Source organism: Poecilia mexicana, unplaced genomic scaffold, assembly GCF_051168715.1.
Source record: "Poecilia mexicana isolate PSO_F unplaced genomic scaffold, ASM5116871v1 scaffold_16, whole genome shotgun sequence".
Taxonomy (NCBI): Eukaryota; Metazoa; Chordata; class Actinopteri; order Cyprinodontiformes; family Poeciliidae; genus Poecilia; species Poecilia mexicana.
The window spans coordinates 1446840-1563290 of NW_028263385.1; the positions used below are offsets into that span (position 1 = coordinate 1446840).

General features: G+C 40.3%; 3 protein-coding genes and 1 long non-coding RNA gene across 4 annotated transcripts; all 4 read left to right on the forward strand.

Moving 5' to 3' along the window:
* The first annotated feature begins 24666 nt into the window (after positions 1 to 24666).
* Positions 24667 to 57855, forward strand: LOC106920404 (uncharacterized). Its single transcript, XM_088013946.1, has 6 exons — positions 24667 to 24740; positions 48220 to 48284; positions 48535 to 48630; positions 49471 to 49521; positions 55333 to 56685; positions 57643 to 57855. The coding sequence occupies exons 1-6, from the start codon at positions 24667 to 24669 to the stop codon at positions 57837 to 57839; spliced, it is 1836 nt and encodes a 611-aa protein (XP_087870072.1). The 3' UTR covers positions 57840 to 57855.
* A 7749-nt stretch (positions 57856 to 65604) lies between these two features.
* On the forward strand, positions 65605 to 78766 carry LOC106920403 (uncharacterized). Its single transcript, XM_088014032.1, has 6 exons — positions 65605 to 65874; positions 67329 to 67424; positions 71083 to 72924; positions 73361 to 73524; positions 77167 to 77282; positions 78590 to 78766. The coding sequence occupies exons 1-6, from the start codon at positions 65805 to 65807 to the stop codon at positions 78735 to 78737; spliced, it is 2436 nt and encodes an 811-aa protein (XP_087870158.1). The 5' UTR covers positions 65605 to 65804; the 3' UTR covers positions 78738 to 78766.
* A 14087-nt stretch (positions 78767 to 92853) lies between these two features.
* LOC148154907 (uncharacterized) lies at positions 92854 to 95172 on the forward strand. The gene has a single exon (XM_088013861.1). It carries the CDS (start codon positions 93012 to 93014, stop codon positions 94920 to 94922), a length of 1911 nt encoding a protein of 636 aa, XP_087869987.1. The 5' UTR covers positions 92854 to 93011; the 3' UTR covers positions 94923 to 95172.
* Positions 95173 to 106620: 11448 nt separating this feature from the next.
* On the forward strand, positions 106621 to 110310 carry LOC106920406 (uncharacterized). The gene is made up of 3 exons (XR_015765604.1): positions 106621 to 106709; positions 109631 to 109701; positions 109947 to 110310. It is a non-coding gene; the product is annotated as an uncharacterized LOC106920406 (long non-coding RNA).
* The last annotated feature ends 6141 nt before the right edge of the window (positions 110311 to 116451 follow it).

Genomic DNA, 116451 nt, shown 5'->3' on the forward strand with positions numbered 1-116451 from the left:
TCATACCTTCTCCCACGGAATCCGAACAGAAAGAGCGCGATGGAGAGGGTGGGAAAACTTTTCACGGACTATAGTGGTACGATCCATTAATTTTTCTTCTTAAACCCCAAACTGACACTCATAACAACAATATATGAACTCAGTTTAACAGTAGAGATAACAATTCACATTTTCATTCACAACACACCAAGTTTAAATAAAAATAGTAATTTTGAAACAGGATGTTACCCGCTATTTTGCAATGGATTTGCCGTCCTTTCAAAATAAAAGCTGCCAGTGCTCAGATGAGTTCCTACCTGAATAGCTTCGCACTTGACAATCTAGTGTAATAACATCACACTGCTACACTAGGTTTATTGTTGACACGTTAAAACGAGCACACAGCAGCGCATTGAAGCTGGTACGCAGAGGCACATGCGCAGTGCGTCGCAGCAGCTCGGGCACCTCTGGATCTTTGTAAGTTGGCGCAGATCGCGCGCGCCGCCATTCACATAAAATTGATGATCTGGAAGATACTTTTTCAGGCGGCCCCAATGTGAACCTTAACTATAAACGACATACTGCTGTCTTTGTTCAAAAACGCGCTCAACCCGAACTGTTAAAAGCGTTACTATAACTCAGCCTTCAGTCCCTGACATCACCGCTGTACCACCGACAGAGAGAAAAGGGAATGGAGGCTATGCGGCTGGGCTAATAAAATTTACAATCAGTCTACAGTTAACTCACACATTGTAAAAAAAAATCAGAGTTGCTACCTGTAACTAGTCCGGCTCTTTAGCTGGGCTGCCAACAAAAAAGTTTGGTTCATCTCCAAGACAAAATATGTGTCCAGTTTTTGGCTTTTCCTTGCTCTCTTTTTTCCCCATTCTTTTCACTTTGCCGCTCCATGGAGCTCCACTCAAGTTAATTTAGTCCGTAAAAATACTCAGGCTAGTTTGCCATCTGTTGTCAAGTGATGACGTTGGTGGACGGCTGGTGACAGGTTTTACCCAGAATACACTTGGAGACAATAAGGATGATCCATTTGTAATTTTGTATGTCATAAAGTTTAAATGTAAATAAAGCAGTCATGTAGCACAACATTTTATTCAATATTTTACACCCACTTTGTCACTAAAATCAGTCGGTCTTGTAAAGTTTTTCGTAACCATGAGTCAACAATGACTGGGTCAGCCTACTATATGAACTACTGGGGCATCGCTCTATGTAATTTTACATACACCATACTCGATAGGAGAGGGCCCACCTTCTCCAGCTCTAATCAGACATATAAAGGCTTGGATCCCTGAAGTCATATTCTGCCTCTCATCCGGCCCCCCAAGGCCCTGGCCGGGGGCCACCAGCCCCCCATAGCTCTGCCCCACTGAAGGAGGAACAGCGATCAAACACTTCTTCTGGCACACAGGACCTATGCGCAGGCAAGTGAACCATCTCTGGAGGCGTCTCATGTGCAACAAATCCAGTGGGACCACCACGTAATCCGCTGACATCATTCCCAGCAACTGCAAGACTGACAGAACAGTCAGTCATATGAGGCCTGACACAGTGGAGCTGCACTGACAGAGCGGCGACTCTGGGCTGTGTCAGTCGGGCTCTCATCATTGCCGAGTTCAACTGCACTCCCAGATAAATGATCATCTGGGATGGAAAAACTGAACTGTTTCCCCCCAAGGCTCAGCAGATGTGTTGCCAGCTTCTGAGACTGCATTGTTGCTTCCTCTCTGGGCCAAGCCAGTAAAAGCAGGTCGTCCAGATAAAAGAAGACTCTCATCCCTGCTTTCCCTGCTTGTGCATTGGCTGCAGCGCTGTTTCCACATATTTGGAAAACATGCGTGAGGCGAGAGAGTAACCAAATGGCAGACGGTTGTAGGCCCCTGGAAGGAGAAATGCAGACACTTCCAGTGTTTAAGGATGATGAAAATGTGGAAATATGCGTCTTTTAAATCTATGGAGGTGCACCAATTGCCCTGGTAAACATTTTCCAACACCTGTCTGATTTCCAGCATGAAGAATTGCCTCTCCATCATCGAACTGTTGAACAGATACAGATCGAGAACAGGTCTCACTCCTCCCGTTTTTTTTGAAAACCAGTAAACAGCGAGAATAAAAAGCCCGCGTTTTTCTCTCCTTGAGGAACTGTGGAAATGACACATTTCTCCATCAGTTCCTGCAGCTCTAACCTAAGAACGGTGTTCTGCTCCAGAGATGATAGGACTGTCTCCACGATCCCCTTGAACGGTGGAGGCCTGCCTCCAAACTGCAGCATGTAACCCCTGCTGATCAGCCGATCCATCCACATGTCCAGGGAACATGCTTCCCACAACTCAGAATGACGCCTGCCTGGACGCCTGCCTGAAAGTAGGCGTCCATATATATCAGGCACTGTGATGTGCATGAACTCCAGCCATGTCAGAGTCCCTACCACTGTCCTCTACCTCGGAGAGTCTCCGGGGGGGACCCATGGGGTTTTGGACAGAAAGGGCTGCCTGTTGGCCTCCATGCGGCCTGACATGACCGGGTTCATGTCAGGGCTCACTTAAGCCCCTTTTGCACTGCACAGCCAGACCCGGACCGACCCGGGCAGGCCTGGCTTCAAAGCAGGGCTGATCATTTTTGCATTAGCACTTCCAGCCTGGTACCACTCAGCTCACTGAAACCCCAAGAGCTGCGGTTCCAATCGGGCCGGCCAGACCGAGCTTAGCCATTGATTGTATTGGCTGCGGAGTGGGACCAAGACCCAGATCTCTGGGTCAGATGAACGACTGTCATTTTTAACATGTGGTGTAAAAAAAATTGCCATCATTTAAAATCTTACCCATACGTTTTTAAACGTTTAGTAATGACAGTATATTCAATTGTATTTTATTTTCTTTTGGTTAAAATCATTTTAAACAAGTTGAATGAACGATCCATGTTATGTCACCAAATTAAACAGATAAAAATGCAACTTTTTCCCCACAGTGAAAGAAAAAAGAAAAACTACACTGACTCTGGTCCCACTATAGCAGGGGTGGGCAATCCTGGTCCTGGAGGGCCGGTGTCCTGCAAGTCTTAGACGTCTCCCTGGTCCAACACACTTGAATCCAACAGCTGAATCACCTCCTAAGTGCAGTCAAGTTCTTCAGAGTCCTGCTAATGACCTCATTATTTGACTCAGGTGTGTAGAGACACATCTAAAAGTAGCAGGAGACTAGCCCTCCAGGCCTGGAGTTGCCCACCCCTGCACTATAGTTTGGATATAAATGATAAAATTTAATGTTTTCACCTAAATTATGAGCTATTTATCTGCGGTATCTTGAATGAATACCTCAACTTCCTGGTCTGCATCAGTTGTAATCATAAGGGTTTTGAAGTTGATCTGAATGATGACTCTCCAACTCTGTGCTACACTGGGATTACAATAGCCTCTTCTGCTAAATAATTTTAATGCTAAATGTAAAACACACTTATCCAATTGAAGTCGGTAAGGCTGTAAACGAGGGGATTGTTGCATCTGACGTCGCTAAAGCAGGGAAATCCCACAAACCGCAGTGGTATTTCAGCTGGCCGCGAGCCAAGTTCAGAGACCACACTCGGATGAGATTTTATTTTCCCGTTAAATGTAAAGCTGTGGTAAATGTTTCCCTCAGCGCAGGGCCGTGCAGAGACCACTAAAGGGACAGGTGCTCAAAAAAAGGGCACATCTAACCGCATTCTGGGACAGAATATTAACAAAGCCACACATCTTTCAGAGTTTAATAAAAGATGATAAATTACAAAATTCTGAGATATGCAATCAAAACTTTTTAAGAAATTTAAATCGCACATTTTTGTCTCGAAGTGAAACAATTACTTGCAAAACAAACTTATTTGTGCATGTCATAAATATTGCCTTGCTATTCTAAGTTTTTGTTTGTGACTCAAAGTTTTGCTGGTGATTCTCACATGACGGCATGGGCAGGGCCTAAAATCACAACAAAAGATTTGTGATGGGTGCAAAGAAGTTTGTTTGACAAAACTTTTTAAGTTCACAAGATAAAAATTAGTTAATTTAAGAAAAAGTTTTTTTTAAACAAAACTTTTTTTTTTTTTTAAAAAAGAAATCATTACAGTTTCAAAAGTTTTGATTACAGTTTTATTGTATTTAACTTCATACTCTGTGAACCAGACCCTAAATTTACTTAAAGTCTGGATTGAGTTTTTTCCCCTTCATTAATGACTTTTATTACATACATTATATCTATCATGGTAATTCAGGGTGAGTTATTTTTTTAATTTTAAATGAATATCCTTGTTGGACTTTTATGTAAGTGCTATTCTCCTTCAAGAAACATTTACCTAACGCCAGAATAAATGCAATGTACATTATGCAGCAAAGGAAATTAGAAGATCCGACATAAATAAATTATGGAGATGATCGGTTTTGGACGGGCGATGTTCCCCCATTGCATAAGACATACTGAAGAATGACTGATATTAACGATACAGGGAAGAAACCGATACTCTGTGCTGAAGCAGAAACGATACTTCAACGTTTTCCGTTATCTGACCAGTAGCAAGTCTGCTCCACTTTATTCACCAAAAATGTTTTTAATTCACCATAAACTGATCTGTAATCTGGAACGTTCAGCTCCAGTTAGCCGCCTTATCTCACTGCGTGAGAGGCAACTGCGTCATACGTCACGGGCAAAAGGTCAAAGGTAACAAGGTGACCGGAGGGCTTATTATACAAAAAAAAATAAAAAAAATAATTGTAGTACATGTTATGTGTCAGAAGAGGGCATAGGAAATAATAATAAAAAAAATAAAAAAATGTTATCAAAAGGGCACTTGGGGCAAGGAGCAAAAGTGGCAGGTGCTCAAGCCCCCCTAACCCCCTCTGCACATGCCTGCCTCAGCGCATACAGAAGGAGCTGGACGGGAGACCCTAGAAGGAAACTGTTCTGCGGTCGCTGGAGAGATCGCCTCGGTAGCTTCAGCAAGAATTCGATTTACGTGACGTATCCTGCTCAATGCAAAACGACCAGGGCTATAGGACCAATTGGACCGGGTCGAACGGAGCCGGTCTGGTCCAGGCCGGACCCTGCAGTGCAAAAAGGGCTTTAGTAAAACAGCTACTATCACAAAACATTATTTTACAGATGACACAGCAGAAACCTTAATCAGTTATACTTCTCCATCTTGTCTTTGTGCTGTAGCCATGAAGATGTGTTAGTAGATGACTAACATCTACTATCACAATGAAATATCATTGATTTCATTGTGATAGGGCTTGGCAATATGAGGAAACTCTAATATCCCAGAATGTATATTACGATACACAATAAATATATCATAATATTTTTAAACAATCTGCAATGTTATTTTAACCATTCATGTAAAATGTTACTGGGGTACTCTTTTCAAATGGACCATTAATGTCCATAATTTATTTTTAAATTTGCATACAAAATCAGAATAAATGTAAATATTTTATTGTAATCATCAGTTGCACAAAGATATTTTTCACTAATGAAATTACTACCACTGCCTCTTTCTGTGGTCAACACTAGACCTTTAAGAAACAAGATCACAGCAGCAAAACAAAAAGAATCACCACGCAAGAATCTACAAAGAAACATAAAACGGCTTGTAATGAAGACAATCATATAAAAATTCTCCTCTCACCCTCCGTGGGTGGTCTCTTTCATCCTCTGAGCTCGGGTCCTCTACCAGAGGCCTGGGAGCTTGAGGGTTCTGCGCAGTATCTTGGCTGTGCCTAGAACTGCACATTTCTGGACTGAGATGTCTGATGTTGTTCCTGGGATCTGTTTGAGCCACTGCTCCAGTTTGGGGGTGACTGCCCCGAGGGCCCCGATGACCACAGGCACCACTGTGGTCTTCACCTTCCAGGCCTTCTCCAGTTCCTCTCTGAGGCCCTGGTATTTCTCCAGTTTCTCATGCTCCTTTTTCCTGATGTTGTGGTCACTTGGTATTGCTACATCCACCACAACAGCTTTCCTCTGTTCTTTGTCCACCACCACAATGTCCGGTTGGTTCGCCATTACCATCTTGTCTGTCTGGATCTGGAAGTCCCACAGGATCTTAGCTCGGTCATTCTCCACCACCTTTGGGGGTGTCCCCCACTTTGACCTCGGGGCTTCCAGTCCATATTCGGCACAGATGTTCCTGTACACTATGCCCGCCACTTGGTTATGTCGTTCCATGTACGCTTTCCCGGCCAGCATCTTGCACCCTGCTGTTATGTGCTGGACTGTCTCAGAGGCCTCCTTGCACAACCTACACCTTGGGTCTTGTCTGGTGTGGTAGATCTGAGCCTCTATTGCTCTGGTGTTTGGGCCTGTTCCTGGGCGGCCAGGATGAGGGCCTCTGTGCTCTCCTTGAGTCCAGCTTTTTCCAGCCATTGGTAAGATTTCCTGATATCAGCCACTTCAGTTATTTGTCGGTGGTACATCCCATGCAGGGGCTTGTCCTCCCATGATGGTACCTCTAGCACCTCGTCCTCTGTTCCCCATTGTCTGAGACATTCGCTGAGCACATCATCCATTGAGGCTTTGTCCTTGATGTATTTATGGATCTTGGATGTTTCATCCTGGACAGTGGCTCTCACACTCACTAGTCCTCTGCCTCCTTCCTTACGGCTCGTGTACAGTCTAGGGCTGTTGTAAACGAATATTTTAGTAATCGAGTAATCTATCGATTATTCTTACGATTAATCGAGTAATCGGATAAAAAAAAATTCTAAAATGAAATATTGGTAAATCTGGCATAATACCGGTGTTACTATCAGATATCAATATCAGTCCAATTTTTCATATTTGAGCATCCCTAACAGTTGCTTTTTTGTAGTTTAGAAAACTAACCTGTAACAATAATAGCTCACTTTCTAAGTTAACCAGAAGAAAAGTTATAGAAAAATCTGAAATTATATTGAATTTAATAACAAAGAGGCAGGCTCACAAATATGCTTATAAAAAATGTCTACAATCCAGCTTTTAGTTTATGTATTCATCTTCAGTGAGTTTAATAGATTAATTAAACTCACCTTGCCACCTAACCTGTCACGCTTTGGGTTTGAAAATACGGGAAATGCCGCCTGGAGTGGGAGGAGAGGGCGAATGAACGAACATGGGGTGGAGGGGAGGAAATAGACCAGCGGACTGACGAACCGTTAGACCGGGGGACGAACACGGGGGGAAGCAATACGGGATATTTACGACACCTTCACTGGTCACACTCAGAAACTCATCTACCAGCCATGTGCGATGCGCTCCGCCACCCGTTTCTTCAGACCGGGATATGAAATTTATTGTGCGGTTCGTCGGTAAAGCTACATTTACACGGTAAGCATCAGCTACTCAGCCGCCCGCCCTGTTCAGGCTATCCGCTCACCTCAGCGCTCTTCCCGCCGTTCGCTTTCAACCAGCAGCCCCGGAGGAGAAATGCTGCCGTACTCCAGGCATCCCCCAGTCATTTTAAGGATGCTTATTGGTTCCCCAAAAACGATAAAAAGTCGGGCATTATCATCAATCAATAAAATCCCCACGGGCCAATCTTGAAGATTGGACTTTATGCCGCTGAGACTTAGCTTTTGTCAACAACTCAGAGGCAGAAGTGAGAGCTCCGCGCAACGCAAATGAAGTCCCGGCCGGAACACGGTGCGCTAACTAATAAAACATAAATTAATGAAGCTTCGAGGCAGGTAAATTTTCCTCGAGGAATTTTAGTAATCGAGGTACTCGAATCATTCGAGGAATCGTTTCAGCCCTAGTACAGTCTCAGGGTCCTGGACTTGGGGTGGAACCCTCCATGCATGGTTAGTAGCTTCCGAGTCTTAACATCCGTGGCCTTCATCTCTTCCATTGGCCAGCTAATTATTCCGGCAGGGTATCCGATTACTGATAAGGCATAGCTGTTTATTGCACGGATCTTGTTCTTGCAATTGAGCTGGCTTCTCAGGACTTGCCTTATTCGTTGGAGGTACTTGTAACTGTGCTCTATGTCTGCTATTGTTCCTTCTGGGAGTGAGACCCCTTCTGTGCGGACGACCTTCGGATGGTCTCTTTGTGACCATCCGGCCACACTTTTCTAGTCCAAATGACATCCCAATGTTAGTGCTGTAGATCCTGGTGGTGTGGATCAGTGAGTCGATGTCTCGCTCGCTCTTGGCATACGCTCTTGGGTCATAGGTTTTCTTGTAATCAATCCAAGCGGTGCACAGGTTGGTGTGTCAGGATTTGCAGTCTCGGCTGACTGTGTGGTCTACAAGGAGTTGGTGTTTGGCTCCTCTGCTATTTATGCCAATGCCCTTCTGTGCTGTGCTCATGTATTTATCCATGTGTCCGCTTATCTTAGCTGCTATGATGCCTGATATGAGCTTCCATGTTATAGAGAGACGGGTTATTGGCCGATAGTTGGATGGGACTGAACCCTTTGAGGGATCCTTCTTGATCAGGATTGTGTGCCCTTCAGTTAACCATTCAGGGTGAGTCCCATTTTGTAGCAGCTGGTTCAGTTGAGCTGCCAGTCGCTCATGGAGGGCAGTGAGTTTCTTTCGCCAGTAGGCCTGGATCATGTCAGGCCCTGGTGCTGTCCAGTTTTTCATACCCGAGACTCTTTCTTGGACATTTGCCACAGTGATGGTTACCGGGGCTTGTTCAGGGAGGTTGCTGTGGTCCTCTCGTAGAGAGGTTAGCCACTGTGCATTGCTGTTGTGGGACGCCTCCCTTTCCCATATGCCTTTCCAGTAATGTTCAGTCTCCAGCCTTGGTGGGTCTGCTCTGTTGTTAGTACCCTGCCATTGAGAGTACACTTTAGCTGGTTGGGTGGAGAAGAGCCGGTTAATCCTCCTGGATTCATTCTCTCTTGTGTATTTCTCTAGGTGGCTGGCCAAGGCTTGGAGTCTTTGTTTGGCAGTTTCGAGTGCTTCAGGTATGGGTATCTGGCTGTACTTCTTGGGTACTGATCTTTTCATTGCACCCCTTAGGAGCTCTGACAGCTGGCTCACTTCCCTCCTTGTTATCTTGATCTTAGCCTCTAACCGTCTTTTCCATGGTGGATATTGGGTCTCATGGTTGCTCTTATAGCCAAGCATATCAAGGATCACTGATGCTGAGTTGTATATCAGCTCATTGGTTTCTGTTATGGTGTTGGTAGGGATCGTATATATATATATAAAAAAAAAAAAAAATTCCCCTCTCACCCTCCGTGGGTGGTCTCTTTCATCCTCTGAGCTCGGGTCCTCTACCAGAGGCCTGGGAGCTTGAGGGTTCTGCGCAGTATCTTGGCTGTGCCTAGAACTGCACATTTCTGGACTGAGATGTCTGATGTTGTTCCTGGGATCTGTTTGAGCCACTGCTCCAGTTTGGGGGTGACTGCCCCGAGGGCCCCGATGACCACAGGCACCACTGTGGTCTTCACCTTCCAGGCCTTCTCCAGTTCCTCTCTGAGGCCCTGGTATTTCTCCAGTTTCTCATGCTCCTTTTTCCTGATGTTGTGGTCACTTGGTATTGCTACATCCACCACAACGGCTTTCCTCTGTTCTTTATCCACCACCACAATGTCCGGTTGGTTCGACATTACCATCTTGTCTGTCTGGATCTGGAAGTCCCACAGGATCTTAGCTCGGTCATTCTCCACCACCTTTGGGGGTGTCCCCCATTTTGACCTCGGGGCTTCCAGTCCATATTCTGCACAGATGTTCCTGTACACTATGCCCGCCACTTGGTTATGTCGTTCCATGTACGCTTTCCCTGCCAGCATCTTGCACCCTGCTGTTATGTGCTGGACTGTCTCAGAGGCCTCCTTGCACAACCTACACCTTGGGTCTTGTCTGGTGTGGTAGATCTGAGCTTCTATTGCTCTGGTGTTTAGGGCCTGTTCCTGGGCGGCCAGGATGAGGGCCTCCGTGCTGTCCTTGAGTCCAGCTTTCTCCAGCCATTGGTAGGATTTCCTGATATCAGCCACTTCAGTTATTTGTCGGTGGTACATCCCATGTAGGGGCTTGTCTTCCCATGATGGTTCCTCCAGCACCTCGTCCTCTGTTCCCCATTGCCTGAGACATTCGCTGAGCACATCGTCCGTTGAGGCTTTGTCCTTGATGTATTTATGGATCTTAGATGTTTCATCTTGGACAGTGGCTCTCACACTCACTAGTCCTCTGCCTCCTTCCTTACGGCTCGTGTACAGTCTCAGGGTGCTGGATTTGGGGTGGAACCCTCCATGCATGGTTAGTAGCTTCCGAGTCTTAACATCCGTGGCCTTTATCTCTTCCATTGGCCAGCTAATTATTCCGGCAGGGTATCTGATTACTGGTAAGGCATAGCTGTTTATTGCACGGATCTTGTTCTTGCCATTGAGCTGGCTTCTCAGGACTTGCCTTATTCGTTGGAGGTATTTGGCTGTGGCTCCTTTCCTTGTGACCTCATCGAGGTTGCCATTTGCTTGTGGTATTCCCAGGTACTTGTAGCTGTGCTCTATGTCTGCTATCGTTCCCTCTGGGAGTGAGACCCCTTCTGTGCGGACGACCTTCCCTCTCTTTGTAACCATCCGGCCACACTTCTCTAGTCCGAATGACATCCCAATGTCAGTGCTGTAGATCCTGGTGGTGTGGATCAGTGAGTCGATGTCTCGCTCGCTCTTGGCGTACAGCTTGATGTCATCCATGTAGAGGAGGTGACTGATTGTGGCCCCATTCTTAAGTCGGTATCCGTAGCCAGTCTTGTTGATGATTTGGCTGAGGGGGTTCAGGCCTATGCAGAACAGCAGTGGGGACAGAGCATCTCCTTGGTATATGCCACATTTGATGGACACTTGTGCAAGCGGTTTGCAGTTGGCTTCAAGGGTGGTTTTCCACAGCCCCATCGAGTTTGCAATGAAGGCTCTTAGGGTCCTATTGATGTTGTACATCTCTAAGCATTCAATGATCCAGGTGTGTGGCATTGAGTCATAGGCTTTCTTGTAATCAATCCAAGCGGTGCACAGGTTGGTGTGTCGGGTTTTGCAGTCTCGGGCGACTGTGTGGTCTACAAGGAGTTGGTGTTTGGCTCCTCTACTATTTATGCCGATGCCCTTCTGTGCCGTGCTCATGTATTTATCCATGTGTCCGCTTATCTTAGCCGCTATGATGCCTGACATGAGCTTCCATGTTGTAGAGAGACAGGTTATTGGCCGATAGTTGGATGGGACTGAACCCTTTGAGGGATCCTTCTGGATCAGGATTGTGCGCCCTTCAGTTAACCATTCAGGGTGAGTCCCATTCTGTAGCAGCTGGTTCAGTTGAGCTGCCAGTCGCTCATGGAGGGCAGTGAGTTTCTTTAGCCCATGGATCATGGGCTTGTTCAGGGAGGTTGCTGTGGTCCTCTCGTAGAGAGGTTAGCCTGTTGTGGGATTGTTCTCAATGCTGCATTCACATCTTCAATGAGACTTTCTGATGGTACTTCACTCAGCCGTTGTAATTGGCGTCGGGGTTGCCTGGTGTTCATTCGGGCCACGATTCTCTCTCTCAGGTCAGTTGCTGTCTCGTTCAGCTTTGATAGTTCGTTCATTACTGGGGCTGCATACCCAGTCTCGGGGTGGGGAGTAGTTAACTCCCCCCTGACCTTACCTTTGGGCTCCTCCCTTATGCCGTAGCATTTGTGTTGTACCTCGTCAATCTCAAGTTGTGATAGCAGTTGCCGTTTGCGGATGTTGGAGCACTGAGCTACTAGTTGTTTGGCAGTCATTGTAGACTGTGGGTGTCGTAGTAACCATTCCACCCTCAGTCTTTGCATGTAACCCCTCTGACTAGGGTTACTTGAGTAGTAGCATTCCAACAGATCCATGTTTTCGTCTCTCGCCCATTTCCGTCTTGTTCCAGTAGCCCATTTTTCATCAAGGTGCTCTGGTTCCCCAGCACCTGACGCAGACCTTGTTTGGCCGGGCGACGTCTGAGCCGGCATGTCATGCTTATCAGTGTCTCTCATTGTATGAGGTAGGCTATATAGCTCCAAGGGTCTTGCCTAGGGACCCACACTGCATAGCTCAATTGCACTGTTGTAACTTGCCCCAACCTGGATTCGAACCCCGGTCTCCCAGGTGGTAGACTGGTGTCTTATCCACTGAGCTATACAGTCAGCATATATATATATATATATATATATATATATATATATATATATATATATATATATATATACATATATAATGGTGGTAATGGCGAACCAACTGGACATTGTGGTGGTGGATAAAGAACAGAGGAAAGCCGTTGTGGTGGATGTAGCAACAATACCAAGTGACCACAACATCAGGAAAAAGGAGAAACTGGAGAAATACCAGGGCCTCAGAGAGGAACTGGAAAAGACCTGGAAGGTGAAGACCACAGTGGTGCCTGTGGTCATCGGGGCCCTCGGGGCAGTCACCCACAAACTGGAGCAGTGGCTCAAACAGATCCCAGGAACAACATCAGACATCTCAGTCCAGAAATGTGCAGTTCTAGGCACAGCCAAGATACTGTGCAGAACCCTCAAGCTCCCAGGCCTCTGGTAGAGGACCCGAGCTCAGAGGATGAAAGGGACCACCCGCGGAGGGTGAGAAGGGAATTTTTTTTATATATATATATATATATATATATATATATATATACATACATATATACAGTCAGTCATGGCCAAAAGTTTTGAGAATGATTCAAATGTTAATATTTACAAAGTCTACTGCTTCAGTTTTTATAATCGCAATTTGCATATACTCCAGAATGTTATAAAGAGTGATCAGCTCAACAGCAATTAATTGCAAAGTCAATATTTGCCTAGAAAATGAACTTTATCCCCCAAAACACATTTCAACTTCATTGCAGCCCTGCCTTAAAAGGACCAGCTAACATCGTTTCAGTGATTGCTTCATTAACACAGGTGTGGGTGTTGATGAGGACAGGGCTGGAGATCAATCTGCATGATTAAGTAACAATGACACCACTGGACACTAAAAAGAGGCTGGTGCTTGGCATCATTGTTTCCCTTTTGTGAACCATAGTTATCTCTAAAGAAACATGTGCAGTCATCATTGCACTGCACAAAAATGGCCTAACAGGGAAGAGCAGCTAGAAAGATTGCACCTCAGTCAACAATCTGTCACATCATCAAGAACTTCAAGGAGAGAGGTTCCATTTTTGCCAAAAAGGCTCCAGGCCGCCCATGAAAGACCAGCAAGCGCCAGGACCATCTCTTAAAAGTGTTTAAGCTGCGGGATCGGGATACCAGCAGTGCAGAACTTGCTCAGGAATGGCAGCAGGCAGGTGTGAGTGCATCTGGATGCAGTGTGAGGCGGAGACTCTTGGAGCAAGGCCTGTTCTCTAGGAGGGCAGCAAAGAAGCCACTTCTCTCCAGGAAAAACATCAGGGACAGACTGATATTCTGCAAAAGGTGCAGGGAGTGGACTGCTGAGGACTGGGGTAAAGTCATTTTCTCTGATGAAAGCCCTTTCCGATTGTTTGGGACATCTGGAAAACAGCTTGTTCAGAGAAGACGAGGTGAGCGCTACCACCAGTCTTGTCTCATGCCAACTGTAAAGCATCTTAAAACCATTCATGTGTGGGGTTGCTTCTCAGCCAAGGGAGTCGGCTCTCTCACAGTCTGGCCTAAAAACGCAGCCATGAATAAAGAATGGTACCAGAATGTCCTCCGAGAGCAACTTCTCCCAACCGTCCAAGAGCAGTTTGGTGATGAACAATGCCTTTTCCAGCATGATGGAGCACCTTGCCATAAAGCAAAGGTGATAACTAACTGGAAACTGGAAACTCCCCAGATCTTAATCCCATTGAAAACTTGTGGTCAATCATCAAGAGACGGGTGGACAAACAAAAACCTGGGAATTCTGACAAAATTGAGTGTGCAAGAATGGTCTGCTATCAGTCAGGATTTGGTCCAGAAAATTGAGAGCATGCCAGGGAGAATTACAGAGGTCAACACTGCAAATATTGACTTGCTGCATTAACTCATTCTAACTGTCAATAAAAGCTTTTGTTACTCATGATTGCAATTGTATTTCTGTATGTGATGAAAACATCTGACATACACAAATTAAAACCAGAGGGCAGCAGATAATGTGAAAATATATTTGTGTCATTCTCAAAACTTTTGGCCATGACTGTACATATATATAAAAAATATATGGTACTACTTTGTGTCAAATTTTAATTAATCGAGTTTGATGGATTAAAATGCCACGCCCAAATCAAAATCGATGTTATCGCACACAAACATCTGTTTATTTACGTCATAAAATGCTTATCGCACACAAACACCTGTTAAATCTGCGTCATAAAATGCTTATCGTATAAAACGACCGTTAAATATGCGTCATAAAATGCTTATTGTATAAAAACATATGTTTTGATTTAAATTAATTTCTTATCAATAATAAAACAGGCAGCATTCTGGAATATTCTCTCTCTCTTGCGTCATATAAAATTAAGTTCTTATCAAAATAATACAGGCAGCATTCTGGAACATTCTCTCTTTCATCATATCAAATTAAGTTGATATCAATGTAAAACAGACAATGTTCTGGAATATTCTCTCTCTCTTGCATCATATAATTTCTTATCAATAATAAAACAGACAGCATTCTGGAACATTCTCTTTTGCATAATATAAATTAAGTTGATATCAATGTAAAGCAGGCAGCATTCTGGAACATTCTCTTTTATATCAAATGGTTAATAAGGGGTCAGGCCCTCTTTGTGACTTTTGACCCAGTTATACCAATGCAGCTCCTCCTCACACAGATAGACTCCACCCCCAACTGCTTTTATCTTCCTGCTCCTGGCAGATTACCCAGCCCACTTTTATGAATCAGCCAATAGAGATAAAGGGGTGGGATTTCTGTTTTTTCTGCTTTAAATAATTTTTCGGAGGCCCTGTCATTCTACTTGTTGCATTTGTTAGAGTAAGATCCACTTTGATCTCACAGAAAAACAAAAAAAAAATGGTTCGCATTAAAAGAGAAAAGCCTCAAAAGAGAAGACATCAGGAAACCAATCGACTACCATGTGGCTCATCTGCAGATGGACAAACCATCAGGAGACCGTGCTTTATCACTAATGCTTCATCCTCTACACTCCTGGATAGAAATCTGATCCTACCTCCATCAGCATTCGAGTCCTCAATTCAGCATGAGATTCCCACCTTCCAGGACTCCAAGCATCATCCTCCGCCTGATTCCTCTGGATCACCCCCTGCGTCTTCTGAAACTCCTTCATCCGGCGTGGGGAAAAAACAACACCGCACAGTGTTACCCAGTGGGACATCGCTTCTTTGTGAGACACCAGTCTCTGTTTATGAGAACCCAGACCGCACATTGGGTGCGCCACGCAAGGCTACCTTTTTTCTGTGCCGAGTGCAGAATCCATCATGCCATGTCCTGCAACAGGAGTGGCCATTGAAACCTTATGGAATGTCTGGAAAATGGGGATACCTTTTTCGTTATGAAACCGGAGAACTCTCTGTGTACCAGCTCGAGGAAGAAAAAGAACAACTAACAGCCTCATCAGTGACATGCAATCTGACCTACAACGACTGGGCAGTGTAAAGGTTGGCAGTTCCTCGCAAGAGAAAATCAACCCCACAACCAGAGGATTATAAAGAAAGACAAGAAGAAGAAGAAGAAGAAGGAAAAGAAAAAGGTGAGGAAGGAGAAATTAAAGATTCCCCTCCACCTTTCAAGCAAGCTAAACTGCAGCCCTTTCCCTCTGATCCTGAACTTGCTAAAGGTAAGATTATCTTTAGCGCTGTCTGGGAAAGCAAAACTACTCCGTCTGGGCACTGGTTTTTACGCGCCAGCATCAGTGAGATGAACTCGGACACTACCTGTGACCTGTTTGTGCTGGAAACTTTCAATTCAGACACAGGAATATTCAGGACCATGCTGGCTGTCCCGTTTCAGGTATGGTCAGATAAAATCTGGCAAGTTGGAGATCTGAACTTGTTTCGAAGTTCCCGCACTTGGATGGATATTTTAACTGTCAAGAAAAGATTGAGATTTTTAGCTCCGCCTCCAGAGCCAACCTCCTCTGAGGACCCGCCCCCTCACCACTCTATATAATGAGAGGATTTCAGAGGGGGAGGCCTGCCACAGACCATCTTCTGCTCATCAGGGGAGCTGGACTTCTCTTCCATTTGAAAAACCAGTCATTCTTAAAGACTTTCAGAGTAGTGTATGACAAGCACAGACTCTTGGCTGATGGAAAAACCCTCCCTTTTGGATACTAAAAGGCAAAGAGAGAGAGTGACACAGAAAATAAAATAAAATGTCTCAAATGATGGGTTTTCAAGAGGTGAAAAACTTTGATCCAAAATTGCAGTGCCCTTTTTCATGTCTCATTACCGGGCCCAGCGGTTCTGGGAAAACAAACTTTGTATTCAATATTCTTGAAAATTGTTTGTCTACTATGAGTGAAAAACCAGAAAATGTTGTGTACTTTTTTGCCTCTATGCAGCCTTTGTATATGCAGCTGATAAAAACAAATAAAAATTTAAAACTCATACAAGGTCTTCCAGATGATTTTATAAATGACAGTACCCTCTTTCCTCCAGAGGCCTCCTCTCACTTAGTTATAATTGACGACTTGATTTTTGAGGCTGCAGAACATCCAGATGTAGTAAAAGTTTTTACACAGTACCGGCATCATAAAAGAATCAGTGCATTTTTCTTGACCCAGAACCTTTTCCTTAAAGGAAAACATACCAGAACAATTAGTTTGAATTGTACCTACTTTGTTCTATTCAAAAATCCGAGGGATAAATTGCAAATCAGTATTTTAGCTCACCAAATGTTTCCCAGTAAAAAATCTTACTTCCTGGAGAGCTTTCGAGACGCCACCAGCGTTCCGTACGGATATATAATTGTTGATTTCACACCAGACTGCCCAGATGAGTACAGGTTACGCACCGGACTACTTCCAGGGCAGTTAACCACTATTTATTTGCCACAAAAGAAGAAGAAAAGCTACTGATGCTTTTGCAATGTCTGCACGTATAAAACGCAATGCCCATTTTCTTAAGGCTCTCTCTCAATCCAGCCCTAAACAAAGAAAGGATTTTCTGAAAACCTGCTCTGCAGACTTTATTCAAACCCTGTGTGAAGTCGCGTTAAATGTTCTTAAAGGCAACATTCACCTTTCCACTTCACATTTCAACGCCTTGAAGAAACAAAAAAAGTATATCAGAATTTTAGCGGATAAAAAGGTTGGGATCAAAAGAAAAAGAAAAATTCTGAGCTCTCAGAGTGGAGGATTCCTTCCATTAATTGCTGCGGTTGTTCCCATTCTTGGTGAAATTTTGTCTGGCATAATTAGAAAATAAAACATGGCACAAAAAATGTACTTGATCTCTCCTGACCAACTCAATCAACATCTGAGTCAATCAAAAAACACTACAATAAGAGACAATGCAGAATGGAACCTGGATCAAGAAATGAGGCTGATTTTAGAACATCCCACTATGTCCTCTTATGAAAAGATTAAAAAATATGATGCACTTTTACAGCGCTATTTGACTTTAATGAAACAAGGCCAGGCCGAAGAAGAACGGGTCACGTTTTCACTCCGAAAGCAGGCCACAGATGAGTCAGCAGAAACACAGCAAGGAGAGACTCTGCAGCAGCAGCAGCAGCAACCTGAGGCCTCAGAACCGTTGGCTGCAAGTCAAGATAAGGTGTCAGAGCTATTGATAGCCATGCCTAAACAAACACACAGGAATGCAGAGTATATATTAACAAAACTGAGTCAAAACAGTGACGGATGGACACCAAAAGGTGAATTGATCTATAAAGATCAACCCATACGTGGCTCACACATCTTAGACTTAGTGAAACATCTCTTGCTTCCATTTAAAAAACAAAGCCTAGCCACACCACCTATGGGTTGGACAAGTTTTCTAGATTCTTTAAGGGAAATAAATATTCCCTCATCTTTTGTGAAAAACCCACATGCTCGTGAGCAGTACAAGAAACTACAAATACACGGGGAGACTTCTGCTTCTGAAAAGAGTCCACTTTCTGGACCTTTCAAGAAGGAAAATAGAGATTATATTTTGTCTCCCAGCTGGACAGCAACTGACGGTGATGATGGAATCGAAGGCAAGCCAATAAGGAAAATAAGACATCCTCCAAAATGGATCAAATTTTCCCAATAGCAAAAGAACAAAAAAAATGACATGACATGTATTGTGATTGTTCAATAAAATGTTTTATTGATCAAACATTTTTCTTTGTTTTGGTCATTCTTATAAACAAAAAAATCATTGTTCTTTTTTAATTATTTTTTAAATAGGGGGGAAAACAAACATTTATTTTTTAATTCCACACATTTCTTTAAACATCTGCAAAGAACAAGCTGAGTGAGTGAAAAAACACAGACTGTCACCGGTGATACATTTCTGATATTTTTTGACAAAATTATAAACCATCTTATCATTTTTATCCACATCATCAGAGTACTTTGATAAAATTTGCTTCAAGCTCATACCACAAGCACTGTGGGTCATGAAAAGCACACAATGCTGTCCACAAACCATAGATCCCATGCTCTGAAGTTGACAAGTGTGGAATTCTATGTGAGAAGCTCGGGTCTTCATAAAATCCAAGATACTTTCTGGGTAATATAAAAATTCAGGGCTAAAACCATAGGGGTCAAAGAAAACTGCCCTGTCATGTTTTTGCAGTGCAATGGCTAACCAGTGTTGTCCAGGAAGATTGGATGGATCCGTATTGACAATCAGGAATTTTGGTCTTGGAAAGGTGACAGGTAAATATGAGAGATAGTCACAAGGAAAAACCCCACCAAATGCATTCCCCAGCAGGTGATCCAGTAATATTTCAATTTCCTGGTTGTTCATTCTTCTTATTTTTTTTGAGAGAGAGAAAAAAAAAATTAGACTCAATAATAATCTACCAAAATTCTCCGCTTCGAGTCCACTTCTCGGATCGAGTCATAACATGCATAGATGATCAAGGTGACTGTGGTTGGAAGAGGTCTCCGAAATCTTAGTTCCGTGTCTCCTGCAGGATTTAAATTAAATGCAAAGAGTGAATAACCTCGGCAAAACTCTGTACGGGATATACTCAGGGGTAAGTCCTTAAGATGTCTTCCTGTTGCTGTTACCAGATTATAGTATTCCCTCACAGTATCACCTTGCTCAAAGTTTGGCTGTAAGGCTTTGGCTGGAATCTGCCTTCCGTTTTTACACAGAGCCAGAAATTCAAGGTCATAGTGTTTAAAGTTGAAGGGGTTTAATTCTCGAGCACCAGTGAAGGCCGCATGATCCACCATTCCAAGTACCACATATTTTGGAATCAAACCCAGGAACAGATTTTCTTGTGTGCAAATTCTAGATCGCTCTGGAATTGAAAAAGTCTTGACATTAACTCGGGAGAGGTTGTACAAAGCATTTCCTCTGAGCAACGCTGATGCGTGTCCGATCCGCACAGCTGGGGACACAGTCACTTTCTTGATAAACAGAGACGCAGATAAAATCTTGAGCTTGAAAGTTGAGTCTCTGGCACACATGAGACAAAATGCATCGTCTGCGCGTGTAAGCTTAATTTTCAGATCCACCGCGTTTATGATTAGCTTTTCAGAAAATGCCAGGTCAAAATGCAACACTCCAAGCAGGGAACATGGGGTGGACTCTCCTGTAAAGTTTGCTCTCTGATTAAGACCCAGGTTAGGTCCATCATCGGTGACAATGGAATCCATCTCGCCAGCTGTATCCTTATTAAACAGTCCCGAACTAAATTGGGATTTCAAAGAGTCCTCGGAATAGTTCAGGAGTGTCTTGCCCGGTATGGATGTGTTGCACTGGATTGAGATATCAGCCGATCACCAAGTGTAACATCAACTTGACCAAAAATTGTGTTAAGTGGGTAGTTAATAAGTCCCACGGCAGCATCATTAGCAATGTTGGAGCCATCTGCATTAGTAATCTTAACTCTGAGATACAATAAACTGTCATTAAGATCCACGTATGAGTCACCTTCACTGCTGATGTAAAATTCAATGGGTGAGGAGTCACTGATGGCAGACAGAGGGTGGATTTCTGTGTAGATCTTATCTTCGATGGAGAGTTGAGTCATTGGAGCTGAAAATAAATCCAGTTCAGTCAGTGTGCATTCTGCAGATTTGTTGTGTAGGAGAGACATTATGAAAATATGTCAGAAGTTTTGGAGCGCTTCTTTCCTCGTTGCCTTCTCGCGGCATCTGATTTTTTTTTTCTTCTTTGCAGCTTGTTTTCTAGCCACCCAGACACGTTTACCTGGGGGCCTGGTTTTCCCCCGTTTAGAGAGCATCATTATTCCTGAGCCTTCTTGCTCAGCTCTGTTCTGTGCAGGACGGGTCATTTTACTAACAGCTTTACTTATGACATCAGATGCGATGTTTGAAGCTGCAGTTTTCAGGTGGGGTTTAGCTATATAAAACCCTTTTCTAACAAGTGGGGACACAAATCGGAAAAGCCTGGAAAACAACGATCCAAGGCCCCTGCCATACATGACAGGCGCGCCCTGGAAAAACGAAAGGTCACCTCCAGTTTGGCTAACATAATAGTTAACAAATCTGTTTGGGTCACTGACCATGTGTGACTGCGGAAAAAATGCCATTTGAATCTTGCTAAATGGAGCGTGGGGGTGACACAGGTTTAAAATGCAGTTTTATTATCGATTTCCCATAAACAAAATCCACAAATCTATTTCGATCTGTTTTGATCTGAATGGAAATTGTTTTGATGTAACTTTTTGACACGGGTATATAATGCGTAGTGTTGTATCTTATGCTAATTATATCACCAAATTTCCCTCTCACTGTCACAACACCCAGCAGCGGCGAGAAGCTGTCTCCAACTATTTGGTGGTGCACAATGTCAGAGTATATAAACAAATTTGCGAGCATGCCGGCCCCTGAGGGGTATGTTGCGCTCCTGTTGGACACTGTAAACCATTCGTTCACTTTCAGTCCGAGAATGTAGGCGAGTGGAGCCCCCACTTTGATTTGAAATTGTCCATTTCCTTTAAATTCGAAGCGCTTTGTCACATTATTGTAAGACACATCTGAAGTATTGCTGTACTTTTTCAGTGCAGGCACAAAATGTTCCAGTATGTCTTGTGGTCTGTCATAATAGCCTCCAGCACCAAATTTCTGGCTGTAGATGTCAATTCCATCCTGGCCTTCAGTCTTGTCTGATGGTTGAATTAAGACTCTACGGAGCTCAAAGTAGGCCGAGTGAGTAGGCAGGTTGTACCAGGTGTGTGGTATTATAACTTCACAGAGACCTACAACCCAATGACCTTTTAAATCAATAGCTTTGGCCAACTCTGTTTTAAAGTTTGAGCTTGTATTGTCTTTAAAGAGCTGTTTGCAAGCATTAGAAGGCAGGGTCACATAGAAACCTTCTTGTTCTCTGTCTTCTCCTCCTGCTGACATGTTGTTGTACACTGTAGGCCTTCTTTACACATCTGAGAGGTCACTGAGCCGGACCCAGCTATTAAATTTTGAAGGCCAGTTTTTCCATTTGACAAACACTTGCTTTTCTCCCCTCACAGTCCTGCGTTTCAAGATCTTATCAACGTGATAAACTCTCTCTTTACCCATCTTTACTTTCTGTAACTCCTCCTGGTAGAAAGATCCTTCTATAGCTTCTCCATCATAATCTTGAATTTTATAAACAGTAGGAATGCGAGGGATAACATCTGTGACTTTAAACACCTCATCCGTAAAGGTCTGTTCATAACCTTTCTGAAAAACCCCTCTGACTTTTGAAAGTCTGACTAAAGCTCCAGGTTTGAACTTGGCTTGTGTTTTTTTGTTTTTGTTGTTTTTTCTTTGGGGTTTAGTACCATAGAGATTTCTCAGGACTTGAAGGGAATTCTCTGCAGTGACCTCCACAGGTTTCATTTTTATGCTGGAATGAAAGCAGTGATTGTAACTCGTAACCAAATCTTGTAAAACATCAACATATCTGCGTGTATTATTTGCAGTAAAATATCTCCACATTCTACTCTTGAGGGTACGATTGAATCTTTCCACAATGGAGGCCTTGAGGTCACTGGTTGTAGCAAAGTGAACAATTCCATGTTTTCTCATTAAGGCTTTGAAGCTCTTGTTAAAAAATTCTCGTCCCAAATCTGTCTGAATCTTCTTTGGTATTTGGCTCTCTCTAAATACAGACTCAAAAGCTTTCACCACTTCTCCAGCTGTTTTTCTTTTTAAAACTCGAGCAAAAGCTTTTTTTGAAAATATATCAATGACAGTCAGCAGATAATTGTACCCATCATTATACTCAGCCAGGGATTGCATGTCACAAAGGTCTGCTTGAAATTGTTTTAAAGGTGCAGATGCAAACACACGGTTTCTCTGAAAATGCAGCCTGGCAGGTTTGTGTAAGGTGTATGCATCTTGCTCTGAAAGGAAGTCTTTGATTTTGTCAACACTGACTTTTTCCCCAGTTTCATTTTCAAGATTCTGTTTCAATCTTTGAACACCTCCAAAGCTACCAGGATTAGATGGGTCAAAATAGACCTTTTTCATTACCAACTCTTCAGCCATTCCCTTGACACTCTTCTGAGCACTTGTTGAGTAATGAGAGAATCAAAAACAACACAGAGAATTTAAGTATTTCAGATTTTTTGTCTTTATTTATATCTTTTTTTTAATTATTTTTTATTTTAAAGATTTCACTCCAACAAAAACATTGCAAGCAGAATAGTTTAAAAAAATTGTAAAATATAAAAAAACTAAATGAAACTTGTCACACTTTTAAATCACTTAAAGTAAAAAATATATATATTAGCTAAACTTGTCACACTTTTAAATCACTTAAAGTAAAAAATATATATATTAGCTAAACTTGTCACACTTTTAAATCACTTAAAGTAAAAATATATTAACTAAAAAACACACTTTTTAAAAATGAAAAGACAAACATTGTGGATCACTTCTTCTTCACTGGACTGAAGCATTCTGAAACCCACCACAGCTGTTTGAGCTGATCAGAGCTCATGTTCTCATACATGTCAGAAATTGCAGCATGAAAGTGATCATCACACATTAGTTCATGTAAAATTGTCTCTGCAACTATCTTGACTGTCAGGTCACTTGCTTGAATTTTGTGTTTGGTCAGAAAAAGTTGAATTGCTGGAATGAACTGAGGTACAAATAGTAGAGGCATAATGTTGTGGTAGTTGTCCTGGTAGAATCGCTCCTGAACAGGCTCCAGACATTCATGCTGTCTCTGGCTAGGGTGTCCGGTTCGGCATCCATTGCACTTTTCTTGTAGGAGCTTTGCAGCAGTGAGGTGCAATAGATGAAGCACAGCGGTTCTCACAGCCCCAATCAACTTAGTAGCAATCCATCCATCAGTTCTTGCTTCACCATCTTGAACATTACCTTGCTCCGGAGATGTAGGAGGAGGAGATGGAGGAGGAGGAGGAGATGGAGGAGGAGTGGGTGGAGTAGGGTCAAAACCTTTTGAAGATTGAGAATTGTACTCTTGCTGCTCCTCTGGTTCCTCAGGGATGGTCTCAAGAGTTCCACCTACCATCCAGTTTTCAGTTTGAGTTTGCTCTTCTAAAAACTGTGATGGAGAAATAGCCGGAGATGAGGATGAGGAAGAGGATGAGTAGAAGACTGGAGAGGGCGGGTGATAGGGTTCCATGTTGAAGACTCCTTGTGAGACCTTTTTGATAGGGTCCCAGTATGCATCCAAAGTCCGCTGGTTGCCTTTTTTTTTTCTTTCTTTCATGGTGATGAAGATCTGAAGTCCAGCTCCCCTGATGAGCAGAAGATGGTCTGTGGCAGGCCTCCCCCTCTGAAATCCTCTCATTATATAGAGTGGTGAGGGGGCGGGTCCTCAGAGGAGGTTGGCTCTGGAGGCGGAGCTAAAAATCTCAATCTTTTCTTGACAGTTAAAATATCCATCCAAGTGCGGGAGCTTCGAAACAAGTTCAGATCTCCAACTTGCCAGATTTTATCTGACCATACCTGAAACGGGACAGCCAGCATGGTCCTGAATATTCCTGTGTCTGAATTGAAAGTTTCCAGCACAAACAGGTCACAGGTAGTGTCCGAGTTCATCTCACTGATGCTGGCGCGTAAAAACCAGTGCCCAGATGGAGTAGTTTTGCTTTCCCAGACAGCGCTAAAGATAATCTTACCTTTAGCAAGTTCAGGATCAGAGGGAAAGGGCTGCAGTTTAGCTTGCTTGAAAGGTGGAGGGGAATCTTTAATTTCTCCTTCCTCACCTTTTTCTTTTCCTTCTTCTTCTTCTTCTTGTCTTTCTTTATAATCCTCTGGTTGTGGGGTTGATTTTCTCTTGCGAGGAACTGCCAACCTTTACACTGCCCAGTCGTTGTAGGTCAGATTGCATGTCACTGATGAGGCTGTTAGTTGTTCTTTTTCTTCCTCGAGCTGGTACACAGAGAGTTCTCCGGTTTCATAACGAAAAAGGTATCCCCATTTTCCAGACATTCCAAAAGGTTTCAATGGCCACTCCTGTTGCAGGACATGGCATGATGGATTCTGCACTCGGCACAGAAAAAAGGTAGCCTTGCGTGGCGCACCCAATGTGCGGTCTGGGTTCTCATAAACAGAGACTGGTGTCTCACAAAGAAGCGATGTCCCACTGGGTAACACTGTGCGGTGTAGTTTTTTCCCCACGCCGGATGAAGGAGTTTCAGAAGACGCAGGGGGTGATCCAGAGGAATCAGGCGGAGGATGATGCTTGGAGTCCTGGAAGGTGGGAATCTCGTGCTGAATTGAGGATTCGAATGCTGATGGAGGTAGGATCAGATTTCTATCCAGGAGTGTAGAGGATGAAGCATTAGTGATGAAGCACGGTCTCCTGATGGTTTGTCCATCTGCAGATGAGCCACATGGTAGTCGATTGGTTTCCTGATGTCTTCTCTTTTGAGGCTTTTCTCTTTTAATGCGAACCATTTTTTTTTTGTTTTTCTATGAGATCAAAGTGGATCTTACTCTAACAAATGCAACAAGTAGAATGACAGGGCCTCCGAAAAATTATTTAAAGCAGAAAAAACAGAAATCCCACCCCTTTATCTCTATTGGCTGATTCATAAAAGTGGGCTGGGTAATCTGCCAGGAGCAGGAAGATAAAAGCAGTTGGGGGTGGAGTCTATCTGTGTGAGGAGGAGCTGCATTGGTATAACTGGGTCAAAAGTCACAAAGAGGGCCTGACCCCTTATTAACCATTTGATATAAAAGAGAATGTTCCAGAATGCTGCCTGCTTTACATTGATATCAACTTAATTTATATTATGCAAAAGAGAATGTTCCAGAATGCTGTCTGTTTTATTATTGATAAGAAATTATATGATGCAAGAGAGAGAGAATATTCCAGAACATTGTCTGTTTTACATTGATATCAACTTAATTTGATATGATGCAAGAGAGAATGTTCCAGAATGCTGCCTGTTTTATTATTGATAAGAAATTAATTTAAATCAAAACATATGTTTTTATACGATAAGCATTTTATGACGCAGATTTAACAGGTGTTTGTGTGCGATAACATCGATTTTGATTTGGGCGTGGCATTTTAATCCATCAAACTCGATTAATTAAAATTTGACACAAAGTAGTACCATATATTTTATATATATATATATATATATATATATATATATATATATATATATATATATATATATATATATATATATTTATTTATTTATTTATTTATTTCATTTAAATAAAAGTTTAAATAACTATAACAAGTCACAAATATTGAACTATTTGCACGTTGCCATTTTTTAACAACAAATGATAGGTTGAAGACTTGCTCTCATACCTCAGAGTCGAACATGTCATGGATGGTTCTGCCAACACATTCTACAAAATTTAACAAGCATTCTTGTACCATATTGAGAGATTTCACAAAAACTCAGCATAAAGTCAACTAAGATTTGTGGAGTTTTGCTTTTGTTTCTGTGTAATAGATGTGTGGATTTGAGGTTAGATTTTAATGTATTGGTAGTGGATTTATTTTGCTGAAAATTCACTAGAAATATTCAAATAACTATGCAGATGATACACAGCTCTACATCACGATGTCACCAGGTGACTCTGACCCCATCCAATCACTGAACAGATGCTTAGAACAGATAAATGTGTGGATGTGCCAAAACTTTCTCCAGCTGAATAGAAACGAAACTGAAGTTATTATCTTTGGACCTAAAGAGGAGCGAACTAGATTTCTAGATCTAGAGTTATAGATCTAGAGTCAATGCACAGCTTCAGTTATTACAACTGAAAACCAGCGATCAGTATCAACCTTCCAGACCTCTCAGGTCGTCTGGTTCTGGTTCTGCTCTGCATCCAGAACCAAACGAGGAGAAGCAGCATTCAGCTTCTAAGCAACACAAATCTGGAACAAACTTCTGGAAAATTGTAAAACAGCCGAAACACTGAGTTCCTTTAAATCTTCACTACAGACCCACCTATTTAGAGTTGCTTTTGAAACATTATAAATGAAACAAACATTTTGATGTGTAATAATGGTATTTGACAAAATGTGACGCTTCAGTTGTTAACTGTGTTCAATGACTTTATAGATTTGTGTTTTTATGATATAAAACACTTTGAAGTGCTTTGTTGCTGAAATGTGTTACAAATAAACTTGACTGATTGATTGGTTGAAGTAAGAAGATTTATGAGTCTAAAATAAAATCTGTTCACAGATATTTGTCACCTCTCGAGTCAAATACTACGAACCTGGGAAAGGATACTGGATAGGGTTGCACTGGATGCCAAATATTTTTTTATGGCTTGATGGACGTAGGAACACTTTTGAGTAAGAACTGTTATCTAAAAATATGCATATTTAAAGCTGCAGTATGTAACTGTTATATTGTTTTTATATATTTGTTGAAACTGTTATGTCCTAACCAGGGATGAAAGTAGTTTTAAATTCTTGGGGGTACTATGACAAAAAAATAAAATAATATTTCTTTCTAGCTCTGTTCTAACAAAGCACGAACAGTTCAGAAACAATGTGAAATGGGAAAAAAGTTTTTTATTAACTGATTAAGTCGTGTTTTAGATTGCTCTTGAAAAACTAATCAGTCACAGCTCAGTGATTCTTGAGAATAGGGACAAAATGGGTTTTAATTTTCCCATATTTTTTTTTTTATTATTTCTCAACCTTATGTATGCAAATATGACAAATAATGTTTAGAAAATATGAAGATGCTAAGGTACAGGCTCCCAGTTGCGAATTTTTTAAAAAAAATTACATTTTTAATCGACCTGACCCAGAACTTTGTCATCACCATCTGACAAAAATAAATCTAAAATGATTTTTAAAATACCCCATTAGTGATTTTTACTCAATTTACAGACAAATGCTTCTCAAGAAATAAAATAAATATTATTTAAAACAAAAAACAAGAAAAAGTCCATCTGATGGAGTTGACAGTGCATGACGGAGTTGACACAGAACTGAAGGTGGTGACAAACTAGTGAGTAAAATGAAAAACTTGGTACATGTGAAGTAATGCAATTCATGTAAAATACATTAAAATGAATTAGTTGCACAATTAAGTGAGATTTGACAACAATTTCACTGAAAGAGTCAGAAAAACTCTGACGGAGTTGACATCTGACGGAGTTGACGAAATGCCAAACTACCTCAATTTATATGATGTTATTCTGAAGGAGGCCATATTGTAGCTCATCAGGTCCATGAAATCTTTACATTATACCAAAATTAAGCTTTTATTTCGCAAAATTTCATCAAAGTTTTGTAAATTGTCAGTTATGGAGTTGACACATCATGGTTGTGACAAACAACTTAGGAATAAAACAGAAGAAAAAACTAAAGAATAACTTAAGCTAACCGGAGCTAACTAGCCCTCCTAGCAAAGGAAGAGAAAAGACGACGTCATGGGGTCCTCAGAAGTTCTGGTGCCCCCCAATAATGCCTGATTTTTTTACATTCTTTTCATTTCTGACGGTGTTGACAAAAACTAAGGACAAATTTCAACGGAGTTGGAAAATATCTAAAAATTATTTTTAATTAAATTTATCGATACTTTTATAATTATTTATATGACTACTTATACTTAATTGTCATAATATATAATTTTAGTATTTCTTTAATTGTTTTAAACTATAAGAATGTATTGAGTTCTGCTCCTGGACAAGGGCTTTTACAGGCATCATCCACCGACTACAATGTTTAAAATAAAAAAATATTCAGCAAAAAAAAGAAAAATATACATTGTTGTGCTCACATGACCCAGGTTAGTTTAGTTAGATATTTGAAAAAAATATATTTTGTGTATATTTTATTCAAATTTCATGCTTTATCCATAGGACCTGTTTTGTCCCTATTCTCAAGAATCACTGAGCTCACAGTGAACCCATTGATTCTTTACAGCTGACAGCCGCTCCTCTCTAGCAGGTACTGCGTGACCCTGCTAAATCTTTTAGGGGTATGCAGTACCCGACCGTACCCCCCTACTTTCACCCCTGGTCCTAACATGGTATCAGACAGATAAGATGTGAAAAATTGGGCTCCTCTGCCTTCTCCCAATGCTCTGAGTGCTAACTAGTGTGGCGACGCTGGTCAGCCTCTTCTTCACCCCCTTACACTCTGCAAGTGGGGGGTGAGCAGTAGTCAACTGAAGAAACAAGGACATTTAGGGTGCAGCATTGGCACTGGAGTAAAGCTCTCGACAGGTGTGGAGATGTTTTATGTTATTAATGTTCAGACGGTTCATGTTTCTGTCTTAAAGCTACTTTAAGGTGAAAAGCGGGTGGGATTCCCCATCGTCAGGAGCAGTAATACATTTGCCAGGTGAACCAGCCACAAAGTGCTGGGAAGGAAGAAACATTTTGGAAACTTTCAGATTCATCTGTGAGAGTAGGGGAACGGGTGCCATTCTTAATGACTAACACTGTTCTCCAAAAGTTTCAATGAGAAATACTCAACTGTGTCATTTGTTTTTAAATCTCATAAATAAAACCATAATCTCATCTGTTGGACTGCTGAAGCAATTTTTAAGATTCTTAAACTTCCTCCATTTCCTGTTTGCTCATCTGAACAAACAAAGTTAAACTCATCATTTAGCTTCTTAGTTTTGTTTACTGTTGTATTAAATTAGGGCCTTATTGATCCTTTTTATCGTTTAATTTGAGGCACTTTTTGTGCTTAAGAGGTATTTGACACATTAGGGCTGCGTTCTCACTGCAGGCCTTAATGCTCACTTCCGATTGTGTCATGAAATCAGATTTTTTGTTTTGTTTGGTTGTTCACATTCCAAATATATGCAACTTGTATGCGATCCTCCATGTGAATCACACACGACATAAAAGTGACCCGCATGCGCAGTAGAGGAAGCAGGAACGTCACATAGAGAGTGCTCAGTGTTTGTGGTAGTAAAGATGGATGCTCATGGTGGAGCCCATCTGGTTATTTTAAAGTTGTTGTCCAACCGGAGCCATCGCATTAACAACTTAAAGCTCATTATCGTCCACCATGGTGGATGTTTTTCTTTTTTCTCCTTTTTTTTATTTATCAGGCGATCATACATACATTGATATTACATACATTTTGCAAAACTTACATGACTTCTCCGATTTTTTATTTTTTTCCCGTAACGAACATAAATCGTGGATGTTTTGCTAACGTTTTCCACGTATCAGATTGCAGAATAGTGACTTTTGTGGAGTACCAATGACGTTCAGGTCGAATGAATGCGACCTGCCCGTACAGACACAGGTCACATTTGAAAAGATCAGAAACAAATTAGAACCAAATGTCCAAGTTGCCTGGGTTGCATTTGTAAAAATCAGATCTGTGTTGTACAAACTGTCATAAAACGATCAGGTGCAGGTCGCATTAAGGCAAAAAATCTGATTTGGGTCACTTTACACTGCAGTGTGAACGTAGCCTAGGAGAAATATTCTGTGCATTTAACTATATATTACTAGTTTAGTTTATTCAATCTGAAATTCTCAGACACACCCACTATTGTTAAAATTAACTCTCCAGATATCAAAGAAATTGAAAACAAGGTCAAGTAAAAATAATCCATGTGTTTAATTCAATAAGGTGCAGGCTGAAGCTACTCAGCTTATACCTTTTATACCACTTTTAAAATTCGTCTTAAAACCCATCTATTTTACTCGGCTTTCAACTCCAGCAGGATCCAGTTTTAAATTGTATGTTTTTAAACTGTAAGGGTTTATTTTAGGGGTTTTTTATTGTTATGTTGTGTTTTGATGTACAGCACTTTGTATCAGCTCTGGTTGTTTTAAAGTGCTTTATAAATAAAGTTGGTATGGTATCCCTGTGTTAACCTTTCCTGATGAACCTCCAAGCTTCGTGGGAGAAACACGGGAGCTCCCTCTTGCTCCAAGGCTGAAGTGGTTGGGGACTTCAGGGTCAACTCCCTTTGTGGTCCACAGCGTGTGGTGCGGCAAGCAAGAGACAGTCAAAGGTTCCTTCGGAAGCTGAACGTTTATTTATATATTGCGGTAACAAAATATACCACTAACTGCACGATCGCTCTCCTACCCCAGGAACTCTACTTACTCTGCTAAAACTCAATAACGGTCTCTATCCCGAACATGTGTGCCCCCCCCCCCCTGCTGGTGTGGCGGTGCTAGTGCAACACCTGCCTCCCTTTACATGTTACAAATAAACCATTTTCACTCTTCATAGTTTTACCATAAGATTAACAGTATACACAAAATCATCAAATCCAGGTAAGAGAAGGAAAACAGAAATATTAAAATGCAAGTAAACTGCCATCACAAGATCACTTGGAGGAGTAATGACTGTCTAGTGCACCACAAACAAAGGTGTGATTGTGACAGCACAGGGGTATGAATCTGATACTCTGCCCTCCAAAGCAGAGTGACCAGAAGGTGTCAGCAACGCCACGTTGGGAATTGAACCCAAGGAAATAGATCGCCAGTTAGGCACTTAAGATTTGTGACCAATGAAAACAATACATTATTCCACCAAACAAAATAGTTACTTTATTGTTCCATGTTTTAAGAGAATTAAAATTTAAAGAACCACAAATGGGAAGGGAAGTGAACAGTACTGAGGTCTACCAGCAGGGGGAGGGCAGTCCAAATGTGTGGAACTGGTTCCTAAAACAAAATAAACCCAAATAAATCACCCCAAGCACTTGTGAACAGACACTGGATCGTGACAAAATCCCAACACCAGTCACTTGCACAGCACACAGGTTCATTCCCCCTGGACGATCCCACTGCCTTCAGCTTTCAGCCTGGAGACAAAAGGGTGGGATTAAACAAAGCAAAATCAAAACAAAGAAAGACAGTACAATTTAGACATGAACAAATGCTAAAATGAGGTTACCCCTAACATCTGACATAACCAGACATTAAAAATCAATGCTTTAATCAAGTAATGAAAAGAAAAAAAAAAGGCTGCTACCCGCAGCAAGGCTCAGGGCCACACAGAGTACAATAACCCAAAATAAACAAAAAGCACAAAACTAAGAAACCAAACAACAAATTGAGAAAACAAAACAGAAAATAAAAGAAACAAATTAGCAGGATCTCCAGCTGTCAGAGCTGGATGACTCCACTCCGACCTGAGAGCCCCTTCCAGCCCAACAGCAGCAGAATCAGCTTGCCAGTACTTTCTATAAATAAATAGTTGTCATTTCTGTGATATTGAACTGCATGGGTGCAATAAAAAAATACATACCTGTTTTATGTTGCCAAGCTGAACTGGGGAGGGTAAATTACAACCACACCCCAGTACCAAGCAGGAGACTTCAGTAGTTTCTAAATTTAAACAATTGGAGTTAACAGATTGCAGAGCTTATACAGGAGGAGAAACATTACTTACTGATGTTAGAGTTATGGCCACTGCAAGCTAACCAAGCGACCTTCCTACTGAAGCCCAACCAAATGCAGGCATAAAGAAAACAGGTGAGAGAATCTCCCATTATCCACCCATTATGAGGTAATAGGGTGCCAGATGTCCCCAATCCTGGGTCAGGCTTCATCCTGCTACATATTCATCAGCATAAATATTTTTGCTGATGAATGGGAGGTTGGAAATCAGGATGCAATTCTGCAATAATGAGTTGTCCAGATTGTTCTTTTTTTATCAGTAGTTTGATAACTGCTGTTTTTACAGTCTGGGAAAAAACATCTGGGCCTTCATGTATAAAAAAGTGTGCATATGGCCAAATGTAGAAAAGTGTGGCACACAAAAAAATCAGATTTAAAAAGCCACACTCGCACATATTTCCACATGTTTCCTTTGTACAACTCAATTTGTGTGAAATTGAGCGCAGCTGCTGGTCCGTCCTGTCGCCACCCATAAATACATATGTAAATAAGTATAAACCATGGCAACATCCTTGTCGTAGCAGTATACGTATTTATAATAATATATTTTATTTAAAAGGCGCTTTCAGGGCACAAGGTCACCTCACAAAAAATAAAAATAAATTTTAAAGAAAAAATTCCCCCCCCCCCCCCAAAAAAAAAAAAAAGAAAATTAAGAAACCCAAGTACAGATGCCTGTTTGAACAGCAGAGTGCATGTCAGAGAGTCCTTTGAGTGGGAATGTGGAAGCTTATTCTAATTAGAGAAATCATGTGTATAAGTTGTACATTTACAGAATAGAGAGGCTTTCTGTCCATAACGGCTCATTCACAAAGTGGGCAGCTCCACTGTAGGATGACTGCAGCTGGACCGGAACCGGTACCGCACAGATCTTTATGTTTTGCTCAGTGCTTCAGGATAATCAGTGGATTAATCTAAACGCTAATAAACCACCATCAACATTTCCCAACAGATCAATGACCAATCGTTCCCTCTGAATCCTTCCATTGGTGATGTTCTCCATCAGATCCAGAACGCTCCACAATTTCACGGCTCACCTTTGCACAGTTACTTTCATACAGGTGATTGTCTACAAACCTTAATCACCTTAAAAATAATCTAACCTGACCTGTTTGGAGTTAATCTGCTGACCCAGCCTTGTTTTCTTTTTCAGTTAGAATGAGATTATCCTGCAGATGCATTTCATGTGCTTTGGCGCACAGTAAGTTATTGCATGGTTACATTCACTTGAATGTAAATCATTATTATGGAGTTAGATTTGTTTCACAATTATTCAATCAAAAAAAAAATCAAACAAACAAGTAGTATTCAATCAAAAAAAATTAAAACAAAAAAATCTTTAAATCTTTATTTTTGCTGATGAATGGGAGGTTGGAAATCAGGATGTAATTCTGCAATTACAGTCAAAATATTTTTTTACGAAACAAAAAAAATTAAACAGTTTTTTTTTTTAATTGAAATCACTAATTTTTGTTTGAAACTTTTATTTTTGCATATCAGATTTTTTTGGTTGACAGCCTAAGTTTTTGGTTGAGTTTTTTTTTTTTTTTTTTTTTTTGAAGCTCCTGTTTTTTGTTTGAACTCAACGTTTCTTGATTAAATACAACTTTATTTGCTTTGGCGAAGCTTACATGAACATTCTGGGCGGAGCTTAAGGACGAGCGATGTAAGACGTGTTCCGATTGGTTAGCGCTGCCTAAAGCGGATGACTCCCTGAGATCTCAGAACTCCGTCCCGAACTGCAGGGCTTCGGTGACGGGACACAGAATGTGATGGTAAGTAATCTTCACAAAATTACACCGTTTAGCAGCTTCTAAAGTGTCCACCATGTTTCAAAGAAGAAATCTTACACAACTTATGACGACAGTCACATATTTTGTCTGCTGCGACCCCGGTAGCATATTGTGCTAGCTAATGTTAGCACTAGGTAAAGTTCATAAACTAGGCTTGTGTAATATTCGTTAACCAGCGCACCTCTGTCGAGTGGCTTTAAGCGTGGAAAATACCAAATATATCTGGAGGAAATATGTGTTAAAAACTGTTGTGTAATCCTCCGTGTGTGTGGGTGTGTGTGTGTATTAACTAGCATTGAAGCTCAAGTGGGAAAACAGCAGATAGTTACACCCATAGACATAATATAAGGATAGACGCCTCATGGACCGCTCTCGCCTATTGTCGCTGACGAGATTTAGGGCGGCCATCTTGGAGCGGTACTCCACTCCAGTCAGCGTTATGTGTTTAACAGGCACAATGACGTATCAGCGGATTTAATCGATCATAACACACTTTTTTGTTACTGTAAACCATATTCAAACATCTATCAAAGCAACATTTATAAACAATTGTATTTTTTAAGTATGTTTTTAATACATAGTTCATCATATTTAAATATGCTTAGTGGCTATAACAATAGAATAGGAATGGAATATTCTGATATCGATGTATGAAGAGCATATTACAAAGCACACAGCCGTTCATAATGTATTTAATAAATAATTTAGTAATATCAATATATATTTATATAACTATACAAACACTAATAAATAAAGATTAATAATGGCACAAATAAATAATACTGAATTATATATATAAACGTGTGTATATATATATATATATATATATATATATATATATTTGGATTTTGGACTCGTCGGCTGAGTCCAAAATCCGACTCGGTTAGCTTTAGTAGCTAACCGTGTGTTAGCCACTAAAGCTAACACACGGTCCAAAATCCGATGTGAGATTCATCCGTGCTGCAGTGAATCCGTCTCTCTTTATAGATTTCTCCCTCTTCTTCCTCACATCGTGTCTTTAGGAAACTTTCAAAACAAAAACGGAAGATTTAGGATGTATCTTACTTTTGACAGAGTGAAAGAATATAAATAATACTCTTTACCACCTGTGTAAACTTTGCCGGTGAATGTTATAACACATAAGTTTTATAATATGTGTTATATTGTTTCATTTCTAATATAGGCCCTTGTGTCAGATAATCTAAGTCAATGTTAGAGAATAATAAATGTTTTTAGATTTACGGAATCTCAGTTAGCCTTCATAGCGGGGCTGAACCCGTATTACACCAAGCACTGTAGCTAATATTAGCTGGTATCTCGCCGGTGGACATAAATACAGTAAAATAATATTCTAATCACAATATGTACACAATAATATGTCCATCTTACTTGTGAAATGTTGTCTGTGGAGCCCTCGCATCAATAATCCATCGATCAGAACAACAATATCCCTCAGTGCTGAGGCATCTTCTGCTGTTTTGCTTGAGCAAAGTAGGAGGGTATACCGCTCCAAGATGGCCGCCGTATTTCCTGCGCCGGAGCGGTCCATGAGGCGTCTATGCTTATATTATGTCTATGGTTACACCAATATTATTAGATTCACGTTAATCTGCACCGCACGTCAAGTGACTGTGCAGATGATTTATTTACCAAGCACATAATCAGTGTTGTGAGGAGGGGAGGCAATGTTTTTTCATCCAGATGTAAAATGTAAAACTAAGCTGGTAGGTCACAGGCCGAAGGAGGGTATTCACATGATTTCTGTGTTTTTTATTATTTGGTGTGTATGCGTCTTGTACTTAGTTTCATTCCGAATTAGATGTAATATGCCTTTTGCTGTGTTATGATATTAAATTAAATTGGTGTTCTCCTAACTCTCCATCCTAGTATAACCAGCAGAGTGCAGCTGAAGCAGGACAGGCTTGTAGGTCTTACTGATTCCTCCAGCTGCTAGAGACGATCAGAGCATGAGGATGGAGAGACCAGCAAGTGTTGAATCAGAGAAGGCCAGGTAGGGAAGGAAGTGTTGCTTTTAGGGTCTGGGTGTGTTTGGCTAAATATATTTCTCCAAGTCAGTTTATTTATTGGTTTTGAAACTAATACCTCTTCTTCTATGTTACATTTTTTTGCATTATTTTTAGTACAGATAATCTGCATACTGTACTGTGTCGGCTAGTGGTTTAAATTGATTTCAGCTTGTCGAGAAAAGTCAAGCTCATCCCACTTTCCCATGCTGGAGATTTTAGTTTAATAATAACAACAATGAATAAAGTTACCTTTAAAATTGAGTGCACAGGTGACATCAAGCCCCAACAGTAGAGTCAGACTGTAATAAAATTAATCTGGTTGTGTGTGTTGTTATTGTGTCCTGCAAACTTTGCTTTAATTCTACCTTTTTCTATTTAATCATAAAAAATCATAGTCAGGCAGAAAGAGAGTCATGAAACAGGAATAACAGGTTTCCTGAAGAAAGAGGAAGAAAGCTTCCAGCCTGCATGTGTATAAAATAGTTCAGACTATTCCTTATTTCAAAGCACTAAAGGTTTAAAGAATAAAATCTAAACATTTTGAGTAATTGGATAAAACCCAGAGTAAAATACTTAAATTAATAATAATAACTTAGAAATAAGCCAATAACTAATATTGGTTTAACCAGTGGTTGACATTAGTTTGATTATAAGAATATTTGCACTTACTCTCTTACACTTGTGGAAATACTTACAGGTGAAAGTAACTGTAACATGGTGTCAAATAATTAGATTTTCATTAATGTCTGTAATAACTCACATTATGATTATAATAAGAGTAACTAATAAGTAATGATTATAATGTTATAAATGAATGCTAAATCAGAGAAATTAAAAGGTCATAAATGTGATTTTGACATTGAACTTGAAATGATGTAAAATGTGTAACTGTAATTAAAGGTCACTGATGTTGTGTTGGAGGTAGATGGTAGGTGAAAAGTCAGGGGGAAAGAGGAACTGACGGGAGAGCAGAGATGACCAAGGCCTTATTGTTGAACTTAAACTTTCCTAAGAAAAGGTTGGACAGGCAACAGATGTAGGAGAACTGTTGAGCAACTCAGGGTCATTAGAACAGACATCATGTTACAATGTCTCCAAGACGGTGATGGATATGAGATCATCGGTCCAAGTAGTCGGCCAATGAGACAGACACAGCAACAAAACTAGCCAATGCAAATGCACCAAAAGGGTGGATAAACCCTTTACAAGGTGGGTGCAAAAGAGGAATCTTTGGTTTGATCCTTCAGGCAGCTTCGAGCCAAGATTGAGATGGACAAAGAACTCTGCAGCTGAAGAAGAGCCGGGGCCACAGAGCCAAAGACTGTTCTGCACATGGGGACCAACCAGTTAGCCCCGCAACATCTGGCTTCAAATTGCACTTCTCTCACCAGCTGGGTTCAGACCCCAAAGACAAAGACCAAGTCAAAGATGAAGACAAAGGCAAACACCAAGGCAAAGAGGAAGAACTGGTGCGTTCCTCACATGAGACCAGCTCGTCTACATCTCAATGGACCAGAAAGATCATGAGACGAAGAGAAAGGAGCTACAGAGCAGCTCGACAAGAAGTTGAGGACTGCTACACACAAGAGGAAGTCATTCTAGGACCTGAGACCTGCTGCTCTAAGTCAGTACTCTTCCTGCCAGCACCCAAGTCCTGTGTGACCTCGCCATCGAAGCAGAGATGGAAGCTCATCAGACCTGCAGGGACGTATGCCCTCATCGACCAGCGCTATGAGCCTCCTGCTGCAGCAACACCTCCTTCATCATCAGGCCAGTTCTGGGGTTCAAGATGCCAAACTCCGTTCGTCTCTCTGAAAGTTTCCCTAACCCTAACCCTATTAGGGAAAGATAGGCTAGATTATTGATTTTACTTATTTGATTATTTTTGCTACTGATTTAAGCTGTACTGACCCTTGCAAAATTGCCTTACTAATAAAATGCTTAATATTAAGAAAATCTAAAAGATGATGCGGACATTCAATTAATGAGTCACCTTAAAGTTCTTTGATGGTTGTAAAATAGCTATGAAGTTTGATTCTAGGAGGGAAAAGTGGAAAATGTTTTATAGGTTGCTTTTGGCCCAAAATTGAAACAACACCCTTGGGTCTCGCCCGAGTCACTAAAACCAACCTGGTTCAGTAACAAGTGCAAGTTGTAATAAAGCGAAAGAGCGACTGTTAACAGGTGTGCTCTGTGAAACTAGTTGATTGCAGGCTGCTCAATCTGGCTAATTCACAGGGTGAGAAAGGGTGGGACATCTGGATGGAGGTCGTCAGAAACCAGGCTAGTCTTTCTCGACGCCAGCTTAAACAGAGTTTACTTCAGTTCTGGACAGGGTAAATCCCGGCAGATTTAGGAAACTCAATTCACCCGTTAGACGGAGAGCTGGTAGCACATCTCCCTCCTTTGACAAGGGGAAGTATAGAGAGTGAGAGAGAAGGGGGGGTGTTGCGCAACAACAAAATTGGCGCCCAACGTGGGGCTACACGTGAGGAACTGGTCGAACAAAACCTTTAGACATCCCTTCAGACCGTCCGATGCAACTGCGAGACTGAGTATGTGGTCAATACGCAAGGCGCCGAGGGCAGCGGATGGAAGGGTTGTTCATCAACAAGCACATTACCCGGGGGTTCAGTCTGGATGGATGTAGTAGGCCCCATGGATAATAGAAAAGAGAGCTGAGGAGTACCTCTTGGTGCTGATGGACATGGTGTAACAGTGACAGCTGTAGAAGAGCAGGTCTTCCTCTGCAGAGGAACTCCGTTCACGTCACGGAAAGCAGGGAGGCGAAGGCAGTTCTTTTTTGCCCAGAGAGGAAAAGGGGAAGTTGCAGTTTACAGTGTCATTGAAAACAAGGCAGAAAGTTTGGATTAAAGCTCAAGATCGGCCTGCAGCCACGGTGATCAAGCTGAAATTCAACGGAATGGATTTTGTGAAGCAAGTACTGAACTGCAAAACAGTACTACTGATGAAGAAAGGGGGCCACGAGGTCAGTGCTCAAGCCAGTTCTTAGCTAAAGTGAACCAGAACATTGCAAGAATCAAGCAACATGCCATCCTGTGTTAGACTGGGCACTATTACAGGATGATTGCTGTTCAAAGAACAACTTCAAGGCTTTGACTGGGAGGTCCCTGAAGAAATTGGATTATGCTAAAGAAGAACTCCTGTCACAAACGGATGGATTAAACTGGAAAAGGGGCTGAAGTCGTGAGGAGGGAGTGGCGTCATAGACAACCACCAAGATCAACCCTGCAACAAAGCATTGAAGTCACACCCAACACCTGGAAGAGGAAGGGTCAACACTTTCCTCCCAGGCAACTGTTTCATCCTGATGTTCACAGCACTTGTCCTGGATATTCAGCGCTTTTGTAAGTTTTGATGAGGAAGCCCAAAGACTGCAGTTTTAAAATTGGACAATTCCTGTTGCCTCCGACAACTCCAGTACCCCTTTGACGACCCCCAGCTATGGAAAAGGATTATGATTTATGATTGTGGATAAAGCGTCATGCTGCTTATGCTTTTTTGCTTTGCTCTACTGAACTTCCAGAGTCTTTTTTTTTGGGGGGGGGGGCTGCCTCAGTCCGTCAGCCCATCAACCTGTCCCTAAGGAATCTTCCACATCCTGAAGAACCGACAGTTCATCCAGCTGAGGATTTTTTGTCACTGTTAAAGGATCAGAGCGACCCGGGTTCTCTTCGACATTCGTCACTTCCTGGGAGACATCAAAACTCCAAGGAGGGGGTGTCAGAGAGCAGTGGAGTTTTGAAGACTGCTGAGTTCTTGGTGACGACTGAGGATCTGCATCTTCACATCCCAGAGGACCATCTTCTCTTTCCAGGGGATGAGGACGCAGACCTGCAGGAGGGTGTTGGGTTCCCAGCATGTGAAAGGTCTGACCTCGAGCAAGGGGTGGTCAAGAAAAGTCGAGCTCATCCCACTTCCCCATGCTGGAGATTTTAGTTTAATAATAACAATGAATAAAGTTACCTTTAAAATTGAGTACACAGGTGACATCAAGCCCCAACAGTAGAGTCAGACGGTAATAAAATTAATTCAAAAAAGTATTCAGATTTTAACATGCATTTTCTACTTACTAAATATTTCAGTTTACTCTTTCTCAGTATCTTCAGTGTTACACCTCTGAAATATTTTTGCAGTTTATCTTATTGTGATACAGAAACTGTTTCACTTGAACATTTAATTTCCTGAGATATCGTCAGTTTATTTTCAATTAAAACTCTTTTTTAGATTTCATGGCTTATTGGGTTTTGATTATGTTGTCTAGGTAAATATCATCACTTACTCGTATTTTTGTTTTATTTTTGTTTTTCAGGCTTGCCTCATAAGTGATTGGGTGGTAAGTGTTGCTTTTAAGGGCCAGGTGTGTTTGGCTAAATATATTTGTCAGTTTATTTATTGATTTTATTAAATTTATTAGTTTTAAAACTAATGCATGCTTATGTGTTGATAATGGTACATTGTAATTAAAATACAGAAATTACCACCAACATCCTGGCAGAAGTAATAAACAAGTTTATATTAGAGCTTTTCTTTTTGCATCTGGAACACATGCAAAAAGCAAATTACCAAATTTGCTTTATTCCCCGTTATGTTAACGTTCAGTTATTTCTCCCTTTTCATCCTCACTGCAGCTGGAGCTGGACTGGAGTTCTGTTTGGCTTTAGTGGCTTCCAGGATGGAGACGTCGACTGAGCTAAAGTGGCTAACAATGCAATATTTTCCCTCTCCCATTATAAACTTAGCTTTTCTTCAACATGGAAAATACTCCTACATCAGTAGCTCTGTTTGTTATTTTAACATCAATGCTTACCTGGTGGCCAATTGATCCTCTTAACCACTGAATGTATCAGAACCACCTGGACTGAACTGGTTTCGTCAGAGGGAGCCAAGACTTCTCGATAAAATGACTTCCAGTATTTTAAGATGTTCTTCTGGTAAAATTGCATCTTTATGATGCTAATATGACTGCATTCTCATAATTAAAAATACTTGTAACCTGGCCATAACACTCCTTTATACAACTCACAAGAGGAATGATAGAAATAAAGCCACTTTGTGAAAGTATTTTCTGTATTTTGTTTTAGAAAAGATATTGAGGGTGACTAAAATTAAATCTGTTATGAAAAAACTGTTCAGTCATATCATCCAGCCTTATTCAGTATATTATTGAATTATTTTACTAACTGCATATTACTTCATATTCAGATTTCTTTGCTGGTATTACTTGAAAGCGTTTAATTTTAATATCTCGCTTGAAGGCCGAATTACATGCAAATACTTCACATGTTACAACTGAGATAAGGGAAAAAGGTTTGTGAAATGTAGATTATTACAAAAGAGATTACATTTTATTGTAAGTCCAAACAGTATAACAAAATGAACACTGAATATATATAATACACTTCCCAGCAGTTACGCGGATATTAAACTTGTTTGTCTTTACTGGTGATGAAAACTCGTCACTCTGGAGGAGAGAGGAAGAGGAGAGAGGAAGAGCAGCTCAGCCCAGTCCAGGATCACTGCAGGTAGATTTTTGCCTATCTGGTCCTCCGGTTTTCAGATCCTAATTGTAAATAAAAAGTTAGTCAATGTTGTGATGATCCAGCTGACTGTGGACTGATGGTCGCTGTACTGGTCAGCGAGGTGCAGGTGCTTGGATCCAAGGGAAAGGCAATTTAACAACAGGAAGGTCTCAAGGGGTCGGTGGAGGAGTTGATGCGAGTTCCTCTCTGTCCTGGGTGAACATCATGGAGAGTCTCAATCATGGCTTAGAAACGCATCAAGAAGCTTTATGACGCAAATCTGAAAAACAAAAATAAAAAAAATATGAGTAAGTGATGATATTTACCTAGACAACATAATCAAAATAATATATATATATATATATATATATATATATATATATATATATATATATATACTCACTGATCCACACCACCAGGATCTACAGCACTGACATTGGGATGTCATTCGGACTAGAAAAGTGTGGCCGACACTCCCAGAAGGAACAATAGCAGACATAGAGCACAGCTACAAGTACCTGGGAATACAGCAAGCAAATGGCAACCTCGATGAGGTCACAAGGACAGGAGCCACAGCCAAATACCTCCAACGAATAAGGCAAGTCCTGAGAAGCCAGCTCAATGGCAAGAACAAGATCCGTGCAATAAACAGCTATGCCTTGCCAGTAATCAGATACCCTGCCGGAATAATTAGCTGGCCAATGGAAGAAATGAAGGCCACGGATGTTAAGACTCAGAAGCTACTAACCATGCATGGAGGGTTCCACCCCAAATCCAGCACCCTGAGACTGTACACGAGCCGTAAGGAAGGAGGCAGAGGACTAGTGAGTGTGAGAGCCACTGTCCAGGATGAAACATCCAAGATCCATAAATACATCAAGGACAAAGCCTCAATGGACAATGTGCTCAGCGAATGTCTCAGGCAATGGGGAACAGAGGACAAGGTGCTGGAGGAACCATCATGGGAGGACAAGCCCCTACATGGGATGTACCACCGACAAATAACTGAAGTGGCTGATATCAGGAAATCTTACCAATGGCTGGAAAAAGCTGGACTCAAGGACAGCACGGAGGCCCTCATCCTGGCCGCCCAGGAACAGGCCCTAAACACCAGAGCAATAGAGGCTCAGATCTACCACACCAGACAAGACCCAAGGTGTAGGTTGTGCAAGGAGGCCTCTGAGACAGTCCAGCACATAACAGCAGGGTGCAAGATGCTGGCAGGGAAAGCGTACATGGAACGACATAACCAAGTGGCGGGCATAGTGTACAGGAACATCTGTGCCGAATATGGACTGGAAGCCCCGAGGTCAAAGTGGGGAACACCCCCAAAGGTGGTGGAGAATGACCGAGCTAAGATCCTGTGGGACTTCCAGATCCAGACAGACAAGATGGTAATGGCGAACCAACCGGACATTGTGGTGGTGGATAAAGAGCAGAGGAAAGCCGTTGTGGTGGATGTAGCAATACCAAGTGACCACAACATCAGGAAAAAGGAGCGTGAGAAACTGGAGAAATACCAGGGCCCCAGAGAGGAACTGGAGAAGGCCTGGAAGGTGAAGACCACAGTGGTGCCTGTGGTCATCGGGGCCCTCGGGGCAGTCACCCCCAAACTGGAGCAGTGGCTCAAACAGATCCCAGGAACAACATCAGACATCTCAGTCCAGAAATGTGCAGTTCTAGGCACAGCCAAGATACTGGAGGAGAACCTGAAGCTCCCAGGCCTCTGGTAGAGGACCCGAACTCAGAGGATGAAAAAGGAGACCACCCGCGGAGGGTGAGAGGAGAATTTTTAATATATATATATATATATATATATATATATATATATATATATAATATATATATATATTATATATATATATATATATATATATATATATATATATATATATATATATACACATATGTATATGTATATATATTATTCCCTTCTCACCTTCCGCGGGTGGTTTTGCTTCCCAAAAGCATGCTCATCCATGGCTTGAGATCGAGGAAAGTGTTTGTAAACCTTGTCACCCTATAAATATGTTAAATAAACAAAACCGGGAAGTCCCACTTATTGTCAAAGATAACCTTCTAATTACTAATACTATTAAGGCATGGGGTGTTCTGAGGAAGATGTTTGGTCAGAATAAAAATTTTGGTAACACTTTATTTGACGGGTTGTGAATAACACTGTCATGACACCGTCATAAACATGACATAACACCTGTCATGAACATCAGTAAGTCTTCATGAATATTTATGACTGTTGTCATAAAGTGTCATTTGGTAAATCATGACACTTTTAATACAAAGTTGAAATTATTCAAAATGTCTTTGTTATGACTACTTGACATTAACCAAGAAATCATCTGACATGAATTTGTTATAAAAGTATTACTGATTAAACTTTAGCTTTAATAACATAAAGCTACAGGATTTTTAAAGTTTAATCAGTTATACTTCAAAATTTCAAAATTAAAAGACCAGTAATGTGAACCCTAATGATGTATATGTTTAAGTTTATATATGAATTGCTTTCTTTTCTCAGATAATTGCTATAATTTATGTACATGCCTCCTGATTTTTTGTTTGTCTTGTTTTCCATATCAGTGCTGTATAAGTTTTGTCCTGTTATTGTTCTTTCCTTTTTTTTCAAAATACCTAATAAACATAATATTTAAGAAATCCTTAAAGTCAATTTTCAACTGAAAAGTTTAGGCTTTGACATGTTTCCTCGTTTTCTGTCTTTGTTTCTTTTTTTTATTTGGGAGACTCAACGGCGAGGTCGTCTATAAGTAGAGACAGAGCAGACTCCTTGATGAAGCTAAAATCCTTCAAGGTTTGCAGCAAGATGCTGCAGATCTTCTATAAGTCTGCTGTTGAGAGCATCATCTCTTCTGCTGTTAATTGTTGGGGAAGTGGCATCAAAGCCATGGATTTAAAAAGAGTCAACAGCCTGATAAAGAAGGCTGGTTCTGTTCTGGGGACAAATGTGGAACCTCTGGAGATGGAGGATGAGGGCAACGACGACGGAGGACACTGACCATACCCAACCTCTTCTTAGGAAGAGCACTTCTTTGGTTAAATACTGATAATCAGCACAGTATTTACTGCTCTTGAATTTAACATCCAACAATCCACATCCAGTTGCTTAAATTTCTTCTATTAGTTTTAGATACTGAAATGTCTCTCCCCATGAGCAACAGTCAAAAGTAACGTGCAATGACACATAAAGCAATCCAGACTTCTAAAAATGATAGTAGTTGATTTTATTCAAGCTGCAGTACATAACTTTAATAAAATCTATGTTTTCTCCATATTTAAAGCTTTCACCATGTCGTAGCACTTTGTTATGAGACAGATAATCTGTGAAAACAATTAATCTCCTCCATCTCCTTCCTGAACTACAATTACTGGAGTTCTGGAGTCCTGACCAAAACAACCAATCAGAACCAGTAGGATGCTCTTAGTGCTGTCAATCAACTTCATTCACTCACTGCTAAATGTGCTAATGGTGAAGAAACAACTAATCATTACAAGAAACCGTTTATCTGCCATCATTGGTAGCTATGCTAACTAAATTGAGCGGGTTCAGGGCAAATGTGGACATGTGTTTTTTGATCTGGGAGTGGGAACATTACATTTTCCATCCATCCATCCATTTTCTTCTGCTTATCCGGGGTCGGGTCGCGGGGGCAGCAGCTTCAAAAGAGAGGCCCAGACTTCCCTTTCCCTAGCCACTTCTTCCAGCTCCAAAGAACCCCAACCCCAAGGCGTTTCCAGGCCAGCCGAGAGACATAGTCCCTCCAGCGTGTCCTGGGTCTTCCTCGGGGCCTCCTCCCGGTGGGACGTGCCTGGAACACCTCACCAGGGAGGCGTCCAGGAGGCATCCTTACCAGACACCTCTCACCTCAACTGGCTCCTCTCGACGTGGAGGAGCAGCAGCTCTACTCTGAGTCCCTCCTGGATGACCGAGCTTCTCACCCTATCTCTAAGGGAGAGCCCAGCCACCCTGCGGAGAAAACCCATTTCAGCCGCTTGTATCCGTGATCTCTTTCTTTCGTTCATGACCCAAAGCTCATGACCATAGATGAGGGTAGATCGACCGGTAAATCGAGAGCTTCACTTTTTGACTCAAGCTCTCTCTTCACCACGACGGACCGGTACAGCACCCGCTTCACGGCAGACGCTGCGCCAATCCGCCTGTCAATCTCCCGCTCCCTTCTTCCCTCATTGGTGAACAAGATCCCGAGATACTTAAACTCCTCCAATTGAGGCAGGACGACCCTCTGACCCGGAGAAGGCTCTCTACCCTTTTCCGGCTCAAGACCATGGCCTCGGATTTGGAGGCACTGAGCCTCATCCCAGCCGCTTCGCACTCGGCCGCGAACTGCTCCAGCGAGAGCTGCAGATCATGTTCCGATGAAGCCAACAGGACCACATCATCCGCAAAAAGCAGAGATGCGATCCTAAGGCCACCAAAACGGATCCCTTCAACACCTCGGCTGCGCCTAGAAATTCTGTCCATGAAAGTAATGAACAGAATCGGTGACAAAGGGCAGCTTTGGCGGAGTTCAACTCTCACCGGAAACGAGCCCGACTTACTGCCGGCAATGCGGACCAGACTCTGACACTGGTCGTACAAGGACCTGACAGCCCGTATCAAAGAGCCCCGTACCCCATACTCCCGGAGAACCCCCCATCAGGCCCCCCTGGGACACGGTCGAACACCTTCTCCAAGTCCACAAAACCTATGTAGACCGGTTGGGCGAACTCCCATGCACCCTCCAGGACCCTGCTGAGGGTGTAGAGCTGGTCCAGTGTTCCACAACCAGGACGAAAACCACACTGCTTTTCCTGAATCCGAGGTTCAACTATCCGACGGACCCTCCTCTCCAGGACCCCCGAATAGACCTTACCACCTTACCAGAGAGGCTTAAGAGTGTGACCCCCCTGTAATTGGAGCCCACCCTCCGGTCCCCCTTTTTACATTTTTACTGCTAAAAACAATCTTTGAAAATACAATATGATTAATTTTGTAATTGATAGAGCCCCGACTTTTTTTTATTTTATTTCCATGAACAAAAAATAAATAATTAAATTGTGGAGGGCGCCCTGTTGGTCAGGGCCCCTAGAATTGTCATCACTTTACCCCCCTTTATCACGCCCGACTGAGATATTTCGCTATCTTAAATTGACGGTTGTAAAATCCTTGACTGACATTCAGTTCCACATTCACCAGTCGGTGGCGTAAATGCACTGTTTGCCAACCGCCAATAACCGCCAAAGAAGAAGAAGAAGAAAAAGAAAAAAGCATCGCAGCAAAGCCATTACTCAAGTAGATTCCGATTTCTGTTTTCACAGGTGGGTTAAGTGCACAACTAACAGATATGTATAATTTTTAGAAGTGTTTCGAAGTTCAGGACGTTTTTTTTATTGACACTGATTCTATTTTGAGATATTTCTGTGCATCGGAAGTGACAGTTAACTGCCGTTAGCTTAAATGGCAGTTAACTGTCATGCCCCTACCGATATGCCCCTTTTTCACGGGATCGACTCCATCCGGCCTATTTTGCGAGTGTCTCACTCTCAACTAGTGTTTTTCCAGTTGCTGACATGATTTTAAGGTCCCTGTTCAAGAATAGAGTAGGTACTTGATTTGAAATAAACATCCTACTGTTCACTGGTTGGCCGTGGTCAGTTGTGGAAGTAAAGAGAACAGAAAACAAACCGCCGCCATTCTCCAAACAGGGAAGCGAGTCCTCCCTAACTACAATCAAGTGTTGCAAGAATGAAACGCAGGACGGCAATATTCAGCGGCAACTCGATGGCGCCATTTGGAATGAGTTGTGTCAGCTTTGGTCTTTTTTGTGAGGTCTTTTTTAATGTTCTGTTCTGGGGACGACTGTGGAACCTGTGGAGATGATGATGGTGATGAGAAGAAGGATTCTTCATAAAACCAATAAAATTATTACAATTTTATTCTTCTTCCATACACAACCTCTTCTTGGGAAGAGGTTTTTTGCCAAGAAGCCTCCCAAGGACAGGAGAGTTGCAGAACTGTTTATGAGACAGAGTGAGAGCTAGCTTCTTGGCATGAAAGGTTTGTTACAGAAGCAGACTTGTTTCCCAAAGCTGTTGGAGTAAGGAAATGAACCACAGAGCAGCGATGGAGATGCTGCATCACACCCTGACCACTTTTAAAAAGATGAAGAAGAACCCGCCTGCTTTCCATGAGCTACAGCTGAGATCACTCAAGCAGCTGTTGGACATTTTATAATATCTAAATCTTTATTTTTTTCTGAAAAGGATGGGGAACAACAGGGACAAAGACACTTCTACAGTCAATGCCAACAATACCAAACATCCTATTAATAGTAAGTATATATTATATATTTTATGAGGATTAAAAAGTAACAATACTATCCAGATGCATTTCATGCATTTTTATTCCCTCTGTAGGAAGTTATACTTTATTTACATGGGCTGAAGCAAGAATTGTTTTATGTCACATGTAAACCTTGAGCCTTTTTTGCATCATCTGAGAAATCTCTCTGCAAGCCAAGTTTGGTTTTATAGCACATTTCAGCAACAATTAAAAGTTCTTTACAGGAAAACATAAAATGGATAATAGCTAGATTTTAGTGGTACATTATTCAAGTCTTGTCAGGTTTGCTTTACTGTGCGATTCCCTACTTGAAAGGGATAGTCTCTACAATGAAACGTTTAACTGGATTCTAACACACCTGCGCAGCTCTGCACAGGTGTAAACCCAGCACGAGCATCTCAGTGTTCATGTTGCCTTTGAAGGCGGCTCGGAAAAACAGGTAACAACGTGTTAACAACGGATTAAACAGTTTTAACTGCTGAAGAAAGTGACAGCGGGTTTCCAGTCCAAGGGGGGCACAGCTGACTCTGTGGGCAGGCAATGCTGGTCCTGGAAATGGGGTTAAAACATGAACAGCTCCCTGAGAGATTTTTTTTTCCTTCCCCTCATTCATCAGGGCCCCTCTGCAATGGCACTGTGCCACCCCCAGGGGGTGCGCCCCGCACTTTGGGAACCACTGCTGTAAGACAAGTCTAAACCCCCACCAGTAATCACTGGAACACTGACCAACATATTTGATGTGTATTGATGATTTTAATGATGGAACTTGACAAAATGTAATATCTGTTACTGGTTACACAATTGGTGACAGCATGATGTGTTTATGATGGCTTTATTTTTTCATGACATGAAGCATTTTAACTTCCTTGTTGTTGAAATGTGCTGTACAAATAAACTTTGTTGATTTATCAATACCGATTTTTTCTTTCAGCTGAAGAAGTGGAAGCATCAACAGTCCAGCACTCTTTTCTGTTGTTGGCGTGTTTGGGGGTGTTTTGTGTCGTTCTGGTTGGAAAAGTCGTCTACAGTGAGTTTCACTTCGACAGAATACATTTTAAGTAACTTCCTTTATGTCACGTTTTTACAGATTTAGACGATTTAGAGCAAACTTTCAGGCTCAGTATCACTTTACACATTTAACAAACACTCACGGACCACCAAACTTGGAAATGGCCCACAATAATACAATCTGAAATGAAAATGTTAGTGTTTTATTGCTATAACAATAACAGACTTATTATTTTCTCTGTTCATTCTAATGAGACGAGTGGTGTTGTTTTGTAAATGCGACCGGCCACAACAAAACAGTTACCCAGTCTACCTGTTTTGACTAACAGAGCCTGAAAGTGTGGATTCTAAGCTTCCCGATGATGTCAAACTCACAATCAAAGAAATTGTGTTGTGTGTATTAATAACATTTTAGAGATATTTTTAATTTAGAATCATAATAAAAGAAAAATAAGCTTGAATTGCTTTGGCAGAAACAAAAATCATCATCTGCACCATTAAGTCTAAAAATGTTCCACTAATTTTTATCAATTGTATTTATTTACTGGTTAAATAATTTTTAATTAAATTTAAAAAAAACAGCTGAAGTGTGAGCAGAGCATTATGAGCAAACAAAGTGGTAAAAAACAAAGACCAGTTCTCACTGATGGAGATTGGAGTCTTACCATTCAGCAAACAGAAAAGTGGAGGTAAACAAATAATTTAGTTCTTGGTTATGTTTGCACATGTTTTCTCTGTCCTACTGAGTGCTTATTTTCCTGATTTTGAAAACCTGTTGGAAATAAATAAAGTGAATTTAATCAAAGAGCCATTCAGATGAATCAAATCACTCATGAACGACACATCAGTACTCTGTCAGCAGGTATGATTGTGCAGCAGGGGAATGGCATGATGAGTGAAGATGGAGAGCGTCAATAAAAACAGGAAGCAAATTAATAACAAGAGAACCTAAACAGGACATAACAATAAGCTTAATCAAAGAAAACGAAACGGAAATGCTCGAACAACAAAATGGAAGAATAAACTAAAAAACTAAACTAAATACAGAGGAATAAATTTGTATGGTAAGGCCTTTCGAGCAAAAATTAATACAGAGGACTATATGGCAAGAACAGACATCGTTTTCAGATGAAAGGTAATATTGTTGAAGTGCCGTGGGTTTGTTGAGACCATATCTAATACCAAGAAGAAATATATTTTACCAACCATAACAATAAGGAACTTATCACTTATTTATGTTTTTATTAGATTTTATTTTAATTATTTCTTCTATATTATTTTTCATGTCAGTGTTAATGTCATGAGGCTGTCAAGTGACTCTGTGACACTTTCAGTTTGACTCATTAGGATTTGATTAAGATCCAACTTTGCTCTTAATCAAAGCAAGATGTCAGAGAGCTGGTTAATGTATGATTAACCAGCTCTCTGTGGTCATATAATCTATGATTATTAATGTATAATCATAGATTAATAGTTTTACTGTAAAACTATTAATCTATAAATCTGTAGACAGGTCTATTGAAAAATATCATCCATGTTTCTGTCCTATACTTGTGTGGCCTTAAAAGGATCTGGAACTTCTGTTTTTCTACCGAAAGCTCTGGTTTGCACAGTAAATGCCATGTGGGTGAAATTTTATAGATGATACTCTGATGTCCAACTCTCCAAAAGGCAGCACAGAGCTGCACCACCAGAAACAAGCACTGAAGAGAAGAAGAGCTATGATTGATATTGTTGCAGTTCTGTCCGTGTTTTAATGTTGCAGAGCACAGTGTTTTCACAAATACTTCCAAGTTTAAACTGATTGTTGTACATCTTTTATCTGGCCATTTTGTGCAAGATTTAGTAATTAACATCAGGAAATGGCACAGAAAAAGTTTTTTCCCCCACTCTGATTGGCTGCTGGTAGGCCTACCAATATTATATTGAATGTCCATTGCATTTTTCTTACACACCTTTAAAAATTATTTCTATTCACATGGCTTTTTTGTTCTTTGGAAACTAATAATTCAGTAATCTGTTTCTCTTTTAAGGATTTTTGATGATAAAGAAATAACAATACAAATTAAGATGGCAACAATAATGATAGCAATAATAAGCATAAAATACTATTCAGTGCAAGTAGTCTACATCTTCTTTCATGGGGGCAGTAAGAGAGCATTGATGATGGATAGGCAGGCGCTGGTCCAAAAAAGATTGAGAAGCACTGCGCTGTAGCGACCTGTCTCTCCAGAACTAGCTGTCTGACAAGCGTATTTTTCTTTTTGCATGAGGCATGTTGTATAAGAAACCCTGTAATATCTGCAGAACCTGGCAGAAATTCTGTCATAGATCTTTTTAAAACCCATGTGTCCTGCCCAGGAAACACCGTGACCCAACTTTTGCACTTGTCCCCTTAGAGCTTGAGGCCCCACCAGTTTCTCAGATCCTTTCCCACACTGAAGATAAAGTAACCCATCTCTAAAGATATAAGCTTACCCATCAATATGTTTAATGATTTCTCCATCTGTGATTGGAATTGCTTGATCAAAATACCCATCAGTGAGTCATCATGCTGTTGTAGCCTCTTGAAGTGACCCTGTGAATCCACAATGTCCCCATCAACATCTGGCAATCCTCGTGACATTTGTCTAACTGTGCCTGCCATTTTATAAAGTCGTCTTTGTTGTTAGCTTTTTCTCACTTCATCTAAGCTTTCAGCAAGAATATCCTAGATAAAGAAGGGCAGTTCTTGTAGAGAATTTGGTTCATCAGCAGTCTCAGGTTTTACTGGCCTGTTCCTACAGCATCAGCTATAGGTTCAGATGTATCATTCCCAGCTGTTTAGCCTGTCTTTGTGATCTGGTTGCAGCTTACACTGGCTTACGAGATTGGATCTGTTCTGGTAAAACCGGAACATCCTGACCCAAAATCATTTAAAAGATAAGTTTGGTTTGGCAGATCTAATGCTTAAAGGCAAGTTGTTCCACACATTAGTGTCATGATGGGTTTTATATTTGTTGCCCACATGCAGAAACACTCACGGAGAGAATGATAAAGATTGAAATGTTTATTAACAGTGAAGAAACAATTAAACAATGCTGCTTAGTGGGGAAGCTGTGGCCAGGAATCCAGGGACGACTGAACACAGAGGGAGAGGTGATGAGTTCAATGTCTGTGGGGAATTGAATTCACTCGACATAACATCTCAGCTCTTACTTGTAGATCGGAGATTCAGACCCAGGGAGGGTCTAGTGGTACCATGGAGTGGTTTAATTACTGATGGTGTCGGCTGATCGAGGATGGATGTGGCGTTGGAGGGCAAACAGGTAAGTTTCCCGACGGCACATAGGTGCAGCGAGACTGACTGCCACCTGGATACTTGCAGGAGGTAAGTGAAACGGAGAGGTGAGACTGTGGAGCTCGGGCATCCGGTGAGTAGATTCACGGCGTCACGAGAAGGTTTCTTCAGAACTCGGAGAACACGAGGATGTCCCAGAGGATCTCGAAGGTGTCCTGAGGACGATTCACAGAAGAACAGTTAGCACAAGAAAATTCATAAAGATCTCCAAAAACTCAGCAAACTACGAGGGGCTAGAGTACCAATACTGGCAAACACTCTGGCGATGAGATGCTGGCAGTCTGTTGCTCATATACTCCTCTGGTGAAGATGATTATTGTCCCAGGTGTGAAGAGGCAAGATCTGCCAGCACGGCCTCCAGGAAAACACAGCCTAATAGCGCAATCTGGTGGACGAACGGTGGTAACTGAAAAGATAGCAAACTAACCCCGCAACCTGGTACACAACAATTAGGAGCAATAACAGCAAAAGTCCGGTCTCCTCTGCTTTTCAGTCTGGTTCTGGGAATATGTAAGAGCAATTTATTATTTGACCAAAGTGTTCTAGAGACGGAACGGTTATGAAGAAGGTCTTGAAGATAAGCTGGGACTAGGCCATGTAAAACTTTAAAAACCAATAAAAGAATTTTAAAATCAATCCGATAAAAAACTGGCAGCTAATGCAGAGAAGCCAATACTGGTGTTACTGGTGTTTCCGGGTTCCAGTTAAAAGTCTTGCTGTGGCATTTTGAATTATTTGGAGATGCTGTAAAGAAGATTGGTCCATATTTTTATATGATGAGTTGCAATAGTCTAAACATGTAGTGATGAAGGCATGGATAAGTTTTTCAAAGTCTTCAGGGCAGAAGATAGATTTAACCTTTGCTAGAAGGCGCAGATGAAAAAAGCTTGATTTCATGCTTAACCAAATTAAGACAAGTGTCAAAAATGAGACCGAGATTCCTAATGGAAGATTGATAAAAGGAAGCAAGGGAACCAAGAATTTCATCAGATTTACCAATGAGGCTCTTTAGTCCAAACAGAATAACTTGAGTTTTATTTTGATTTAAATGAGGAAAATTTTGGTTCATCCATTGGCTAACTGCTATTAAGCAATCTGTTAAAGACTGTAGGGAATCATCCTGATGTAGTTTCTTGAGGGGCATGTATATTTGCACATCATCACCAAAGCAGTGAAAAGATAGCTTAAATTTCTTAAAAATATGTCCAAGAGGCAGCAAATAATGCAAAATAAATAAAATCGGGGCTAAAATTGAACCTTGAGGTACTCCATAATTTAGAGGTGCTGCCATAGAAAAACTGATCAAGATGAATAGAAAAACTTCTGTCTTTCAAATACGATGAGAAACAAGCTACACCTGTATCCTTAAGACCAACACAGTGCTTCAATCGAAATAAAAGGATGTTGTGGTCAATGGTATCCAACGCTACACTTAAATCTTAACAATAAGACCCTAATGCCCCCTGAATCAACTGTTAGAAGGAGCTCATTAAATACTCTAAGCAAGGCGGTGTCTGTACTGTGTCCACATTTAAAATCAGACAGGAATTTCTCAGATATATCATAATCTGTTAGAAAAGACTGGAGCTGAGTAAAAACAATCTTCTCTAAAACTTTTGAGAAAAACAACAGTTTAGGAATAGGTCTAAAATTAGCAAAAACACTGTGCTCCAATTTGGGTTTTGTAATAAGTGGGTATAGCATGGCATGTTTGAAAGCAGCTGGGACACATCCAGTAGAAAGAGAGGTATTTATTAAGGTGACAGGAAAAATATCTGTAAATAAGCGAGCAGGGAGACAGTCCAATGGTCAGTTTGTTGGCTGCAGATGTTTAACGACAGTGGACAAATGGGACAAAGAAACTGATTCAAACTGTTCGAAGGTAGCATCGCCTAGAGGTGTTTCCTGGGGATCCAACACAGGCAGAATAGTAGACCCCCTAAGGGCTAAAACTTTGTCAGTGAAAAATTCTAAGAATTTGCTACGAAGATCAGCAGAAGCTGTAAAAGCAGGTGCATTCGGAGGGGCTAATAACTTTAAAACTATAAAAAGAACCTGAGGCCTACGTTTGTTTGAGCAAACCAAAGCAACCAATCATTTAGATTTTTCAGATTTTACAGTATTCTGATAATTGAATAAACAATTTTTCAGAATGTCAAAAGAAATCTGCAACTTACCCTTTTTCCACCGCCTGTCAGTTCGTCTTCAGTCTCGCCTGAGGGCACAGTTTCATTGAAGCACAGCTCAGAAAATCTATTTTTCTTCATGGTTTTAAGAGGAGCTATGGAGTTCAAAGTGCTTATGCAACACTTTGAACACTATGATCACTGTGAACACAGGGAATATCAAGGTCTAGGCCATCTAAATAATGTTTTTTTGTTTGTTTTTTTCAAAATGGAAAGGTGAAGTAAGGTCTGAACACTTCCTGCATTTAAGAGTCTGGAAAGCTCCTGAACCCCATTACTTGTTTCTTAGCCTTAGGTTGGTCTTCTGCAACCACTGGCCTTGGGACAGTGTGAAAAATATGCTGATATGACCTTTCTTAATGGTCATATAAATGGCAAACAACCCCTCAGGGAACCTCAGTCTAAATTGTTGTTGGGACACCTCTTAGTTAATCTCAGTTTGTTAAAATGGCTGCGTTTACTTAAATGTAAAAGCAGCAAGGAGCCTCCTACCAGCCTGGCAGGAAAAGCAGAAATCTTCGCCTCTACAAGTGCAATCTTTTTAAGGCTCTCGGCCCGGACAATCAGCTCGCCATTGACCTGGCCTGTATAATAAAACAGGACCGTCGTTTCAATAAATAGATGTAATCAAATTATTCCAGTGTGCACAACTTCGGCCGATTATGATTGGTGGCCGATCGATCGCCACACCTCTCGTTTAAGTTAACCAGTTACAAATGCAGCGATGCTAGGCAGGCTGGTGTGTTTTTCACATGGTCACTGGGCAAGAGATAGGCTACACCTTTAACAGGTCACCAGTCTATCAAATAGCAGCACAGATACTATCAGGGCAAGCAAACCATGCACACACTCATTCCTGAGGGCAGTTTAGAGAGACCGCTTATAGTCATGTGTTTGGGCTCTGAGAGGAAGCCAGAGTACTCTGAGAGAACCTGCACATCAACCAGGAGGACATGCAAACTCAACACAGATGGACTCCAGGGTCCTATTCAATGGACCTTATTACTACAAGCTATCACCATGCAACCCCCAACAATAAACAAGATTATCAGATATTACAGTTTACTGTCCTTTGGTTCTATCCTAAGAATGCTGTCTGATATCCTTGGAAAGGACTGAGAAACTGAAAATGTTAATGCTTCTCTGATAAAGATACTTTGAATGACTTTCTGACTCATTTGTGTGTTTTTAATAGTGAGTGTGACGACAAACAAGCAGCATGAAAATATCAACAGACTTACAACTGAAAGAAGTCACCTGGTTCAGCAACAAAAGCAGATGGAGAACCAGATGGAGAAGCTGATCCGAGAGAAAGACGTGTTCTTGATCAGAGAAGAAATGTTCGACGCCAGAGAGAATATTAAAAGAACCAGAGAGCAGCTGAGCAGAGAATTAGCAGAGCTGATCCGAGACAGAGAGAAGTTGAGCCAAGACAGAGAGGAACTGAACAGAGACTTAGAGCAGCTGAGCCAAGACAGAGAGAATGTGACCCAAGACAGAGTGAAGGTGACTCAAGACAGAAAGAAGCTGAGGCAAGAAAGAGAGAAGCTGAGCCACGATACAGAGCAGCTGAGCCGAGACAGGGCGGAGCTGAATCGAAATGAAACGGTGCTTATCAAAGAAGAAGAGGAACTGGACAAAGAGATGGAGAACCTGGACCAAAAAACAGAAGAGCTGAACAAAGAGGAAAAGAAGCTGAGCAAAGACAAAGATTTACTGAACGAACTGAAAGAGAACATGAAGAGAGAGAAAGAGAAGCTGAAGAAAGACAAGGAGAAGCTGAACAAAGATCAAGAGCAGCTGAGAAAAGAGGAACAGGAGCTGGGCTCAGTCAAGGACCTAAAAGGCAGAACAGAAGACATGGTAAAAGAGGAAGAGAAACTGGAAAAAGAGAAAGCAGAGCTGAGCAAAAACAAAACGGAGGTAAACAACCAGAAAGAGAAGCTGAGGCAAGAGCAAAAGGAGCATAGCAAAGAAGAAAAAGAACTGAAGAAAAAGGAACAGGAGCTGACAAAAAAGAAAGAGGAGCTGAGCAAAAAGAAGGATGACTTCCACAAAAAGAAAGATGAGCTGAGAAAAGAGAAAGAGGAGCTGAACAAAAATGAAGATCAGTTGAACAAAGAGAAAGATGAGCTAACAAAAGAGAAAGAGAGACTGAGCAAAAAGGAAGAGGAGCAAAGCAAACAGAAAGAGGAGCTGAGCACAAAGAAACAGGAGCTGATCAAAACAAGAGTGGAGCAGAACAAAGAGAAAGAAGAGCTGAACAAAATGAAAGCAGAGCTTACCAAACAGAAAGAAGAATTGAATAAAAAGAGAGTGGAAATAAACAAAGGGGAAGGGGAGCTGATAAAAGACAAATATGAGCTGAGCAACATAACAAAGGAGCTGGACAAAGAGAAAGAGAAGCTGGACAAAGAGAAAGAGGAGCTGAGAGTATCGAGAGAGGAAGAAGAGAATCGATGCAAAGAGACAGCGGACCTGAAGCGTTTTAAGAAATTCGTCTTGCAGCATAAAAACTTTCCAGTTTTAGAGTTCTGTCCTGAACATAGTAATTATATTTCTACATTATCTCTGAAACTCTTGATTACTCATTTTATTTTTGAAATATTCTGTTATAAACAGTTTTTCAGACATAGCTGACCATTATTATCACAGGTAGAGTGCTGAAGGTCACTTTTCTGACCACAAACTGAGCCAGTAAAATGAAGTCATTAGCAACAGGTTTACAGCCATATTCCCCTCTCACCCATGTCATCCATGTAGAGGAGGTGACTGATTGTGGCCCCATTCTTGAGTCGGTATCCGTAGCCAGTCTTGTTGATGATTTGGCTGAGGCTCTTAGAGTCCTATTGATGTTGTACATCTCTAAGCATTCAATGATCCAGGTGTGTGGCATTGAGTCATAGGCTTTCTTGTAATCAATCCAAGCGGTGCACAGGTTGGTGTGTCGGGTTTTGCAGTCTCGGGCTACAAGGAGTTTGGCTCCTCTCCAGCCTTGGTGGGTCTGCTCTGTTGTTAGTACCCTGCCATTGAGAGTACACTGGTTGGGTGGAGAAGAGCCGGTCTAACCTCTGACTAGGGTTACTTGAGTAGTAGCATTCCAACAGATCCATGTTTTCGTCTCTCGCCCATTTCCGTCTTGTTCCAGTAGCCCATTTTTCATCAAGGTGCTCTGGTTCCCCAGCACCTGACGCAGACCTTGTTTGGCCGGGCGACGTCTGAGCCGGCATGTTATGCATATCAATGTCTCTCATGGTATGAGGTAGGCTATATAGCTCCAAGGCTCTTGCCTAAGGACCCACACTGCATAGCTCAATTGCACTGTTGTAACTGTTGTAACTTGCCCCAGCCCGGATTCGAACCCTGGTCTCCCGGGTGGTAGACTGGTGTCTTACCCAGTGAGCTATACAGTCAGCTATGTGTGTGTGTGTGTGTGTGTGTGTGTGTGTGTGTGTGTGTGTGTATATAAAATAATCACTTTATTCTGCTCTTTCCCCTTGTCTAGTGAAACCACAATGTTTTGAATGCAGGATCGGATGGCTTTCCTTCAAGACATACTGCTACCTTCTTTATGGAGGACAAGAGTTGAAGTCTTGGGACGAAGGTCGACAGTACTGTCGGGAAAATGGTGGAGACTTGGTTGTAATTGATAATCTGGAGGAGCAGGTAAAATATAACGTCACCTCTACTCTTGAAATTTAAAGTTAATCTGGAAGATTGATAACTTGACAACACTGAATCATATGTGCTAATTGAATCAATATCGCTTAATTTTTAAAGTCTCAATAGAAAACAAAGAGGAGAAGGCGTTGCTTCAATGCATAAGAACTTCTTAAATATATATTTTTAGGTCATTTTAACTCTTGAATGTCTGGCAGTTGAGGTAAAAGGCCATAAATGATCTCTGATACTAACTCTGTACAAAACCCCAATGTGTGGAAAACCTCTTTGACTTTAATGAGCTTTTGTCTCTTATATACACCAATTCTGACTGTTTAATAATTGTGGGAGATTTTAACATCCATGTTAACAAGCCCAAAGACAGAGAGGCAAAAAATTGTGATATTCTTGATCATTTTGGTCCAATTCAGCATGTTAAACAATCAGCACACAATCTAGGACACACATTGATAATCAGGAAGGGTGTGAATATTTCCAGTGTCTCTGTAACTGATGTCGCCCTGTCGGATCATTTCGCTGTTATGTTTTAAAATACTTTCTCCACTGACTCACTTAGTAAAATGGCCACCATCACAAAATGTTCTTTCACAGACGACACAGCAGAAACCTTTAATCAATTATAGTTCATCTCGACTTTATGTAACCATGACGATGAGTTGGTAGATAACTAAAATTTAGACATTAAGTTTTAGAATTTAATGTCTAAATTTTAAAATTTAGACATTAAATTCTAAATTCCATGTCCATTAAAGTGAAGTTTTAATGGCCTTCACTTCACAGTGAAGTCCAGCAAATGCTAGAAGGTGGGATTTGTGTGAAGACAGACAGATAAAGCACTCAGGAGGAGGAGGATGAAGGAGAGTAAAAGGCTGCCAGATGTGAAGAAGATGTCCAGAATTTATGCCAGAAACAAAGTCTTGAAGAAGGTCATTTCAAAAGCTCTGATGGGGAGACCACAGAGCACAGCAATCCAGGAAACGCCTGGAAACGGAAAACATTCAGCGTGAACAGGTTCAAAAGAACAAGGAGAATTTCTGCCACTCAGAGGCCTTGGTCAGGCAGCCAGCTCTTCTTGTACAGCAGTTGTTGATGAAGTGCAGGTGTGGCAGAGCACATCTGCACTTCCACACCTCCACACCTCCTGGCGTCGTCTAGTGGGTAAATTATGAACACAAGGACACAAACCACCCTCCTGACATATTCTGGTCTGCTCTGCATCCAGAACCAAACGAGGAGAAGCAGCATTCAGCTTCTAAGCAACACAAATCTGGACCAAACTTCTGGAAAATTGTAAAACAGCCGAAACACTGAGTTCCTTTAAATCTTCACTACAGACCCACCTATTTAGAGTTGCTTTTGAAACATTATAAATGAAACAAACATTTTGATGTGTAATAATGGTATTTGACAAAATGTGACGCTTCAGTTGTTAACTGTGTTCAATGACTTTATAGATTTGTGTTTTTATGATATAAAACACTTTGAAGTGCTTTGTTGCTGAAATGTGTTACAAATAAACTTGACTGATTGATTGGTTGAAGTAAGAAGATTTATGAGTCTAAAATAAAATCTGTTCACAGGAATTTATCACCTTGTACGCCAATTTATCATTATTGACGCCAGCAAATTTCTGGATAGGGTTACATCATACACCAAAAGGATGGTTCTGGGTTGATGGACGTAGGAACACTTTTGAGTAAGAACTGTTATCTAAAATTATGCATATTTAAAGCTGCAGTATGTAACTTTTATAGAAAATATTTTTTCATATTTGTTGAAACTGTTGTCATGTCCTAACATGGTATCAGACAGATAAGATGTGAAAAATTGGGCTCCTCTGCCTTCTCCCAATGCTCTGAGTGCTAACTAGAAACAACCAATCAGAGCCCAGGGGCGGGTCTTAGCGCTGTCAGTCACAATCTAGTGTGGTGATGCTGGTCAGCCTCTTCTTCACCCCTTGCTCTCTGCGACTGCTTTTCTGCCTTCAGCAGATCCTGCTGTGAATGCTCAGGCTAGTTAGCATAGCCACTGATGGCAGCCGATACGGTTTACCTGTATAACAGTAAATTGTTTCTCTGCCATTAGCACATTTATCAGAAATTAAATGATAGTAAAACAACAGTTTTACCAAAATCCTAAATTGCTGTTGGGGTTGAATAATTTATGCATGTCCTCCCTCTTTCTTACAACCCAGTTTTCTGTCAAATAAAGACCACTAGATGCAAGATGATCCTTTTTAAAAATGTATCCTTAAAGTATTTAGATTTTCAAAATAAAATCTATAAAGTTTGTAAAACACCTTTTATTTACAAGGCATTTTATTTTCAAGTGTGTGTTTATTCATATAGAAACAACAACACATGCTGACAGTTTTCAGTTTGATGTCAATAATCTACTGTTCTCAGGTCCATGTTTTTTTCTTAAAGCTTCTGGATAAAAGGGATTCCCCATACTTCCGGAGCAGCGCTGCATATCGCACAAACAAAATTCACAGAGAACTGGAAAGCAGAAGGAAAAGCTGTGAAGAACAGATTCTTCTGTGAGCATCCGATTATTAACTTTCCCTATCACGAACAGATCTCAAGTTTCAATGAGACATACTCATAAATAAAACCATAATCTCATCTGTTGGACTGCTGAAGCAATTTTTAAGATTCTTAAACTTCCTCCATTTCCTGTTTGCTCATCTGAACAAACTGTTAAAGTTAAACTCATCATTTAGCTTCTTAGTTTTGTTTACTGTTGTATTAAATTAGGGCCTTATTGATCCTTTTTATCGTTTAATTTGAGGCACTTTTTGTGCTTCAGAGGTATTTGACACATTAGGGCTGCGTTCTCACTGCAGGCCTTAATGCTCACTTCCGATTGTGTCATGAAATCAGATTTTTTGTTTTGTTTGGTTGTTCACATTCCAAATATATGCGACTTGTATGCGATCCTCCATGTGAATCACACACGACATAAAAGTGACCCGCATGCGCAGTAGAGGAAGCAGGAACGTCACATAGAGAGTGCTCAGTGTTTGTGGTAGTAAAGATGGATGCTCATGGTGGAGCCCATCTGGTTATTTTAAAGTTGTTGTCCAACCGGAGCCATCGCATTAACAACTTAAAGCTCATTATCGTCCACCATGGTGGATGTTTTTCTTTTTTCTCCTTTTTTTTATTTATCAGGCGATCATACATACATTGATATTACATACATTTTGCAAAACTTACATGACTTCTCCGATTTTTTATTTTTTTCCCGTAACGAACATAAATCGTGGATGTTTTGCTAACGTTTTCCACGTATCAGATTGCAGAATAGTGACTTTTGTGGAGTACCAATGACGTTCAGGTCGAATGAATGCGACCTGCCCGTACAGACACAGGTCACATTTGAAAAGATCAGAAACAAATTAGAACCAAATGTCCAAGTTGCCTGGGTTGCATTTGTAAAAATCAGATCTGTGTTGTACAAACTGTCATAAAACGATCAGGTGCAGGTCGCATTAAGGCAAAAAATCTGATTTGGGTCACTTTACACTGCAGTGTGAACGTAGCCTAGGAGAAATATTCTGTGCATTTAACTATATAGTTTAGTTTATTCAATCTGAAATTCTCAGACACACCCACTATTGTTAAAATTAACTCTCCAGATATCAAAGAAATTCAAAACAAGGTCAAGTAAAAATAATCCAGGTGTTTAATTCAAAAAGGTGCAGGCTGAAGCTACTCAGCTTATACCTGCCTCCTTTTACATGTTTGTTACAAATAAACCATTTTCACTTTAGCATAAGATAAATTATGCTAAAACTAAAGCTGGGCCTCCAACTCCTGAGCCGAGTACAGCAGTAGTGATTCCTGAATTAGATTAATATTTCAAACATTTAATTATCTGAGTATAAATGCAGTAGAATTTTGTGTTATATAATTAGCTATAGAATGGGAGGATGACACTAACACAAGTAAAATACTAGTTTGTAGTGATTCATTGTCTGCATTGTTGAGTACTGAAAAGGGAAGTACAAATAATCAAAATATATGAGGTTATGGCTGTTCATCATAGATTATGTGAACAAAACAAAAATGTAATATTATCTTGGACTCCTGCTCATGTAGGTATTTTGGGTAATGAAAGACCAGATAGGTTAACATGGCACCGTAAAAGCAAAAATGTGAATTTTAGCTTGTATCTGTTTAACAGCCCCGGTTGTAACAACCAAATTTGTTATTCTTCTTAGAACCTAATTCATTTGTTTGTTATTGACTTTTGCTCAATTAAGTTTCTTATGTATACATGGTAAATGGTATTTTACAATTTATTTTGTTCCCCCTATAACCAATGAATATATATAGATATTTATAATGTATAAAGGTCTTGTCCTTTAATTAGCTCTGCATCATTAAGAAAATAAGAAGTGGTGTTTTATTAGAGAATTTATTTTTAACGGTTCCAGTCATGCCAGGACTAATAAATAATGAAGACTAAATGGTATTCTGATTAGTAATGTAATTATATTTGTTGTGTTACCACCCCATGCCACTAGAACAGGGGTGGGCAACTCCAGGCCTTGAGGGCCGGTCTCCTGCAACTTTTAGATGTGTCTCTTCTTCAACATACCTGAGCAGGGGCGCCGCCAGGAATCTTGGGCCCCCTGACAAAAAATTTGTTTGAGCCCCCCTGCACAGCTGCTGTTACAATTTTTTGAGTCTATTTGATCCATAAAAAGCGTCACAATTTAAAGGCTTGCATCTGCCTTGCTTTCTTTGGTTCAATACTGATAGTTAGCACAATATTTACTGCTCATGGATTTAACATCCAACAGTCCACATCCAGTATGCAAGTAGGTTGCTTAATTTTTTTCTATTAGATTGCTGAAATGTCTCTCCCCATGAGCAACAGTCAAAAGCAACGTGCAAAATATACATGAAGCAATCATATTAGACAATTAAATTAATTGTCTAATATAGAAAATAGTTTGGTGCTGTCAGGCTCAGAGTCTGAGAGGCTTTTACTCTATCAAACAAATGTATTTTTTGCCTCTTTAGTGGAAATATAGATGTTGATGAGATTTTCTCCAGAATAACATTTTTCAGCCTTTATAGCTCCACTGTTGAAAATGAGGAGCTAACATTCACAAATGACAGTGAAATAAAATCCAGTCCAACATCTGGTTTGAGGTGATTCCTCTGGAACCTGTTGGAGGAAAAACATCCCAACTTCAGAAGATGAGCTTTAACCTAACAGAGCTCTGTGGTTCCTCCTGTCAGTGTGAGAGTCAGGATGAGGAGGCGCCATGTTAGGAAGATGAAGCTGCAGGATCTTCAGAACAAACAGGTCATGATGCTGGGCTACTGATTACCCCTCTGTCTGGACCAGGGGTGTGGTGAAGGGGGGAAAAGTGATGACAGTTCTAGGGGCCCTGACACACAGGGGGGCCCTCCACAATTTATTTTTTGTTCATAGAAAGAAAAAAAAAATGGGGGCCCTATCAATTACAAAATTAATCATATTGTATTTTCAAAGATTGTTTTTAGCAGTAAAAATTTAATGTTCCCACTCCCAGATCAAAAAACACATGTCCACATTTGCCCTGAAAATAAATTACCAACATATTCATATATTTAACTTGTCCCTTGTGCCTTTTATCACTTAACAACAGGTGAGTCAGTCAGCAGCAATTATATAACCCACGTCCCTCCTGACCCGTCCTCTCCTGAGTGAAATTAAAGCTTTAGTATGTAACTTTAATATAAATATTTTTTTCCACATATTTGTTAAAACTGTCATTATGTTGTGACAGTACGGTATGTAATCTGTGAAAAATCTATTTCCTCTGCTTTCTCCCAGTGCTAGAAACAACCAGTCAGTAGCAGGAGAGTTTTAGCGCCGTCAATCACAATCTCATGTGGTGCTGCGGGCGGGGCAATCAAATTTTTTGTCAGGGGGCCCAAGACTTCTGGCAGCGCCCCTGACTGGGCTACACAGCACTCTTTGTTTCAGAGAAACACTATGGGGATGATGAGACAAAAAAACATGTTCCATGACTTAGAAAAATAACAATTGATTACAAATTTTAAAACAACTAGATTTGATTGACTTATTTAGTAATAACTCGAAAAGTAAAAGTTACCAGATAATGTTTCGCTAAATTGAATGAGCAGATAAACGGTATAATCTTTTAGTGTCGTTCTATTCCACATTTCATACCAGTCGGTGGCGGTAATGGACCAATTTCGTTGTTTGCCAACCGCCAATAACCATCAAAGAAGAAGAAGACGTCAGCATCGCAGCAACGCCATTACTGAAGACTGATATCTGTTTTCACAGGTGGGTTAAGTGCACAAGTGACAGATAGTTATCATTTCTTAAAGGTGTCTGTAAGTTCAGGACAGTATTTTATTGACATCGATTATATTTTAAGATATTTTTGTAAATTATAAGTGACTGTTTACTGCCGGTTAGCCTAAATGCTAACTACCGTTACTACAAACACGTTGCATGTTATTGTTTACGTCCAGAAATTTTGGGCATGCGCACAACGCCGGAGGACAAAACAACTGCTTACCTGTCTCTTCAGGGGATAAACAATTCAGTTAAAATGAAACCTGGAGATGTAGATATCATTAACTTAGTGCAGTTCGCCACAGCAAATTAAAAATAACGCAGAAAAACCGTTGAACAACAGCTCCAAACCACTGGTTCATTTTCCTCCCTCCCTGTGTTTGATTCGCTACTTAAACCCGTTGCCATGGAAATTACTAACAACAGTTACACTATTATATCAATATTCAACAGTAAAATCCGTTGCTTATGTATTAACCCCAAATTAAGGCTGTTGCTAGTGGGTTTACCCTTGTGCCCAGCGCAGCAGTGAAAAACTTCAGTCCCCGTCCACCTGCTGAATGGAGGCCCTTCCGGTCTGTATAAATACCGGTCAGAGCGGACATTCAGCTCCCAGATTGATTATTTCTCCATCCATTTAGGAACCAGTGAGGCGCATAGCTGTTTCCAATAGGGTTTGTCATGTAAGGCTATTTCTGTGGGGTTAAAGGCAAAGCAGGATGTAGTCTGTGCCTCGCTGGTTCCGTCCAGATCACAACCGTGAAGCATCCGCTCTGACAAAGCAGAACCAGACTCAGCCTCCTGAAAGCGTAATAACGCACTACAGAGAGGAGAATTGAGGAGGTTGAGGACGCTGAGATAGCAGAGCTGCTGCTGTGAATAGTAACAGCGAAAATTGCGGACTGTAACAGTAACGATGAGCAGAGCAGGTCAACATCTTATGCGCCTTTCCCCCTGGCTCTACTTCGGCAGTCCCGCTGTGCTCTACCCGGCCTCGCTCCGCTCTCCTCCGAAGTGATCGGGTTTTCACAGACCCTGCTGGGCATGTAGCAGGGGGACACCTAGTGGCGGTGGAGGGCATTGAGCCCCACCTCCAGACGTCCTACTCCATGTGCTGCTTCATAACTTTACAACAGAAACGCGTTGCCATTTTTCTGAGGCAACAGAAGAAGAGAGAGCTGATCTGATTTTTATAGCCTGATTGGGATTTTTCTGGGATTTCAAGAAGAGATGCCCAGTGGGAGGAATGCTGCAGAGTTGACAAGGTTTTAAATTAGTAAATATACATAAGCATTTATGTAACCTTTCAAATAAAATAACCATTTTCACTGACACAAACTAAACAATAATGATGTAAACAGTGGAGTGAATAGATATATTTTATAACCAAGGACAGGAGAGTTGCAGAACTGTTTGAGACAGAGTGAGAGCTAGCTTCTTGGCATGAAAGGTTTGTTACAGAAGCAGACTTGTTTCCCAAAGCTGTTGGAGTAAGGAAATGAACCACAGAGCAGCGATGGAGATGCTGCATCACACCCTGACCACTTTTAAAAAGAAGAAGAAGAACCCGCCTGCTTTCCATGAGCTACAGCTGAGATCGCTCAAGCAGCTGTTGGACATTTTATAATATCTAAATCTTTATTTTTCCCGTAAAGGATGGAGAACAACATGGATGAAGACAGCTCTTCTACAGTCAATGTCAACAATGCCAAAAATCCTCTTAAATGTAAGTGACTCTATATGTATTTTACAGTTTTTGAGGATTAAAAAGTAACAATGCTACCCAAAAGCATTTCCCACATTTTTATTCCCTCTACAGGAAGTTATAGTTTCTTAACATAGGCTGTAACAGGAATTGTTTTTATGTCGCATGTAAAATTGAGCTTTAATTTTCTTATATAATCTGAGAAATCTCTCTGCAAGCCAAATTTAGTTGTATAGCACAATTCAGCAACAATTCAAAGTCCTTTACATGCTGAAAACATAAAATGGAGAATAGATAGAATGCAGTGGTGCAATAAGGAAAAAATAAACACAATTTTTAGTGTGGCCTAAAATTAGTGATGTTTAATTTATTATTCTAAATAATCATCTCTAAACAAAAATGTTTTTAACCTTGTGTTACGGCCCGGCTCAGAAGACCGCAACAAAATCATGGGGGGATGGATACAACACCAAAAGACATTGTCAGCCTTTTTGATTAATTTATTCATAAAACAAGTGTAGGGGTAGCAGGCGGTACCCCAGGCTGCACCGGTGTGTGTGCGCCTCAGTCTGGTCCTCCGTCAGGCGCTGGTCTTCCTCAGACATGGACCGGCTGACCCCAGAGACTTCTGATTAGATTGGTTAGATTTCAGTTTGTTTAAATATTGGCTGACCATAGAGTCACAGGAAGCAGCTAAAATATCGGGGAAATTTGGGGCAACACCCTTAATAAAATGATCAATCAACTCAGGGATAAGATGGTGCCTAGTAACAGTTCAAACCATGGTGTCACGCTGAATAATAAAAGATAAAAGCTAAAAAAATTCAGTCATAAAATCAGTTTGTCCATGTGGCCTGTAGACAGTAACACAAAGTATTTGCAAGTTGCTAAAAACAAAGGCATGACGCTCAAATGAAATCTTTTTAGCACCCACTGAATTATTAAATATTGAAGCAGTACCAGCACCTTTCCTGCCACTTCGAGCACAAAAATAAAAATGGTCCTCAGTGAGCACAACTGGTGCATCTGTGCCCAACCAATTTTCTATCAAAAACAAGCAATCCAGTTAAGCATCTAAAATCAAATCATTTACTATAAAAGATTTGCTTAAGGGAGAGCGAACATTTAAAAAAGCCATATTGAGAGTGACTGGTTCTGGTCTGCTCTGCATCCCCAGAACCAGAACCAAACATGAAGAAGCAGCTTTCAGCTTCTGTGCACCACAAATCTGGAACAAACTTCCAGAAAACTGCAAAACAGCAGAAACACTGAGTTACTTTTAAAAAATGGATAAACGCCCAGCTGTTTAAAATTTCTTTGGACCAGTAATCACTAGAACACTGACCAACATGTTCGATGTGTTTTGATGATTTTAATGATGATGAACATCCTTGATGCTGAAATGTGCTGTACAAATAAACTTTATTGATTGATTGATCAATAACTTATTGATTCCATTGCTTGTTTTTTTTCAGCTGAAGAAGTGGAACCATCAACACTCCGGTGCTCTTCTCTGTTTTTGGTGTGTTTGGGGTTGCTTTGTGTCATACTGGCTGCAAAATTTGTCTACAGTGAGTTTCATTTCAACAGAATATATTTTAAGTTGCTTCCTTTATAACAAGTATTTAGAGGTTTAAAGCATTGGGATGCAAGCGTTCAGCAGTAAGAGGAGATGTGAGGGTTGATAAAAAGTCAGGGACACTGAAGTGTTACCAAGAATCAGTTCAACTTAATGCTGCCCAGCTTGAAACCTGTCAAGGTGTTAAACTTTTTATGGAAGAGCTAAAGGCGTAGTTGAGGAGAGGAGGATGTCTGGCTTGTGAACTGCAGGAATTTGTCTTTGCTTTTTGTAGTCAAACAAAGCTAAATTGCTCATCTACAAGCTATTTATATTTGCTCATAGATGAGCACTCCAGCGCCTCGTTGTTCCCACTAGGTGCTGGAGTGGTTTGGTGCTGAGTGTGAAGGAGCTGGACAGACAGTAATCTCACATTTCTGTTCCAAGAAGCTACATGATGTAACCCCTGCTTCAGTCTGACCAAAACTGGTTGGGGGTGTTTATTGAACAATCAAACATCTCACAAAAGAAAGAACTTTATTCTCTATGATTTAACGTATTTTTTTCACATTAAAGATCAGTTGATCTTTAATTTTCAAATAGTCCATCTGAATTACATCTTTTTAAGAAAACATCACCCAAAAACATCAAGTCTTTCACTGATTTTACAGCATTTTTAAAGATTCACATTTTACCTGTTTAAGTAATTTTTTGTTTGTCACACTAATGTTTGGCATAAAGATACTGGTTAACTCTAAATTTGGAGTTTCCCAATTTTTATTGATTTCATTTAGGAAATAACCAAAGATTTATTTTCCAAATCACATATTTCTCCTCATTTTCAAGCTAAAATTTGTCTTGCTTCAAGTTCTAAATATAATTTTCCTTTTTTATTTTTCTGCTTAAACATTATTTTCAATCTTTTTTAATGTTGTTTTGTTTTCACCAATTCTTTTTAAAGTCTTCAGTTTATTCGTTCAAAGCTATTTTTAATCTCCCTAGTGGAGTCTATCATAAAGTACTCTTTTGGTCAGGTTTGTCCAGTCTGAAAAATGCCACCTTCATCATTGTCGAACCTGTAAAGTTCATGTCAGTCTTCAACTCTTGGGTTTCTGTCACAGGTCTATGTTCTCCAAACAAAATGCATTTTTTGTGCAGGGAGATCCTCTTATAAGAAAAAAAAAATTAATTAATGTTCACTTTTCTTGATCACCTGTTAAAGAAGCACGTCTTTATTCAATTGTTATTTCACATCTAACGTCAATCCACTTTATTATAAGAGTTATTTTCCTTTTTCACCATTTTATCAGTAATTTTCTTTCAGTAGATGCCGACTGGGAGGGTGTCCCATCCTTGTTGTAAAGAAACCTATGAATTGAACTGATTGTAAATGTCACATGATTATTTGAAATATGCAATGACATCTTCTAGTGATCCGGTTTCAGAACTGAAGTCAGAAATGAGTGAGATAGCGTGTTGCCCTCTGCTGTGTCTCCCTATTGCGTCGTCCTGAGAAAGAGAAGAAATATTTGTAAATTTATTCTTATTTTTCCAACAGGAACACACAAATTCCAAAGTTATTTATTCTTCTAAACCATGCAAAAATGAAGATGTCTTGAAAAACTGATTTGCAACATTAAGCATTGAACTCCATAAGAAATCTTAAAATACCAATGAAATGGTCACGCTACATTGATTTCCCCCACTTTGTTCTCTGCTCTGCCGCCCGCCCCCATGCTGGGAGCAGGGTCAGGCCTAAGGACAGGGTCTAAAGCCAGTAATTATGAAAAGTTTTATTGGGGCTACAGAGCAAAGATGGCTTCTTTGAAGCAAACACCTTGATCTGTAACTACAGATCCTGTCCTGGGACAAAGTTATAAAGTTAACTACCATTTGTTTCATCTCCTCTTTGATCCCCTTTTTAGTTTCTGTCTTCTAGTCTGATTAGGTGGCCTGGCGTTATCAAATCTCTGTGCAAATCCATCTTAAAGGCTATCAAACTACTTCCAAGGGGGGGAGCCCACAGCTCCCTTGTTTCCATGGAACACAGCCAGGTGCTCCATGACAACAAACAACCTCATGTTTTACCTGTGCCTAACAAAACAAATCCAGCAGTATACCATCCAACAACGATCATTTCTTAATTGTTCATAATATATTCTCATTCGCCACCCACCAACACAACAAGACAAGCCAAACAAAAATATAACAATACACAAATCTCCTCTGGGATCAACCCAAACAACTCAGCAGGGGTCTCTTTACTAGAAGCTACACACATGCAGGCGGGCCTTGGTCCTTTCACACCAACACAGAGTGCAACAAACAGGAGCGCATACACTAATCACAAAATTTATTAACAAATCACACAAATGTATTTCTTCTCTCCATGTACAGACAACAAGCATACAAAACTTACAGCAGCGCAAATGTACAGCAAGCACAGAGGTCACCTCAACACCAAAGGCAAGCAGAGACGCAGAAAGAAGAAATGGCTTCTGCCTCTGTTAAAAAAGATTCACATACATGAGGTCAGCATGCTCATGTTTAGTAATTAAATAATAAATGTACACACTGAAAGAAGTTATGCGCACATAGGAGATAGATTGGCGGGATCGGCATGGCAGCATTTCCTTTCCACTGATGAGGTCAGCCTCCTCATTGGGTCCACCTCCCAAAAAATGGTGGTGTATTCTGCTCAGAGTTTTAAATGTTTGTTAAAAATGTATATCTTGTTATCAGTGATGTCAGTAACGCGTTACTGACGTTGGACCACTTTTTTCAGTAACAAGAAATCTAACTCGTTGCCATTTCAAATCCAGTAGTCAGACTACAGTTACTTATCGAAATCACTTTGCGTTACTATTTTCTTTTGTAATTTAATTTTATTTCCTCTACTCGTCTTGGGGAGAACCACCGTTTCTCAGCAGCAACAGAAACAATGGAGGGAAGAGAGAGATGCGCATTTTGTTGCTAGAAAAACAGAAACTATTTTGAGTTTCACCTGGATGCTGGGGCGGGAGGAGAGGTCTAAAGTCCTATTTGTAGTTTTCCAGACAATACTGGAACACACAAACACACACTGGTTCTCTGGTTGTTATATTTTTCACCCAAGGAGGTCACTAAAATTTATTGGAACTAAACAGCCTACAGGATAATTAGTGTATTACTTTTAAAATAAATATTTCTTAAATAAAGTCTGTTGTTACAACTAATCATGGATCCTTTAAGACCTATTTATTTATTGTCTATTAATTACATTTCCTAAATTTAAATGGCTATTTTTATGAACAGACTCATATTTAATGAAGGCTGGATACCTAAGGGCAATTTAGTGAGACAAATGAGCCTGACAGCCATGAGGCTGTCAGGCTGATGACTGTCGGCTCCCAGCTTCCTGTCAGTATTCACATGGGAGGACATGCAAACTCAACAGATATGGACCCCACTGACTCAATCAATGAACCTTATTGCTGCAAGGCAACTGTGCTACCACCATGCAGACCCCCAAAATAAATGTGTTAATGAAATATTAAAATCAGTTAAGTGTCCTTTGGTTCTAGCCTAAGAATATGGTCTGATATCCTAAAAGGGCTTAAGAGATCAACTGAAAATTGTGATGTTCTCTAATACACTCACTGACTTTCTGACTAATTTGTGTGTTTTTATAGTGGGTATGAAGACGGCCAATCAGCTGGAAAATATCAAAACTCTTACAACAGACAAAAAGCGACTGATTGACCAAAGAAAGATGATGAAAAACCAAATTGAGCAGGTCATCCGAGACAGACGCCTGAGCATATTAAGAGAGAGGGCTACCCGAGAGAGGCTTACTCAAGTCAGAGAGGAGCTGAACAATAAGACAGAGGAGCTGAACCAAGAGACAGAGGAGCTGAAGAAAGAGAGAGACGAGCTGAGCAAAGAGAAAGAGGAGATGAACAAACAGAAAGAGGAGATGAACCAAGACAGAGAGGAGCTGATTAGTAACAGACGGGAGCTGAAGAAAGAGGGAGACGAGCTGAGGAAAGAGCAAGCCAAACAGAGCAAAGAGAAAGAGGAGCTAAAAAACGAGGAAGAGGAGCTAAGCAAAGAGAAGACAGGGCTGAGCAATGAGAAAGACGAGCTGAGCAAAAAGAAAGAGGAGCTGCTGAAAAAAAATGACGAGAGAGCAGAACTTATTAAAGAGAAAGACAAGCTGAGCAAAGAGAAGAAGGAGCTGAACACCGAGAAAGACAAACTGAACAAAAAGAATGATGAGCTGATAAAAGAGAAAGAGGAGATAAGAAAAGAGAAAGACAAACTGAACAAAGAAAAAAACAAGCTGAGCAAAGACAAACAAGAGCTGAGCAACGAGAAAGACAAACTGAACAAACAGAAAGGAGACCTGGACAGAATGAAAGCGAAGCTGATCAAAAAGCAAGATGAGCTCAGCAAGAAAACAAATGAGCTGAAAAAAGAAACAAATAAGCTGGACAAAGAGAAAGATGAGCTGAGCAAAAAGACAGAGGAGCTAATCAAAAAGAAAGAGCAGCTGAACAAAGAGGAAGATGAGCTGAAAAAAGAGGAAGATAAGCTCATCAAAGAGAAAGGAGAGTTGATCAAAAAGATAAATGAGCTCAGCAAAAAAATAATAGAGCTGAACCAAGAGAAAGCAGAGCTGAGGAAAGAGAAAGCAAGGCTGAGGAAAGAGAAAGACAAACTGGACAAAGAGAAGGACGGGCTGAGCAAAGAGATAAAGGAGCTGAGCAAAGAGAAAGACAAACTGGACAAAGAGAAAGACGGGCTGAGCAAAGACAAAAAGAAGCTGAGCAAAGAGAAAGATGAACTGAACAAAGAGGAAGGCGACCTAAACAAAATGAAAGTGGAGCAGAGCAAAAAAAATGGGGAGCTGAGCAAAGAGAAAGAGGAGCTGAACAAAAAGGCAAAGGAACTGAACAAAGAGAAAGAAGTCCTGAGCAAAGAGCAAGCAGAGCTGACCAAAAAAACCGAGGAGCTGGAAAAATTGAAAGAGAATCTGATCAAAGAGAGAGATGAGCTGAACAAAAATAAAAGACAGCTGGACAAGGAGAAAACAGAGCTGGACAAATTGAAAGAGAATCTGAACAAAGAGAGAGATGAGCTGAACAAAAATAAAAGACAGCTGGACAAGGAGAAAACAGAGCTGGACAAAAAGAAAGCGGACTTGAGCAAAGAGACAGAGGAGCTGAACAGACTGAAAACAGAGCTGAGCAAACAGAAAGCAGAGCTGAGCAAAAAGACAGAGGAGCTGAGCAAAACGACAAAGGACCTGAACAAGGAGAAAGAGGATCTGAACAAAATGAAAGATAAGCTGAGCAAAGAGAAAGAGGAGCTGAAGACAGAGAAAGAGGAGCTGAAGAAAGAGAAAGAGAAACTGAGAGTACAGAAAAAGGAGAAGGAAAATCAATGCAAAGACAAAGATGCCCTGAAAATCTTCTACAATTTTGTCATGACATTTTCATCCTTTAAAGTTGAACATTTCTGTCCTCCAGATAGTAATTATATTTCTAGATTACCTTTGAAACTCTTGATTACTCATTTTATTTTTGAAATATTCTGTTATAAACAGTTTTTCAAGACATAGCTGACCATTATTATCACAGGTAGAGTGCTGAAGGTCACTTTCTGACCACAAACTGAGCCAGTAAAATGAAGTCATTAGCAACAGGTTTACAGCCAAGTTTTAATTTCAGAGAATATTGTTTTTGTTTTTTAGTGAACCCTGTGGTATGCCACTTCTGACTGAATGATATCGTAATTTAATCACCTTCCAGTATTGATCTGCACTCTACCTTTAAAAGCTTTGCTTGAGTAATTTTGATGATTGAAATGTTAAATAAGTCCACATGGATTTCTTCTAGATATATATATTTTCGTTTTGAGATTATTTTACCAAAGTTTCACTTTATTCTGCTCTTCCCCCTTGTCTAGTGAGACCAAAGTGTCTGGATTGCAGGAAAGGCTGGATTTCCTTCAGGGGACACTGCTACTGGTTTGCTGATACAGAATATCATTCGAATTTCTGGAACATGTCTCGACAGATGTGTCAGTTTGATAGTGGAGACTTGGTTGTAATTGATGATCTGGAGGAGCAGGTAAAACATAATGCCACCTCTACTCTTGAAATGTTTCTGGAAGACTGATAGCTTGACAATACTGAATTGTCCATATAAATTGAATCAACACAGCCTAATACATTTTTTTTAATTGAGAATAGAAAACCAAAGAGGAGGAACTTTTGCCGTAATACATAAGGATTTCTTTAATTGCCAAAAAAAATAAATAAATAAATTATATATATATATATATATATATATATATATATATATATATATATATATATATATATATATATATATATATAATATAATTTATTTTTATAAGATGGTAATGGCGAACCAACCGGACATTGTGGTGGTGGATAAAGAACAGAGGAAAGCTGTTGTGGTGGATGTAGCAATACCAAGTGACCACAACATCAGGAAAAAGGAGAAACTGGAGAAATACCAGGGCCTCAGAGAGGAACTGGAGAAGGCCTGGAAGGTGAAGACCACAGTGGTGCCTGTGGTCATCGGGGCCCTCGGGGCAGTCACCCCCAAACTGGAGCAGTGGCTCAAACAAATCCCAGGAACAACATCAGACATCTCAGTGCAGAAATGTGCAGTTCTAGGCACAGCCAAGATACTGGAGGAGAACCTGAAGCTCCCAGGCCTCTGGTAGAGGACCCGAGCTCAGAGGATGAAAGAGAGAGACCACCCGTGGAGGGTGAGAAGGGAATTTTTTTTTTTTTTTATATGCCTTGCCAGTAATCAGATACCCTGCCGGAATAATTAGCTGGCCAATGGAAGAGATGAAGGCCACGGACGTTAAGACTCGGAAGCTGCTAACCATGCATGGAGGGTTCCACCCCAAATCCAGCACCCTGAGACTGTACACGAGCCATAAGGAAGGAGGCAGAGGACTAGTGAGTGTGAGCCACTGTCCAGGATGAAACATCCAAGATCCATAAATACATCAAGGACAAAGCCTCAATGGACGATGTGCTCAGCGAATGTCTCAGGCAATGGGGAACAGAGGACAAGGTGCTGGAGGAACCATCATGGGAGGACAAGCCCCTACATGGGATGTACCACCGACAAATAACTGAAGTGGCTGATATCAGGAAATCCTACCAATGGCTGGAGAAAGCTGGACTCAAGGACAGCACAGAGGCCCTCATCCTGGCCGCCCAGGAACAGGCCCTAAACACCAGAGCAATAGAGGCTCAGATCTACCACACCAGACAAGACCCAAGGTGTAGGTTGTGCAAGGAGGCCTCTGAGACAGTCCAGCACATAACAGCAGGGTGCAAGATGCTGGCAGGGAAAGCGTACATGGAACGACATAACCAAGTGGCGGGCATAGTGTACAGGAACATCTGTGCCGAATATGGACTGGAAGCCCCGAGGTCAAAGTGGGGAACACCCCCAAAGGTGGTGGAGAATGACCGAGCTAAGATCCTGTGGGACTTCCAGATCCAGACAGACAAGATGGTAATGGCGAACCAACCGGACATTGTGGTGGTGGATAAAGAACAGAGGAAAGCTGTTGTGGTGGATGTAGCAATACCAAGTGACCACAACATCAGGAAAAAGGAGAAACTGGAGAAATACCAGGGCCTCAGAGAGGAACTGGAGAAGGCCTGGAAGGTGAAGACCACAGTGGTGCCTGTGGTCATCGGGGCCCTCGGGGCAGTCACCCCCAAACTGGAGCAGTGGCTCAAACAAATCCCAGGAACAACATCAGACATCTCAGTCCAGAAATGTGCAGTTCTAGGCACAGCCAAGATACTGGAGGAGAACCTGAAGCTCCCAGGCCTCTGGTAGAGGACCCGAGCTCAGAGGATGAAAGAGACCACCCACGGAGGGTGAGAGGGGAAATTTTTTTTTTTTTTTTTAATATATATTGAGGTCATTTTAACTCTTTTGAATATCTGGGAATTTAGGTTAAAAAAACAAACAAACAAGGCCTGATACTAACTCTATGCAAACCCCAGCATACGTGGACAACATCTTTATTGGCTTTAATGAGCTTTTATGTTTAATAATGTCTGCATTTTTGCTTCGTTGAAGCAGACACGTGATTCATTCATAGTATTCCTAGGAATTAAAAAAAAAGTTAAGTGTCCTATACTTGTATATTAGGAATACAAGTATTCCTGAGAATACTTGAATACTATCCATCCATTTTCTGTACACATTTTCTGTAGTGGGGTCGGGAGGGGTGCTGGTGCCTCTCCAGCTAACGTTCCGGGTGAGAGGCGGGGTCACCCTGGACCGGTCGCCAGTCTGTCACAGGGCAACACAGAAACACACAGGACAAACAACCACGCACACACACACTCACACCTAGGGGCAATTTGGAGAGGCCAATTAACACAGTCATGTTTTTGGACTGTGGGAGGAAACCGGAGTACCTGGAGAGAACCCACCATGCACAGGGAGAACATGCAAACTCCATGCAAAACTCCACCCAGAACCTTCTTGCTGCAAGGAACTGCGCCACCGTGCAGCCTACTTGAATACTAGTATTCCTAGTATTCCTAGGAATTAATTAAGGTTCAATCCTAGGACCCCTCTTATTCAATATCTACATGCTCCCACTGGCTCAGGTTATAACAGGAAATAAGATTATCTACCATAACTATGCAGATGATAAACAGCTCTACATCACGATGTCACCAGGTGACTCTGAACCCATCCAATCACAGATGCTTAGAACAGATAAATGTGTGGATGTGCCAAAACTTTCTCCAGCTGAATAGAAACGAAACTGAAGTTATTATCTTTGGACCTAAAGAGGAGCAATCTAGATTTATAGATCTAGATTTATAGATCTAGAGTCAATGCACAGCTTCAGTTATTACAACTGAAAACCAGCGATCAGACTGAAACCTGGGAGTAGTGATGGACTCTGACCTGAACCTTCAGAACCACATAAAGACAGTCACAAAGTCGGCCTTCTATCACCCGAAGAACATTTTCAGGATTAAAGGGCTAAAGTCCCAACAGGATCTAGAGAAACTCATCCATGCGTTTATCTTTAGTCGCACTGATTACTGCAACAGTCTTTGCAAGTCTGACTAAAAAAATCAATCCTCCAGCAGCAGCTGATCCAGATGCTGCTGCTTGGGTTCTGACTAAAACCAGGAAGATGGAGCTCATCACACTAGTTCTACAGTTCTTCCACTGGCTCCCTGTAGCTCGGAGAATAAACTTTAAAATACTGATAGTTTATAAATCACTGAACTGCTTACCACCACAATACATTAAAGACCTGATGTTGTATCAACCTTCCAGACCTCTCAGGTCGTCTGGTTCTGGTTCTGCTCTGCATCCAGAACCAAACGAGGAGAAGCAGCATTCAGCTTCTATGCAACACAAATCTGGACCAAACTTCTGGAAAATTGTAAAACAGCCGAAACACTGAGTTCCTTTAAATCTTCACTACAGACCCACCTATTTAGAGTTGCTTTTGAAACATTATAAGTGAAACAAACATTTTGATGTGTAATAATGGTATTTGACAAAATGTGACGCTTCAGTTGTTAACTGTGTTCAATGACTTTATAGATTTGTGTTTTTATGATATAAAACACTTTGAATTGCCTTGTTGCTGAAATGTGTTACAAATAAACTTGACTGATTGATTGGTTGAAGTAAGAAGATTTATGAGTCTAAAATAAAATCTGTTCACAGGAATTTATCACCAGGCGAGCCAAACCCTACAGTTCTAAAAACCAAGGATACTGGATAGGGTTACATCATACGCCAAAAGGATGGTTCTGGGTTGATGGACGTAGGAACACTTTTGAGTAAGAACTGTTATCTAAAAATATGCATATTTAAAGCTGCAGTATGTAACTTTTATAGAAAATATTTTTTCATATTTGTTGAAACTGTTGTCATGTCCTAACATGGTATCAGACAGATAAGATGTGAAAAATTGGGCTCCTCTGCCTTCTCCCAATGCTCTGAGTGCTAACTAGAAACAACCAATCAGAGCCCAGGGGCGGGTCTTAGCGCTGTCAGTCACAATCTAGTGTGGTGATGCTGGTCAGCCTCTTCTTCACCCCTTGCTCTCTGCGACTGCTTTTCTGCCTTCAGCAGATCCTGCTGTGAATGCTCAGGCTAGTTAGCATAGCCACTGATGGCAGCCGATACGGTTTTCCTGTATAACAGTAAGTTGTTTCTCTGCCATTAGCACATTTTATCAGAAATTAAATGAGGTTGAATGACAGCGTTAAGACCGTCCTCCTGGTGTAGCCAATGTTCCTTTAACTGTAAAGTTGGGTTTTATTCTTCCAGCTTAACTCTATGAACATTTGCTATCTTTTTCTATCTCTTTCCTGGTTTGAGTAAATTAATGGGCTTTTCTGAACCTTCTAACAAAGCCTTTGACTAGGCCATTATTGTAACATGCAATGAAGCATTAAGTTCTTCCTCAAACAGGATTGGTGAAGGCCTTCATTGGTTAAATCAGGGGTGATCAAGACAAAACCCCTGATTTGCAAACACATGAAGAAATCTGTTCAGAGGGAGGAGTAATTTTTAGACTTCATCATTGGAAGTAGTTCTTTCTGTTGAATTTGGATAAAATATTTAGGTTTATTTGAATTTTTAGCTTCGTATAGTGTCACTTATTTCTTAAACATCTAAGAAAATGTCAGATGTACCAAAATCCTGAATTGCTGATGGGGTTGAATAATTTTAGATTCAACTGTAAAAACAAGGACATTTAGGGTGCGGCGGTGGCGCTGGAGTAAAGCGCTCGACCCGTGTACCGATGCCTCAGCTATCAGCTACCACAGGTTTGAGTCCCGACCTGTTGACCTTTGCCGCATGTCTTCCCTCTTTCTCAAACCCAGTTTCTTGTAAAATTAAGAATAGATCCAAGATAATCCTTTAAAAAATAGATCTTTGGTAAAGCATTTAGATCTTTAAAATCCAATCTTCCAAGTTTGTAAAACACTTTTATTTTCTACAAGTCTAGTTTCTTTTCGAGTGTTTTTATTCATATAGAGACAACAACACATGCTGACAGTTTTCAGTTTGATGTCAATAAGCTACTGTACAATTTTTATTTTATAAATGTTCTGAGGTCCTTGTTTCTTTCTTAAAGTTTCTGGATAAAAGGGATTCCCCATACTTCCGGAGCAGCGCTGCATATACCACGAAAAAAAGCCACAGAGAGCTGGAGGGCAGAAGACAATGCTGTGAAGAACCGATACATCTGTGAGCATCCGATGACTGTTTGGCCCTATAACTAACACTGTTCTCTTAAAGCTTCAATGAGGAATACTGAACTGTGTCGTCATTTTTTGACAAATGTCATGAATGGAAGCTCAATCTCTGAAGGTTTTCTCCCACATTAAATGATTTAATACAGATGTGGCGTTTCTACAGGAGACTCACATCAGAAGTTGTGACGGTGGGCGTCTCCTGGCATGCTGGAGGGACAATGTTTTCATTCTCTTTTTCAGGTTAAAGCATGAGGGTCTCCATACTGATCAGCCAGAATGTTACATCTCAGGCCGGTAATGTCGCAGCTGATAAACATGGCAGGTTTATCGGCTGTACAACATTCTGGACACCCTGGTGAATGTTTATGCTCCTTATACAAGTGATGAGAATTTTTTTTAACAATTATTTTCTTTACCTGATCTTGATAAATACTCGCTGGTTTAGTGGGTGATTTCAACTGTTTGCTTGACCCAGGTTTGGACCGCTCATCCTTAAAAGTAATGTCACAACAAGTCTGCATCAGTCATCCAAACCGTTTTATCTGAATACGGACTGTGTGCCCACTCACCCGGTCCCTGTCCCTTCCTCACTTTCCTAAAGTTTATTCATGTCTTTTTTGCTACTAACTCCTCCCAAGAGACCTCCAGCATTGTAGTATAGGATGCCGTTAAACTACACGATTTTAGAATTGTCGGCCGATGGTCGGCTGATTTTCAAAACGTGAGAGACGACACACCAGCCCTTTAAAAATCTCAGGTATAACGTGTTCGATAGTAGAGTGTGAGGTTTCACTCATGAACATTCCAACTGCAGATATGAAATCCCGTAAAATTCCACGATACCACACCTGGATTTAGAGTAAGCAAACATGGACAACGACGTTGAAGCAGTAACTGTAGTTTATTTTAATGGAAAAAAAACACAATAAAAAGTTAAAGCTTTGGATTAGGAACCGGAGATCAGAGCACGATCAAGGCTTATATTTGCTGCACTACAATATGGAGGTGAGTTTTATTTTTGCCCCCGTTTAACAAACATTACACTGGGTTTAATTTATTTTCTGTTCTGTTGTTTCAATAACTGTAACCATTTAATTATACATTTTTAAGTTTTTGGCTCTGTTGATGTTGTAGAATATGTGCATGTACTGGACCTAGTTTCAGAAAGCTGAATAATTGAGAGATCTGACCAGATTGAGCTAGAAGAGTGCATGTCCTGGGTATTCGCTTTTAGAAAACCAGATGCCAGTTATACTTATTTTTTTCCCAACTGATCGTGGAAGGGTAACGTCTTCCAGCTCCATTTATTGAAACCGTATGGTGAGTTAATTGCAAATTTTCTGGCCTCACCTCCGCTGCTCCTGGGGCCGCGTGCACAATATTTGTGCACTTCGCTTGTCATAGTTTAATGAACTTCTGCACCTATGTTTTTCTTTATTTGCCCTTCTGTTTAGACTACAAATAGATTAACCAGGGGCACTGCCAGAAATCGTGGGCCCCCTGACAAAAAATTTGAGATCATCGGGCCAGGGCAAACATGTTAAATATTCCTGATTTTTGATTGCAGCGGTCCCAACGTTCTACCGACTGGACCTGATCAGTTGTAGCACACCACACAGTGCAGGATGATCGGTTACAATTATCGCAAGCGACAATCTTAGAAGATTGTCGTAAGGGCAAAATTGGGGCATAAAATTGTGCAGTGTGAGCTGGGCTTAAGGCCTACATCAGAGGCGAGATAGTTGCCTACTTAGCCAAAATAAAAAAATAAAAAAAACAGTATAATCAGACAGCAGAACAATTACGGGGAAATTTTTCTGCCATAGTTCAAGAGCACACACTTTCAGTCTGAAAGCAGGACTTCATGTCTTTCTTCTCAAAACTTGTAATGATTGTTCTCAAAATTTCTCCTCTCTCACAGTCTCTGCTGGCTTTTGGAAACACCTTTTGGCACAGTTGCCTGGCAACCTCTCAGCCAATAGAATGAAAGTGTTGTACTGAGTGCGTTTGCTTCCTTCTAGTGGGTGTGCCTGTGAGGTGATTGTAGGAACCTAGAGCACTTTATAAGGGACTCCATTAAGGAGTCTAGGTTAAAAATAGGCCATTTTATAACTCATGGTTTACATAAAAATAAGATTGAATGAATAAATTGAAATATTTAAAATAGAATTGGTCAAAACAAAGCAATCTTAGAACTAATCTACAATAAAGTTTACTTATCAGAAGAATATTAACGGAAATTATATGCAAAACTTCAAACAAAAAAGCTTTTAGCTTGAAGGTAAGTAGGAATATGTGATTCGAAGAATGACTTTTTGGTTATTTGGTAAACAAAATTATTACAAAATTGGGAAACTCCAAAATCATAGTTAACCGAAATCTTTATCCCAAACGTTAGTGTAAGAAACAAAAAAATACTTAAACAGGTAAAATGAGAATCTTTTGAAATGTTGTAAAATAAGTAAATGAACTAACACTTCTGGGTGACGTTCTTGAGAAGATGTAATTCAGATAGACTATTTGAAAAGAAAAGATCAGCTGATGTGAAAATATGCCTTAAATTACTGAGAATAATGTTGCTTTATTTCTTGGTTGAGTGGTCAGTAAGCCGCCCACCCAGTTGTGTTCAGCCTGAAGCTGTTGTTGCATCCTGGAGCTTGTTAATGGGACACAGTGGGAATGACAGGTCTTAATGCGGAGTCTTTGATGGGTTTGATGAACGCTATGTAAATTTGACATAATTTTATTGTCCAACCTATAGTGAATAGATTTAGTGATTTTTTTTCTTATTTTCAGACTTTGTATAAACAGTAAATGTTTTGTTTATAACTAAAACAGAGATCAATCTAAGGAAACTTACAGCATTGTCTTATACTTGCATAGATACTTGAGTAAGCAGAAAATCTGAAAAAAAAGAAAAGAAAACAGTACCAAAACGACTGGTGAGTGGTTTGATTTTAGGAAGATTTCAACTGTTACACATGTAAGACTGTGACCAGCATTGGATAACTTTATTTTGACAAATACTGCAAAAAAAAATTATAAAATAATAATGATTACAAAAATGATAATTTGATATCAAATTGTATTTTAGCAGAATCGTCTGCTTGTACAGTTAGAAGATTTTTTACTTAAGATTTTGAAGGTAATGTTAAAAACCCAGAGTGACATTTGTGGTTTTGAAACTCTAGAAATTTTTGCTTTATTGATCACAGCTTCCAATGAAAATTGGAAACTATATTTGTGTCTACTTTTTCTTATTCTTGAGGTTATTTGTTAGAATGAGGATGACAAAAATGACATATTTACTTGGAGCACAATACAAGTTTTATAAATTACAAGACAAATTTAGTCTTAACTGGTTACAAATACTTTGGAATTAAAAAAAGGGGGGTGGGGATGAACATTAATTAAAATTGAGCAATTGTGGTCTTTAGCAGACTTGATCTTTCATCATGGCCTATTGTAAAAAAAAATTTCAAATTTTATCCTCAGATATAAACAGGATTGCTTTTCCATTGAAATTGGTCACTTTAAGTTGTCCAAAAGAAGGTGACAGAATAGGTATAATAAATAGGATTGGGTATATGATTTACATTGGAAATTGTGAAATAGTAACATATTGATTCAAGGTTCATTATATTGACTAAGTTTCATTGAATTTACCAAAACTACTAACTTATCAAGGCCCTCTCTACTTTTAATGCAATATTATGCGAGTAAAAATGGCGAATTTGAGCAGCATCCGTTACCTTCACCGGATTCATGGCCGTTCTTCTTTTTATGGCACTTTTCAAAAAAACTAAAAGTGATGCTTTGAGGCATGAATACATAACTTACTTTGTTAAACAACAGTACATTAAGTTCATCTACAAGGATTGTTAATATTTTTTATTCTTTGCCATTTTTAACAAAATAGTAACAGTTTCTTAAGGCACCTAAAAAAGCATACTTTATTAGACTAAAGTATGCACTGAGATGTAATTTAAAACGTACTGAAATTTCTGTATATTTAATAAAGTAAGCTTTAAGTGAATTAAAAACATCTATTTTGAGCATGTATTTCAAATTATACACAAAGTATATTTAAAAGCATATTGTTTCATTGGTACTCTAGAGAAAATACATATTTTGTTAATGTTGGAGTTATTTATGCTTCATTTCTTTATTAACTATGATTTAGTTTATTCTTAGTTTACTTTATATTGTTTGCATTATTTACAGAGTTTATTTGTAGGTTATTAATTGTTATTTTTATTTATTTATTGTTTCATTAGCTTTGTAATTTATTTTCTAAGATGGGAAGAACTGGTCCATTTTTTCTATATGGACTGGTATAGGACCAGCATGCATTGGGTTTGTCGCCTATGGGTTTTTACCAGAGCAGGAGAGGCAGCAGGAAAACAATGAAAAGTTTGAACTTTGTAATTTGCTTGCCAAACTGGTGAAAATAAATCACACGGAGCAATATTCAAGTTTGAACACTGGACTTCTTTTGCCTGCGTACGAAGCTTCACGCTCCTTGATTGTGATTGGTGCTGGTGCCCAAGTCCAGCGAGACATTTTGGGCAAGAGGCCACTCCTCATATTATTGTACATACTGTAGTTTATATGACATCAAGGTCCTAATACAATCCTCCCAAAATGTGAGAAACTTTAGACAGAATGAAAATATTATCTTATATATACTGCTCAAAAAAATAAAGGGAACATTTCACTTTAATTTTGTGTGTGGCTCCAAATCCAGGCCTCCATTGGTTAATAAATTTGATTTCCATTGATGATTTTTGTGTGATTTTGTTGTCAGCACATTCAACTTTGTACAGAACAAAGTATTCAATGAGAATATTTCATTCATTCAGATCTAGGATGTGTTATTTGAGTGTTCCCTTTATTTTTTGGAGCAGTGTACTTATTTTCTTGTAGATTACCAGTGAAGGTATCCAAAAGTGAACATACATTATTCAGCAAACCAAACATTTTGACATTATTATCGGGGTTGCTATTACCAAGAACCCAAAATAGAAGTCATGTTTGTTCATTTCTACTTTGTACATCATTCTGTCCATTCACTGTTTATCTGTCTTCCAGGAGAATCTTCAATGTAAGAAAGTGAGAAAATGTGTCCAAAACTTGTAACCTTAATTAGTGATAAACAAGGTTGAATTTAAACTTATTAAGCCCCCGAACAATTCTTAGTGACCAAAATGTGAAAACATGGAAGGTTTGAGTAAAACTAGAACCAGTCAGATTACAAGGAATATGGCTTTATTTTTTCTCAGTATAACTTGGACATCAGATAAATCATAATTAAACATATTGAGAAATTAAAAACAACAGATTGTTAATGCACTTCAACTCTGTAAGAAGATCAGCCACATTTTTTAAATCAGAAATGTTTGTCAATTAAAATTTTTGTTTCGTGAAAATTATTTTTATGGTTAAAAAGTTTTTAAGAATTTTTTTGTTTGACTTTTTTTTTTTAATCTTCCATCCATCCATTTTCTTTACACCCTTGTCCCTTAGTGGGGTCGGCAGGGGTGCTGGTGCCTCTCCAGCTAACGTTCCGGGTGACAGGCGGGGTCACCCTGGACAGGTCGCCAGTCCGTCTCAGAAGATTTATTTTTTTTTTTTTGAATAATTGTGAAACAAATCTAACTCCATATACTGGGCTACACTGCACCCTTTGTTTCAGAGAAACACTGGGGATGTTGAGACAATGGAACATATTACACTGTCATAATTATGATGAAAAAAGATAAGTTGATTTAAGATTTAAGTAGAATTAAAGTAAATCTATAGTTTATTTATTTATTTGTTCATTAATAACTTGAAAAGTAAAATTAGTCAGGTAATATTTCGTTAAATGAAATCAACAGAAATATAATCGTTTAGTGTCATTCTGTTACACATTTAATACCAGTCGGTGGCGGTAATGCACCAATTTCGTTTGCCAACCGCCAATAACCATCAAAGAAAGAGAAGAAGAAGAAGAAGAAGAAGAAGAAGAAGAAGAAGAAGAAGAAGAAGAAGAAGCGACGCCATTACTAAATATTGATATCTGTTTTCACAGGTGGGTTAAGAGCACAAGTAACAGATATGTCTCATGTTTAAAAGTGTTTGTAAGTTCAGGACAGTGTTTTATTGACAAAGATTCTATTTTAAGATATGTTTGTGTGTTAGAAGTGACTGTTTTTTTCCGCTAGCTTAAATGCTAACTATCGTTACTATAAACACGTTGCATGTTGTTGTTTAATTTCGGGCATGCGCACAACTCTGGAGAACAAAGACAACCGTTTACCTGCCGATTCCGCTTCAAAACAATTCAGTTAACAAAATGAAACCTGGAGATGTAGATATCATTAACTTAGTGCAGTTCGCCACAGCAAATTAAAAATAACGCAGAAAAACCGTTGAACAACAGCTCCAAACCACTGGTTCATTTTCCTCGGTCCCTGTGTTTGCTTCGCAACGCAAACCCGTTGCCATAGAAATGACTAACAACAGTTACACTATTATATCAATATTCAACAGTAAAATCCGTTGCTTATGTATTAACCCCAAATTAAGGCTGTTGCTAGTGGGTTTACCCTTGTGCCCAGCGCAGCAGTGAAAAACTTCAGTCCCCGTCCACCTGCTGAATGGAGGCCCTTCCGGTCTGTATAAATACCGGTCAGAGCGGACATTCAGCTCCCAGATTGATTATTTCTCCATCCATTTAGGAACCAGTGAGGCGCATAGCTGTTTCCAATAGGGTTTGTCATGTAAGGCTATTTCTGTGGGGTTAAAGGCAAAGCAGGATGTAGTCTGTGCCTCGCTGGTTCCGTCCAGATCACAACCGTGAAGCATCCGCTCTGACAAAGCAGAACCAGACTCAGCCTCCTGAAAGCGTAATAACGCACTACAGAGAGGAGAATTGAGGAGGTTGAGGACGCTGAGATAGCAGAGCTGCTGCTGTGAATAGTAACAGCGAAAATTGCGGACTGTAACAGTAACGATGAGCAGAGCAGGTCAACATCTTATGCGCCTTTCCCCCTGGCTCTACTTCGGCAGTCCCGCTGTGCTCTACCCGGCCTCGCTCCGCTCTCCTCCGAAGTGATCGGGTTTTCACAGACCCTGCTGGGCATGTAGCAGGGGGACACCTAGTGGCGGTGGAGGGCATTGAGCCCCACCTCCAGACGTCCTACTCCATGTGCTGCTTCATAACTTTACAACAGAAACGCGTAGCCATTTTTCTGAGGCAACAGAAGAAGAGAGAGCTGATCTGATTTTTATAGCCTGATTGGGATTTTTCTGGGATTTCAAGAAGAGATGCCCAGTGGGAGGAATGCTGCAGAGTTGACAAGGTTTTAAATTAGTAAATACACATAAGCATTTATGTAACCTTTCAAATAAAATAACCATTTTCACTGACACAAACTAAACAATAATGATGTAAACAGTGGAGTGAATAGATATATTTTATAACCAAGGACAGGAGAGTTGCAGAACTGTTTATGAGACAGAGTGAGAGCTAGCTTCTTGGCATGAAAGGTTTGTTACAGAAGCAGACTTGTTTCCCAAAGCTGTTGGAGTAAGGAAATGAACCACAGAGCAGCGATGGAGATGCTGCATCACACCCTGACCACTTTTAAAAAGAGGAAGAAGAACCCGCCTGCTTTCCATGAGCTACAGCTGAGATCGCTCAAGCAGCTGTTGGACATTTTATAATATCTAAATCTTTATTTTTCCCGTAAAGGATGGAGAACAACATGGATGAAGACAGCTCTTCTACAGTCAATGTCAACAATGCCAAAAATCCTCTTAAATGTAAGTGACTCTATATGTATTTTACAGTTTTTGAGGATTAAAAAGTAACAATGCTACCCAAAAGCATTTCCCACATTTTTATTCCCTCTACAGGAAGTTATAGTTTCTTAACATAGGCTGTAACAGGAATTGTTTTTATGTCGCATGTAAAATTGAGCTTTAATTTTCTTATATAATCTGAGAAATCTCTCTGCAAGCCAAATTTAGTTGTATAGCACAATTCAGCAACAATTCAAAGTCCTTTACATGCTGAAAACATAAAATGGAGAATAGATAGAATGCAGTGGTGCAATAAGGAAAAAATTAACACAATTTTTAGTGTGGCCTAAAATTAGTGATGTTTAATTTATTATTCTAAATAATCATCTCTAAACAAAAATGTTTTTAACCTTGTGTTACGGCCCGGCTCAGAAGACCGCAACAAAATCATGGGGGGATGGATACAACACCAAAAGACATTGTCAGCCTTTTTGATTAATTTATTCATAAAACAAGTGTAGGGGTAGCAGGCGGTACCCCAGGCTGCACCGGTGTGTGTGCGCCTCAGTCTGGTCCTCCGTCAGGCGCTGGTCTTCCTCAGACATGGACCGGCTGACCCCAGAGACTGCTCCCAACGGTAGACCTCTGTCAGGTACAGTCAGACCTCCTCATGTGGTCAGTCAGAACCTCTGAACTGGCTCCCATAGGACTGCGGCCCACACCTTGCAGGGTTTCCCCAGTGTATTATAAGCCTGGCGGCCCGCCATGCTTTACCTGCCCTGCCGCCAGGCTAAGTGATGCTTGTTTATGTTTCTAGGAAAATTTTTAAAAAAAAATCCCTTTTATTGTTTGCTTGTTTTTTAAAGCCGGGCTGGAAGCGTCTCTTTTGCTCTCAGCATTTCACTAGCAGAGCAGATTTATTCCTAAAGGGTAAGTTTATAATAAACAGGTTTATAGTTTATGCATTTAAATCTGACAGCGCGCGGACCAATCACACTGCTGGCGCCTCTGCGCTTTGCCTCGCGCGCCGCTGCCTCCTTTCACTCAAACTGGACACAGGCTGACCTGTATGGATATTTACATAAACTTATTGTAAGGAATTATGATCCTTTGAAGAAACTCTAGGTAAGAGTTTAAAACCCGCCGTGTAGCTCTGGTTGGGCAGCTCTATGTGAACCGCAGGAATAAGTTGTAGCGAATTCAGAGACGCGTTGTGGAGCGGTGAGAATGATTTATCTTTGTGAACGAACAATTATATTCGGCGTTTACATCTCAACACGCTGCCCAGCGTGTGGCTCTGTGTCTGTCTTCCCTGTAGAGTTCATGTCTGTGGTCCCTGTTGGCCGGAGCGTTAGTGGATAACGAGCAGCGCTAACCTCATCATGCAGGTTCAGCCCGGTGAGGAGCTTTAACGCTCTCCTCGGAGAGGAGATTTTATATTATTGTATTATTATTTTTAGTATTATTTTTCCAGTTACACCATGCATCAAACGATATCAAATGCGTCGTCTACTTAGAGATAATGCGGCGGCCGCACGGAGACCTGAGAAACTCGTCCATAAACTTGACCAACCAAAATAGTTTCTGTGACGCTTATTAAAAACTCAACAGACACGAAATGGAACAGCTACTAAAGCCACATTAGCCGCATTGAATTAAATCTCCTGTTTGTTGCGCATCTCTGCGTAGTGCAGTGGATTACCTCATCATGCAGGGCCCCACACTCTCCCGAATCCGGCCCTGGTTACTAAGATACAGACTCAATACCCCAATGCATTTGTGGCAGTATCTGGTAATTTTAATCATGCCTCACTCTCTTCTACACTGCCTACCTTTCACCGGTGGTGAAAGGTAGGCACCACAGGTAGTGAAAGGTGGTGGTGAAAGGTAGGCAGTTACTCCACCCGGGAAAACAAGATTTTGGATGTGCTTTACACTAATGTCGAGGATGCATGTGTCTCCAAACCAAGGCCTCCTCCACACGTTTGCGCAGTGTGAAGGAAAGAGGAGACCAGCTGCACAGGCAGGCTGCGAAATGAGATGCAGGTGATCGGTTTGTGTAATTGGCAACAAGAGACCGTGATTGGAGATCATCGATCATACACTTTTTCACGGAAATCGGCCGATTATGATTGGTGGCCGATCGATCGGCACACCTCTAAAAATTAGCTACCATGACATATCTCTACATTACAATGTCACCAGGTGTGTCTAAGCCCATCCATGCACAGAAGAGATGCTTAGAATAAATAATTGTGTAGATGTGCCATAACCTTCTTCAGCTGAAGAAAAACAAAAAGTGAAGTTATTTTTAGACCTAAAAAGAGAATGGTCTAGAGCAGAGGTGTCAAACTCCAGTCCTGGGGGGCCGCTGTCCTGCAACATTTAGATGTGCCTCTGCTGCACCACACCTGAATATAATAATTAAGTCATTAGCAAGGCTCTGGAGAACTTATCTGCACAATAAGGAAGTAACTAAGCCATTTGATTCCAGTGTTTTGTGCCTGTGGCTCATCTAAAAACTGCAGGACAGGACTAAAAATTGTGGCCCTCCAGGACTGGAGTTTGACACCCCTGGTCTAGAGTCAGCACACAGCTTCAGTTATTGCAGCTAGAAACTAGAAATCTGGGTGTAATGATGAAATATGACCTGAAGCTTAAGACACATAAAGACAGTTACAAAGTCGGCCTTCTGTCACTTGACAGACATTTTCAGGATTAAAGGACTAATGTCGCAACAAGGTCTAGAGAAACTCCCCCATGCATTTAAGGTCAGTCCCATTGATGACTGCAACAGTGTCTGTACAGTTCAGACTAAAAGGTCAATCCTCCAGCTGCAGCTGATCCAGAACGCTGCTGCTGGTGTTCTCACTAAAACCACAAGGATTGAGCACATCACCCCAGTTTTAAAGTCCTTACAATGGCTCCCTGTCGCTCAGAAAATAGACTTTCAAGATTTCTGTTGGTTGATAGACCGACTGAAAGGCTTGGCATCCAAGCTACGTCAATGACTTGTTGTTGCGTCAACCTTGCAGACCACTCTGCATCCCCAGAACCAGAACCAAACATGAAGAAGCAGCTTTCAGCTTCCGTGCACCTCAAATCTGGAACAAACTTCCAGAAAACTGCAAAACACTGAGTTCCTTTAAAACAAGGATAAACGCCCAGCTGTTTAAAACTTCTTTGGACCAGTAATCACTGGAACACTGACCAACATGTTCGATGTGTTTTGATGATTTTTAATGATGGAACTTGACAAAATGTAATATCTGTTTCTGGTTTCACAATTGGTGACAGCATGATGTGTTTATGATGGTTTTCTGCTTTCATGATGTAAAGCACTTTGAACATCCTCATTGCTGAAATGTGCTGTACAAATAAACTTTATTGATTGATTAATCAATAACTTATTGATTCTATTTTTTTTTCAGCTGAAGAAGTGGAAGCATCAACACACCAGCTCTCATCTCTGTTTTTGGTGTGTTTGGGGTTGCTTTGTGTCATACTGACTGCAAACATCGTCTACAGTGAGTTTCACTTCAACAGAATATATTTTAAGTTGCTTCCTTTATAACAAGTATTTAGAGGTTTAAAGCATTGGGATGCAAGCGTTCAGCAGTAAGAGGAGATGTGAGGGTTGATAAAAAGTCAGGGACACTGAAGTGTTACCAAGAATCAGTTCAACTTAATGCTGCCCAGCTTGAAACCTGTCAAAAGATTTTTGGTTAAAGTTTTTATGGAAGAGCTAAAGGGGTAGTTCAGGAGAGGAGGATGTCTGGCTTGTGAACTGCAGGAATTTAACTTTGCTTTTTGTAGACATGGGCCGTGGTTCCCACCAGGGACTGGAGTGGTTTGATGCTGAGTGTGAAGCAGCTGGATAGAACTATCACATTGGCATACAGAACTTTGTTAAAAGCAGTAGCTCAGTGTTCATTTCTAGCAGTAGAGACTATAAAAAAAAAGCATTTGTTATATCAGACTAATGGTAAACATAACTGTCCATCTCTTAACTGATGGTAATGTCCTCTAAGTCAGAGGCTACAATTGTTTACTGAGCCCCTCTGAGTAGTCTCTGCCTGAAGTGGAGGAGTTTAACCCCTTAACCCGCACCGGAACACCCATGTGTCGTTTTTCCATTATATTTACCAGGGGTGAGATTTTAGGGTTTAACCTCTGCCGGTGTCCATTATGACGCTTTTATTGGGCAGCCTAGAGCCCCCTCACCCCCCTTTTGATTGACACAGCATTCGACCAATAAAGTTATGAAATGGCTTTTTCCGAGCCAATAATATCCAGAGAGCGACTTGAGCTCGTTTTGACATGCCTTTATCCTTTCTGGAATATTTCTGACTGGTCAACTCAGAGACTAAATCTAAAGCCACAGATGTGTAGCCAACATGTCTCCTGTCACAAAGACGTAAGGCATTTTGGAGTTTGATTTGACATGAATCCACCAGCTGCATGCGTAACCATGCACAATATGTCCGCCTTTGCTACGTCAGAGTCAGACTCTGTGCCCTCCTGGGGAATATGGGGGACAGTATCTGGGACCTGCCTGGTGTGTTCCTTGGTCTTCATGATGCTCTCTGCGCTTTAAACACAACCCTGAGACGATCGCAGAGCAGGTGCATTTGTACCGAGACTTGATTACACACAGGTGGATTCTGTTTTTCATCATCAGTCATTTAGGACAACATTGGATCATTCAGAGATCCTTGTTGAACCTCTGTAGTGAGTTTGCTGCACTGAAAGTAAAGGGGCCGAATTATATCGCACACCCCACTTTGCAGTTTTTTTACTTGATAAAAAAGTTTTGAATATCAAATTCATTTTGTTCCACCTCACGATTCTGTCCCACTTGTTGATTATTCACAAAATAATAAAAATTTTACATCTTTATGTTTGAAGCCAGAAAAGGCAAAAGGTTGAAAAGCTCCAGGGGGCCGAATACTTTCACAAGGCTCCTTCACCCCTCCTCCCCTTCCTGTTATCCATGCAGCTGTGGAGCTGAGCGCTCCCAAGGACATGCCTTGATAACATCTTATGGGACTTCTGCCGGGAGGCTGAGCAATGTGGTTTCATGGTCCCTGATGTCACCGCCTTCACTCATGTCTTTGTTTTGTCTGAATATTACTATGTGTGCTAATGTGTCCTTTCCTCTTTTAATTTCATTCCCCTTTTGTTATTTAGAAACTGTGGAGTACTGACTTTCAACCCAGAAAAGGAATTAGAACAAACTTAGAATCCAGAGAAGCGACTTTAATTTGTGGAGTACTCACTTTTTAGAACAACACTGTCTGGTGGATGTTGAGCGGAGCTACGTCTGTGAAATATCACTACCAGCAGCGCGTAGCGGCGGTTGAAGAGCGAGAACAGAACCAGCGTCTTACACCGCCAGCCCAAAGACTTGAATTATTTTTCGGGTTATTTGTTTAGCTTTCTGACCGTGACCGAGTGAGTGTTGGTAGCTGTGCTGCTTTACCTGCTGTCTGGCTGCTCCGGATGTCCTTTTTTCCTGCTTTGAGCCTCGATGTAGCCAAACTCCGTCAAGCACTTGTTTTTTAAATGTCATATTAGATTTGTTGTGTTGATGCATTTTGACGTGCTTCACACCTGAGGTAATTTTCCGCCGCAACACGCAAACGTCCTCTTTCACTCAGAGCGTTACAGTTCCACAGGACAGGATTTTTTGCCGCGCGCTGTGCAGTGTGAAGGAAAGAGGAGATGAGCTGCACACGCAGGCTGTGATGTGAGATACAGGTGATTGAGTTTGGTGATCGGCAACAAGAAACAGTGATCGGCGATCACCGATCATAGACTTCTTCACAGAAATCAACCGATTTTCACACCTCTACTTTTTAGATTATTCTAGTTTATCAGTATTTTTAGAAATACTGATAAACATTATTTATTTAGACCAATATCATACTTTTTAGTTTACTATGCAGAGACTCCTATTCTTCCAACCCAGAAAAAGAATTGGACCAGAGGATACTTGCTTATACTTATCTAGCAACCCTGAATAAGAGTATCTAGTTTTATATACTTTGGATCAACATCATTAGATCTTTTTCTTTCTTCTTTTGCTCTTTCCTTTGGTTTGTTATTTTGTTTGTATTTCCTTTTAATTCATGTGAAGCACTTTGAATTGCCTTGTTGCTGAAAATGTGCTACATAAATAAAATTAGTTTACCTTACCTACACCTTTTACAGTTTGCCAGTCCATCACAGGGCAACACAGATCCATGCACACACTCATACCTGGGGTGAGACCAGTTAGCCTAATAGTAATGTGTTTGGTCTCTGAGAGAAAGCAGGACTACCTATCCTTAGAATATGTTCTAAGGGTTTGAGAGAGAAACTGAAACATTTTGATGCTTCTCTGATACAGACAGATTCAAAGACTTTCTGACTAATTTGTGTGTTTTTATAGTGAGTCTGACGACGGCCAGTCGGGAGGAAAATATCACAAGACTTGCAACAGTAAAAAAGCAACTGATTGAGGAACAAAAAATGATGGAGAGAAAGTTTGAGGAGATGAACCGAGACAGACACCTGAGCGAAGTAAAATCGAGGCTTACCCAAGAGAGGCTTACTCAAGACAGAGGGAAGCTGAACAATAAGACAGAGGAGCTTAACAAAGAGAGAGACGAGCTGAGCAAAGAGAAAGAGGAGGTGAACAAACAGAAAGAGGAACTGAGCCAAGACAGAAACAAGCTGAAGTATGAGACAGAGAAGCTGAAAAAAGAGAGAGATGAGATGAGCAAAAAGAAAGAGGAACTGAGCAAAGAGAAAGAGGAGCTTAGCAAAAAGAAAGAAGAGCTGAGCAAAGAGAAAGATAATCTGAGCAAAGATAAAAGGGAGCTGAGTAAAGAGAAAGAGGAGCTGAGTAAAAATACAAAAGAGACAAGCAAAGGGAATGAGGATCTCAGAAAAGAGAAAGAGAAACTGAGTAATGAGAAAAAGGAGCTGATGAAAGAGAAAGATAAGCTGAATAAAAACAAAGCAAAGCTGAGCAAAGAGAAAGAAGAACTTAGCAAAGACAAAAAAGAGCTGAGCAAAGACAAAGACAAACTAAACAAAGAAAAAGACAATTTAAGCGAAGACAAAAAGAAGGTGAGCAAAGATAAAACGGAAATTAACAAAGAGGAAGATGACCTAAACAATTTAAAAATAGAGCTGACCAAAAAGGAAAATGAGCTGAACAAAAAGACAGAGGAGTGGAAGGAAGAGATGGATGAGCTGAATAAAAAGAAAGAACAGCTAAGCAAAAACACAAAGGAACTGAACAAAGAAAAAGAGAAGCTGAACAAAAGGAAAGATGAGTTGAAAAAATTGAAAGCAGAACTGAGCCAAGAAAAAAAGGGGCTGTCAAAGGAAATTAACAAAGAGAATGAGGAGCTGAACAAAATCAAAGATGATCTGAGCAAAAAGAGAGCAGAGCTGAGCAAAACAAGCGATGAGCTGAGCAAAGAGAAAGCAGAGCTGAACAAAGAGAAAGACGAGTTCAGCAAACAGAAAAGGGAGTTGAGCAAAGAGAAAGACAAACTGAACAAAGAGAAAGATGAACTGAACAAATACAAAGATATACTGAGCAAAGAAAAAAAGGAGCTGAGCAAAGAAAATGATGAACTGAACACATACAAAGACAAGCTGAGCAAAGAAAAAAAGGAGCTGAACAAAAAGAACATAGAACTGAGCAATAAGAGAAAGGAGCTGAACAAAGAGAAAGATGAACTGAACAAAAGAAAAGGCAACCAGAGCAAAATGAAAGCAGAGCTGAGCAGGAAGACAGAGAAGTTGAACAAAGAGAAAGAGGATCTGAATAAAAAGAAATTGGAGCTGAACAAAGAGAAAGAAGAGCTAAAAAAAGTGGATCTGAGCAAAGAGAAAACGAAGCTGAACACAGAGAAACAGGAGCTGAACAAAAAGAAAGTAGATTTGAGCAAAGAGACAGCGGGGCTGAACAAAGAGAAACAGGAGTTTAGTAAAAAGAAAGCGGATCTGAACAAAGCGAAAACAGATCTAAACAAAAAGAAAGAGGAGCTAAACAAAGAGACAGCGAATCTGAGCAAAAAGACAGAGCAGCTGAGCAAAGAGAAAGCGGATCTGAACAAAGTGAAAGCAGATCAGAACAAAATGAAAGCGGAGCTGAACAAAATGAAAGTGGATCTGAGCAAAGAGAAAGCGGAGCTGAATGAAGAGAAACAGAAGCTGAGCGTATTAAGAAAGGAGTCAGAGAATCGATGCAAAGATAGAAATGCTTTTAAGACCTTCTACGACTACGTCATGAAATTTAAAACATTTCCAGTTTCAGAGTTCTGTCCTCCAGATAGTAATTATATTTCTAGATTTCCTTTGAAACTCTTGATTACTCATTTTATTTTTGAAATATTCTGTTATAAACAGTTTTTCAAGACATAACTGACCATTATTATCACAGGTAGAGTGCTGAAGGTCACTTTCTGACCACAAACTGAGCCAGTAAAATGAAGTCATTAGCAACAGGTTTACAGCCAAGTTTTAATTTCAGAGAATATTGTTTTTGTTTTTTAGTGAACCCTGTGGTATGCCACTTCTGACTAGAATATCGTAATTTAATCACCTTCCAATATTGATCTGCACTCTACCTTTAAAAGTTTTGCTTGAGTAATTTTGATGATTGAAATGTTAAATAAGTCCACATGGATTTCTTCTAGATATATATATTTTCGTTTTGAGATTATTTTACCAAAGTTTCACTTTATTCTGCTCTTTCCCCTTGTCTAGTGAGACCAAAGTGTCTGGTTTGCAGAGCAAAGGAGCCTTTATACAAGGGACACTGCTACTTCATTCAGGATGATTTAAAAAGTTCAATGACCTGGGATCTAAGTCGAAAGTTGTGCCATGTATTTGGTTCAGATTTGGTTGTAATTGATGATCTGCAGGAGCAGGTAAAACAAAACGCCACCACGACTCTTGAAGTTTAAAACTAGTCTGGAAGTTTCTGGACGACTGGTAGCTTGATAATACTGTATCACACGTACTAGATGAATCAGCATCTCCTAATTACAATTTTTTAAGTCACAATAGAAAACACAAAAGAGGAGGAAGTGTGACTTTGTAGATTTGTGTTTCTATAATGTAAAGCACTTTGAAGTGCTTAGTTGTTGAAATGTGTTGTACAAATAAACTTGATTGATTGATAGCCTGATGTAACAAAGATTTATGACAGTCTAAAATAAAATCTGTTCACAGGAATTTATCACCCTTCAAATCAAATACTACGAAACTTGGAAAAGATTCTGGATTGGGTTATATCATACACCAGGCGGATGGGTCTGGGTTGATGGACGTAAGAACACCCATGAGTAAGAACTATTATCTAAAAATATTATTTAAAGCTGCAGTATGTAACTGTTGTAGGAAATATTTTTTCATATTTGTTGAAACTGTTGTCATGTCCTAACATGGTATCAGACAGATGAGATGTGAAAAATTGGGCTCCTCTGCCTCCCAATGCTCTGAGTGCTAACTAGAAACAACCAATCAGAGCCCAGGGGCGGGTCTTAGCGCTGTCAGTCACAATCTAGTGTGGCGACGCTGGTCACCCTCTTCTTCTTAGGGGGTGGTGCATTTCTTCAGAGTGCAATATGTCAGGGAGGAGGTGGAAGGGGGTCGATCACAACTGTCACACCATGGTGACAGTTTTAGCAAATATGTAAAAAAAATTGTTTGTAAAGGTTACATAGGTAGAAATGTAAATATATTTAAATAGATTTTCCACAAGCTTGTAGAAGAGTAAAATATACTGAGTGACAATGGCTCCAGGATCTCCCAGGACTTCTTCTAAAACCAAACCTTGGTGGACTGAGACATGTTATGTACCGCTACTCTCACCCTAGCTCATTATTTTTTGTCTTCCTTTTTGTTGGACTGCAACAATAGATACATATGATTGTACGAACAAAAACGAAAGGGGGAAAAACAAAATGGGCAGCTAACGGAATGCACAACGTGGTGAGGCTTACCTTAAGAGTCCATTCACACCCGCTGACATCCCGTAGAGAAGGGCCAGCCTACACCATCCTTCGTCCATCAGACGCTCAGCTCAATATTTTTTTTTCTTTAACATGTAGTTGTTTCTCTTCTTTTCCTAAAACACACTAAATATAATTCCGGCTTTTGCCAAAAGTCAAAACAACAAAAAACAAACTTCAGCCTGGCCAAAACATCCGACGCTCTCCTCTGGGCTGATCCATCCTGGGGTGAAGGTTCTCTTCTTTCTTCTAGCACAGGGGTGTCCAAAGTCGGTCCTCGAGGGCTGGCAACCTGCGAGTTTTAGTTCTCTCCCTGGTTTAACGCACCTGGATCAAATGATGGCTCGTTAGAAGCCTAAGAAGAACATTGACTTGCTGAGAAGATTGTTACTACCACCAGGGAGAGATCTAAAACGTGCAGGATGTCGGCCCACGAGGACCGACTTTGGGCTCCCTTGTTCTAGAACCTTCCCGCACCGTAGTGTTAGTTATTTTTCTTAACAAAAGTCCACTGCTGCAGCAGCTCCAAACACCAGCATTTTTGCTTTTAAAACCAGCGCAGTTTTAAAAGCATCCAGGACTAGTTAAACATGTTAGCTTAAATATGTTGCAATTTTCCTATTACCTAAAGAAATTGCTGTTTGTGATAAGCCATAATTACTTTAAAAATGTACATCTTTTGTTATATTTTTCACCCATGGAGGTCGCCATTTTTTCACCGCATTTTGGTCCATTCTGTACTGGAGTCTACAGAGTAAACAGAGGAAGGCTAACTTTACCCCAGTAGTTGTTTATCATAGTGTGTTTGACTGGTGTCATTTTAGATAATGCCACACTGTGTCACTATCGGCCGTGATAAAAAAATATAAAAACAAATAAAAAATGAGACCGAATCTGGATAATTTCCCACATAAAGAAGGGAGAGTGCTGCGCGAGAGGCAGAGAGGAACACAACGGAGGACCTAATCTGGACCCTGGACATTTCTCCACAACTCTCATTTGTACCAGTAGAACCAACAAAGGCTCTAATAGGTGATCGTTACTTTAACAAGCTGGATGCTCTTTGAGATGCTAACAGGAGATATACTGCCTGCGCCACTGACATCACCAATCCGACGGGATCCATGGAGGTTCGGGTCGGTGGTAACAATCCGGTGTGGCTGTTACCACCACACTGGACTCTACACAACACAGCTGGTGCTGAACCGGATACAGCGCTACAGACAAGCAGCGTTAATGGCGCTGGAACACCGGTACTGTGAAACCACTACCAACACCAAACAAAGTTCGGTGTTGGTAGTGGTTCTTGTCTTCTGTTGCCTAACCGGACACAAAGCTCCAGAAGTTCTTCCTTATATCACACAGTCCGACCAGAGGTACATGTCATTCATTGTTTCATTATGAAGCTGAATGCAGCAGCAGCCTCTACGGCCAACTCTGTCCTCTTCCTCTGTTTGCTCCTTCTCATCTTCATCACCTCTTGTTATTTCTACGGTCCAATTGATTTCAGTGCACTCCGGTTCAAATTAAAAAGGCTTAATAACAGCACTCATCACTGTTTTGGCTGGAGGAACCAGGCAGTTGGACCATTACACGTCATTTACCCAGAATGCATTGCAGCGTGAACAACATGGCGACATTCCTGTGAAAATATTTTATTAAAATTTATAAAAACTAAATAACCTACAGTATTTTTACTGTACTGCTTTTACTTCTAAGATAAATATTTCCCAAATAAGATCTACTTTTATGACTAATCGTGGTTCCCTTTAAAGCTTGGGCTGGCTATGACCCGCCACCCCCAGTGAACCTTCAAATGTGCCATTAATAAAAATAAAAACAAATAATCAGGAGACGGAAGGAAATGTGAGCATGTTACAGATATGATTGGGTTCATTGCTCTGTTTGGACGTCCAATGATGTCAAAGCTTACTGGGCTTCTTCTTTTCAGCACGAGCTTCAGACGTCTGATCAGGCTCAAGAACTTCCAGCTTTGGAAAAACAAAACCGTTCTTTATCTCCCTATTATAGCTATGAGCAAACTGCAGCTGGGTTTTCTTGTGCCTTTGGGTCAGTGGTGCTGCAGGTGGTTGAGTTCAGGCATGGAGACCTTCAGTCCTCAGTCTGTCCTCACTGTGGGACCTGAAACCTCTGTGGCTGATGCCACCAAGCCTTGCTGTTGGTCTTTTGCAGTCAGTCGATGGTTTTTGACCTCCTTGGGAATGTGGCGGCTTTCTGTTTCTGCCACCAGGGGGCGTAGCCTTTGTCCCTGTAACTTGGGTTTTATTCTTCCAGCTGTAACTCTAAAAACATTCAGGTCATTTGCTATGTTTTTGTATCTGTCCTGGTTTATGCAAAGTAACGGGCTTTTCTGAACCTTCTAACAAATCCTTTGACTAGGCCATTATTATAACATGCAATGAAGCATTAAGTTCTTCCTCAAACAGGATTGGTGAAGGCCTTCATTGGTTAAATCAGGGGTGATCAAGACAAAACCCCTGATTTGCAAACACATGAAGAAATCTGTTCAGAGGGATGAATAATTTTTAGACTTCATCATTGGAAGTAGTTCTTTCTGTTGAATTTGGTAAAATATTTTTGTTTCATTAGGTTTATTTACATTTTCAGCTTCGTATAGTGTCATTTATTTCTTAAACATCTAAGAAAATTTCAGATGTACCAAAATCCTGAATTGCTGATGGGGTTGCATAATTTTAGATTCAACAGTAAAAACAAACAGACTGAGCCTACGTAGCTACCACAGGTTTGAGTCCCGACCTGTTGACCTTTTTCGCATGTCCTCCCTCTTTCTCACAACCCACTTTCCTGTCCATTCAAAGTCAAATAACGTTCACTAGAGCCAAGAAAGTCCTTTACAAAATTTGATTTTTAAAACATTTAGATCTCCAAAATCCAATCTTCCAAGTTTGTAAAACACCTTTTATTTACTGTGAGTCTAGTTTCTTTTCAAGTGTGTATTTATTTATACAGAGGCAATTATAACTGTCACATTTAGATGCTGACAGTTTTCAGTTTGATGTCAATAAGCTGCTGTACAAATTTTATCTTATAAATGTTCTGAGGTTCATGTTTCTGTCTTAAAGCTTCTGGATGAAAGGGATTCCCCATACTTCAGGAGCAGCTCTGCATATACCACAAAGAACAGCCACAGACAGCTGGAGAGCAGAAGACAAAAATGCGCACAACAGTTTCATCTGTAAGCGTCCGGTGACTGTCTGGCCCTATAACTAACACGGTTTTCTTAAAGTTTCAACAAGGATTACTCAACTGTGTCATCAATTTTTGCTTTTAAACGACAAATCTAAATTTTATGTCCACGGCGACAAGCCCGATAAACTTAGCAACCCTGCTGAAGGGCTCTAGGGCAAGGCAAATTATTTCTAAAATTTGAAAACAAGGTGTCAGAAGTCTCCCTTGCATCAACCTCAATGCAATCTGACAAAAGCCCAGGTCCAGATGGTATCCCATCAGAATCTTTCAAGCAATTCTCAAACCTACTTTCTGTACAGCTTAGGCCACCATTTCCAATTGCTTTAAACAAGGATCCCTCCCTTAGTCATTTTACAAAGCTTGTATCACACTTATTGCAAAAAAAAGGGGAAAGATCCAATGGATTGCACCTCATGCAGGCTCTCCTGAATACAGACGTCAAAATTTAAGCCAAAATTCTTGGTCGCAGGCTGGAAATCGTTCTACCATCAGTTATTTCAAAAGGCCAAACAGGTTTCATTAAAGGTCGGCCTCATTTTAAAGTTAGAAGGCTGCTTAACAATGTTTTGTCTCTTTGGCTATTCTTTTGCAGTCCTTAGTAGATTCGGCTCTGGGGGAAAAGTCATTTCATGAATTAAATGATTGTACCATCTGCTACAGTTTGTACAAATTTAACACCTCAAAACCATTTAAATTACAAACAGGCACCCATCAGGGCTGCTCTCTAAGCCCCCTGCTTTTTGATCTGGCCCCTCGCCATTGCAATTAGTATCAGTAAGGAGATATCAAGCATTCAGAGCAATGATATGGAACATAAGGCATCGCTTTATGCAGACGATCTTTTTATTTCCACTTCATCAGCCTTGCTGTGTTTTTCTCTCAATCTGTTTAGCTAATTTGGTCAGATTTCTGTGTATAAGCTGAACCTTACCAAACGTGAGCTTTTCCCTCTAGGTCAGTGTTTCTCAACCCTGGTCCTCACCGACCCCCTGTCCTGCATATTTTAGGTATTTCCCTTCTGCCACACACCTGAATTGCATCTCTGGGTGATTAACAGGCTTCTGCAGTACTTGATGGTTATGCAATCATTTGAATCAGCTGTTCTGGAACAGAGGCACATCTAAAACATGCAGAGCAGGGGGGCCTGAGGACCAGGGAGGAGAAACACTGGACTAGGTAGTAAAACAAATATGTCAGATTTTCCTACTGCCTTCTCCTATTTCTGATTTTATTATCGGGCTGCCAGCCTTAGATGCGTAGTGTTTGGTATTTTACTTTGCTGACCGTCCTGTCTGGGTGATCATGGAATTACACAGTGACAACAATATATCCATTCTGGCCGTTTACTCAGTTTCTTTGCCAGAGTCAGCGATGGCATAGCTACTTTGAAAAAATAACTTTAATTGGATTACTGATTACTCTGAAAAAACAACTTAGTTACTTTACTGATTACTTAATTTGGAAAGTAACTAAGTTGCATTAGTAGTTACTGCCGCCACCTCAATATAAATATTACATTGAGCTTTGCCGATGCTTACATAACTGCAAGTTATTTTATAATGGTAACATCAACAATGTATATCCACTTTTAAGGTTGAACTGAAGGGGAGATTGTTTAATGGTTACAACAGTCCAAAAAAACGAAACAAAAACTAGTATTTTTTGTGTGTTTTTGTGTAATGGTGCATTCACACCAAACGTGTTTCACACATCTGATTTACATTCAAAGTCTATGTGGAGACCCGTCAAAGACACCTCGCAGCGCGATTCGTCCGTCTGCCGCAGCGCGATTTGAAGCGATTGACGCGTCAAGTGTGTCCAACAAATAGGCTGGTGGCAACAGAAAACAACGGCTAGAGTGATTTTAAGTCCTCTAACACTCCATCAGCATGCCTCAACATACTTTGAATGTAAAGCAGACTCACCTGATGCATAAAACGCTAGGTGTAGGAAAAAATGTCAAGTGTCAGCATTCAAAGTGCACACACGTCAAACTTGAAGCGGACGCGTTTGGTGTAAACGCCCCATAAATAGGTTTTCAGAGTCCCCGCCACCAGCCTCCAGGTTCTGCATTACAACCCTGTGTTTGCTGTCAGAGCGCAGCGCTCCTCCTGCGGCTCCACAACTCAGATGGCTGCACAGCTTTGTGACACCAATCTTAATCTTAATGATTACATTGGCCTTTATCTGTACATCTTTAAGGACACGTTCATTCGTGGCTGTTTTCACATTTATTGATGTTTGCAGTTTTCTGGAGCGTGTCACAAATATATTAACTTGACATTAAGTTAACTCTGCAAGATACAGCTGGATGGATCATCCAGGAAATGATGGACAGGGAGAGCCCAACTAATATAACCTGGATGTCAGTCAAATTCTCAGGTTTATTATGTGTCTCTGAGCAACTTCACATTCAAAAACAAGCCCAAAAAATGCAACCTGCAACTCATTACCAATTTGCAAGCGACTTTCGAAAAGAAACAAGCGCAAAATGGCTTATAATAATTGGACTTGGCGACAGAAACTCAAAATAGTTGCTGTTTTTCTAGCAACAAATTGCGCATCCATTGTTTACATTTCTTTAGTGGTTTGTTACCACAGCTGATAACTTTCGCATAGATCGGTGGTCTCTGCCCAAGCTGTGCAGAAGGAATGAAATTGAATTACTAAAGAAAATAGTAACGCACAGTGATTTGGATAAGTAACTTTAAAATGATGACTGGATTTGACATAGCAACACGTTAGACTACTTGTTACTGAAAAAAGGGGTCAGATGAGTAATGTGTTACCGACATCACTGGCCAGAGTGTGCACTGTTAGAAACCATCCCATTAGTGAACCCAACCTGTAAAGGGCTGACTTGGTGGCTTTATAAAATGTTGACTATGGCAGAGACCTTCTCACTTAAAACCTCAAGGGAAGAAGACTTGAACATGACTACCAGATGAGACATGGGCCTCTATACTTAAACTTGTGAATGCAACATCTCTGTGTGTGCGCCATTGTCTCATTCAGTTCAGAGTGGTACATAAAGCCCACTTCTCCAAAAGCAAACTATCTCATATCACCCACACTGCTGAGCCACACTGGGTCATATGTACTGGTTCTGCCCCAGTCTGGGTCAGTTCTGGACAGATGCCTCTCATACCCGGCCCAGGTTTCTCAGAGTGGCAATAACACCAGGCTCTCTTTTGGCTCTTTTTGGCTTCAGCGGTGTGGAATTACCTTTGCCAGCCTCTGAAAGACAGGCATTGTCGTTTTGCATCTCAGTTCTGACCTGCTCCTCCAAAGCACAAACAGTGGTTATAAGATCTTAGGTCATGCTTGAAACTGCAAAAAATGTATCGTCTCTTCAGCACTCAACTGGAAAATTTGAAAAAAAAAGGGCCCTTTTCTCGACCCATTACAAAATATTCAATAATATTTCAGATGAACGGATTTTTAATAAAATGTGCTCCGTTTTTGTCAGGGGTTTGACCTGCAGTGACCTAAACGGGAGTGAATGGGATTCATTTGTAGAGATTATTTTTCTGTACTTTATTTTATTATTTCTTATCTATGTTGGATAAATACTCCTTTGTAACCAGATGATCTTACCTGTATATATGAAAGAAAAAACTTTAATAAAAAGACAGTGATAAATAAAACCATAATCTCATCTGTTGGACTGCTGAAGCAATTTTTAAGATTCTTAAACTTCCTCCATTTCCTGTTTGCTCATCTGAACAAACTGTTAAAGTTAAACTCACCATTTAGCTTCTTAGTTTTGTTTACTGTTGTATTAAATTAGGGCCTTATTGATCCTTTTTATCGTTTAATTTGAGGCACTTTTTGTGCTTAAGAGGTATTTGACACATTAGGGCTGCGTTCTCACTGCAGGCCTTAATGCTCACTTCCGATTGTGTCATGAAATCAGATTTTTTGTTTTGTTTGGTTGTTCACATTCCAAATATATGCGACTTGTATGCGATCCTCCATGTGAATCACACACGACATAAAAGTGACCCGCATGCGCAGTAGAGGAAGCAGGAACGTCACATAGAGAGTGCTCGGTGTTTGTGGTAGTAAAGATGGATGCTCATGGTGGAGCCCATCTGGTTATTTTAAAGTTGTTGTCCAACCGGAGCCATCGCATTAACAACTTAAAGCTCATTATCGTCCACCATGGTGGATGTTTTTCTAACGTTTTCCACGTATCAGATTGCAGAATAGTGACTTTTGTGGAGTACCAATGACGTTCAGGTCGAATGAATGCGACCTGCCCGTACAGACACAGGTCACATTTGAAAAGATCAGAAACGAATTAGAACCAAATGTCCAAGTTGCCTGGGTTGCATTTGTAAAAATCAGATCTGTGTTGTACAAACTGTCATAAAACGATCAGGTGCAGGTCGCATTAAGGCAAAAAATCTGATTTGGGTCACTTTACACTGCAGTGTGAACGTAGCCTAGGAGAAATATTCTGTGCATTTAACTATGTATTACTAGTTTTGTTTATTCAATCTGAAATTCTCAGACACACCCACTATTGTTAAAATTAACTCTCCAGCTACTAAATGTCTGGTCTGAACTCCGTATGTTGTGTGTCCTGTGTGATCACATAAGGACTGTAACATATTGGGGTCTCGTCCAATTCCAAAGGATTGTTTAGTTATTTGGAGGACCATTCAGTATCGTGATTTATACGAACGCGGTTTTGCTTGTGGCAGCCCTGAAAGTTTGTTTGCCAGGTGTTTAGTTACTCCTTTGTGGGTGGCACTTTTAGTCTCAGGTTGTTGGAGCGTTTTTAGAACTCCATAACTTTAGGGTAAATTTCTCTTTGGTTTGGCATCTAGGAGTGTTTTTTTTTCCTCTTTCTCGTTTGTCTTAATTTATTTATTTATTTATTTTTTTAACAATCCTACTATTGAGCAATTTGATGGTTAAGTAACACTTTTTGTCATTTGCTGCTCAGTTTTCGATTTCTGTATTCAAACAGTTAAAAGAAGGAAAGATGAAATCTGAAATTCTCTCTCCGTTGATTGAAGCTGATGTTTTCCTCAAACCAGCGCTTCAACCTAGCCTTCATTCTCAGACTAGTCCTGAGGCTGTTTCTCACGGCGCTGGTGTCGAAAACACTGCTTCCGATCTTTGTGAGCTGGAGTTGCACCTTGAACTCCGCTACTTGGCTCTTAGAGAAAGAACTGGATCGTGAGTTTGAACTGCGTAAATTGGAGGCTGAAGCAAATAAACAAGTTTGTTTAAAGAAACATTTTAATGCATGTATGTCATTATGGTGCAGGAATTCAATGGAACAGTTGTTGAAGAATTAATGGAAAATAAAAATCTTGTTTGTTTAAATGCTAGAAGAGGCACTAAAGTTACTCACAATAATTTTGACTCTGCTGGCAGGATTTAGTTCATGGCAGGTAGTTAAAGATACAACAACAGGAGTGACAACTATCGCAAATTTATTTCTGTTACTCACTATCGCAAAGTAACAGAAATAAATTTGAAAGACATAACACAGGAGGTTTGCAGAAATGGTGTTCCAATAGTGTTGATTGGGAAACATTTAGGCTTGTAAGCCATCAGGAATTACAGAAAATGAATTTGAATATGGAAGTTGATAACTTAAATTGCTCTTTTTGTCAAGCTGTTTTACAAGCTGCTAACCAATCTGTTAAGAAGGAAGGTCTAAAAGAAAATCGATCCATGGTGGACAAAGGAATGAGACAAAGAAACCAGAAGTTAAAGTAAAGCTTTTAAAATGTTGAAAATGAATCATATCTCCCAGAATCAAGAGGTTTCAAGTCATTGTGAGAAGAACTATAAAAAATGGAAAAAGGGATTGTTGTAGATATTTATTTAATAGGAAGAGAATCACAGATTAATAAGTATGGACAATGATGAGGAGAACAACTGTGAATAAAAGAATATGGTTATATATGTTTACATTTATACAACATTAATATATTTATACAATATATTATCTTGATCTTGGATCTGACTCCAAATTTTGTACCACAATCTATTGTGAAATATGACAATAAAAAATCCTGAATCCTTAAATCTCTTTAAATGTAAAGAAATATACAAAAATAATTTGCTAAGCAAATACAATAAGATATGATTATCCCTTTTATGAGTTTGTTTACAGACAGAAGCAGATTTTATTTATATCATGTTTTAGAAAAATGTTTTGATTTTGGTGATGCTGTATGTATGAAAGTAATAAGGATAGAAGGATTCTTTTATTGTTATACCACCTAGCTTATTCGGATTCAAGTCCCAGATTAAGAAATTTACTACATAATAAATAAAAAACAGAGTAAATTATGTGATATATCGATATGTGCGTGTAAATAATTCATGAGATGAAACTGTGTTAGGTGCAGCTTGAGTTGAGGATTCTGAGGCTGACAAACTGTTTCTCAGCCTGGTGGTTTGTGTGCAGGATGTGTGTTGCCTCAAGGTTTTTTTTCTCATTTCATTCATCTGTTCAAGGTGGAAAATAGAAACTTCCACAGTGCTCTGATGCAAAACAAAAATTTATTCAACAGTTTTTGTGTAACCCTTAGTTAACCTCCACAAAACAAAACTACAGTAGAAAATGACCAATTATTTCTCCCCTCAGATTTGGGTATACTGGGCTACCCAGCACTCTGTTATGGGGATGATGAGACAATAGAACATATTACACTGTCAAAATTATGACTTAGGAAAATAAGGTTTATTCAAACTTTAAAACGAATTAAACTTAAACTAGATTTGATTAAATTATTTAGCAGTAACTTGGAAAGTAAAAGTTATAATATTTTGCTATATATTAAGCTATATAATCCTTGAGTGTCATCATATTCCAGACTTCATACCAGTAGGTGGCGGTAATGCACCAATTTTGTTGTTTGCCAATAACCATCGAAGAAAAAGTCAGCCTTGCAGCACAGCGATTCTTTAAGACTGATTTCTGTTTTCACAGGTGGGTTAAGTGCACAAGTTATAGATAGGTATCATTTGTAGAAGTGTTTCGAAGTGCAGGACAATGTTTTATTAACATCAATTCTGTTTTGAGATATTTCTGTGTATTAGAAATTACTGTTTTTTTCCGCTAGCTTAAATGCTAACTATCGTTACTATGAACACTTTACATGATATTGTTTACGCTGCGCATGCCCGAAACGGAATTGTTTTGTCGCTTCATAAATAAAATGAAACCTGGAGATGTAGATATCATTAATTTAGTGCAGTTCGCCACAGCAAATGGAAAAGAACGCAGAAAAACCGTAGAACAACAGCTCCAAACCACTCGTTCATTTTCCTCGGTCCCTGTGTTTGATTCGCTACGCAAACCCGTTGCCATAGAAATGACTAACAACAGTTACACTATTATATCAATATTCAACAGTAAAATCAGTTGCTTATGTATTAACCCCTAATTAAGGCTGTTTAAAAAGCGTAAGCGTAATAACGCACTACAGAGAGGAGAATTGAGGAGGTTGAGGACGCTGAGATAGCAGAGCTGCTGCTGTGAATAGTAACAGCGAAAATTGCGGACTGTAACAGTAACGATGAGCAGAGCAGGTCAACATCTTATGCGCCTTTCCCCCTGGCTCTACTTCGGCAGTCCCGCTGTGCTCTACCCGGCCTCGCTCCGCTCTCCGAAGTGATCGGGTTTTCACAGACCCTGCTGGGCATGTAGCAGGGGGACACCTGGTGGCGGTGGAGGGCATTGAGCCCCACCTCCAGACGTCCTACTCCATGTGCTGCTTCATAACTTTACAACAGAAACGCGTTGCCATTTTTCTGAGGCAACAGAAGAAGAGAGAGCTGATCTGATTTTTATAGCCTGATTGGGATTTTTCTGGGATTTCAAGAAGAGATGCCCAGTGGGAGGAATGCTGCAGAGTTGACAAGGTTTTAAATTAGTAAATACACATAAGCATTTATGTAACCTTTCAAATAAAATAACCATTTTCACTGACACAAACTAAGCAATAATGATGTAAACAGTGACATGTATAAAATGCTTTGTTTGTATTTATGCTCAGATTTGCATAAACATTAGATCATACATTTCAGAAATCTAAGAAACTAATGTTTCCAATCTGGAGTTTTTTCTATTAATGCAGAATCAATCTACTTTAGGTTATCAGAAGTTCATAATATTACTCAAGTGAATGTAAAAAGTACAGTGCAGTAAAAGTATTCCTATAAGTACTTTTCCCATCCTAAAAATTACTGAAGTAAATACAGTAAGTTACTGTATTTACAGTAAATATACAGTAAATACAGTACTGTATTTATACAGTACTGTATTTATACAGTACTCACCTCTAGGGCTGAAACGATTCCTCGAATGATTCGAGTACCTCGATTACTAAAATTCCTCGAGGAAAATTTACCTGCCTCGAAGCTTCGTTAATTTATGTTTTATTAGTTAGCGCACCGTGTTCCGGCCGGGACTTCATTTGCGTTGCGCGGAGCTCTCACTTCCGCCTCTGAGTTGTTGACAAAAGCTAAGTCTCAGCGGCATAAAGTCCAATCTTCAAGATTGGCCCATGGGGATTTTATTGATTGATGATAATGCCCGACTTTTTATCGTTTTTGGGGAACCAATAAGCATCCTTAAAATGACTGGGGGAATGCCTGGAGTACGGCAGCATTTCTCCTCCGGGGCTGCTGGTTGAAAGCGAACGGCGGGAAGAGCGCTGAGGTGAGCGGATAGACTGAACAGGGCGGGCGGCTGAGTAGCTGATGCTTACCGTGTAAATGTAGCTTTACCGACGAACCGCACAATAAATTTCATATCCCGGTCTGAAGAAACGGGTGGCGGAGCGCATCGTACATGGCTGGTAGATGAGTTTCTGAGTGTGACCAGTGAAGGTGTCGTAAATATCCCGTATTGCTTCCCCCCGTGTTCGTCCCCCGGTCTAACGGTTCGTCAGTCCGCTGGTCTATTTCCTCCCCTCCATCTTACGTTCGTTCATTCGCCCTCTCCTCCCACTCCAGGCGGCATTTCCCGTATTTTCAAACCCAAAGCGTGACAGGTTAGGTGGCAAGGTGAGTTTAATTAATCTATTAAACTCACTGAAGATGAATACATAAACTAAAAGCTGGATTGTAGACATTTTTTATAAGCATATTTGTGAGCCTGCCTCTTTGTTATTAAATTCAATATAATTTCAGATTTTTCTATAACTTTTCTTTTGGTTAACTTAGAAAGTGAGCTATTTTTGTTACAGGTTAGTTTTCTAAACTACAAAAAAGCAACTGTTAGGGATGCTCAAATATGAAAAATTGGACTGATATTGATATCTGATAGTAACACCGGTATTATGCCAGATTTACCAATATTTCATTTTATAATTTTTTTTATCCGATTACTCGATTAATCGTAAGAATAATCGATAGATTACTCGATTACTAAAATATTCGTTTACAACAGCCCTACTCACCTCTGAACATAGATACAATTATCCTGTTGTTGTTCAACTGGCAGGACAAAGTTCATGTTTTACATCTGGTCTGATCACCGAATGAGTAACTGTGGTCATTTGTTAAAGTATCTTCTACAAGAGCAAAGATTGTAAAACATATTATATGCATCAGAGTGTAGATATATTTTATAACCAAGGACAGGAGAGTTGCAGAACTGTTTATGAGACAGAGTGAGAGCTAGCTTCTTGGCATGAAAGGTTTGTTACAGAAGCAGACTTGTTTCCCAAAGCTGTTGGAGTAAGGAAATGAACCACAGAGCAGCGATGGAGATGCTGCATCACACCCTGACCACTTTTAACAAGAGGAAGAAGAACCCGCCTGCTTTCCATGAGCTACAGCTGAGATCGCTCAAGCAGCTGTTGGACATTTTATAATATCTAAATCTTTATTTTTCCCGTAAAGGATGGAGAACAACATGGATGAAGACAGCTCTTCTACAGTCAATGTCAACAATGCCAAAAATCCTCTTAAATGTAAGTGACTCTATATGTATTTTACAGTTTTTGAGGATTAAAAAGTAACAATGCTACCCAAAAGCATTTCCCACATTTTTATTCCCTCTACAGGAAGTTATAGTTTCTTAACATGGGCTGTAACAGGAATTGATTTTATATCACATCTTTAATCTTTTTGTATCATCTGAGAATTATGCGATACAAATAAACTTTATTGATTGATTAATCAATAACTTATTGATTCCATTGCTTGTTATTTTCAGCTGAAGAAGTGGAACCATCAACACTCCGGTGCTCTTCTCTGTTTTTGGTGTGTTTGGGGTTGCTTTGTGTCATACTGGCTGCAAAAATCGTCTACAGTGAGTTTCATTTCAACAGAATATATTTTAAGTTGCTTCCTTTATAACAAGTATTTAGAGGTTTAAAGCATTGGGATGCAAGCGTTCAGCAGTAAGAGGAGATGTGAGGGTTGATAAAAAGTCAGGGACACTGAAGTGTTACCAAGAATCAGTTCAACTTAATGCTGCCCAGCTTGAAATCTGTCAAAAGCTTTTTGGTTAAAGTTTTTATGGAAGAGCTACATGCGTAGTTGAGGATGTGCGGACATACCATCTTTCAATATCTACATGCTCCCACCAGCTCAGGTTATAACAGTAAATAAGATTATGTGCCATAACTATGCAGATGATACACAGCTCTACATCACAATGTCACCAGGTGACTCTGAACCCATCCAATCACTGAATAGATGCTGAGAACAGATAAATGTGTGGATGTGTCAAAACTTTCTCCAGCTGAACAGAAACAAAACCGAAGTTATTGTATTTGGACCTAAAGAGGAGGGAACTAGAATCAATGCTCAGCTTCAGTTATTACAACTAAAACCTAACAATCAGCCCGAAACCTGGGAGTACTCTAACCCTGGATTCTTTTGAATACATGATAGCAGGATTTCCGCTGTTTGGAGGTGGCCTGGCATATGTGATGGATTTGGGCCGACTAGCGAACACTCACATTGACATGCTGTAAGAAAGAAGCGCAAGTTGTTTGGGATCTCACAGGCAAACTTTGGACACTAAAACTAGTTGGTCCGGCAGTACCGCCATATTAATTTGGATGGTTGAAATCTACAGAGAAGTACTGTAGAGACTCTAGGGCAGTTTAAAATTTAAAATCTGGCCAACCTAAAGCATTTTGCATATTTTGTCTGAATTGGCTTCCTGGGTCAGCCTGGCTGTCTGGATATTTCAAATCTCCTGGAAGATATGTTAACAAAAGCACTCTTTTCCATCTCCTGTCTCTCTTCTGAAGACACCCGTGAAATCACTCAAGAACTTACTCTTAGATAATACCACCTTATCATAGACTGCGAGAACTATTCACAGACTTGACACATTTCATGGCCACACCTACACAATCCCTGATGTCACTACCTTCACTGGCTCTGCTATATTAATGTTGCTACATGTCCCTTTTCCTGATGTCTCATTTCTTCCCCTGTCCATCTGTATAGTTCATTAGTTTTAGAAATTTTGAACTTTTAGAAATTATTATGCAGGTAAACTCCTACTAGTTTTTCCAAAGAAACTCGTTCTGACTTATAAATTAGGGAGTAATTGTAATGATCTTGCAGCCCAGAAAATGAATTAGAATAAACTCATAATCCAGAGAAACACATCTAGAGAATCTACTCATTATCCTAGATCAACATTTAGGACCACCTACTTTACTGAGTCAAACATGGAGAACCAACACTTTGACTTCTCTAGACCAATATTTACCTCAATTTTATCCATAGAAACTCCTTCTAGTTTATAAATTATGGCGTACTTTTGCTTATACCAGGAGTATCTAATTTATATATTCAGGAATTAGAACAAACTTAGAATCCAGAGAAACTCCTATTAGCTTATCAAGAGAAACTACTCATTACCTTAGATCAGCATTATTATGCTTTTTTTTTCTTTTTTGCTCTTTCTCTTGGTTTGTTGTTTTGTTGTATTTCCTTCTAATTCATGTAAAGCATTTTGAATTACCTAGTTGCTGAAAATGTGCTATATAAATAAAATGACCTTGTCTTATTCTAACAATTCTGTCTAATATTCTAATAGTGTTTGAGAGAGAAACTGAAAATGTTGGTGCTTCTCTAATACAGATAAATTCACTGACTTTCTGACTAATTTGTGTGTTTTTATAGTGCGTGTGATGACAGCTAATCAGCAAGAAAGTATCAAAAGCCTTATAACAGAAAGAAGACATCTGATTGAGGAACAAAAGATGATGGAGAATGAGATTGAGGAAGTGATCCAAGACAGACACCTGAGCCTAGTAAAAGCAGGGCTTATCCAAGAGAGGCTCACTCAAGTCAGAGAGGAGCTGAACAAAGAGGGAGACGAGCTGAGGAAAAAGAAAGAGGAGCTGAGCAGAGAGAAAGATGAACTGAACAAAGAGAAAGAGGAGCTGAGCAGGAAGACAGAGGAGCTGAGGAAAGAGAAAGACAAACTGAGCAAAGAGAAAGAAGAGCTGAGAAGGAAGACAGAGGAGCTGAGCAAAGAGAAAGACAAACTGAGTGAAGAGAAAGACAAACTGAGTGAAGAGAAAGACAAACTGAGTGAAGACAAAAAGGAGCTGAAGAAAGATAAAGCAGAGCTGAATAAAGAGAGAGAGAAGCTGAAAGTATTGACAGACGAGGCAGAGAAGCGATGCAAAGAGAGATGCTCTGAAAAAGTTTTATGATGCCCTCATGAAATTTGACAATTTTCCAGTTCATGATTTGTGCCCAGTATCGTGTAATTACATTTATATATATAAATTTAAACAGTTTTTCAAGACATAGCTGACCATTATTATCACAGGTAGAGTGCTGAAGGTCACTTTCTGACCACAAACTGAGCCAGTAAAATGAAGTCATTAGCAACAGGTTTACAGCCAAGTTTTAATTTCAGAGAATATTGTTTTTGTTTTTTAGTGAACCCTGTGGTATGCCACTTCTGACTGAATGATATCGTAATTTAATCACCTTCCAATATTGATCTGCACTCTACCTTTAAAAGCTTTGCTTGAGTAATTTTGATGATTGAAATGTTAAATAAGTCCACATGGATTTCTTCTAGATATATATATTTTCGTTTTGAAATTATTTTTACTAAAGTTTCACTTTATTCTGCTCTTTCCTCTTGTCTAGTGACCAAAGTACCAGCATTGCACGAAACATGAGAAATCCTACAAGGGGCACTGCTACTATATTTATCCATATGACCTAGGTTATGCAAACTGGGACCGAAGTCGACAGTTGTGTAAGATCAACACACTGATAATCAGGAAGGGTGTGAATATTTCCAGTGTCTCTGTAACTGATGTCGCCCTGTCGAATCATTTCGCTGTTATGTTTTAAAATACTTTCTCCACTGACTAGTAAAATGGCCACCATCACAAAATGTTCTTTCACAGATGACACAGCAGAAACCTTTAATCAATTATAGTTCATCTCGACTTTATGTAACCATGACGATGAGTTGGTAGATAACTTCCATTCTATAATTTCAGATATAATTGATTTTATTGCACCCACTAAAGTGAAGGTCTGGTAGGAACAAGTCTCCATGGAGACATGCAAGATATCTTTGTTTCAATAGGTAACATATCAATGGAGTGGATCAAAATCATGTGGGGTACCCCAAGGTTCAATCCTAGGACCCCTCTCATGATGCGTTCACATTAACACGTTTTGAGCATCAGGTGCGCCTGGTTTACATTTAAAGCCAATGTGGAGCATTGGACGTGTCAAACACTCAAAACGCTCCAAACGGATCAAATTGCACTTTGTTAGGTGCTTTAAATGCGCCTCAATAGCCCTCCATGTGCCTCCACATAGACTTTGAATGTAAACCAGACATGCCTGACACTCAACACGCATTTGGTGTGAATGTACCATCATTCAATATCTACATGCTCCCACTAGCTCAGGTTATAACAGGAAATAAGATTAGCTACCATAACTACACAGATGATACACAGCTCTACTTCACGATGTCACCAGGTGACTCTGAACCCATCCAATCACTGGATAAATGCTTAGAACAGATGAATGTGTGGATGTGCAATCTAGAGTCAAAGTACAGCTTTAGCTATTACAGCAAGAAACCAGCAACCAGGCCCAAAATCTGGGTGTTGTGATGAACTCTGACCTGAGCCTCCAGAACTTCTTAAAAACAGTTACACAATCTGCCTGCTATCACTTGAAGAACATGTTCAGGGTAAAAGGACTAATGTCCCAGCAAGATCTAGAGAAACTCACCATGTGTTTATCTTTAGTCACATTGATTAATGCAACAGTGTCTTTATAGGTTGGCCTAAAAATTAATCCTCAACATTATGATGTTGATTGTTTCAAAACTTGAGAAAATGTAATGCTTCAATTTTTACTTGTGTGTTCTATGACTTCATATTTTGGTGTATTTTGATATAAAACACTTTGAACTGCCTTGTTGCTGAAATGTGTTACGAATAAACTTGATTGATTGATAGCTCGAAGTAAAGATTTATGACAGTCTAAAATAAAATCTGTTCACAGGAATTTATCAACAATCACACCAAAAAATATGATTCCGATAACCGTGGATACTGGATAGGGTTACATCATTTTCGACGCAATTGGTCCTGGGTCGATGGACGTAGGAACTTTCTTGAGTAAGAACTATTATCTAAAAATGTGTACAATTGAAGCTGCACTATGTAACTTTTCTAGAAAAGTATGGTATTAGATAAATAATACATGAAAATATTGAGCTCCTCTGCCTTCTCCCAGTGCTTGAGTGCTAACTAGAAACAACCAATCAGAGCCCAGAGGCGGGTCTTATTGCTGTCAATCACAATCTAGCGTGGCGAGTCCGACTTCTTTTCAAGTGTGTCTTCATTCATATAGAGACAACAACGCATTTAGATGCTGACAGTTTTCAGCTTGATGTCAATAAGCTGCTGTACAATTTTTATGTTATAAATGTTCTGAGGTTCATGTTTCTGTCTTAAAGGTTCTGGATTAAGGGGATTCCCCATTCTTCAGGAGCAGCGCTGCATATGCCACGAAAAACAGCCACAGAGAGCTGGAGGGCAGAAGACAAAATGGAAGCATACAAATTCATCTGTGAGCGTCTGGAGATTTCTTGGCCCTTTAGCTAACACTGTTCTCTTAAAGCTTCAATTAAGAATACTCAACTGTGTCATCACATTTTGGTGAATGTCATAAATAAAAACTCAATCTCTGAAAGCTAAGTTTTAAATTGCAATTGCTATAGTTCTTCTAACATGGCAATTGAGATTCTGTTCAGTCACTTCTGTAGGTTTGTTTTCATCCACGGAATCACTTCCCCCTCTGAGCGGTCCATTTATTGTCCATCCTAATCTGGTTCTCACACAGTAAGGTCCATTTCCGGCACAGTTAACTGTCTGCAGGTTCCGTTGCTTTGGGAACGTTCGCTCCACAATAAGCAAGCCAACTTCCGCTTTGATAGTAGAAACCTTTATGTCTTCCAGATGTGGCCAGATGTTAACATCCTCCTGACAGGGAATATTCTCTTTTTTTTTTTTAGAACTTGAATTTTATAAATTTTTACAGAGCAATTACACAGTCATACATCAACAATAATTAACACAAGTTTTTCCATATGGCATTATGTGAAATAAATTGGTTACACATTTGCAGGTAATAAAACAATTTTTTAAAAATAGGATGGTTTGATGTTAAAATATTGGCCTTTAACAATAAATTCCTGGGGTATGCTTGGGTTTTTGTTTTCTTTTAAAAGAAGAAAACACAGTGGGTATACTCTATAATAGAGCAATAAAAGATCAAACTTAAAATCTTAAGCATTTCATATTCTATCTTGAAATTTAGACTGTGCATTTGAAAAACTCCTAAAACAACTCAAAAATATTTTAATCTTTGAGCAGTTATTTTATAAACAATAGGCTTTAACTTGATTCCAAATGGATAATTCAATCATATCTTCCGGGGGAGAAGGAGAAAGCCGCCATACCAGGCCAGATTATAAGCGGCAAATGGGCTACCAAATTTTGACAAAAGGAATTGGAATTAAAAACTCAGAAAAACTCTGGAAAATTCTTTTGAAAATGTAGAAACACCATTACAATTGGAACCCTGCACCAACTGGGCCTGGGTTCTCCAAAGAATACCACCTTAGCACCGTCGATAGAGACTCTGAATGAAATCTGGTGGGTTCGGGGCAGCTCAACATGGGGAGGAAACTACGTACCCCACTGCCCAGAGCCGAGGCTGGGAGACCGGGACGGAAGAGGACGATGAATTAGTAGAGAGGTTCTACATATTAACTGATCTTGCATATTGTGTACGCTCGTTTCACTCTGCTGATAGGTTTTCCTCTTTATAACTTTTTCTTCTTTATTTCCTCTTTTCCTTTTAATTAGCAATATTTTTGATTGGCTTTATTTCAGAATAAATTGAATTTGGTTACTCAGTTGTATTAGACGGGTTCCCATGTTTAACTTCTTCAAACTTAGTATCACATTAGCTTAGTTTTGTAGGACGTGTCCAGAGGGCGGTGGGCCGTTACCAGAGACGTGTTGGTGGGTCACGGGACCACGCAACAGTTGGAAGGAACGGTCCGCCATATTTTAGCTTAGGATCCAAATGCACACAGCAAATTTGGAAGTGAAAGTGTCTATATTGGTCCACTCTTGATCGTGTTAAAGTAACACTTTTGAAAGTGTTACTTGTGATGGAGTTGAATC

Coding starts and splice junctions, on each gene's coding strand:
- LOC148154907 (XM_088013861.1), top strand. CDS start 93,012: ATGATGGAGAGAAAGTTTGAGGAGATGAACCGAGACAGACACCTGAGC.
- LOC106920403 (XM_088014032.1), top strand. CDS start 65,805: ATGGAGAACAACATGGATGAAGACAGCTCTTCTACAGTCAATGTCAAC. Junction 65,875..67,328: donor TGCCAAAAATCCTCTTAAAT/GTAAGTGACTCT, acceptor GTTTTTTTTCAG/CTGAAGAAGTGGAACCATCA. Junction 67,425..71,082: donor GGCTGCAAAATTTGTCTACA/GTGAGTTTCATT, acceptor GTGTTTTTATAG/TGGGTATGAAGACGGCCAAT.
- LOC106920404 (XM_088013946.1), top strand. CDS start 24,667: ATGAAGGAGTTTCAGAAGACGCAGGGGGTGATCCAGAGGAATCAGGCG. Junction 24,741..48,219: donor GATGCTTGGAGTCCTGGAAG/GTGGGAATCTCG, acceptor CTCATTCATCAG/GGCCCCTCTGCAATGGCACT. Junction 49,522..55,332: donor GATGAGTGAAGATGGAGAGC/GTCAATAAAAAC, acceptor TGTTTTTAATAG/TGAGTGTGACGACAAACAAG.